This window comes from Telmatherina bonti (assembly GCF_933228915.1).
Source record: "Telmatherina bonti genome assembly, chromosome: 3".
NCBI classification, from domain to species: domain Eukaryota; kingdom Metazoa; phylum Chordata; class Actinopteri; order Atheriniformes; family Telmatherinidae; genus Telmatherina; species Telmatherina bonti.
In genome coordinates this window covers 3,040,388-3,184,174 of record NC_136621.1, presented here as the reverse complement: position 1 = coordinate 3,184,174, position 143,787 = coordinate 3,040,388, and the positions used below count along the sequence as shown (strand labels likewise).

Sequence of the window (143,787 nt, the reverse complement as noted above, 5' to 3'; positions counted from 1 at the left end):
CTCCATCCCGTCTCCATCCTGTCTCCATACCGTCTCCATCCAGTCTCCATCCGTCTACATACCGTCTCCATCCCGTCTCCATCCTGTCTTCATCCTGTCTTCATACTGTCTCCATACCGTCTCCATACCATCTCCATCCCGTCTCCATACCGTCTCCATCCCGTCTCCATCCCGTCTCATCCGTCTCCATCCCGTCTCCATCCCGAGTCATCCATCTCTATCCTGTCTTCATCCATCTTCATCCCGTCTCCATTCTGTCTTCATCCATCTCCATCCTGTCTTCATCCATCTCCATCCCGTCTCCATCCTGTCTCCATACCGTGTCCATCCCGTCTCCATCCTTTCTCCATCCCGTCTCCATCCTGTCTCCATACCGTCTCCATCCTGTCTCCATCCCATCTCCATCCTGTCTCCTTCCTGTCTCCATCCCGTCTCCATCCTGTCTCCATCCCGTCTCCATACCGTGTCCATCCCGTCTCCATCCTTTCTCCATCCCGTCTCCATCCCGTCTCCATCCTATCTCCATCCTGTCTCCATCCCGTCTCCATCCTGTCTTTATACCGTCTCCATCCTGTCTCCATCCCGTCTACATCCTGTCTCCATACCGTGTCCATCCCGTCTCCATCCTGTCTCCATCCCGTCTCCATCCTGTCTCCATCCCGTCTCCATCCCGTCTCCATACCGTCTCCATCCTGTCTCCATCCTGTCTCCATCCCGTCTCCATCCCGTTTCCATCCTGTCTCCATCCCGACTCCATCCCGTCTCCATCCTGTCTTTATACCGTCTCCATCCTGTCTCCATCCCGTCTCCATCCCGTCTCCATCCTGTCTCCATCCCGTCTCCATCCTGTCTCCATCCCGTCTATATCCCGTCTCCATCCCGTCTCCATCATGTCTCCATCCCGTCTCCATCCCGTCTCCATCCTGTCTCCATCCTGTCTCCATCCCGTCTCCATCCTGTTTCCATCCCGTCTCCATACCGTGTCCATCCCGTCTCCATCCTGTCTCCATCCCGTCTCCATCCCGTCTCCATCCCGTCTCCATCCTATCTCCATCCTGTCTCCATCCCGTCTCCATCCTGTCTCCATCCTTTCTCCATCCCGTCTCCATCCTGTCTTTATACCGTCTCCATCCTGTCTCAATGCCGTCTCCATCCCGTCTCCATCATGTCTCCATCCTGTCTCCATCCCGTCTCCATCCTGTCTCCATCCCGTCTCCATCGCGTCTCCATCCTATCTCCCTCCCGTCTCCATACCGTCTCCATACCGTCTCCATCCTGTCTCCATCCCGTCTCCATCCTGTCTCCATCCCGTCTCCATCGCGTCTCCATCCTGTCTCCATACCGTCTCCATCCTGTCTCCATCCCGTCTCCATACCGTGTCCATCCCGTCTCCATCCTGTCTCCATCCCGTCTCCATCCTGTCTCCATACCGTCTCCATCCCGTCTCCATCCCGTCTCCATACCGTGTCCATCCCGTCTCCATCCTGTCTCCATCCCGTCTCCATCCTGTCTCCATACCGTCTCCATCCCGTCTCCATCCTGTCTCCATACCCTCTCCATACCCTCTCCATCCTATCTCCATACCGTCTCCATCCCGTCTCCATCCTATCTCCATCCTATCTCCCTCCCGTCTCCATACCGTCTCCATACCGTCTCCATCCTGTCTCCATCCCGTCTCCATCCTGTCTCCATCCCGTCTCCATCGCGTCTCCATCCTGTCTCCATACCGTCTCCATCCTGTCTCCATCCCGTCTCCATACCGTGTCCATCCCGTCTCCATCCTGTCTCCATCCCGTCTCCATCCTGTCTCCATACCGTCTCCATCCCGTCTCCATCCTGTCTCCATACCCTCTCCATACCGTCTCCATCCTATCTCCATACCGTCTCCATCCCGTCTCCATCCTATCTCCATACCGTCTCCATCCCGTCTCCATCCTGTCTCCATACCGTCTCCATACTGTCTTCGTCCTTCTCCATCCCGTCTTCATCCGTCTCCATCTTGTCTTCATCCGTCTACATACCGTCTCCATCCCGTCTCCATCCTGTCTCCATCCATCTCCATCCTGTCTTCATACTGTCTCCATCCCGTCTCCATCCTGTCTCCATACCGTCTCCATACCGTCTCCATTCTGTCTCCATTCTGTCTTCATCCGTCTCCATCCTGTCTTCATCCATCTCCATCCCGTCTCCATCCTGTCTTCATCCCATCTCCATCCTGTCTCCATCCTGTCTCCATCCCGTCTCCATCCTGTCTCCATCCCGTCTCCATACCGTGTCCATCCCGTCTCCATCCTTTCTCCATCCCGTCTCCATCCCGTCTCCATCCTATCTCCATCCTGTCTCCATCCCGTCTCCATCCTGTCTTTATACCGTCTCCATCCTGTCTCCATCCCGTCTACATCCTGTCTCCATACCGTGTCCATCCCGTCTCCATCCTGTCTCCATCCCGTCTCCATCCTGTCTCCATCCCGTCTCCATCCCGTCTCCATACCGTCTCCATCCTGTCTCCATCCTGTCTCCATCCCGTCTCCATCCCGTTTCCATCCTGTCTCCATCCCGACTCCATCCCGTCTCCATCCTGTCTTTATACCGTCTCCATCCTGTCTCCATCCCGTCTCCATCCCGTCTCCATCCTGTCTCCATCCCGTCTCCATCCTGTCTCCATCCCGTCTATATCCCGTCTCCATCCCGTCTCCATCATGTCTCCATCCCGTCTCCATCCCGTCTCCATCCTGTCTCCATCCTGTCTCCATCCCGTCTCCATCCTGTTTCCATCCCGTCTCCATACCGTGTCCATCCCGTCTCCATCCTGTCTCCATCCCGTCTCCATCCCGTCTCCATCCCGTCTCCATCCTATCTCCATCCTGTCTCCATCCCGTCTCCATCCTGTCTCCATCCTTTCTCCATCCCGTCTCCATCCTGTCTTTATACCGTCTCCATCCTGTCTCAATGCCGTCTCCATCCCGTCTCCATCATGTCTCCATCCTGTCTCCATCCCGTCTCCATCCTGTCTCCATCCCGTCTCCATCGCGTCTCCATCCTATCTCCCTCCCGTCTCCATACCGTCTCCATACCGTCTCCATCCTGTCTCCATCCCGTCTCCATCCCGTCTCCATCCTGTCTCCATCCCGTCTCCATCGCGTCTCCATCCTGTCTCCATACCGTCTCCATCCTGTCTCCATCCCGTCTCCATACCGTGTCCATCCCGTCTCCATCCTGTCTCCATCCCGTCTCCATCCTGTCTCCATACCGTCTCCATCCCGTCTCCATCCTGTCTCCATACCCTCTCCATACCCTCTCCATCCTATCTCCATACCGTCTCCATCCCGTCTCCATCCTGTCTCCATACCGTCTCCATCCTGTCTTCGTCCGTCTCCATCCCGTCTTCATCCGTCTCCATCTTGTCTTCATCCGTCTACATACCGTCTCCATCCCGTCTCCATCCTGTCTCCATCCATCTCCATCCTGTCTTCATACTGTCTCCATCCCGTCTCCATCCTGTCTCCATACCGTCTCCATACCGTCTCCATTCTGTCTCCATTCTGTCTTCATCCGTCTCCATCCTGTCTTCATCCATCTCCATCCCGTCTCCATCCTGTCTCCATACCATCTCCATCCCGTCTCCATACCGTCTCCATCCCGTCTCCATCCCGTCTCCATCCCGTCTCCATCCCGAGTCATCCATCTCCATCCTGTCTTCATCCATCTCCATCCCGTCTCCATTCCGTCTTCATCCATCTCCATCCTGTCTTCATCCATCTCCATCCCGTCTCCATCCTGTCTTCATCCCGTCTTCCTCCTGTCTCCATACCGTCTCCATCCTGTCTTCATCCTGTCTCCATACCATCTCCATCCCGTTTCCATCCTGTCTTCATCCCATCTACATCCCGTTTTCATTCGTCTCCATCCTTTCTTCATCCGTCTCCATCCTTTTTTCATCCGTCTCCATACCGTCTTCATCCTGTCTCCATACCGTCTCATGCGTCTCCATCCTGTCTCCATCCATCTCCATCCCGTCTCCATCCATCTCCATCCTGTCTTCATACTGTCTCCATAAAGTCTCCATACTGTCTCCATCCCGTTTCCATCCATCTCCATCCCGTCTCTATGCCGTCTCAATCCCGTCTCATCCGTCTCCATCCTGTCTCTATACCGTCTCCATCCTGTCTCCATACCGTGTCCATCCCGTCTCCATCCATTCTCCATCCCGTCTCCATCCCGTCTCCATCCTATCTCCATCCAGTCTCCATCCCGTCTCCATCCTGTCTCCATCCTGTCTCCATCCCGTCTCCATCCTGTCTTTATACCGTCTCCATCCTGTCTCCATCCCGTCTCCATCCCGTCTCCATCCCGTCTCCATCCTGTCTCCATCCCGTCTCCATCCTGTCTCCATCCCGTCTCCATCCCGTCTCCATCCCGTCTCCATCCTATCTCCATCCCGTCTCCATCCCTTCTCCATCCTGTCTCCATCCCGTCTCCATCCCGTCTCCATCCTGTCTCCATCCCGTCTCCATCCCGTCTCCATCCTGTCTCCATACCGTCTCCATCCTGTCTCCATCCCGTCTCCATCCCGTCTCCATCCCGTCTCCATCCTGTCTCCATCCCGTCTCCATCCTGTCTCCATCCCGTCTCCATCCTGTCTCCATACCGTCTCCATCCAGTCTCCATCCATCTCCATCCTGTCTCCATCCCGTCTCCATCCCGTCTCCATCCATCTCCATCCCGTCTCCTTCCATCTCCATCCTGTCTTCATACTGTCTCCATAAAGTCTCCATACCGTCTCCATCCCGTCTCCATCCTTTCTCCATTCCGTCTCATCCGTCTCCATCCCGTCTCCATCCCGCCTCATCCGTCTTCATCCAGTCTTCATCCTGTCTTCATACTGTCTCCATACCGTCTCCATACCATCTCCATCCCGTCTCCATACCGTCTCCATCCCGTCTCCATCCCGTCTCATCCGTCTCCATCCCGTCTCCATCCCGAGTCATCCATCTCTATCCTGTCGTCATCCATCTCCATCCCGTCTCCATTCTGTCTTCATCCATCTCCATCCTGTCTTCATCCATCTCCATCCCGTCTCCATCCTGTCTCCATACCGTCTCCATCCCGTCTCCATCCTGTCTCCATCCCGTCTCCATCACGTCTCCATACCGTCTCCATCCCGTCTCCATCCTGTCTCCATCCTGTCTCCATCCCATCTCCATCCTGTCTCCATCCTGTCTCCATCCCGTCTCCATCCCGTCTCCATCCCGTCTCCATCCTGTCTCCATCCCGTCTCCATCCCGTCTCCATACCGTCTCCATCCTGTCTCCATCCTGTCTCCATCCCGTCTCCATCCCGTCTCCATCCTGTCTCCATCCCGACTCCATCCCGTCTCCATCCTGTCTTTATACCGTCTCCATCCTGTCTCCATCCTGTCTCCATCCTGTCTCCATCCCGTCTCCATCCCGTCTCCATCCTGTCTCCATCCCGACTCCATCCCGTCTCCATCCTGTCTTTATACCGTCTCCATCCCGTCTCCATCCTGTCTCCATCCCGTCTCCATCCTGTCTCCATCCCGTCTCCATCCCGTCTCCATCCATCTCCATCATGTCTCCATCCCGTCTCCATCCCGTCTCCATCCTGTCTCCATCCTGTCTCCATCCCGTCTCCATCCTGTTTCCATCCCGTCTCCATACCGTGTCCATCCCGTCTCCATCCTGTCTCCATCCCGTCTCCATCCCGTCTCCATCCTATCTCCATCCTGTCTCCATCCCGTCTCCATCCCGTCTCCATCCTGTCTTTATACCGTCTCCATCCTGTCTCAATCCCGTCTCCATCCCGTCTCCATCATGTCTCCATCCTGTCTCCATCCCGTCTCCATCCTGTCTCCATCCCGTCTCCATCCCGTCTCCATCGCGTCTCCATCCTATCTCCCTCCCGTCTCCATACCGTCTCCATACCGTCTCCATCCTGTCTCCATCCCGTCTCCATCCCGTCTCCATCCTGTCTCCATCCCGTCTCCATACCGTGTCCATCCCGTCTCCATCCATTCTCCATCCCGTCTCCATCCCGTCTCCATCCTATCTCCATCCCGTCTCCATCCCGTCTCCATCCTGTCTCCATCCTGTCTCCATCCTATCTCCATCTTGTCTTTATACCGTCTCCATCCTGTCTCCATCCCGTCTCCATCCCGTCTCCATCATGTCTCCATCCTGTCTCCATCCCGTCTCCATCCTGTCTCCATCCCGTCTCCATCCTGTCTTTATACCGTCTCCATCCTGTCTCCATCCCGTCTCCATCCTGTCTCCATCCTGTCTCCATCCCGTCTCCATCCCATCTCCATCCCGTCTCCATCATGTCTCCATCCCGTCTCCATCATGTCTCCATCCCGTCTCCATCCCATCTCCATCCTGTCTCCATCCTGTCTCCATCCCGTCTCCATCCTGTCTCCATCCCGTCTCCATACCGTCTCCATCCTGTCTCCATCCCGTCTCCATCCCGTCTCCATCCTATCTCCATCCTGTCTCCATCCCGTCTCCATCCTGTCTCCATCCTGTCTCCATCCCGTCTCCATCCTGTCTTTATACCGTCTCGATCCTGTCTCCATCCCGTCTCCATCCCGTCTCCATCATGTCTCCATCCTGTCTCCATCCCGTCTCCATCCTGTCGCCATCCCGTCTCCATCCCGTCTCCATCCTATCTCCATCCCGTCTCCATCATGTCTTCATCCTGTCTCCATCCCGTCTCCATCCTGTCTCCATCCCGTCTCCATCCCGTCTCCATCCCGTCTCCATCCTATCTCCATCCCGTCTCCATCCCGCCTCCATACCGTCTCCATCCTGTCTCCATCCCGTCTCCATCCCGTCTCCATCCTGTCTCCATCCCGTCTCCATCCTGTCTCCATCCCGTCTCCATCCCGTCTCCATACCGTCTCCATCCCGTCTCCATCATGTCTCCATACCGTCTCCATCCCGTCTCCATCCTATCTCCATCCCGTCTCCATCCCGCCTCCATCCTGTCTCCATCCCGTCTCCATCCCGTCTCCATCCCGTCTCCATACCGTCTCCATACCATCTCCATCCTATCTCCATACCGTCTCCATCCCGTCTCCATCCTGTCTTTATACCGTCTCCATCCTGTCTCAATCCCGTCTCCATCCCGTCTCCATCATGTCTCCATCCTGTCTCCATCCCGTCTCCATCCCGTCTCCATCGCGTCTCCATGCTATCTCCCTCCCGTCTCCATACCGTCTCCATACCGTCTCCATCCTGTCTCCATCCCGTCTCCATCCTGTCTCCATACCGTCTCCATCCTGTCTCCATCCCGTCTCCATACCGTGTCCATCCCGTCTCCATCCTGTCTCCATCCCGTCTCCATCCTGTCTCCATACCGTCTCCATCCCGTCTCCATCCTGTCTCCATACCCTCTCCATACCATCTCCATCCTATCTCCATACCGTCTCCATCCCGTCTCCATCCTGTCTCCATACCGTCTCCATCCTGTCTTCGTCCGTCTCCATCCCGTCTTCATCCGTCTCCATCTTGTCTTCATCCGTCTACATACCGTCTCCATCCCGTCTCCATCCTGTCTCCATCCATCTCCATCAAGTCTTCATACTGTCTCCATCCCGTCTCCATCCTGTCTCCATACCGTCTCCATTCTGTCTCCATTCTTTCTTCATCCGTCTCCATCCTTTCTTCATCCATCTCCATCCCGTCTCCATCCTGTCTTCATCCGTCTCCATACCGTCTCCATACCATCTCCATCCCGTCTCCATACCGTCTCCATCCCGTCTCCATCCCGAGTCATCCATCTCCATCCTGTCTTCATCCATCTCCATCCCGTCTCCATTCCGTCTTCATCCATCTCCATCCTGTCTCCATACCGTCTCCGTACCGTCTCCATCCTGTCTTCATCCCGTCTTCCTCCTGTCTCCATAACGTCTCCATCCTGTCTTCATCCTGTCTCCATACCATCTCCATCCCGTTTCCATCCTGTCTTCATCCCATCTACATCCCGTTTTCATTCGTCTCCATCCTTTCTTCATCCGTCTCCATCCTTTTTTAATCCGTCTCCATACCGTCTTCATCCTGTCTCCATACCGTCTCATGCGTCTCCATCCTGTCTCCATCCATCTCCATCCCGTCTCCATCCATCTCCATCCTGTCTTCATACTGTCTCCATAAAGTCTCCATACTGTCTCCATCCCGTCTCCATCCATCTCCATCCCGTCTCTATGCCGTCTCAATCCCGTCTCATCCGTCTCCATCCTGTCTCTATACCGTCTCCATCCTGTCTCCATCCCGTCTCCATACCGTGTCCATCCCGTCTCCATCCATTCTCCATCCCGTCTCCATCCCGTCTCCATCCCGTCTCCATCCTGTCTTTATACCGTCTCCATCCTGTCTCCATCCCGTCTCCATCCTGTCTCCATCCTGTCTCCATCCTGTCTCCATCCCGTCTCCATCCTGTCTTTATACCGTCTCCATCCTGTCTCCATCCCGTCTCCATCCTGTCTCCATCCTGTCTCCATCCCGTCTCCATCCTGTCTCCATCCCGTCTCCATCCTGTCTTTATACCGTCTCCATCCTGTCTCCATCCCGTCTCCATCATGTCTCCATCCTGTCTCCATCCTGTCTCCATCCTGTCTCCATCCCGTCTCCATCCTGTCTTTATACCGTCTCCATCCTGTCTCCATCCCGTCTCCATCCTGTCTCCATCCTGTCTCCATCCCGTCTCCATCCCGTCTCCATCATGTCTCCATCCCGTCTCCATCCCGTCTCCATCATGTCTCGTTCCCGTCTCCATCCCGTCTCCATCCTGTCTCCATCCTGTCTCCATCCCGTCTCAATCCTGTCTCCATCCCGTCTCCATACCGTGTCCATCCCGTCTCCATCCTGTCTCCATCCCGTCTCCATCCCGTCTCCATCCTGTCTCCATCCTGTCTCCATCCCGTCTCCATCCTGTCTCCATCCTGTCTCCATCCCGTCTTTATACCGTCTCCATCCTGTCTCCATCCCGTCTCCATCCCGTCTCCATCATGTCTCCATCCTGTCTCCATCCCGTCTCCATCCTGTCGCCATCCCGTCTCCATCCCGTCTCCATCCTATCTCCATCCCGTCTCCATCATGTCTCCATCCTGTCTCCATCCCGTCTCCATCCTGTCTCCATCCCGTCTCCATCCCGTCTCCATCCCGTCTCCATCCTATCTCCATCCCGTCTCCATCTCGTCTCCATACCGTCTCCATCCTGTCTCCATCCCGTCTCCATCCCGTCTCCATCCTGTCTCCATCCCGTCTCCATCCCGTCTCCATCCCGTCTCCATCCCGTCTCCATACCGTCTCCATCCTGTCTCCATCCCGTCTCCATACCGTCTCCATCCCGTCTCCATCCCGTCTCCATCCTGTCTCCATACCGTCTCCATCCCGTCTCCATCCTGTCTCCATACCCTCTCCATACCATCTCCATCCTATCTCCATACCGTCTCCATCCCGTCTCCATCCTGTCTTTATACCGTCTCCATCCTGTCTCCATCCCGTCTCCATCCTGTCTCCATCCTGTCTCCATCCCGTCTCCATCCCGTCTCCATCCCGTCTCCATCATGTCTCCATCCCGTCTCCATCCCGTCTCCATCATGTCTCGTTCCCGTCTCCATCCCATCTCCATCCTGTCTCCATCCTGTCTCCATCCCGTCTCAATCCTGTCTCCATCCCGTCTCCATACCGTGTCCATCATGTCTCCATCCTGTCTCCATCCCGTCTCCATCCTGTCGCCATCCCGTCTCCATCCCGTCTCCATCCTATCTCCATCCCGTCTCCATCATGTCTCCATCCTGTCTCCATCCCGTCTCCATCCCGTCTCCATCCCGTCTCCATCCTATCTCCATCCCGTCTCCATCTCGTCTCCATACCGTCTCCATCCTGTCTCCATCCCGTCTCCATCCCGTCTCCATCCCGTCTCCATCCCGTCTCCATCCCGTCTCCATACCGTCTCCATCCTGTCTCCATCCCGTCTCCATACCGTCTCCATCCCGTCTCCATCCCGTCTCCATCCTGTCTCCATACCGTCTCCATCCCGTCTCCATCCTGTCTCCATACCCTCTCCATACCATCTCCATCCTATCTCCATACCGTCTCCATCCCGTCTCCATCCTGTCTCCATACCGTCTCCATCCTGTCTTCGTCCGTCTCCATCCCGTCTTCATCCGTCTCCATCTTGTCTTCATCCGTCTACATACCGTCTCCATCCCTTCTCCATCCTGTCTCCATCCCGTCTCCATCCTGTCTTCATACTGTCTCCATACCGTCTCCATCCAGTCTCCATCCATCTCCATCCTGTCTTCATCCGTCTCCATACCGTCTCCATTCTGTCTTCATCCGTCTCCATCCTGTCTTCATCCATCTCCATCCCGTCTCCATCCTGTCTTCATCCGTCTCTATCCCGTCTCCATTCTGTCTTAATCCATCTCCATCCCGTCTCCATCCTGTCTCCATCCCGTCTCCATCCTGTCTCCACCCATCTCTAATCCCGTCTCCATCCATCTCCATCCTGTCTTCATACTGTCACCATAAAGTCTCCATACCGTCTCCATCCCGTCTCCATCCTGTCTCCATCCCGTCTCATCCGTCTCCATTCCGTCTCCATCCCGAGTCATCCATCTCCATCCTGTCTTCATCCATCTCCATCCCGTCTCCTTCCTGTCTTCATCCGTCTCCATCCCGTCTCCATTCTGTCTTCATTCATCTCCATCCTGTCTTCATCCATCTCCATTCCGTCTCCATCCTTTCTCCATCCCGTCTCCATCCCGTCATCATCCAGTCTCCATACTGTCTCCATACCGTCTCCATCCATTCTCGATCCTGTCTTCATCGGTCTCCATCCCGTCTCCATCCTGTCTTCATCCCATCTACATCCCGTTTTCATCCGTCTCCAACCCGTCTCCATCCCCTCTCCATCCTGTCTCCAAACCATCTCCATCCCGTTTCCATCCTGTCTTCATCCCATCTACATCCCGTTTTAATCCGTCTCCATCCTTTCTTCATCCGTCTCCATCCATTCTCCATCCTGTCTTCATCAGTCTCCATCCCGTCTCCGTCCCCTCTCCATACCGTGTCCATCCCGTCTCCATCCTGTCTCCATCCCATCTCCATCCCGTCTTCATCCTGTCTCCATACCGTCTCCATCCTGTCTTCATCCTGTCTCCATACCGTCTCCATCCCGTTTCCATCCTGTCTTCATCCCATCTACATCCCGTTTTCATTCGTCTCCATCCTTTCTTCATCCGTCTCCATCCTGTTTTCATCCCTCTCCATACCGTCTCCATCCTGTCTTCATCCGTCTCAATCCTGTCTCCATCCCGGCTTCTTCCTGTCTCCATACTGTCCCCATACTGTCTCCATCCCTTCTCCATCCTGTCTCCATTCCGTCTCCATCCCGTCTCCATCCATCTCCATACCGTCTCTATGCCGTCTCCATCCCGTCTCCATCCTGTCTTTATACCGTCTCCATCCTGTCTCCATCCCGTCTCCATCCCGTCTCCATCCCTTCTCCATCCCGTCTCCATCCCGTCTCCATCCCGACTCCATCATGTCTCCATCCCGTCTCCATCCTGTCTCCATCCTGTCTCCATCCCGTCTCCATCCTGTCTCCATCCCGTCTCCATACCGTGTCCATCCCGTCTCCATCCCGTCTCCATCCTATCTCCATCCTGTCTCCATCCCGTCTCCATCCTGTCTCCATCCTGTCTCCATCCCGTCTCCATCCCGTCTCCATCATGTCACCATCCTGTCTCCATCCCGTCTCCATCCTGTCTCCATCCCGTCTCCATCCCGTCTCCATCCCGTCTCCATCCTATCTCCATCCCGTCTCCATCCCGTCTCCATACCGTCTCCATCCCGTCTCCATCCTGTCTCCATCCCGTCTCCATCCTGTCTTCATCCCGTCTCCATCCTGTCTCCAGACCGTCTCCATCCCGTTTCCATCCTTTCTTCATCCGTTTCCATCCTGTGTTCATCTGTCTCCTTACCATCTTTATCCTGTCTCCATACCGTCTCCATACTGTCTCCATCCAATTTCCATCCTGTCTTCATCCATCTCCATCCTGTCTCCATCCCGTCTAATCCGTCTCCATCCAGTCTCATCCGTCTCCATCCCATCTCCATCCCGTCTCCATCCCGTCTCCATCCATCTCCATCCCGTCTCTATGCGGTCTCCATCCCGTCTTCATCCTGTCTCCATACCGTCTCCATCCCGTCTCCATCCTGTCTCCATCCTGTCTTCATCCTGTCTCCATACCGTCTCCGTACCGTCTACATCCTGTCTTCATCCGTCTCCATCCTGTCTTCATCCTGTCCCCATACCGTCTCCATCCCGTCTCCATCCCGTCTTCATCCTGTCTCCATACCGTCTCCATCCCGACTCCATCCCGTCTCCATCCCGTCTCCATCCCATCTCCATCCCGTCTCCATCCATCTCCATCCCGTCTCTATGCCGTCTCCATCCCGTCTTCATCCTGTCTCCATACCGTCTCCATCCCGTCTCCATCCTGTCTTCATCCTGTCTCCATACCGTCTCCATCCCGTTTCCATCCTGTCTTCATCCCGTTTTCATCCGTCTCCATCCTTTCTTCATCCGTCTCCATCCATTCTCCATCCTGTCTTCATCAGTCTCCATCCCGTCTCCGTCCCCTCTCCATACCGTGTCCATCCCGTCTCCATCCTGTCTCCATCCTGTCTCCATACCGTCTCCATACCGTCTTCATCCTGTCTCCATACCATCTCCATACCGTCTCCATCCATTCTCCATCCTGTCTTCATCAGTCTCCATCCCGTCTCCATCCCGTCTCCATCCCGTCTCCATCCTGTTTTCATCAGTCTCCATACCGTCTCCATCCCATCTTCATCCTGTCTCCATACCGTCTCCATACCGTCTTCATCCTGTCTCCATACCATCTCCATACCGTCTCCATCCATTCTCCATCCTGTCTTCATCAGTCTCCATCCCGTCTCCATCCTGTCTTCATCCGTCTCCATCCCGTCTCCATCCCGTCTCATCCGTTTCCATCCCGTCTCATCCGTCTCCATCCCGTCTCATCCGTCTCCATCCCATGTACATCCCTTTTTCATCAGTCTCCATCCCGTCTCCATCCTGTCTTGATCCGTCTCCATCCCGTCTCCATCCCGTCTCATCCGTCTCCATCCCGTATTATCCGTCTCCATCCTGTTTTCATCCGTCTCCATCCTGTCTTCATCCGTCTCCATCCCGTCTCCATTCTGTCTTCATCCGTCTCCATCCTGTCTCCATCCTGTCTTCATCCGTCTCCATCCCGTCTCCATCCGTCTCCATCCCGTCTCATCCGTCTCCATCCCATCTCCATCCCGTCTCCATCCCATGTACATCCCTTTTTCATCAGTCTCCATCCCGTCTCCATCCCGTCTCATCCGTCTCCATCCCGTATCATCCGTCTCCATCCTGTTTTCATCAGTCTCCATCCCGTCTCCATCCTGTCTTCATCCGTCTCCATCCCGTCTCCATTCTGTCTTCATCCATCTCCATCCTGTCTTCATCCCCTCTTCATCCTGTCTTCATACTGTCTCCATCCCGTCTCATCCGTCTCCATCCCGAGTCATCCATCTTCATCCCGTCTCCATCCCGTCTTCATCCTGTCTCCATACCGTCTCCATCCCGTCTCCATCCTGTCTTCATCCTGTCTCCATACCGTCTCCATCCCGTTTCCATCCTGTCTTCATCCCATCTACATCCCGTTTTCATCCGTCTCCATCCTTTCTTCATCCGTCTCCATCCTGTTTTCATCAGTCTCCATACCGTCTCCATCCCATCTTCATCCTGTCTCCATACCGTCTCCATACCGTCTTCATCCTGTCTCCATACCATCTCCATACCGTCTCCATCCATTCTCCATCCTGTCTTCATCAGTCTCCATCCCGTCTCCATCCCGTCTCCATCCTGTCTTCATCCGTCTCCATCCCGTCTCCATCCCGTCTCATCTGTTTCCATCCCGTCTCATCCGTCTCCATCCCGTCTCATCCGTCTCCATCCCATGTACATCCCTTTTTCATCAGTCTCCATCCCGTCTCCATCCTGTCTTGATCCGTCTCCATCCCGTCTACATCCCGTCTCATCCGTCTCCATCCCGTATTATCCGTCTCCATCCTGTTTTCATCCGTCTCCATCCTGTCTCCATCCTGTCTTCATCCGTCTCCATCCCGTCTCCATCCTGTCTTCTACCGTCTCCATCCCGTCTCCATTCTGTCTCCATCCGTCTCCATCCCGTCTCATCCGTCTCCATCCCATCTCCATCCCGTCTCCATCCCATGTACATCCCTTTTTCATCAGTCTCCATCCCGTCTCCATCCCGTCTCATCCGTCTCCATCCCGTATCATCCGTCTCCATCCCGTCTCCATCCTGTCTTCATCCGTCTCCATCCCGTCTCCATTCTGTCTTCATCCATCTCCATCCTGTCTTCATCCCGTCTTCACCCTGTCTCCATCCCGTCTCCATCCCGTCTCATCCGTCTCCATCCGTCTCCTTCCCGTCTCATCCGTCTCTATCCCGTCTCCATCCTGTCTCATCCGTCTCCATCCTGTCTTCATCCGTCTCAATCCTGTCTTCATCCGTCTCCACCCTGTCTTTATCCGTCTCAATACCGTCTCCATCCCGTCTTCTTCCTGTCTCCATACTGTCCCCATACTGTCTCCATCCTGTCTCCATACCGTGTCCAACCCGTCTCCATCCTGTCTCCATCCTGTCTCCATCCTTTCTCCATTCCGTCTCTATCCCGTCTCCATCCCGTCTTCATCCTGTCTCCATACCGTCTCCATACCGTCTCCATCCTGTCTCCATCCCGTCTCCATCCCGTCTTCATCCTGTCTCCATACCGTCTCCATCCTGTCTCCATCCCGTCTCCATACCGTGTCCATCCCGTCTCCATCCTGTCTCCATCCTGTCCCCGTCCCGTCTCCATCCCGTCTCCATCCTGTCTTTATACCGTCTCCATCCCGTCTTCATCCTGTCTAAATTCCGTCTCCATACCGTCTCCATCCATGTCCATCCCATCTCTATCCCGTCTCCATCCTGTCCCCATCCCGTCTCCATCCATGTCCATCCCATCTCTATCCCGTCTCCATCCTGTCTCCATCCTGTCTCCATCCCGTCTCCATCCTGTCTCATCCGTCTCCATCCTGTCTCCATCCCGTCTCCATCCTGTCTTCATCCGACTCAATCCTGTCTGCATCCGTCTCCACCCTGTCTTTATCCGTCTCCATACCGTCTCCATCCCGTCTTCTTCCTGTCTCCATACTGTCCCCATACTGTCTCCATCCTGTCTCCATCCCTTCTCCATTCCGTCTCCATCCCGTCTCCATCCCGTCTCCATCCCGTCTTCATCCTGTCTCCATCCCGTCTTCATCCTGTCTCCATACCGTCTCCATCCTGTATTCATCCGTCTCCATCCTGTCTCCATCCCTTCTCCATTCCGTCTCTATCCCGTCTCCATCCCGTCTCATCCGTCTCCATCCGTCTCCTTCCCGTCTCATCCGTCGCTATCCCGTCTCCATCCTGTCTCATCCGTCTCCATCCCGTCTCCATCCTGTCTCCATCCTGTCTTCATCCGTCTCAATCCTGTCTGCATCCGTCTCCACCCTGTCTTTATCCGTCTCAATACCGTCTCCATCCCGTCTTCTTCCTGTCTCCATACTGTCCCCATACTGTCTCCATCCTGTCTCCATCCCTTCTCCATTCCGTCTCTATCCCGTCTCCATCCCGTCTCCATCCCGTCTTCATCCTGTCTCCATACCGTCTCCATACCGTCTCCATCCTGTATTCATCCGTCTCCATCCTGTCTTCATCCTTTCCCCATCCATCTCCATCCATCTCCATCCTGTCTCCATCCCGGCTCCATCCTGTCTCCATCCCGTCTCCATCCTGTCTCCATACCGTCTCCATCCAGTCTCCATCCTGTCTCCATCCATCTCCATCCCGTCTCCATCCATCTCCATCCTGTCTTCATACTGTCTCCATAAAGTCTCCATACCGTCTCCATCCCGTCTCCATCCTGTCTCCATTCCGTCTCATCCGTCTCCATCCCGTCTCCATCCCGCCTCATCCGTCTCCATCCTGTCTTCATCCGTCTACATACCGTCTCCATCCCGTCTCCATCCTGTCTTCATCCTGTCTTCATCCTGTCTTCATACTGTCTTCATCCATCTCCATCCTGTCTTCATCCATCTCCATCCTGTCTCCATCCTGTCTCCATCCCGTCTCCATCCCGTCTCCATCCTGTCTCCATCCCGTCTCCATCCTGTCTCCATCCCGTCTCCATCCTGTCTTCATTCGTCTCCATCCCATCTCCATCCCGTCTAATCCGTCTCCATCCCGTCTAATCCGTCTCCATCCCATCTCCATCCCGTCTCCATCCCATCTACATCCCGTCTTCATCCGTCTCCATCCTGTCTTCATCCGTCTCCATCCCGTCTCCACCCCGTCTCCATCCATCTCCATCCTTTCTTCATCCTGTCTCCATACCGACTCCATCCCGTCGTCATCGTCTCCATCCTGTCTTCATCCGTCTCCATCCTGTCTTCATCCGTCTCCATCCTGTCTTCATCCGTCTCCATCCCGTCTCCACCCCGTCTCCATCCATCTCCATCCTTTCTTCATCCTGTCTCCATACCGACTCCATCCCGTCGTCATCGTCTCCATCCTGTCTTCATCTGTCTCTATCCCGTCTTCATCCGTCTCCATCCTGTCTCCATCTGTCTCCATCCATCTCCATCCTGTCTTCATCCTGTCTCCATACCGTCTCCATACCAACTCCATCCCGTCTTCATCGTCTCCATCCCGTCTCCATCCCGTCTTCATCCGTCTCCATCCCGTCTCCATGCTGTCTTCATCCATCTCCATCCTGTCTTCATCCGTCTCCATCCCGTCTTCATCCATCTCCATCCCGTTTTCATCCTTTCTTCATCCCATCTTTACACGGTTTCCATCCCGTCTCCATCCCGTCTTTACCCCGTCTTCATCCGTCTCCATTCCGTCTCATCCGTCTCCATCCCGTTTTATCCGTCTCCATCCAGTCTCCATCCCGTCTCCATCCTGTCTTCATCCATCTCCATCCTGTCTTCATCCCGTCTTCACCCTGTCTCCATCCGTCTCCTTCCTGTCTCATCCGTCTCCATCCCGTCGCCATCCCGTCTCATCCGTCTCCATCCTGTCTTCATCTGGTTCAATCCTGTCTTCATCCGTCTCCACCCTGTCTTCATCCGTCTACATACCGTCTCCATCCCGTCTCCATCCCATCTTCTTCCTTTCTCCATACTGTATCCATCCCGTCTCCATCCATCTCCATCCCTTCTCTATCCCGTCTTCATCCTGTCTCCATACCGTCTCCATCCTGTCTTCATCCGTCTCCATCCTGTCTTCTTCCTGTTTCCATACTGTCCCCATACCATCTCCATCCCGTCTCCATCCTGTCTCCATACCGTCTCCATCCCGTCTTCATCCTGTCTCCATACCGTCTCCATCCCGTCTCCATCCCGTCTTCATCCTGTCTCCATACCGTCTCCATCCCGTCTCCATCCTGTCTTCATCCTGTCTCCATACCGTCTCCATCCCGTTTCCATCCTGTCTTAATCCATCTCCATCCTGTCTTCATCAGTCTCCAACCCGTCTTCATCCTGTCTCCATTCCGTCTCCATACCATTTCCATCCCGTCTCTATCCCGTCTCCATCCCGTCTTCATCCTGTCTCCATACCGTCTCGATCCTGTCTTAATCCATCTCCATCCTGTCTTCATCCGTCTCCATCCCGTTTCCATCCTGTCTTAATCCATCTCCATCCTGTCTTCATCCGTCTCCATCCCGTTTCCATCCTGTCTTAATCCATCTCCATCCTGTCTTCATCAGTCTCCAACCCGTCTCCATCCATTTCCATCCTGTCTTCATCCCGTCTTCACCCTGTCTCCATCCAGTCTCCATCCCGTCTCATCCATCTCCATCCCGTCTTCTTCCTGTCTCCATACTGTCCCCATACTGTCTCCATCCTCTCTCCATCCCATCTCCATCCATCTCCATCCCGTCTCCATCCCGTCTTCATCCGGTCTCCATACCGTCTCCATCCCGTCTCCATCCCGTCTTCTTCCTCTCTCCATACCTTCTCCATCCCGTTTCCATCCTGTCTTCATCCCATCTACATTCCGTTTTCATCCGTCTCCATCCCGTCTTCATCCCGTCGTCATCCTTTCTCCATACCGTCTCCATCCTGTCTTCATCCTTTCTCCATACCGTCTCCATCCCGTCTCCATCCTGTCTTCATCCTGTCTATATACCGTCTCCATCCCGTTTCCATCCTGTCTTCATCCCATCTACATTCCGTTTTCATCCGTCTCCATCCCGTCTCCATCCTGTCTTCATCCTGTCTCCATACCGTCTCCATCCTGTCTTCATCCGTCTCCATTCCGTCTCCATACCGTCTCCATACCGTCTCCATCCTGTCTTCATCCGTCTCCATCCTGTCTTCTTCCTGTCTCCATACTGTCCCCATACCATCTCCATCCCGTCTCCATCCCGTCTCCATCCTGTCTTCATCCTGTCTCCATACCGTCTCCATCCCGTCTCCATCCTGTCTTCATCCGTCTCCATCCCGTTTCCATCCTGTCTTAATCCATCTCCATCCTGTCTTCATCAGTCTCCAACCCGTCTCCATCCCGTCTTCATCCGTCTCCATCCCGTCTCCATCCGGTCTCATCCGTCTCTATCCCGTCTTCATCCATTTCCATCCTGTCTTCATCCCGTCTTCACCCTGTCTCCATCCTGTCTCCATCCCGTCTCATCCATCTCCATCCCGTCTTCTTCCTGTCTCCATACCGTCTCCATCCTGTCTTCATCCGTCTCCATCCTGTCCCCATACTGTCTCCATCCCGTCTCCATCCTGTCTCCATCCTGTCTGCATTCCGTCTCAATCCCGTCTCCATCCTGTCTCTATCCCGTCTCCATCCCGTCGTCATCCTGTCTCCATACCGTCTCCATCCCGTCTCCATCCTGTCTTCATCCTTTCTCCATACCGTCTCCATACCGTCTCCATCCTGTCTTCATCCTGTCCCCATACTGTCTCCATCCCGTCTCCATCCTGTCTCCATTCCGTCTCCATCCCGTCTCCATCCATCTCCATCCCGTCTCAATCCCGTCTCCATCCTGTCTCCATACCGTCTTCATCCTGTCTCCATACCGTCTCCACGCCGTCTCCATCCATTCTCCATCCTGTCTTCATCCCATCTACATTCCGTTTTCATCCGTCTCCATACCGTCTCCATCCCGTCTCCATCCCGTCTTCATCCTGTCTCCATACCGTCTCCATCCTGTCTTCATCCGTCTCCATCCTGTCTTCTTCCGGTCTCCATACTGTCCCCATACTGTCTCCATCCTGTCTCCATTCCGTCTCCATCCCGTCTCCATCCATCTCCATCCCGTCTCAATCCCGTCTCCATCCCGTCTTCATCCTGTCTCCATACCGTCTCCATACCGTCTCCATCCTGTCTCCATTCCGTCTCCATACCGTCTCCATCCATCTCCATCCCATCTCTATCCCGTCTCCATCCCGTCTTCATCCTGTCTCCATACCGTCTCCATCCCGTCTATATCCCGTCTCCATCCTGTCTTCATCCTTTCTCCATACCGTCTCCATCCCGTTTCCTTCCTGTCTTCATCCCATCTATATCCCGTTTCATCCGTCTCCATCCTTTCTTCATCCTGTCTCCATACCGTCTTCATCCTGTCTCCATACCGTCTCCATCCATTCTCCATCCTGTCTTCATCAGTCTCCATCCCGTCTCCATCCCGTCTCCATCCTGTCTTCATCCGTCTCCATCCCGTCTCCATACCGTCTCCATCATGTCTCCATCCCTTTTTCATCCGTCTCCATCCTGTCTCCATCTGTATCCATCCTGTCTCCATACCGTCTCCATCCTGTCTTCATCCTGTCTCCATACCGTCTCCATACTAACTCCATTCCGTCTTCATCGTCTCCATCACGTCTCCATCCCGTCTTCATCCGTCTCCATCCCGTCTTCATCCATCTCCATCCTGTCTTCATCCGTCTCCATCCCGTCTTCATCCCGTCTCCATCCCGTCTCCATCCTGTCTTCATCCGTCTCTATCCTGTCTTCTTCCTTTCTCCATACTGTCCCCATACTGTCTCCATCCCGTCTCCATCCATTCTCCATTCCGTCTCCATCCCGTCTCCATCCATCTCCATCCCGTCTCTATCCCGTCTCCATCCCGTCTTCATCCTGTCTCCATACCGTCTCCATCCCGTCTCCATCCTGTCTCCATCCTGTCTTCATCCTGTCTCCATACCGTCTCCATACCGTCTCCATCCTGTCTTCTTCCTGTCTCCATACTGTCCCCATACCGTCTCCATACCGTCTCCATCCATCTCCATCCCGTCTTCATCCTGTCTCCATACCGTCTCCATCCCGTCTATATCCCGTCTCCATCCTGTCTTCATCCCATCTATATCCCGTTTCATCCGTCTCCATCCTTTCTTCATCCGTCTCCATCCTGTTTTGATCCGTCTCCATACCGTCTCCATCCCATCTTCATCCTGTCTCCATACCGTCTCCATACCGTCTCCATCCATTCTCCATCCTGTCTTCATCAGTCTCCATCCCGTCTCCATCCTGTCTTCATCCTGTCTCCATACCGTCTCCATACCAACTCCATTCCGTCTTCATCGTCTCCATCATGTCTCCATCCCGTCTTCATCCGTCTCCATCCCGTCTCCATCCATCTCCATCCTGTCTTCATCCGTCTCCATCCCGTCTTCATCCCGTCTCCATCCCGTCTCCATCCTGTCTTCATCTGTCTCCATCCTGTCTTCATCCATCTCCATCCCGTCTCCATCCATCTCCATCCTTTCTACATCCTATCTCCATACCGTCTCCATACCGACTCCATCCCGTCTTCATCGTCTCCATCCCGTCTCCATCCCGTCTTCATCCGTCTCCATCCCGTCTCCATCCATCTCCATCCTGTCTTCATCCGTCTCCATTCCGTCTTCATCCTGTCTCCATCCCGTCTTCATCCTGTCTCCATTCCGTCTCCATACCATCTCCATCCCGTCTCCATCCCGTCTTCATCCTGTCTCCATACCGTCTCCATCCCGTCTCCATCCTGTCTTCATCCCATCTACATCCCGTCTTCATCCGTCTCCATCCCATCTTCATCCTGTCTCCATACCATATTCATCCTGTCTCCATACCGTCTCCACGCCGTCTCCATCCATTCTCCATCCAATCTTCATCAGTCTCCATCCCGTCTCCATCCCGTCTCATCCGTCTCCATCCCGTCTCATCCGTCTCCATACCGTCTCCATCCCATCTACATCCCGTTTTCATTTGTCTCCATCCGTCTCCATCCCGTCTCATCCGTCTCCATCCCGTCTCATCCGTCTCCATACCGTCTCCATCCCGTCTCATCCGTCTCCATCCAGTCTCCATCCCGTCTCATCCTGTCTCCATCCTGTCTTATCCGTCTCCATCCTTCTCCTTCCCGTCTTATCCGTCTCCATCCCGTCTCATCCGTCTCTATCCCGTCTCCATCCCGTCTCATTCGTCTCCATTCCGTCTCCATCCCGTCTTCATCCTGTCTTCATCCGTCTCCATCCCGTCTCCATCCTGTCTTCATCCGTCTCCATCCTGTCTTCATCCATCTCCATCCCGTCTCCATCCCGTCTTCATCGTCTCCATCCTGTCTCCATCCCGTCTTCATCCGTCTCCATCCTGTCTCCATCCTGTCTTCATCCGTCTCCATCCCGTCTTCATCCGTCTCCATCCCGTCTCCATCCATCTCCATCCCGTCTTCATCCCGTCTCCATCCTGTCTTCATCCATCTCCATCCTGTCTTCATTCATCTCCATCCCGTCTCCATCCATCTCCATCCTGTCTTCATCCTGTCTCCATACCGTCTCCATCCCGTCTTCATCGTCTCCATCCTGTCTCCGTCTGTCTCCATCCTGTCTTCATCCGTCTCAGTCCCGTCTCCATCCATCTCCATCCTGTCTCCATCCCGTCTTCATCCGTCTCCATCCTGTCTTCATCCGTCTCCATCCTGTCTTCTTCCTTTCTCCATACTGTCCCCATACTGTCTCCATCCCGTCTCCATCCCGTCTCCATTCCGTCTCCATCCATCTCCATCCCGTCTCTATCCCGTCTCCATCCCGTCTCCATACCGTCTCCATCCCGTCTCCATCCTGTCTTCATCCTGTCTCCATACCGTCTCCATACCGTCTCCATCCTGTCTTCTTCCTGTCTCCATACTGTCCCCATACAGTTTCAATCCCGTCTCCATCCCGTCTTCTTCCTGCCTCCTTATTGTCCCCATACCGTCTCCATCCATCTCCATCCTGTCTCCATCCCGTCTCCATCCTGTCTTCATCCGTCTCCATCCTGTCTTCTTCCCGTCTCCATACTGTCCCCATACCGTCTCCATCCCGTCTTCTTCCTGTCTCCATACTGTCCCCATACCGTCTTCATCCTGTCTTCATACCGTCTCCATCCCGTTTCCATCCTGTCTTCATCCCATCTACATCCCGTTTTCATCCGTCTCCATCCTTTCTTCATCCGTCTCCATACCGTCTTCATCCATTCTCCATCCCGTCTAATCCTGTCTCCATCCCATCTCATCCATCTACATCCCGTTTTCATCCGTCTCCATCCCGTCTCCATCCTGTCTTCATCCGTCTCCATCCCGTCTTCATCCCGTCTCCATCCCATCTCCATTCTGTCTCCATACCGACTCCATCCCGTCTTCATCGTCTCCATCCTGTCTCCATCCCGTCTTCATCCGTCTCCATCCTGTCTTCATCCGTCTCCATCCATCTCCATCCTGTCTTCATCCGTCTCCATCCCGTCTCATCAGTCTCCATCCTGTCTTCATCCTGTCTCCATACCGTCTCCATCCTGTCTTCATCCTGTCTCCATACCGTCTCCATCCTGTCTCCTTTCGTCTCCATCCTGTCTTCATCCGTCTCCATCCTGTCTTCATCCTGTCTCCATACCGTCTCCATCCCGTCTTCATCGTCTCCATACCGTCTCCATCCCGTCTTCATCCGTCTCCATCCTGTCCTCATCCTGTCTCCATCCCGTCTCATCCGTCTCCATCCCATCTCATCCATCTCCATCCCATCTACATCCCGTCTCCATCCCATCTACATCCAGTTTTCATTTGTCTCCATCCCGTCTCCTTTCTGTCTTCATCCGTCTCCATCCCATCTCCATCCCGTCTCATCCGTCTCCATCCCGTCTCATCCTGTCTCCATCCCGTCTCCATCCTGTCTCATCTGTCTCCATCCGTCTCCTTACCGTCTTATCCGTCTCCATCCCGTCTCATCCATCTCCATCCCGTCTCCATCCCGTCTCATCCGTCTCCATCCCGTCTCCAACCCATCTCCATCCTGTCTTCATCCGTCTCAATCCTGTCTTCATCCGTCTCCACCCTGTCTTCATTCGTCTCCATCCCGTCTCATCCGTCTCCACCCCATCTCCATCCTGTCTTCATCCGTCTCCATCCCGTCTCCATCCATCTCCATCCCGTCTCTATCCCGTCTCCATCCTGTCTCCATCCTGTCTCCATTCCGTCTCCATCCATCTCCATCCCGTCTCTATCCCGTCTCCATCCTGTCTTCATCCTGTCTCCATCCTGTCTTCTTCCTGTCTCCATACTGTCCCCATCCCGTCTCCATCCCGTCTTCTTCCTGTCTCCATACCGTCTCCATACCAACTCCATCCCGTCTTTATCGTCCCCATCCCGTCTCCATCCCGTCTTCTTCCTGTCCCCATACCGTCTCCATCCCGTCTCCATTCCGTCTCCATCCCATCTCCATCCATCTCCATCCCGTCTCCATCCTGTCTCCATACCGTCTCCATCCCGTCTCCATCCTGTCTCCATCCTGTCTCCATACCATCTCCATACCGTCACCATCCTGTCTTCATCCGTCTCCATCCTGTCTTCTTCCTGTCTCCTTACTGTCTTCTTCCTGTCTCCATACTGTCCCCATACCGTCTCCATCCCGTCTCCATCCTGTCTCCATACCGTCTCCATCCCGTCTCCATCCTGTCTCCATCCTGTCTCCATACCGTCTCCATCCCGTCTCCATCCCGTCTTCATCCTGTCTCCATACCATCTCCATGCCGTCTCCATCCTGTCTTCATCCATCTCCATCCTGTCTTCTTCCTGTCTCCATACTGTCCCCATACCGTCTCCATCCCGTTTTCTTCCTGTCTCCATACTGTCCCCATACCATCTTCATCCTGTCTTCATACCGTTTCCATCCTGTCTTCATCCCATCTACATCCCGTTTTCATCCGTCTCCATCCTTTCGTCATCCGTCTCCATCCTGTTTTCATCCGTCTCCATACCATCGCCATCCCATCTTCATCCTGTCACCATACCGTCTCCATACCGTCTTCATCCATTCTCCATCCCGTCTCATCCGTCTCCATCCCGTCTCATCCGTCTCAATCCCATCTCCATCCCGTCTCCATCCCATCTCCATCCTGTTTTCATCCCGTCTCCATCCCGTCTCCATCCCATCTCCATTCTGTCTTCATCCGTCTCCATCCTGTCTTCATCCGTCTCCATCCTGTCTTCATCTGTCTCCATCCCGTCTCCATCCCGTCTTCATCCTGTCTCCATACCGTCTCCATACCGACTCCATCCCGTCTTCATTGTCTCCAACCTGTCTCCATCCCGTCTTCATCCGTCTCCATCCTTTCTTCATCCGTCTCCATCCTGTCTTCATCTGTCTCCATCCTGTCTTCATCTGTCTCCATCCCGTCTCCATCCTGTCTTCATCCTGTCTCCATACCGTCTCCATACCAACTCCATCCCATCTTCATCCGTCTCCATCCTGTCTCCATCTGTCTCCATCCTGTCTTCATCTGTCTCCATCCCGTCTCCATCCTGTCTTCATCCTGTCTCCATACCGTCTCCATACCAACTCCATCCCGTCTTCATCGTCTCCATCCCGTCTCCATCCCGTCTTCATCCGTCTCCATCCCGTCACCATCCTGTCTTCATCCATCTCCATCCTGTCTTCATCCGTCTCCATCCCGTCTCCATCCTGTCTTCATCCGTCTCCATCCCGTTTACGTCCTTTCTTCATCCCATCTTTACCCCGTCTCCATCCCGTCTCCATCCCGTCTCATCCGTCTCCATCCCATCTACATCCCGTTTTCATCAGTCTCCATCCCGTCTCCATCCTGTCTTCATCCGTCTCCATCCCGTCTCCATCCCGTCTCATCCGTCTCCATCCCGTCTCATCCGTCTCCATCCTGTTTTCATCCGTCTCCATCCCGTCTCCATCCCATCTCCATTCTGTCTTCATCCGTCTCCATCCCGTCTCCATCCCGTCTCATCCGTCTCCATCCTGTCTTCATCCGTCTCCATCCCGTCTCCATCCCGTCTCATCCGTCTCCATCCCGTCTCCATCCTGTTTTCATCCGTCTCCATCCTGTCTCCATCCCGTCTCCATCCCATCTCCATCCCGTCTTCATCCTGTCTCCATACCGTCCCCATACCGACTCCATCCCGTCTTCATCCGTCTCCAACCTGTCTTCATCCGTCTCCATCCTGTCTTCATCTGTCTCCATCCTGTCTCCATCTGTCTCCATCCGTCTCCATCCCGTCTCCATCCCGTCTTCATCGTCTCCATCCTGTCTCCATCCCGTCTTCATCCGTCTCCATCCTGTCTTCATCTGTCGCCATCCTGTCTTCATCCGTCTCCATCCTGTCTTCATCCGTCTCCATCCCGTCTCCATCCTGTCTTCATCCGTCTCCATCCCGTTTACATCCTTTCTTCATCCCATCTCCAACCCGTCTCCATCCCGTCTCATCCGTCTCCATCCCGTTTCATCCGTCTCCATCCCGTCTTCATCCATCTCATCCCGTCTCCATCCCGTCTCCATCCCGTTTCCATCCCGTCTCCAACCCGTCTCCATCCCGTCTCCATCCCGTTTCCATCCCGTCTCCAACCCATCTCCATCCCGTCTCCATCCCGTCTTCATCCGTCTCCAGCCCGTCTCCATCCCGTCTCCATCCCGTTTCCTTCCTGTCTCCATACTGTCCCCATACCGTCTTCATCCTGTCTCCATACCGTCTCCATCCCGTTTTCATCCGTCTCCATCCTTTCTCTATCCTGTCTCCATCTTGTCTTCATCCTGTCTCCATCTTGTCTTCATCCTGTCTCCATCCCGTCTCCATCCCGTCTTCATCCGTCTCCATCCCGTCTCCATCCATCTCCATCCTGTCTTCATCCGTCTCCATACCGTCTCCAAACCGACTCCATCCCGTCTTTATCGTCTCCATCCTGTCTCCATCCCGTCTTCATCCGTCTCCATCCTGTCTCCATCTGTCTCCATCCTGTCTTCATCCTGTCTCCATACCGTCTCCATACCAACTCCATCCCGTCTTCATCGTCTCCATCCCGTCTCCATCCCGTCTTCATCCGTCTCCATCCCATTTCATCCGTCTCCATCCCGTCTCCATCCCGTTTCCATCCCGTCTCCAACCCGTCTCCATCCCGTCTCCGTCCTGTCTTCATCCGTCTCCATCCCGTCTCCATCCCATTTCATCCGTCACCATCCCGTCTTTACCCCGTCTTCATCCCGTCTCCAGCCCGTCTCCATCCCGTCTCCATCCCGTTTCCATCCCGTCTCCATACCGTCTTCATCCTGTCTCCATACCGTCTCCATCCCGTTTTCATCCGTCTCCATCCTTTCCTCATCCTGTCTCTATCCTGTCTCCATCTTGTCTTCATCCTGTCTCCATACCGTCTCCATACCAACTCCATCCCGTCTTCATCGTCTCCATCCCGTCTCCATCCCGTCTTCATCCGTCTCCATCCCGTCTCCATCCATCTCCATCCTGTCTTCATCCGTCTCCATCCCGTCTCCATCCATCTCCATCCTTTCTTCATCCTGTCTCCATACCGTCTCCATACCGACTCCATCCCGTCTTTATCGTCTCCATCCTGTCTCCATCCCGTCTTCATCCGTCTCCATCCCGTCTCCATCCATCTCCATCCTGTCTTCATCCGTCTCCATCCCGTCTCCATCCATCTCCATCCTTTCTTCATCCTGTCTCCATACCGACTCCATCCCGTCTTTATCGTCTCCATCCTGTCTCCATCTGTCTCCATCCTGTCTTCATCCTGTCTCCATCCTGTCTCCATACCGACTCCATCCCGTCTTTATCGTCTCCATCCTGTCTCCATCTGTCTCCATCCTGTCTTCATCCTGTCTCCATACTGTCTCCATACCAACTCCATCCCGTCTTCATCGTCTCCATCCCGTCTCCATCCGTCTCCATCCCGTCTCCATCCATCTCCATCCTGTCTTCATCCGTCTCCATCCCATTTACATCCTTTCTTCATCCCATCTTTACCCCGTTTCCATCCCGTCTCTAACCCGTCTCATCCCGTCTCCATCCCATCTCCATCCTTTCTTCATCCGTCTCCATCCTGTCTTCTTCTGTTCTCCATACTGTCCCCATACCGTCTCCATCCCGTCTCCATCCCGTCTTCTTCCTGTCTCCATACTGTCCCCATACCGTCTCCATCCCATCTCCATACTGTCCCCATACCGTCTCCATCCCATCTCCATTCCGTCTCATCCGTCTCCATCCCATTTCATCCGTCTCCATCCCGTCTCCATCCCGTCTCCATCCTGTCTTCATCCGTCTCCATCCCGTCTCCATCCCGTCTTCATCCGTCTCCATCCCGTCTCCATCCCGTCTTCATCCGTCTCCATCCCGTCTCCATCCCGTCTCCATCCTGTCTTCATCCGTCTCCATCCCGTCTCCATCCCGTCTTCATCCGTCTCCATCCCGTCTCCATCCCATTTCATCCGTCTCCATCCCGTCTCCATCCCATTTCATCCGTCTCCATCCCATTTCATCCGTCTCCATCCCGTCTTTACCCCGTCTTCATCCGTCTCCATCCCATTTCATCCGTCTCCATCCCGTCTTTACCCCGTCTTCATCCGTCTCCGTCCCGTCTCCATCCCGTTTCCATCCCGTCTCCAGCCGACAGGAATCAGTAGGAGGTATAGCCGGCAGGATTGAAGAGGCTTCTCTACATAAACTACAGAATCAGAGGAAAGAGAAGCTGCCTGGGACGAAGCAGAGCTGTCAGAGGAGAGAGGAGCAGCGGAACTTCAACTATGGACGGCGTTCACCAAAGCAGGACTCCAAAGTTTCAATGATAAATCAGAGAACATTTCAGGTTGGGTATAAAGTGCATTCAGTTTCCCTTTAAGATGCTAATAAAGAGCCACAACTTTCCTGACAGTCATTCACATCAGTCCTCCAGATGTCACACACATGTTCATGTCAAACGAACAACATACAGAATGGTTTTATTAACCTGCTCCTACGTGCACTTCCAGTCTCCCACGTCGTCCGGCACAAACAACAAATTTTACTTTGGCTGACTCTGGGTGTGAGCCAGAACGCACTCGAGCCAGTTCAAGGTAAATTGCTGAAGAGGTGATGCGGTTCCAGGCGAATTATGTGTCTCACGCTGCTGCACCAAAACAGCAGAGCATAATTACAACAGCAGGTTGAAGGGTTTTCTTCTGAAAAGCCTCTGAGGTTTGGACAGTAAGCGACTGAATCACATCACACATTTCCTTTACACACTCTCTCTCTGGCTCGGCTCTTTTTTCTTCCTCTGTGGTGTCTACCTTTCCACTGGCTCGGCCATATGCAAGCGCGTGTTTTTATGCATTCACTCGGAGGAGTGATACCTCTGCCTGAACGGTAGCCTGCTCTGGGGCCTTTTCAGACATTCAGCCACTTCTTTTCTAAGAATAACCAGCAGGCATCTCTGCCAGAAAACTTACTTTCTTCTCGTTTCCTTTATTCAGAGTCTACTGATGGCGGTATTCATTGTAAACGTTCCGATAACTGGCTCGATTTGCACACCGGTCCAAATGAGAAGCATGAAGAGTAGCAGAAAAGAAGAGTGGGGTCAAAACCTGGACATGTTTAAGTCCTCAGTAAATCATTTAGAGGTCAGAAAAGCTGCTTGCCAGACGATCTTTGCAGCGAGGCAGCTGACTGTTGGGGATGGAACGGAGCAGGATAAACACGATGGCTTTCAGAAGGAAGCATTCATGCTCAGTCTGGAGAACTTCAGCCAGACCCGTCTGACTGTCATTTATGTTTGCAGAGACGAAGTGTTTCTAAATGACGAGTGGCGTCTGTGAAGTGCATGAGATGTATGGAGCGTGCAGCTCGGGACGTGATGTTCCTCATCCAGGTTTAAAGCCATGTGTTCGTGTGTGGTAGATCCTGCCTGCTGCAGCTGAATGTGCAACAAGAACTCACTGAGCCAAAGGCGGTTAAGCATGATGAAAACTGATGACGTACACTCCAAGCTCACCTCCACGAGGCCTGGTCACTCCGTTTTATGTCACAATGCCACGCAACCTGTTCCACCTGCTGCTGTTTCCATGGTTCTCTGCAGAATAAAGACCTGCAAATGCAAAAAAATAGAAATTAGACCAACAAAACTACTCCAGAATGACTTTCACTCATTGCACATTTAGCCTAACATTCATCAGAGCCAGGTGAACAGGTGACCAGCTAAACAGGTGAACAGGTGAGCAGGTGAGCAGGTGAACAGGTGAACAGGTGAACAGCTAAACAGGTGAGCAGGTGAACAGGTGAACAGGTGAACAGCTAAACAGGTGAACAGGTGAGCAGGTGAACAGGTGAACAGTTGAGCAGCTGAGCAGGTGAGCAGCTAAACAGGTGAACAGGTGAACAGGTGAGCAGCTAAACAGGTGAACAGGTGAACAGGTGAGCAGCTAAACAGGTGAACATGTGAACAGGTGAGCAGCTAAACAGGTGAACAGGTGAACAGGTGAGCACATGCACTTCTAACCACAGAATGGGTGACAGCAGTGACGAATCAGCTGAGTGACGTCCAAACCAAACAGCAGAAGAAAAGAGATGAAACTCAGCTCGTATTCCTCATGCGTGGCCAGAGGCAGGTAAACAGGTAGGATAACACATTTATTACCTGTACGTTGCTGCCAGACAGTTTGCCAATTTAAAAAAAAACTGGGTTTGGTCCACAGTGGAGAAGTCCTTCTGATGTCCGTCCAGACCAGGATCAGGGACTTATGACTCAGCTGAGGCAAAGGTCTGGGACTGTCCACGTTTTCTCTCCTGCCAGGAGATGGCGAGAACTCTGACACAAATATTACATCTGTTTCTGAAGTATGTGGCAACGACCAGCAGACAGAGCGACTGGCGACCAGACTGGGCTTTTCTACTCTGGTAAGGAAACGGTTAACAACCACGTTGCTGTGGAGAAACTGTCAGGATGAATGTAAACACTAGGCCTGGATGCAGACTGAATGTGTTACAGTCCTGTGCTCAGGTCGCCTCCTCATGACGCGTTTCAGGAAACTGACCGGCGAAGCTGATCAGTTTCACCGATGCTGCTGTCCTCCTGTAGGGTGCAGCGCGACGTGTGTTGCAGACTCATGGCTGCAGGTACCAGGCTGGTATAAACACACTACAGGCACAGGCTAGCTTCTCAGTTGCATTCAGGCAAACATGACTTTTACTTGTAGATCATATTAAAAACACAGGAAATGTTCAGCAAACTTCAGAAAAACACCATCTGGACAGCTGAAGGCTCCTTTCATGTGCAGAAAGGCCACTCAGAGTTTCTCTGGCTCACACAAGAACATGAAGTTATTCAATAAGGATGGAAGATTTGTTTGCTGAAGATGTGGACATGTTGATCTCACTAAGTAACAAGAAAACATCTGGAGACATCTGGAGCTTTTCTGCCGAGGAATCCATAGCCAACGATGAAACGTTGTTTTCAGGAGAGAAGCCGGGTCTTCCATCCCGTCAACAGAAACTCCTGATTTAGACATGCAGACCCTCCTTGTGGGACGACTGTTTTCCTTTCAGGTTTTCTTTAACCAGTTCAGGAACCAGAGTCAGCTCAGACAGTCAAACACACCATTCTGATGAGTCATTGTGTGGTCTTCATAAAACCCAATTTAACCATCATACATGTGGATTTCATATTAGGATGTTCAGTCGTTTCTTCATGTGGGTCAAATATGAAGGAAGAAAGTGCTGAACTGTTCCAGGTGGCAGAATGACTGGTTGCAAGGTCCCGCTGGAACTAATAAGGCAGTCCATTTTCACCCTCTCAGTCCCCTGCATCGGCTGCAAACGGCTGATTTACAGCAGAGACATCCACCAAACTCCCATAATTATATATGTGTTGCATTTAACTCTTCCACAGCTGCTCTGTGTGACGGCTGCAACACTTTCCCATCCTGTTCACGCGGAGAGCTCGGCTCTGCATGCAGAAACTCACAGACCAGGTCCAGAAATCTGGTGTGGATCATTAGAGCCTTCATCAGATTTGAGGTCTCTGTAAACCTTTTCTCTAACAGCTCTGCTGGGATTTAAAGTCTTGACGCTGAAATTGCTAAAACATCACAAGGGCCTGGACATGAGAACGATTCAGGAGGAAACTTTGGAACTGTCTTGGTTGGGATTGTTCAGATAGAATCAGTAAGATGTGGAGCGCGATGTCGTCTCTTCGCCCGTTCAGCATAAAACCTGCTCTCTCGCCACCAGCACGCTGTTGCTGCTGGTTCTGCATGACGGTGAACAGAACCATCATGCAGAACTCTGGTCTCTGGACCGGATTCCCTGAAGCTGCTGCCAGGCATTGATGAGCAGAAATAAAACATCATCGTTTGTGTCATCTAGAAGGAAACATTCCAGAAACCATCTGGAACGTTTTCCACCTGCAACTCTTTCTGCACATCTTTTTTTGTGTGTGACAGAAGTGTGTTTAGCCCCCCCCCTGATGCTGTATAAATAAAGTTGAATTGAATTGAATGAGAGAAGTGTCATTCGAATTAAGTTTGCTCCTGACAGGCATGAAAGCATCTCCTGTTGCAACCAGCGAGCGAACAGAGCTGTCACTGGAAAAGAGATGGCATCTGGACACAGGTTGGACTGGGAATGGGACGGCATCTGGACACAGGTTGGACTGGGAAAGGGACGGCATCTGGACACAGGTTGGACTGGGAAAGGGACGGCATCTGGAGACAGGTTGGACTGGGAAAGGGATGGTATCTGGAGACAGGTTGGACTGGGAATGGGACGGCATCTGGAGAGAGGTTGGACTGGGAATGGGACGGCATCTGGAGACAGGTTGGACTGGGAAAGGGATGGTATCTGGAGACAGGTTGGACTGGGAATGGGACGGCATCTGGAAACAGGTTGGACTGGGAAAGGGACGGCATCTGGGGACAGGTTGGACTGGGAAAGGGATGGTATCTGGAGACAGGTTGGACTGGGAATGGGACGGCATCTGGAAACAGGTTGGACTGGGAAAGGGATGGTATCTGGAGACAGGTTGGACTGGGAAAGGGACGGCATCTGGAGACAGGTTGGACTGGGAATGGGACGGCATCTGGAAACAGGTTGGACTGGGAATGGGACGGCATCTGGGGACAGGTTGGACTGGGAATGGGACGGCATCTGGAGACAGGTTGGACTGGGAATGGGACGGCATCTGGAGAGAGGTTGGACTGGGAATGGGACGGCATCTGGAGACAGGTTGGACTGGGAATGGGACGGCATCTGGAAACAGGTTGGACTGGGAAAGGGACGGCATCTGGGGACAGGTTGGACTGGGAAAGGGATGGTATCTGGAGACAGGTTGGACTGGGAATGGGACGGCATCTGGAAACAGGTTGGACTGGGAAAGGGATGGTATCTGGAGACAGGTTGGACTGGGAAAGGGACGGCATCTGGAGACAGGTTGGACTGGGAATGGGACGGCATCTGGAGACAGGTTGGACTGGGAATGGGACGGCATCTGGAGACAGGTTGGACTGGGAATGGGACGGCATCTGGAGACAGGTTGGACTGGGAATGGGACGGCATCTGGAGACAGGTTGGACTGGGAATGGGACGGCATCTGGGGACAGGTTGGACTGGGAATGGGACGGCATCTGGAAACAGGTTGGACTGGGAATGGGACGGCATCTGGGGACAGGTTGGACTGGGAATGGGACGGCATCTGGAGACAGGTTGGACTGGGAATGGGACGGCATCTGGAGAGAGGTTGGACTGGGAATGGGACGGCATCTGGAGAGAGGTTGGACTGGGAATGGGACGGCATCTGGAGACAGGTTGGACTGGGAAAGGGACGGCATCTGGAGACAGGTTGGACTGGGAAAGGGATGGTATCTGGAGACAGGTTGGACTGGGAATGGGACGGCATCTGGAAACAGGTTGGACTGGGAAAGGGACGGCATCTGGGGACAGGTTGGACTGGGAAAGGGATGGTATCTGGAGACAGGTTGGACTGGGAAAGGGACGGCATCTGGAGACAGGTTGGACTGGGAATGGGACGGCATCTGGAAACAGGTTGGACTGGGAATGGGACGGCATCTGGGGACAGGTTGGACTGGGAATGGGACGGCATCTGGAGACAGGTTGGACTGGGAATGGGACGGCATCTGGAGACAGGTTGGACTGGGAATGGGACGGCATCTGGGGACAGGTTGGACTGGGAAAGGGACGGCATCTGGGGACAGGTTGGACTGGGAAAGGGACGGTATCTGGAGACAGGTTGGACTGGGAAAGGGACGGCATCTGGAGACAGGTTGGACTGGGAATGGGACGGCATCTGGAGACAGGTTGGACTGGGAAAGGGACGGCATCTGGGGACAGGTTGGACTGGGAATGGGACGGCATCTGGAGACAGGTTGGACTGGGAATGGGACGGCATCTGGAGAGAGGTTGGACTGGGAATGGGACGGCATCTGGGGACAGGTTGGACTGGGAAAGGGACGGCATCTGGAGACAGGTTGGCCTGGGAATGGGACGGCATCTGGAAACAGGTTGGACTGGGAATGGGACGGCATCTGGAGACAGGTTGGACTGGGAATGGGACGGCATCTGGAGACAGGTTGGACTGGGAATGGGACGGCATCTGGAGACAGGTTGGACTGGGAAAGGGACGGCATCTGGAGACAGGTTGGACTGGGAATGGGACGGCATCTGGAGACAGGTTGGACTGGGAAAGGGACGGCATCTGGGGACAGGTTGGACTGGGAATGGGACGGCATCTGGAGAGAGGTTGGACTGGGAATGGGACGGCATCTGGAGACAGGTTGGACTGGGAATGGGACGGCATCTGGGGACAGGTTGGACTGGGAATGGGACGGCATCTGGGGACAGGTTGGACTGGGAATGGGACGGCATCTGGAGAGAGGTTGGACTGGGAATGGGACGGCATCTGGGGACAGGTTGGACTGGGAATGGGACGGCATCTGGAGAGAGGTTGGACTGGGAATGGGACGGCATCTGGAGAGAGGTTGGACTGGGAATGGGACGGCATCTGGAGACAGGTTGGACTGGGAATGGGACGGCATCTGGGGACAGGTTGGACTGGGAATGGGACGGCATCTGGGGACAGGTTGGACTGGGAATGGGACGTTATCTGGGGACAGGTTGGACTGGGAATGGGACGGCATCTGGAGACAGGTTGGACTGGGAATGGGACGGCATCTGGGGACAGGTTGGACTGGGAATGGGACGGCATCTGGAGACAGGTTGGACTGGGAATGGGACGGCATCTGGAGAGAGGTTGGACTGGGAATGGGACGGCATCTGGAGACAGGTTGGACTGGGAATGGGACGGCATCTGGGGACAGGTTGGACTGGGAATGGGACGGCATCTGGGGACAGGTTGGACTGGGAATGGGACGGCATCTGGAGAGAGGTTGGACTGGGAATGGGACGGCATCTGGAGAGAGGTTGGACTGGGAATGGGACGGCATCTGGAGACAGGTTGGACTGGGAAAGGGACGGCATCTGGGGACAGGTTGGACTGGGAATGGGACGGCATCTGGAGACAGGTTGGACTGGGAAAGGGACGGCATCTGGGGACAGGTTGGACTGGGAAAGGGACGGCATCTGGAGACAGGTTGGACTGGGAATGGGACGGCATCTGGGGACAGGTTGGACTGGGAATGGGACGGCATCTGGAGAGAGGTTGGACTGGGAATGGGACGGCATCTGGAGAGAGGTTGGACTGGGAATGGGACGGCATCTGGAGACAGGTTGGACTGGGAAAGGGACGGCATCTGGGGACAGGTTGGACTGGGAAAGGGACGGCATCTGGGGACAGGTTGGACTGGGAATGGGACGGCATCTGGGGACAGGTTGGACTGGGAATGGGACGGCATCTGGGGACAGGTTGGACTGGGAATGGGACGGCATCTGGGGACAGGTTGGACTGGGAAAGGGACGGCATCTGGGGACAGGTTGGACTGGGAAAGGGACGGCATCTGGGGACAGGTTGGACTGGGAATGGGACGGCATCTGGGGACAGGTTGGACTGGGAAAGGGACGGCATCTGGGGACAGGTTGGACTGGGAAAGGGACGGCATCTGGGGACAGGTTGGACTGGGAAAGGGACGGCATCTGGGGACAGGTTGGACTGGGAAAGGGACGGCATCTGGGGACAGGTTGGACTGGGAAAGGGACGGCATCTGGGGACAGGTTGGACTGGGAATGGGAGAAGACCCCACATGTTAGATGGAAGCCATCGTGTGTCATGTGCTCACATGGAAAACATGTTACTTACATGTAGGATGAAAAGCAGTGAAGGTCAGTCCTGGGGGAGCACCAACAAGCTCCGACCTGCAGTTGGGAAAAACTTCATGAAACTGTAGATTTTCTTCAGGACATTCCCGGGAATTTTCCATGAGGACATTTCTGCCGAAACTTTCCTGACATGAAGGAGATGAATGAAGGGTTAAATTTACTTTCAGATCTTTGATTTCTTCTCTGTGATTTAAGCTGCGTGTTCATGCAGACAGACCCCCCCACCCCCCACCCCCAACCGCCCACCCCGCCCAGCAGGTCTCTGGTCCTGGGGGGGGGGGGGGTTACAGGCAGATAGGTGCAGGCTAAGTGTTTTCAGTTTCAGCCTGAACGCTCCGCCTGCTCCTGACGACCAGACCGACTTTCCCGCAAGTTGAAGCATTTAGCGGGACACAGATGCTGCACGAGGACCGACACACCCGCACGAAGCGCGCGCGTGGGTGAAAGGTGCACGCTAGAGCTGCGCTGCTGCAACTTGTTTGATTCATCATCATCATCAGTTTTTCTGAGGAGACCCGCACCTTTCCGGTGGCGCGTGGAGCTCCGCGCGTGAAACATCCGCATGCAGCGCGTGTCACAGCAAATCCACATCTCTGAAACGTCATTGCTGAAAGTCACAGTGGAGATCTGGAGGCGGACTGGAGATCTGGATTGAAACTTTTCTTCAGAGAGGAGAAGCAGCAGCAGAGGACCGCGGCGCTTCTATTATTATTATTTTTTTTTTTTTTTTTTTTTTTTTCTTTGCCATGGTTCTCAGTTCCCATGTATGAGGAAGGGGGATAAACTTTTTGTTTGCGGGGCTTCCAGCACCGAACCAGTGGAGTATTCATGAAGCAGTATTTGTACTATTACAAGATGAGGCTCAGAACATCCAGGTTGGGTTATCTGTAAGTAAACAGCTGCCAACGCAATATTTCGTTTATCTGCACATATTTCTGGAAACCTCCAAGTTCTCTTGTTTTTGCTGCAGGTTCCTTCAGTTCGCAGCGCTTTGCTTTTACGCACAGGTAACACACACATTTCCACGTCTAGAGGAATACAGGAATATAAAACACACTGATCTGGAGGAAAGTTCTAATGTATCCGAGTTGAAGTGAAGATGCATGCAGGCATGTTTGCAGTGTGGAGCTCTGCAACAGGCTGCAGTCGCAGTGAAAACTGTTTATTATGCTGCTTTGGCAACAATTCCAACTTTTAAGCTGCAGCCTAAGAGGTGATTGCTAAAACACATGTGGCTGGATGAGATGGGGGGGGGGGGGTGAAAGATCATCGCCTGTAAAAACAACCTGAGTGAATTGTCATCTATGAGGGTCTTTGAACGCATCTTCAAAAAACAGGCCTCCATAAATCACAGGAAACGAAGCTGAACTGGTTTATTTTAGTGAATATGACGAAAGAAGCTGCAGTCCGCGGCCTTTTCTACGGTTGGCACGCGCATCTGCACGCGCATCTGCAGGCGACAGAGACAAAACACCGCAGCGATGCTCACAAGTCATGTCATGTATGTGACATGTATGTGACGTGCGTGTGACGTGTGTGTGACATGTATGTGACGTGTTTTCCATGGTCCCGCAGAACTCCGTGCAGTCTCCTCCTAACTTCAAGCACCACGTCACCGAGCAGAGCCGGCTGTCGGACCGGATGAGCCGCAGACTGACCCGAACCTACCAGCTGTACAGCCGAACCAGCGGCAAACACGTCCAGGTCCTGTCCAACAAGCGGGTCAACGCCAACGGAGACGACGGGGCCGTGCACGGTAAGACGCAAATGGCGCGTGCACATTTTTAATGTCCAGTAGATTTTTTTCCGTTCTGTCATTTAGGTTTTAAAGAAAAGCAAACTCTGTTTTTATAAAATATAATTTTTTCCATTTAAAATATTTCTCCTAAACAGGTTTAACTAGATTTTCTAAACAGGTTTAACTCTCCTAAACAGGTTTAACTAGTTTTTCTTAACAGGTTTAACTAACTCTCCTAAACAGTTTTACCTAGATCTCATAAACAGGTTTAACTAGATTTTCTAAACAGTTTTAACTCTCCTAAACAGGTTTAACTAGTTTTTCCAAACAGGTTTAACTCTCCTAACTAGTTCTTCCAAACAGGTTTAACTAACTCTCCTAAACAGTTTTACCTAGATCTCATAAACAGGTTTAACTAGATTTTCTAAACAGTTTTAACTCTCCTAAACAGGTTTAACTAGTTTTTCTTAACAGGTTTAACTAACTCTCCTAAACAGTTTTACCTAGATCTCATAAACAGGTTTAACTAGATTTTCTAAACAGTTTTAACTCTCCTAAACAGGTTTAACTAGATTTTCTAAACAGTTTTAACTCTCCTAAACAGGTTTAACTAGTTTTTCCAAACAGGTTTAACTCTCCTAACTAGTTCTTCCAAACAGGTTTAACTAACTCTCCTAAACAGTTTTACCTAGATCTCATAAACAGGTTTAACTAGATTTTCTAAACAGGTTTAACTCTCCTAAACAGGTTTAACTAGTTTTTCTTAACAGGTTTAACTAACTCTCCTAAACAGTTTTACCTAGATCTCATAAACAGGTTTAACTAGATTTTCTAAACAGTTTTAACTCTCCTAAACAGGTTTAACTAGTTTTTCTTAACAGGTTTAACTAACTCTCCTAAACAGTTTTACCTAGATCTCATAAACAGGTTTAACTAGATTTTCTAAACAGTTTTAACTCTCCTAAACAGGTTTAACTAGATTTTCTAAACAGTTTTAACTCTCCTAAACAGGTTTAACTAGTTTTTCCAAACAGGTTTAACTCTCCTAACTAGTTCTTCCAAACAGGTTTAACTAACTCTCCTAAACAGTTTTACCTAGATCTCATAAACAGGTTTAACTAGATTTTCTAAACAGGTTTAACTCTCCTAAACAGGTTTAACTAGTTTTTCTTAACAGGTTTAACTAACTCTCCTAAACAGTTTTACCTAGATCTCATAAACAGGTTTAACTAGATTTTCTAAACAGTTTTAACTCTCCTAAACAGGTTTAACTAGTTTTTCTTAACAGGTTTAACTAACTCTCCTAAACAGTTTTACCTAGATCTCATAAACAGGTTTAACTAGATTTTCTAAATGTTTTAACTCTCCTAAACAGGTTTAACTAGATTTTCTAAACAGTTTTAACTCTCCTAAACAGGTTTAACTAGTTTTTCCAAACAGGTTTAACTCTCCTAACTAGTTCTTCCAAACAGGTTTAACTAACTCTCCTAAACAGTTTTACCTAGATCTCATAAACATGTTCAACTAGCTGTCCTAAACAGTTTTAACTATCCTTTTAAACAGGTTTAACTAGTTCTCCTGAACAGTTTTAATGAGCTCTCCTAAACAGGTTTAATTATTTCTTCCAAACAGGTTTAACTAACTCTTCTAAAAAAAAAAAAAAGCTTTAACAAAGTGGCAACATGTTTACAGCAGAAGTAAACATGTTTACAGCAGAAGTAAACATGTTTACAGCAGAAATAAACACATTTACAGCAGAAATAAACACATTTACAGCAGAAATAATCACGTTTACAACAGAAATAAACACGTTTACAACAGAAATAAACATGTTTACAGCAGAAGTAAACATGTTTACAGCAGAAATAAACACATTTACAGCAGAAATAAACACATTTACAGCAGAAATAAACACGTTTACAACAGAAATAAACACATTTACAACAGAAATAAACATGTTTACAGCAGAAGTAAACATGTTTACAGCAGAAATAAACACATTTACAGCAGAAATAAACACGTTTACAACAGAAATAAACATGTTTACAGCAGAAGTAAACGTGTTTACAGCAGAAATAAACACATTTACAGCAGAAATAAACACATTTACAGCAGAAATAATCACGTTTACAACAGAAATAAACACGTTTACAGTGGAAGTAAACATGTTTACAGCAGAAATAAACACATTTACAGCAGAAATAAACACATTTACAGCAGAAATAATCACGTTTACAACAGGAATAAACACGTTTACAACAGAAGTAAACATGTTTACAGCAGAAGTAAACATGTTTACAGCAGAAATAAACACATTTACAGCAGAAATAAACACATTTACAGCAGAAATAATCACGTTTACAACAGAAATAAACACGTTTACAACAGAAATAAACATGTTTACAGCAGAAGTAAACATATTTACAGCAGAAATAAACACATTTACAGCAGAAATAAACACATTTACAGCAGAAATAATCACGTTTACAACAGAAATAAACATGTTTATAGCAGAAGTAAACAGGTTTACAGCAGAAATAAACACATTTACAGCAGAAATAAACACATTTACATCAGAAATAATCACGTTTGCAACAGTAATAAACACGTTTACAACAGAAATAAACATGTTCACAGCAGAAGTAAACATGTTTACAGCAGAAATAAACACATTTACAGCAGAAATAAACACATTTACAGCAGAAATAAACACATTTACAGCAGAAATAATCACGTTTACAACAGAAATAAACACGTTTACAACAGAAATAAACATGTTTATAGCAGAAGTAAACAGGTTTACAGCAGAAATAAACACATTTACAGCAGAAATAAACACATTTACATCAGAAATAATCACGTTTACAACAGAAATAAACACGTTTACAACAGAAATAAACATGTTTACAGCAGAAGTAAACATGTTTACAGCAGAAATAAACACATTTACAGCAGAAATAAACACATTTACAGCAGAAATAATCACGTTTACAACAGAAATAAACACGTTTACAACAGAAATAAACATGTTTACAGCAGAAGTAAACATGTTTACAGCAGAAATAAACACATTTACAGCAGAAATAAACACGTTTACAACAGAAATAAACACGTTTACAACAGAAATAAACATGTTTACAGCAGAAGTAAACATGTTTACAGCAGAAATAAACACATTTACAGCAGAAATAAACACATTTACAGCAGAAATAATCACGTTTACAACAGAAATAATCACGTTTACAACAGAAATAAACACGTTTACAACAGAAGTAAACATGTTTACAGCAGAAGTAAACATGTTTACAGCAGAAATAAACACATTTACAGCAGAAATAAACACATTTACAGCAGAAATAATCACGTTTACAACAGAAATAAACATGTTTACAGCAGAAGTAAACATGTTTACAGCAGAAATAAACATGTTTACAGCAGAAATAAACATGTTTACAGCAGGGATAAACATGTTTACAGCAGGAATAAACATGTTTACAGCAGAAATAAACATGTTTACAGCAGAAATAAACATGTTTACAGCAGGAATAAACATGTTTACAGCAGAAATAAACATGTTTACAGCAGAAATAAACACATTTACAGCAGAAATAAACACGGTTACAACAGAAATAATCATGTTTACAGCAGAAATAAACATGTTTACAGCAGAAATAATCATGTTTACAGCAGAAATAAACACATTTACAGCAGAAATAAACACGTTTACAACAGAAATAAACACATTTACAACAGAAATAAACATGTTTACAGCAGAAGTAAACATGTTTACAGCAGAAATAAACACATTTACAGCAGAAATAAACACATTTACAGCAGAAATAATCACGTTTACAACAGAAATACACGTTTACAACAGAAATAAACATGTTTACAGTAGAAGTAAACATGTTTACAGCAGAAATAAACACATTTACAGCAGAAATAAACACATTTACAGCAGAAATAATCACGTTTACAACAGAAATAAACACGTTTACAACAGAAATAAACATGTTTACAGCAGAAGTAAACATGTTTACAGCAGAAATAAACACATTTACAGCAGAAATAAACACATTTACAGCAGAAATAATCACGTTTACAACAGAAATAAACACGTTTACAACAGAAATAAACATGTTTATAGCAGAAGTAAACAGGTTTACAGCAGAAATAAACACATTTACAGCAGAAATAAACACATTTACATCAGAAATAATCACGTTTACAACAGAAATAAACACGTTTACAACAGAAATAAACATGTTTACAGCAGAAGTAAACACGTTTACAACAGAAATAAACATGTTTACAGCAGAAATAAACATGTTTACAGCAGGAATAAACATGTTTACAGCAGAAATAAACATGTTTACAGCAGAAATAAACACATTTACAGCAGAAATAAACACGTTTACAGCAGAAATAATCACGTTTACAACAGAAATAAACACGTTTACAACAGAAATAAACATGTTTACAGCAGAAGTAAACATGTTTACAGCAGAAATAAACATGTTTACAGCAGGAATAAACATGTTTACAGCAGAAATAAACATGTTTACAGCAGAAATAAACACATTTACAGCAGAAATAAACAGATTTACAGCAGAAATAATCACGTTTACAACAGTAATAAACACGTTTACAACAGAAATAAACATGTTTACAGCAGAAGTAAACATGTTTACAGCAGAAATAAACACATTTACAGCAGAAATAAACACATTTACAGCAGAAATAATCACGTTTACAACAGAAATAAACACGTTTACAACAGAAATAAACATGTTTACAGCAGAAGTAAACATGTTTACAGCAGAAATAAACACATTTACAGCAGAAATAAACACGTTTACAACAGAAATAAACACGTTTACAACAGAAATAAACATGTTTACAGCAGAAGTAAACATGTTTACAGCAGAAATAAACACATTTACAGCAGAAATAATCACGTTTACAACAGAAATAATCACGTTTACAACAGAAATAAACACGTTTACAACAGAAATAAACATGTTTACAGCAGAAGTAAACATGTTTACAGCAGAAATAAACACGTTTACAGCAGAAATAATCACGTTTACAACAGAAATAAACATGTTTACAGCAGAAGTAAACATGTTTACAGCAGAAATAAACATGTTTACAACAGAAATAAACATGTTTACAGCAGAAGTAAACACATTTACAGCAGAAATAAACACATTTACATCAGAAATAATCACGTTTACAACAGAAATAAACACGTTTACAACAGAAATAAACATGTTTACAGCAGAAGTAAACATGTTTACAGCAGAAATAAACACATTTACAGCAGAAATAAACACATTTACAGCAGAAATAATCACGTTTACAACAGAAATAAACATGTTTACAGCAGAAGTAAACATGTTTACAGCAGAAATAAACACATTTACAGCAGAAATAAACACATTTACAGCAGAAATAATCACGTTTACAACAGAAATAAACACGTTTACAACAGAAATAAACATGTTTACAGTAGAAGTAAACATGTTTACAGCAGAAATAAACACATTTACAGCAGAAATAAACACATTTACAGCAGAAATAATCACGTTTACAACAGGAATAAACACGTTTACAACAGAAGTAAACATGTTTACAGCAGAAGTAAACATGTTTACAGCAGAAATAAACACATTTACAGCAGAAATAAACACATTTACAGCAGAAATAATCACGTTTACAACAGGAATAAACACGTTTACAACAGAAGTAAACATGTTTACAGCAGAAGTAAACATGTTTACAGCAGAAATAAACACATTTACAGCAGAAATAAACACATTTACAGCAGAAATAAACACGTTTACAACAGAAATAAACACATTTACAACAGAAATAAACATGTTTACAGCAGAAGTAAACATGTTTACAGCAGAAATAAACACATTTACAGCAGAAATAAACACGTTTACAGCAGAAATAAACACGTTTACAACAGAAATAAACATGTTTACAGCAGAAGTAAACGTGTTTACAGCAGAAATAAACACATTTACAGCAGAAATAAACACATTTACAGCAGAAATAATCACGTTTACAACAGAAATAAACACGTTTACAACAGAAATAAACATGTTTACAGTAGAAGTAAACATGTTTACAGCAGAAATAAACACATTTACAGCAGAAATAAACACATTTACAGCAGAAATAATCACGTTTACAACAGGAATAAACACGTTTACAACAGAAGTAAACATGTTTACAGCAGAAGTAAACATGTTTACAGCAGAAATAAACACATTTACAGCAGAAATAAACACATTTACAGCAGAAATAATCACGTTTACAACAGGAATAAACACGTTTACAACAGAAGTAAACATGTTTACAGCAGAAGTAAACATGTTTACAGCAGAAATAAACACATTTACAGCAGAAATAAACACATTTACAGCAGAAATAAACACATTTACAGCAGAAATAATCACGTTTACAACAGAAATAAACATGTTTATAGCAGAAGTAAACAGGTTTACAGCAGAAATAAACACATTTACAGCAGAAATAAACACATTTACATCAGAAATAATCACGTTTGCAACAGTAATAAACACGTTTACAACAGAAATAAACATGTTCACAGCAGAAGTAAACATGTTTACAGCAGAAATAAACACATTTACAGCAGAAATAAACACATTTACAGCAGAAATAAACACATTTACAGCAGAAATAATCACGTTTACAACAGAAATAAACACGTTTACAACAGAAATAAACATGTTTATAGCAGAAGTAAACAGGTTTACAGCAGAAATAAACACATTTACAGCAGAAATAAACACATTTACATCAGAAATAATCACGTTTACAACAGAAATAAACACGTTTACAACAGAAATAAACATGTTTACAGCAGAAGTAAACATGTTTACAGCAGAAATAAACACATTTACAGCAGAAATAAACACATTTACAGCAGAAATAATCACGTTTACAACAGAAATAAACACGTTTACAACAGAAATAAACATGTTTACAGCAGAAGTAAACATGTTTACAGCAGAAATAAACACATTTACAGCAGAAATAAACACGTTTACAACAGAAGTAAACATGTTTACAGCAGAAGTAAACATGTTTACAGCAGAAATAAACACATTTACAGCAGAAATAAACACATTTACAGCAGAAATAATCACGTTTACAACAGAAATAAACATGTTTACAGCAGAAGTAAACATGTTTACAGCAGAAATAAACATGTTTACAGCAGAAATAAACATGTTTACAGCAGGGATAAACATGTTTACAGCAGGAATAAACATGTTTACAGCAGAAATAAACATGTTTACAGCAGAAATAAACATGTTTACAGCAGGAATAAACATGTTTACAGCAGAAATAAACATGTTTACAGCAGAAATAAACACATTTACAGCAGAAATAAACACGGTTACAACAGAAATAATCATGTTTACAGCAGAAATAAACATGTTTACAGCAGAAATAATCATGTTTACAGCAGAAATAAACACATTTACAGCAGAAATAAACACGTTTACAACAGAAATAAACACATTTACAACAGAAATAAACATGTTTACAGCAGAAGTAAACATGTTTACAGCAGAAATAAACACATTTACAGCAGAAATAAACACATTTACAGCAGAAATAATCACGTTTACAACAGAAATAAACACGTTTACAACAGAAATAAACATGTTTACAGTAGAAGTAAACATGTTTACAGCAGAAATAAACACATTTACAGCAGAAATAAACACATTTACAGCAGAAATAATCACGTTTACAACAGAAATAAACACGTTTACAACAGAAATAAACATGTTTACAGCAGAAGTAAACATGTTTACAGCAGAAATCAACACATTTACAGCAGAAATAAACACATTTACAGCAGAAATAATCACGTTTACAACAGAAATAAACACGTTTACAACAGAAATAAACATGTTTATAGCAGAAGTAAACAGGTTTACAGCAGAAATAAACACATTTACAGCAGAAATAAACACATTTACATCAGAAATAATCACGTTTACAACAGAAATAAACACGTTTACAACAGAAATAAACATGTTTACAGCAGAAGTAAACACGTTTACAACAGAAATAAACATGTTTACAGCAGAAATAAACATGTTTACAGCAGGAATAAACATGTTTACAGCAGAAATAAACATGTTTACAGCAGAAATAAACACATTTACAGCAGAAATAAACACGTTTACAGCAGAAATAATCACGTTTACAACAGAAATAAACACGTTTACAACAGAAATAAACATGTTTACAGCAGAAGTAAACATGTTTACAGCAGAAATAAACATGTTTACAGCAGGAATAAACATGTTTACAGCAGAAATAAACATGTTTACAGCAGAAATAAACACATTTACAGCAGAAATAAACAGATTTACAGCAGAAATAATCACGTTTACAACAGTAATAAACACGTTTACAACAGAAATAAACATGTTTACAGCAGAAGTAAACATGTTTACAGCAGAAATAAACACATTTACATCAGAAATAAACAGATTTACAGCAGAAATAATCACGTTTACAACAGAAATAAACACGTTTACAACAGAAATAAACATGTTTACAGCAGAAGTAAACATGTTTATAGCAGAAATAAACACATTTACAGCAGAAATAAACACGTTTACAACAGAAATAAACACGTTTACAACAGAAATAAACATGTTTACAGCAGAAGTAAACATGTTTACAGCAGAAATAAACACATTTACAGCAGAAATAATCACGTTTACAACAGAAATAATCACGTTTACAACAGAAATAAACACGTTTACAACAGAAATAAACATGTTTACAGCAGAAGTAAACATGTTTACAGCAGAAATAAACATGTTTACAGCAGAAATAAACATGTTTACAACAGAAATAAACATGTTTACAGCAGAAGTAAACACATTTACAGCAGAAATAAACACATTTACATCAGAAATAATCACGTTTACAACAGAAATAAACACGTTTACAACAGAAATAAACATGTTTACAGCAGAAGTAAACATGTTTACAGCAGAAATAAACACATTTACAGCAGAAATAAACACATTTACAGCAGAAATAATCACGTTTACAACAGAAATAAACATGTTTACAGCAGAAATAAACATGTTTACAACAGAAATAAACATGTTTACAGCAGAAGTAAACATGTTTACAGCAGAAGTAAACATGTTTACAGCAGAAATAAACATGTTTACAACAGAAATAAACATGTTTACAGCAGAAGTAAACATGTTTACAGCAGAAATAAACACATTTACAGCAGAAATAAACACATTTACAGCAGAAATAAACACGTTTACAACAGAAATAAACACATTTACAACAGAAATAAACATGTTTACAGCAGAAGTAAACATGTTTACAGCAGAAATAAACACATTTACAGCAGAAATAAACACGTTTACAGCAGAAATAAACACGTTTACAACAGAAATAAACACATTTACAACAGAAATAAACATGTTTACAGCAGAAGTAAACATGTTTACAGCAGAAATAAACACATTTACAGCAGAAATAAACACGTTTACAGCAGAAATAAACACGTTTACAACAGAAATAAACATGTTTACAGCAGAAGTAAACGTGTTTACAGCAGAAATAAACACATTTACAGCAGAAATAAACACATTTACAGCAGAAATAATCACGTTTACAACAGAAATAAACACGTTTACAACAGAAATAAACATGTTTACAGTAGAAGTAAACATGTTTACAGCAGAAATAAACACATTTACAGCAGAAATAAACACATTTACAGCAGAAATAATCACGTTTACAACAGGAATAAACACGTTTACAACAGAAGTAAACATGTTTACAGCAGAAGTAAACATGTTTACAGCAGAAATAAACACATTTACAGCAGAAATAAACACATTTACAGCAGAAATAATCACGTTTACAACAGGAATAAACACGTTTACAACAGAAGTAAACATGTTTACAGCAGAAGTAAACATGTTTACAGCAGAAATAAACACATTTACAGCAGAAATAAACACATTTACAGCAGAAATAAACACGTTTACAACAGAAATAAACACATTTACAACAGAAATAAACATGTTTACAGCAGAAGTAAACATGTTTACAGCAGAAATAAACACATTTACAGCAGAAATAAACACGTTTACAGCAGAAATAAACACGTTTACAACAGAAATAAACATGTTTACAGCAGAAGTAAACGTGTTTACAGCAGAAATAAACACATTTACAGCAGAAATAAACACATTTACAGCAGAAATAATCACGTTTACAACAGAAATAAACACGTTTACAACAGAAATAAACATGTTTACAGTAGAAGTAAACATGTTTACAGCAGAAATAAACACATTTACAGCAGAAATAAACACATTTACAGCAGAAATAATCACGTTTACAACAGGAATAAACACGTTTACAACAGAAGTAAACATGTTTACAGCAGAAGTAAACATGTTTACAGCAGAAATAAACACATTTACAGCAGAAATAAACACATTTACAGCAGAAATAATCACGTTTACAACAGGAATAAACACGTTTACAACAGAAGTAAACATGTTTACAGCAGAAGTAAACATGTTTACAGCAGAAATAAACACATTTACAGCAGAAATAAACACATTTACAGCAGAAATAAACACATTTACAGCAGAAATAATCACGTTTACAACAGAAATAAACATGTTTATAGCAGAAGTAAACAGGTTTACAGCAGAAATAAACACATTTACAGCAGAAATAAACACATTTACATCAGAAATAATCACGTTTGCAACAGTAATAAACACGTTTACAACAGAAATAAACATGTTCACAGCAGAAGTAAACATGTTTACAGCAGAAATAAACACATTTACAGCAGAAATAAACACATTTACAGCAGAAATAAACACATTTACAGCAGAAATAATCACGTTTACAACAGAAATAAACACGTTTACAACAGAAATAAACATGTTTATAGCAGAAGTAAACAGGTTTACAGCAGAAATAAACACATTTACAGCAGAAATAAACACATTTACATCAGAAATAATCACGTTTACAACAGAAATAAACACGTTTACAACAGAAATAAACATGTTTACAGCAGAAGTAAACATGTTTACAGCAGAAATAAACACATTTACAGCAGAAATAAACACATTTACAGCAGAAATAATCACGTTTACAACAGAAATAAACACGTTTACAACAGAAATAAACATGTTTACAGCAGAAGTAAACATGTTTACAGCAGAAATAAACACATTTACAGCAGAAATAAACACGTTTACAACAGAAATAAACACGTTTACAACAGAAATAAACATGTTTACAGCAGAAGTAAACATGTTTACAGCAGAAATAAACACATTTACAGCAGAAATAAACACATTTACAGCAGAAATAATCACGTTTACAACAGAAATAATCACGTTTACAACAGAAATAAACACGTTTACAACAGAAGTAAACATGTTTACAGCAGAAGTAAACATGTTTACAGCAGAAATAAACACATTTACAGCAGAAATAAACACATTTACAGCAGAAATAATCACGTTTACAACAGAAATAAACATGTTTACAGCAGAAGTAAACATGTTTACAGCAGAAATAAACATGTTTACAGCAGAAATAAACATGTTTACAGCAGGGATAAACATGTTTACAGCAGGAATAAACATGTTTACAGCAGAAATAAACATGTTTACAGCAGAAATAAACATGTTTACAGCAGGAATAAACATGTTTACAGCAGAAATAAACATGTTTACAGCAGAAATAAACACATTTACAGCAGAAATAAACACGGTTACAACAGAAATAATCATGTTTACAGCAGAAATAAACATGTTTACAGCAGAAATAATCATGTTTACAGCAGAAATAAACACATTTACAGCAGAAATAAACACGTTTACAACAGAAATAAACACATTTACAACAGAAATAAACATGTTTACAGCAGAAGTAAACATGTTTACAGCAGAAATAAACACATTTACAGCAGAAATAAACACATTTACAGCAGAAATAATCACGTTTACAACAGAAATAAACACGTTTACAACAGAAATAAACATGTTTACAGTAGAAGTAAACATGTTTACAGCAGAAATAAACACATTTACAGCAGAAATAAACACATTTACAGCAGAAATAATCACGTTTACAACAGAAATAAACACGTTTACAACAGAAATAAACATGTTTACAGCAGAAGTAAACATGTTTACAGCAGAAATCAACACATTTACAGCAGAAATAAACACATTTACAGCAGAAATAATCACGTTTACAACAGAAATAAACACGTTTACAACAGAAATAAACATGTTTATAGCAGAAGTAAACAGGTTTACAGCAGAAATAAACACATTTACAGCAGAAATAAACACATTTACATCAGAAATAATCACGTTTACAACAGAAATAAACACGTTTACAACAGAAATAAACATGTTTACAGCAGAAGTAAACACGTTTACAACAGAAATAAACATGTTTACAGCAGAAATAAACATGTTTACAGCAGGAATAAACATGTTTACAGCAGAAATAAACATGTTTACAGCAGAAATAAACACATTTACAGCAGAAATAAACACGTTTACAGCAGAAATAATCACGTTTACAACAGAAATAAACACGTTTACAACAGAAATAAACATGTTTACAGCAGAAGTAAACATGTTTACAGCAGAAATAAACATGTTTACAGCAGGAATAAACATGTTTACAGCAGAAATAAACATGTTTACAGCAGAAATAAACACATTTACAGCAGAAATAAACAGATTTACAGCAGAAATAATCACGTTTACAACAGTAATAAACACGTTTACAACAGAAATAAACATGTTTACAGCAGAAGTAAACATGTTTACAGCAGAAATAAACACATTTACATCAGAAATAAACACATTTACAGCAGAAATAATCACGTTTACAACAGAAATAAACACGTTTACAACAGAAATAAACATGTTTACAGCAGAAGTAAACATGTTTACAGCAGAAATAAACACATTTACAGCAGAAATAAACACGTTTACAACAGAAATAAACACGTTTACAACAGAAATAAACATGTTTACAGCAGAAGTAAACATGTTTACAGCAGAAATAAACACATTTACAGCAGAAATAATCACGTTTACAACAGAAATAATCACGTTTACAACAGAAATAAACACGTTTACAACAGAAATAAACATGTTTACAGCAGAAGTAAACATGTTTACAGCAGAAATAAACACATTTACAGCAGAAATAAACACATTTACAGCAGAAATAATCACGTTTACAACAGAAATAAACATGTTTACAGCAGAAGTAAACATGTTTACAGCAGAAATAAACATGTTTACAGCAGGAATAAACATGTTTACAGCAGGAATAAACATGTTTACAGCAGAAATAAACATGTTTACAGCAGAAATAAACATGTTTACAGCAGGAATAAACATGTTTACAGCAGAAATAAACATGTTTACAGCAGAAATAAACACATTTACAGCAGAAATAAACACGTTTACAGCAGAAATAATCACGTTTACAACAGAAATAAACACGTTTACAACAGAAATAAACACGTTTACAACAGAAATAATCATGTTTACAGCAGAAATAAACATGTTTACAGCAGAAATAAACATGTTTACAGCAGGAATAAACATGTTTACAGCAGAAATAAACATGTTTACAGCAGAAGTAAACATGTTTACAGCAGAAATAATCACGTTTACAACAGAAATAAACATGTTTACAGCAGGAATAAACTTGTTTACAGCAGAAATAAACATGTTTACAGCAGAAATAAACACATTTACAGCAGAAATAAACACGTTTACAGCAGAAATAATCACGTTTACAACAGAAATAAACACGTTTACAACAGAAATAAACATGTTTACAGCAGAAGTAAACATGTTTACAGCAGAAATAAACATGTTTACAGCAGGAATAAACATGTTTACAGCAGAAATAAACATGTTTACAGCAGAAATAAACACATGTACAGCAGAAATAAACAGATTTACAGCAGAAATAATCACGTTTACAACAGATATAAACACGTTTACAACAGAAATAAACATGTTTACAGCAGAAGTAAACATGTTTACAGCAGAAATAACCACGTTTACAACAGAAATAAACACGTTTACAACAGAAATAAACATGTTTACAGCAGAAGTAAACATGTTTACAGCAGAAATAAACACATTTACAGCAGAAATAAACACGTTTACAACAGAAATAAACACGTTTACAACAGAAATAAACATGTTTACAGCAGAAGTAAACATGTTTACAGCAGAAATAAACACATTTACAGCAGAAATAATCACGTTTACAACAGAAATAATCACGTTTACAACAGAAATAAACACGTTTACAACAGAAATAAACATGTTTACAGCAGAAGTAAACATGTTTACAGCAGAAATAAACACATTTACAGCAGAAATAAACACATTTACAGCAGAAATAATCACGTTTACAACAGAAATAAACATGTTTACAGCAGAAGTAAACATGTTTACAGCAGAAATAAACATGTTTACAGCAGGAATAAACATGTTTACAGCAGGAATAAACATGTTTACAGCTGAAATAAACATGTTTACAGCAGAAATAAACATGTTTACAGCAGGAATAAACATGTTTACAACAGAAATAAACATGTTTACAGCAGAAATAAACACATTTACAGCAGAAATAAACACGTTTACAGCAGAAATAATCACGTTTACAACAGAAATAAACACGTTTACAACAGAAATAAACATGTTTACAGCAGAAGTAAACATGTTTACAGCAGAAATAAACATGTTTACAGCAGAAGTAAACATGTTTACAGCAGAAATAAACACATTTACAGCAGAAATAAACACATTTACAGCAGAAATAAACACATTTACAGCAGAAATAATCACGTTTACAACAGAAATAAACACGTTTACAACAGAAATAAACATGTTTACAGCAGAAGTAAACATGTTTACAGCAGAAATAATCACGTTTACAACAGAAATAAACATGTTTACAGCAGGAATAAACATGTTTACAGCAGAAATAAACATGTTTACAGCAGAAATAAACACATTTACAGCAGAAATAAACACGTTTACAGCAGAAATAATCACGTTTACAACAGAAATAAACACGTTTACAACAGAAATAAACATGTTTACAGCAGAAGTAAACATGTTTACAGCAGAAATAAACATGTTTACAGCAGGAATAAACATGTTTACAGCAGAAATAAACATGTTTACAGCAGGAATAAACATGTTTACAGCAGAAATAAACATGTTTACAGCAGAAATAAACACATTTACAGCAGAAATAAACAGATTTACAGCAGAAATAATCACGTTTACAACAGAAATAAACACGTTTACAACAGAAATAAACATGTTTACAGCAGAAGTAAACATGTTTACAGCAGAAATAAACACATTTACAGCAGAAATAAACACATTTACAGCAGAAATAATCACGTTTACAACAGAAATAAACACGTTTACAACAGAAATAAACATGTTTACAGCAGAAGTAAACATGTTTACAGCAGAAATAAACACATTTACAGCAGAAATAAACACGTTTACAACAGAAATAAACACGTTTACAACAGAAATAAACATGTTTACAGCAGAAGTAAACAGATTTACAGCAGAAATAATCACGTTTACAACAGAAATAAACACGTTTACAACAGAAATAAACATGTTTACAGCAGAAGTAAACATGTTTACAGCAGAAATAAACACATTTACAGCAGAAATAAACACATTTACAGCAGAAATAATCACGTTTACAACAGAAATAAACACGTTTACAACAGAAATAAACATGTTTACAGCAGAAGTAAACATGTTTACAGCAGAAATAAACACATTTACAGCAGAAATAAACACGTTTACAACAGAAATAAACACGTTTACAACAGAAATAAACATGTTTACAGCAGAAGTAAACATGTTTACAGCAGAAATAAACACATTTACAGCAGAAATAAACACATTTACAGCAGAAATAATCACGTTTACAACAGAAATAATCACGTTTACAACAGAAATAAACACGTTTACAACAGAAGTAAACATGTTTACAGCAGAAGTAAACATGTTTACAGCAGAAATAAACACATTTACAGCAGAAATAAACCCATTTACAGCAGAAATAATCACGTTTACAACAGAAATAAACATGTTTACAGCAGAAGTAAACATGTTTACAGCAGAAATAAACATGTTTACAGCAGAAATAAACATGTTTACAGCAGGGATAAACATGTTTACAGCAGGAATAAACATGTTTACAGCAGAAATAAACATGTTTACAGCAGAAATAAACATGTTTACAGCAGGAATAAACATGTTTACAGCAGGAATAAACATGTTTACAGCAGAAATAAACACATTTACAGCAGAAATAAACACGTTTACAGCAGAAATAATCACGTTTACAACAGAAATAAACACGTTTACAACAGAAATAAACATGTTTACAGCAGAAGTAAACATGTTTACAGCAGAAATAAACATGTTTACAGCAGGAATAAACATGTTTACAGCAGAAATAAACATGTTTACAGCAGGAATAAACATGTTTACAGCAGAAATAAACGTTTACAGCAGGAATAAACATGTTTACAGCAGAAATAAACATGTTTACAGCAGGAATAAACATGTTTACAGCAAAAATAAACATGTTTACAGCAGAAATAAACATGTTTACAGCCTGGTTTAAAAATCCATTTTAGGTTTAATAGGTCAGGTTTACCTTCATGACAACTGTGGGGGGAGTGAATTTTTTTCTAACTTGCCGTTTAAAAGTAATTTAATCTCGAAGTTCGACATATTCAGGGCGTGTCCTTTTGATTGACAGGTACCCAATCTCCCGCTTCAAGTCAGACGAACGTAGAACAACCGCAGTTTTTAGCCGATTAACAACGTGACTTAGCTTTAGCCCGCTTACCTCCGTTAGCTGGTTAGCTCCCGTTATCTCCGGGTTAGCTTGGTTAGCTCTTAGCTACAGAAAGCTCGGAGTTCGCTTGATGTCAATCATCCACCATGATGCTCACAGCCCCCATCTCAGCTCCACCTCTTTGCCCATATTTGTATTTTCCGGGAGAGACGACGCGCATGCCTTGCCCCCCCCCACCAACCCCCCACCTCTCTCTGCCTGCTCCACCCCCCCACCTGCCTTGGAGCCCGACTTTATGGGGAACTTCATTGCTTCAGGACTCATCGTATGACTCCGTTTATAAGGTGAAGTCAGCATCTCCACCTTTTCCTCTCCTGTTTCCACTTTTGTGTTTAAATCTCTTCGCCTGAACTCCGTTGACAGAGAGGCGGTCACTCCGCTACACGTCTTTAGTGGGTGTCCCTCTTGTAACGGGCCAGTTCTGACCGTTGCTCTGCTTGTGGCTGTCTCTGACCGCAGTGTTCTCACTCTGCTTTATCCCCGGCCGGAGATGCATCACTGCACAGCATTTAACAAGCATTCGACAACAATCCCTCCGTACAAAATCACTATCATTTGGTGCTATTTTGGAAGGCTTGCATGCTTTGTTAAAGGTGGCTGCCGGATCACGGGGGCGAAGTGGGAATCCATGTCTTCCTCATGATGCTGGTTGACTGGTCCTGATCATTTCAGGTCAATGGAAAACTGCTTCATGATGACTGGATCGGGTTCGTTACAATCTGAATACTAAGAATAAATGTGGGAGAAGAAAGTGGCGAGCTCATTTGCATCCCATCTCGGCATGGTGAGGCACATGCCTGATGTGTCGTCCTGTCATGTCTTGTGATTTGTTTTTGTCTGTGCAGCTAAACTGGAAGTGGAGACGGACTCTTTTGGAAGTCGTGTTCGTATTAAAGGGTCGAAGACAGGATATTACATATGTATGAACAAGAGGGGGAAGCTGATTGGCAAGGTAATCTGGAATTCCTGCACTTGTGGCTGCATACAATCACATCTTGAAGCTTTTTTCATTCCTGGAATTGCTATTCCAGACAGATTGTTAGGACACATTCAGAGCCAGAGCAAATGAGAGATTTATCTGGGCAGCCCTCCTAGGGTTTAAAGGAGTTTTTGGTTTTGTTTCCACTTCCTGGAGACGGTCCAAAACATCTCAACTTCTCCCCACCTTTCTTCTCTCCCAGCGGAAAGGACGAGGCAAAGACTGCATCTTCACAGAGATTGTTCTGGAAAACAACTACACAGCCCTCCAGAACGCCAAGTATGAGGGCTGGTACATGGCTTTCACACGCAAAGGCCGCCCCAGGAAGGCCTCCAAGACCAAGCAGCACCAGAGGGAGGCCCACTTCATGAAGCGTCTACCTAGGGGACACTTGCTAAGTGAGAGGAGAGCGTTTGATGTGCTTCCTCTCCCTGTCCCCATGCAGCCTTTCAGCAAGCGGACTAAACACTCCCATCAGCAGCGCTCGGGGGGACGCTAAGGACCGAGACCGCTGAGGGAGAACCGCAGACGGACAGCTTACTTCAGGAGGAAGCATTTGCTTGGAGGGAATTTTACTCTCAAGTGCCCATGAGATTTCCGCCTCGTTTCTGGACTTATTATGTAATTCTTGGTACTGGCTTGTATGTAAACTATCTAATCTAGTTATTTCCACTTCAGCCAGCCTGTAGGAAGGGTCTTCTTGTTATTAAATCAGGGCATTTTAAATACTGGAGGGCTCAACAATAATGTCGTGACTGGAGGCCTGTGGTTAGACGTTAGCCAGCTTAGCAACGAAGAATGTTAAGAAGAGAAATGAGTACAATGAAGCTAGACGTGGCAGCTATCTGTGGTTACAGCGCGAGCCTCAGTTCACATGGTTTCTGGAGAATATATAACCTGTTGTCTTTTCTACATATATGGATATATTTTTACTGTAAAAATGTAAATGACATCAAATGATGGAAATATTTATTGTAGAGTGTATATTAAAACTACTAAAGAATCCGTTGTCAGGCTGCATGGCCTCTCTGTGTGGCTGTTTGGTGGAACGGGGGGCTAGCCCCCAGAAATGTTGTTTTTTTTCTCATCGTCTTCTTTGAGCCGAAGACCCAGATAACTGAGGGGCAATATCTGTGACAGGCTTCAGAATTCAATGTGCTCAGCAAGTGAGACTTGGGCCTGAATGGCCCGAGCTATGCATTAAAAGCAATGAGGTCAGCCCACCATTTTGGCCCAAACAAAGGTTACCACCATGTAGTTGCATTTCTCACGATCGCACACCGTAACCCTCTGATCAAATGGGCCCTTTGTGGAAGCTCATATAAAAGGGCATGTTATACAATAGTGGGTTCGAATAATAACACGAGGAGGGGTCAGTTATCAAAAAGAAGCCAGTCACACAGGGAGGGGTGAGGGGTTTGGAGGGGGCGGGGGTGCGGAGAGGGAGATGAGGGGTTGCAGAAAAAGCATCAGGCCCTGTTTGGCAAAATGTGGCATCGACTGAAAGAGGGGGAATGGCTGGGAAGAGGCATTCGGGAATGAAAGGGAAGCAGAAAAGAAAGTCTTCCCAGAAGCAGTTGAGCATGACCGTCAGAGGCCAAATGACGGGGAGGAGGAAGACCCTGAACGGTGGGACCGGGCTGCTCTCACCAAGCATGATCTGGATGTCCAATTTGCTGCTGCATGAATACATGTTGACAACAGAAAGTCAGGAGAAAACGACCACCTTCTAGCATCACGCCTAGAACCCGGGGAACGTCCGTGACTCAAAGTGATGCTTTTCTTTTTTTTTCTGTCACTTCACAATTCAGAGAATAAAAACTGTCCAGTCCCATGAAAACGTTAAAAAAGGAAAAAGAAAACCCGGGAATGACGGCTTTAAAATGTTTTCTGGATGAAGACAAAGCACAATGGTGTGAGAGAGCTGTGGTTTGGTCTCTGCTTTCTGCACTTGCTCTCTGGGTTTGGACCGGTGGTGAAAAATGCAAGGAATCACAAGCCTGAAACAATCTATATTTAAATGTCTTTGTTTCCTTTACAACGCCTTTCTCTTTTTTATCCACTGTTCAAGAATCTCTGACTCTACCGATTTCTGTCTTTCCCCGGTCAGAAGCGTTTGTTCCGTCCTGCTGTCCGAGCCACACAGAAGCCAGGCGTGCCAGAAACTGGCTTTAACACCACTAATCAGAGCAGATTAAAACGACTTTTTAGGGTCTTCTTCAGCATTTCAGCGGCCCACCATGAAGTCAGGGAGAGCCTCTAGTGAGGGGAAATGGTCAGACTCGCTGCAGAGACGACTTTCAGGGTGGCCGGCTACATGCAAGCAACATAAGGGTTTTCATTTAACACAAATGGGATGTCTCCGTAACTGTGACCTCGGAACGAACAGGGATGAAGCACTGTGTGTTTTACAAGGCCATCAGTGAAAGGAGAGTGGTCGGGAACGTGGGCTCACTCCCCCCACATGCACAAACCCACACCAAGCCCAGAAAAGACCAAACAGAAACGCTGTGCTGAGGTAAACGTCTGACATTTCACCATGCGTGCCGTTTATTTGGTCATCGATGTGTACAGCTGATGAAATGACCCACGTGAACATCAGCAGCTGCAGCAGGTGGACCCCAGCAGATGGAAGAATGACAGCAGGTAAAGGCACTTCCATCCCACGACGGGCTGTGTGTGACTGGAAAACGACGCAGCGAGACTCGGCTGTTGACGCACTTCCAGTCAGTTTACTGGGTTTTGCAGTCGACGTCCCCTCCAGCTGTCCCCTCCAGCTTCTTTACCTCCTCCAGTAACTCCTTCTCAAAGGTCAGGACCTCTTTAGGCTTCTTGTACTGTACAAGAGACAGGAAATTATTTTTTTCTTCTGAATATCTCAAACTTTAAAGACCAAAACATAAATAATAAAAAATATACTGATAAATATCATTTTAACATGAAAAATAATTTGGGGTATCAATAAACTCAAAAGATTTTTCATGCATTGAATAAAACACTTAAAGTGCCATAATGAGGAGATTTGAAGTTTTCTTTGGGTAAAAACCCACTTCAGTGAATTTTCATCTTGAACTCTGTGGTCATCTGGAACGCTTCAGGTTTCTGTTGTCCAGCCTGTAATTCCTGCATGATAATATCTAAATCTGGAGGTATTATATGTACTAATGTGAGCTGAATTCATTCTCCGCCGTCATGCACGACTTACGCTGATAATTAAAGTGTTGTTGGCGTGTGTGAAGCTGAGTGCCGAGCCGTCCAACGGCAGCTGACTTCGGCTGAGGTCAGGAATACTGAACTTTTTATAATACCTGGGAAGACATTGGGAGAGAGTCAGTCATGGTGCAGCTGCAGAACTACAAAGCAAAGTATTGTGAACAGCGCCACCTATAGGGAAGAAACTAACACTGCATGCAACAAGAGGCATGCAGTGTCAAACAAAGGGGAACTCTTCTGCAAATGTACTTTTTATTTGAGGTTTTTATGATGATGCATCTCTCAGACGGCTCTACTAAAACACTGAAGACATCTTTGGGGTAAGGAAGGTTACGGATTCTCCACTGAAAGTTGGACTTTGTGTCTTTACGTATGAACACGGGCTGTGGAAACAAACAAAAAAAACTTCATTTTTACAGAAAAAAAATCATTCAGATTCATTTTAATTCATTTTAAACAAAAACAAACACAAAACAAAGCAAAAAGACCCACATTGCAACAGTTTTCTTTGATCACATCAGAGTCCAAAGACGCAGCTGAGTTGATGAGCGGCTCCCCGACTTCCACTTCCCAGCCGCCTTGAACTCCAAGTGCGCTTTTATGACGCCACTTTCGTACTGAAACACACAAAAACACTTTATGAGACACTGACTAGTTTTGTTTATTGAACTAAAAGTGTCAGTGGCTTCCTGCAGCTGTGTAATGGCAAAGCTCTGATGCTTACTGAGTAGCTCATCTGTCTTCAGGTCATACTCTTCTGCCATTTCTTTTCCATCTTTAAACAGGTAGTGAATCTTCCTTTTGCCTAGAGGAGAAATTTATAAAATTATTACAATAGAAATTAGAAAAAGATGTGATAGTTATTCGGAAAATAACACAGGACATGTTTTTTTTTTTTGTTGTTTTTTTTTTTTTTAAATCTAAACTGAAAACCTGAAGAGAATTTGAGAATAAATGAGCTGTAACTGAGAGCACGCAAAGCTCACAATAAAAAATGAATATTACAGAAATATTAAGATGTTTTGATTTTAACAAGATGCCACATGATTTCTGCTCAAATATTCACCGAAATAATCTGCACGGTTAGTCTGTGCACAGATATATCATCATGGTGGTAAAAATGCAGAAATCCAGTTTATTATTGTTGACATGAAAATCTCACTGAATGTAAAGAAAAGGAAGAGATTGAGCGAAATGTTTGTGACTCTTCAGTTTAAAACGTAGTCTTGTGGATTACTTTGTTTGCTGGCCCAATAATATAAAACCTTTTATCGAGGTCATCTAATGTGTAGTTTAGTTCTGTGCACAAACAATCTCAGTAGTGAAAATACAGCGTGGTGTACTATTTCATAATTTCTGTTCCAAGTTTTAACTGTAATCAAACGACACAATCTGCAGAGCTTTAGATTACGAAAGACAACAAAAAGACAAGAAAAGCATAATACTTTTGTTTACTTTTTTTGTTTACTTTTATCTTTAAGGCATTTATACACACACACACACACACACTTTATATATATATATATATATATATATATACAGTACCAGTCAAGAGTTTGGACACACCTCCTCACTCAGTGGTTTTACTTCATTTTTTTCATTTTCTTAATTGCAGAGTACAACTAAACACATCCACACTGTGAAGGAACACATGTGGAATTATGAAGTAAACAAAAAAGTTGGTAAATAAACTTTTGACTGGTACTATATATATATATATATACATACATACATATACAAACACACACACACACATTTTGCAGAATGTATTTCTGTGAATTAATCCAGTTAAAGTTGTGATCCCATGATAAACCAGTTAAAGACCAGTTCCACCAGCTTGTTGCCTAGCAACACGTGCTAAAGCTAGCCGTGTAACTGGCTGAGGTTAACTCACTAACGGAGATATTTTCTACAACAACAACAGCAGATATTTTCATACCATCATGAACCAAAGCCGTTTTCTTTGATGATTTTAGGCTATCGATCCAGCTTTGCACAGCCATGTTTGGAAGACTTCCCTGCAACCACTTCCGGAATTGGCCTGTAACCATAGCAACCGAGGTCAATACACAAAGCAGTGCGGTTATTAATATTGATTTAAGTTTATAATATATATAAATATATGTAGATTAATATAATTTAAAAATCAGAAACAAAATTGAAAAATAAAACTTTAGGGAGTTATTTAGATAATGTGTATTAAAAGCCGCGGACTGTTTCACGTTGACCCGGAAGTAAAACATTTGAATTGGACGTTGTCCGTCTGCGTTATTTTCCTATCGATGGTTCCAGAACTACTTGGGTAAAATCTGCAGTTTAAATACTTCACATACGGATATTTATCACCAGGTTAGGATTGTGGATTAACAAAAAGCTTTCTTGACTGGTAAATTACATGATCTAAACAGTCTAATTAAAGAGTACCAGCTGTTTTAATGTTAACCTAATCTTCATGTAACTAGCTAGCAATGCATAATCTGTCCTCGTCCTTAAAATTACGACATAGAATCAAGTTTAAGATTTTTGTTAGTAGGAAATCAACCCGACTAATAGACGAGGCTAGGTATGAATCGACGTTGTAGTCTGTGGACATGCGGTGGACTCGGCATCGACCTCTTGGCCTCAGATGTGTCCAACATCTTTGTCATGGCAAAAAGCTAAAGAGCAAAACTGAAGGGTTGTGTCATTTAATCTAAAATAAATATTAAAACGTTGTAGAATTTCAGCTGATTGGCTTTTATGTTTGAGTTTTGGTGAAAAGTTTGAAACTGTAACCTCGTAATGAAGTAATTAATAATTGTTAATCAATAATCACAGACAGACGATTAAATTGTTGGGCGCCACCATTTATTATAATAATTAATTATCTTAATTAATAACATATTTAATACTTAATGAGAGAAAAATAATTTTGCCAGATGGGAAGGTAAAACCCAGTTTATAATCCTCCGGTTTAATTCGTGGTTTAAAGAAGTAAAACTTAAATGAATGCCCCTATAATTATATTTATTTTATAATGATATATTTAAAAGCAGATTGTATGTATGTATTGTATGTAATGTAGATTTTACACTATTTAAACACAATTTGTCATTTTGAAACATCTTACCAAAAACTTTCAAAAGTTTTCACACACACACACACACACTTTAGCATGATTAAATGTTAATTATAAGTAGGACTAAAGGTTTTCGTGTATAATTAACAAACTCAAATAAAATAACGTGATCAACAAGTGACTGGAATAAAATAAAACAGAAAGACATTTTTGATGAGAAAGTTTAATAAGGTTTGTTGAACCCCAAATGCAGAAGTTCCAGGTGTTTTTCCTCCGAGAAGGTGATACTTAGCTCCAGTGCTGCAGAGCAAAGTTGTCTCGGTTTTGTTTGTCATGCCATAGATTCCATGAGAAAGACGGGGAGATAAAATGTCCCATCTCCAGCCAGCAGCTGGACTCTGTGACTTCAGTTCTTGTTTTCTGTATTTAGGCACCTTCGTTTTTATTAAGAAGCATAAGATTGTCATATTTTTCTGTTTTAATTTAAATATAATAGCAGCAAGTATAACTATAAATGAGCCCAGCAAGTTCTTTGCAGTTTTCAGACACAGGTACCGCAGGACAATACATTTAATATTTATAACGCAGTATAAAAATACTATGACGTTGAGGTATTTATTATAATGTTACAGCTGATAAAAAATGTTTGGTTTTTTTTAATGAAAATATGAATGAAAAATAATGTCTTTTGCTTAGACTATGAAATAGTCTGCGAAGCAGGCCTTCTTGTTTCTAAGATATATTTAGCTAAATCTAACTTTAAAACCTTTTACTTGTTTTATCAAATCAAATCAAAGAAACTTTATTCATCCCCAAGGGGAAATTCAAACTTCAGAAAACATGAGCATTTTTAAATGTGTGTGATTATTCTATAGTTCATGCTTCAGAATGGACACAGTCTTCCTCAGCAGAGTTTTAGAAAACTTTCTGGTTGTCTTCTTTGCCACAGGCCGCCGGCTCCTCGCCTCTGCAAACACAATGGAGACGAGTCATCATGGCATTGTAAAAGCTTTCCCCAAAGTTAAAAGGGCCAAAGTGCTGAAGGGAAAGGAGGCCCCCTCGCCTAAGAAGAAACCTGGTGAATGTGATGTCGCAGGTTCTTATTTTCTTCTCAGATTTAACACTGTTGAAGTGAGAGCAAGTCAAGTTGCATTTTGCAGGATTAGAGGAGAAATTTCTGGTTGCAGGGTAAATTAGTACACTGTAGTTCTTTGCTGATTGTCACCTGCTCCTCTCCAGGAAGCACTTTCAGCGGCGTCACAGTGTATCTTCTGCCGGCTGGGATCGGACATGCCAGATGCCAGATCTTCCAGAACCAGATCCAGCAGAACGGAGGGAGGACTGCGACTTCCCTGGGTCCAGGCGTCACTCACATAGTAGTGGACGACAGCATGGACAGCGGGCGGGCTCTGCGCCTGCTGAAGGCGGAGTGTATGCCCTCTGGTGTCCGACTCGTGAAATGCACCTGGTTGAGCTCGTGCATCAGTGAGAAGAAGCTTGTGGATGTCGACCGTTACAGCCTTCTTCTACCCAACAGGTTCGTCTTTTAATGGTAATATTTCAGAAGAAGAAGCCTCCGAATTCACCGGCAGCCTCAGCGCTTTCCGTTTACTGTCCACAGTTCCTCTGGAACGTTGGAACTCTGTTGAGTAAAAAGAAAAATCAGGTGGACTAAAAGCAAAAGAAAGTCTAAAGAAATGAAAATGGAAAATGTCAGCAGTCTCTCTGGATGATGGCGGTTTTTCTAGCTTTCATCCCAAACTGACAGGCGTTAGTGAAAGTGCTCGGGCTTGTCAGTGAATGTGGCCAAACAATTAAGAATCAAGTTAAATGAATGTTTATAAGTGTTCTTCATCCAGGGACTCTGAGGCGAAGTGCGCGAACATAGAAGCAGAATCCAGCGTAGAAGCAGAGACCCCTGGACCCGAGCAGGACGAAACCTCCCAAGCGGTTGGTTTTCATGCCGTCTCTGCTGTTTATTTGGTTTTTTCGAGAATTAAGACTCAAATGTTCTCCCAGGTCACGACGGACAGCAGCGAAGACATGCGTGGAGAAGAAGACGGCGTCTCTCAGGGCGACCTTGAAGCTCTTATCACCGGCCATCGCCCTGAAGAGGAGACCCCCAGCTCCAGCCTAAACCTTGGTCCCGCTCAGAAACCCGTCTCAGGGAACTGGGTCTGCGCACAGTCTTCCCAGTCCAAAAGTAATAACTTCAACAAGCACATCACAGACAAGCTAGAAGTTCTGGCCAGAGCCTACACACACCAGGGGGACAAGTGGAGGGCGCTGGGCTACTCCAAGGCCGTCAACGCACTGAAGAGCTACCACAAGCCCGTCACGTCGTACCAGGTGGTCCAGTTCAGCAGCGCCAGCTGTAACGGGCGGCTGCAGAAACTGGACCATCCTAACAGTCAGCCATCTTTCCCTTTGGCTGCAGGAAGCCTGTCGGATACCGGGAATAGGAAAACGCATGGCTGACAAGATGGAGGAGATCATGGAGAGCGGCCACCTGCGGAAGCTGGACCACATGGGGGAGGCCGTGTCCGTGCTGGAACGCTTCACCAACATCTGGGGGGCCGGAGCCAAGACGGCCCAGCTGTGGTACCAGCAGGTGAGCCATGACAGAGACCCGTTCTGGACCGGCGGGGCCAGATCCAGCAGCCAGCCAGACACACACACACACACAGACACACACACACACTCGTTTTCTGCCTCTTTGCAACATTCACATCAACGCACAGATTTCTTTATATTCTCCAGTTTTTCTGTGAGTGATGTGGGATCGTCTCCATGTCGGGACGTCGCCGACGTGCGGCGGCTCCGGGAAGGCGGTCCATCCGTTCAGCTTCCCGTTAGAACTCGTTCAGCGTGTCACTCGCCGTGGTTCACGGTCGAAGCGTGGCGTGTGAACGTCAGGGAGGCGTTTCAGTGACGCTCTGTTAAACCTGCTTTGAGTTTTCAGGTCAGAAACGGACGTTTGTAATCAGATTACACTTTGTGCTGCGTTCACAGCAGCGCGCTGTCGCGACTCTTCGACCAAAGAACCGGTGCCAGAGCTTAGGTGGTTCTGTTATGATGTGGTACTGTTATGATGTGGTGGTTTGCTTTTTCCTTGGTTCTGGGTTCCTGTTTTATTTTGGTAGTATTTCCTGTTTGGTTCCCTTGTTTGTTTGTTTAGCTTTATTGATTTCCTGGTTATTGAGTTCACCTGCGTTCACTTAGTTAATTTGCTTCACCTGTTTCTTGTTTGGTTTTTCTGTGTATTTATACCCCTCGGTTTCAGTTGTGTTTGTGGGTTCATTGTCATTCTGTTAATTGTCACTTTGTTGCTCTGCCCTGCGAATAAACCTGAGTTCTGTAGACTGGCGCCCCGACTCCTGCATTTGGGTCCACCTCCCTCCAGCCACTGTAACAGGTTCTGCTCTGGTGCTAGCAAAGAACTGGTTTTGGTTTCGCCCCAAAGAGTCGGGTCGGTGCTGCGTCATCGCCGCCGGGTCACCGAGAACAGAATCCAGGATCTGGAAATGTTTCTTTTGGGTCGTTCGTTGCTGCTGCGTCCATCTCCTTGTTCTGGTCTCCAGAAGTCGTCTGAGAAATTTGTTCAACTAATTTGCAGAAATATTTTTATTGTTATTATTGCTGCAGTAGTCCATATATATTATGACAAAATGAATGAAATGAAAAATACGTTATTAATCCCCAAAGGGAAATATTGTAGTATATAATAATAATAACTAGAGGAGGTCTTGTTCCGGAGGCTGATGGCTGCTGGCAGGAATGATCTTCTGTATCTTTCAGTCTTCCATCGGACCTGAAGAAGCCTCTCACTGAACACACTTTGTTGTTTCATCACTGTGTTGTGGAGAGGGTGTGAAGAATCCTCCATCATCTTCATCAGCTTGTGCTGCATTCTTCTTTGGACAATCAGCTCCAGCGGCTCCAGAGTTACTCCAAGCACAGAAGCAGCTTTCTGGATCAGTTTGTTGATTCTCTTCAAGTCTCTGGTTCTGATGCTACTACCCCAGCAGATGCTGCAAAGCTGACTGCACTCTCCACAACAGACTTATAGAAGATATGCAACATCTTGGTGCAGACGTTAAACCATCTCAGCTTCCTTAAGAAGTACAGTCTGCTCTGACCTTTCTTGTAGATGTAGTCAGTGTTGCATTTCCAGTCCAGTTTGTTGTCCAGCTGAACTCCAAGATACTTGTATTCCTCCACCACCTCCACCTCCTCTCCCAGGATGGAAACAGTGCTTTGTTTATTCTTCTTCCTCCTGAAGTCAACAATCATCTCTTTTGTTTTGCTGCTATTTAATATGAGATGATTGTCACCGCACCATTTAACAAACTGACTGACCAGTTCTCTGTACTCTGCTTCTTGTCCATCCCTGATACACCCCACAACTGCAGAGTCATCAGAGTATTTCTGCAGATGACAGGACTCAGAGTTGTACTGGAAGTCTGAGGTGTACAGAGTGAAGAGGAATGGCCAGAGTACAGTTCCTTGTGGTGCACCAGTGCTGCAATGAACGAAGACATATTGCACAAACCAAGTAGTTTTGTTATTATTTGGTAGGATTATATATAAGTTCATGCTTCGATCCGCTCCTTTTAAACCATTTTGTCATTGTTAAAAAAAAACTTTCTAAACAAAAAAATAAATAAACCAGTAAAACCAAAACAACGCTCATATTTTGGGCAGGTAACCCTGCAACCAGCTGCTGATGCACACAACGTGAAGCGCTTCCAAATTCTGGCCCAGCAAAGAGGTGGGTTTTGAGAACCAGGAGCCAGATCTGGTTCTGAACCAGCTCTGTTGAAAAGCCTGCTGACATGTGGACCCGAGTCGACAGAGATTTAACGCAGCACCGTGCACAGTTCTGATGTGGAAGAACAAGAGATTTTCAGGCGTTAACGGACGCTGCTTGTCCTCCTGCAGAGTAGCGCCGCCTCTGGTGAGGTCGGGAAGCGGCGTTCATGAGAGGAGACGTGAAGCGGGAACCAGCGCAGGGCTGAAGTGATATCTGAATGTTGTGACAGAAAACGTAACTTTTCCTTCAGGGATTTCGCACTTTGGAAGACGTTCGGACTAAAGCCCACCTGAGCAGCGCCCAGAAGATCGGCCTGAAGCACTACGAGGACTTTTTGGAGCGGATGCCTCGGGAGGAAGCTGCAGCTATAGAGGCCGTGGTAAGGAGTCTCTGTGAGACCACCACTGTTCTGTGACGTTCCCTGAAACGTGAAGAGTCAGAAATTCGGGCTGCATCGTAACTGAGCTGTTCATTTCCGCATTGGGTGTATTGTTTGCGTATTGTAGCACCTCTTTGCCAGATGCAGACGATGCAGACGTTTCCCTCCCAGGTTGCTCAGAATACTTCAACCTTGCAGCGTTCTGCTGGTAGCAGATAAAAGCTGCTGCTTTCTGCAGGATCACCAGGTGCCTCTGAATGCCGCTGGCGACATGGGACCTTTCTGACTGCAGGAGTGTGTAGCTGTGTTTTACCAGCTGTCTCCTTCGTATCTCGTGGTTCCATAAATTGAGAAAATTTGAGCGCTTCTGTTTTTTATGCAGGTGAGGGATGCTGCTCAAACCATAGACCCAGGCCTTGTGGCGATGGCGTGTGGCTCCTACCGTCGGGGAAAAGCCACCTGTGGAGACGTTGATGTGCTTATTTCTCACCCTGACGGTAAATCCCACAAGGGGGTTTTCAGCAAAGTCCTGCAGATCCTCCATGACAGCAGTAAGCTCCACGTTTTAGCAAAAAACAACCTTATTTTTACAGATTTTCCTCCAGAGTCTGAAAACTAAACCTTTCCATTCCAAGGTTTTTTGACAGACGACCTGGTGAGTCACGAGGAGAATGGAGAGCAAAAGAAGTACTTGGGAGTGTGCCGTTTGTCGGGACAGAACCGCCGCCACCGCAGGCTGGACATCATCGTAGTGCCTTACGACGAGTTCGCTTGTTCGCTCATGTATTTTACCGGCTCAGCGCACTTCAATCGTTCCATGAGAGCTCTTGCAAAGACAAAAAATATGAGCTTATCTGAACACTCGTTGAACAGAGATGTGGTACGTCAGGGCAGCGTTAAGGTGCATGGTGGCACTCCTCTTCCCACCCCGACAGAGAAGGATGTTTTTAACCTCTTAGGAATACCGTACCGAGAGCCTCATGAAAGGGACTGGTGATGATGTCTGATTTTTAAAGAAAAGTAATCAAGCTGATGATGAATGATGGAGCTGGAATGATGCCTAAACAACAAGGTGTGTGCAGTTTAACTGCTCGCTAATCCCGACAGAACTGTTTTTACTGCAATGCTCGAGTGATATTTAAACATTTAAAATGCTTTACGTGACTTTCTGACCCCAAAACTCTGTGTCCCGGACATGTTCCATGACACGGTGACGTCTATCATGTGAATGTCTAGAGCCGCTGCTGCCCAACAGCGTCCCAAGGCTGAGAAACCGTCACGATCCAACGTTTCCATCAGGGTCATGGCGTTTGGCTTCACAGTATTGTAAGAAACTGGATGTTCTGAGCAGGCAACGTCGCTGATTCAGCAAAGAAACAAGAAGATTAAAAGAGAAAACAAAGAGTCATAAGATGGTCATATGGCTGGAGAAAGCTAACAGGTCAGGTAGGATGGAGGATGGGTTAGCTGTCGATGGGGGGCGTGGCGGGAAAACGGTAAATGGTCTTTAAAGGACCTTGCCTGACTCTGAGGTGGGTACGCAGCGTAACACCAGTTCTTTACAGAACACAGCTTAGATCACAGTAACATGGAGCAATAAAAGATGCAAGATGTATCCAAACTGTTGCATTGTTCTTTGCTTCTGGTGTGTTTGTGTTATTAATCTGTACAAACATAATGCATGAATATTATTGTAAGTTCTGGCTTTGTGTAATAAGTGCATATACTACGGCAGGTTTTTAAACCTGTTCCAGTTAATTTTATTGAAGACTGTTAAATTTCATCTTGTATGGAAGGCGAGCAGCCAAAGTGTCAGAAAAGACCATCGTCTGGACGTAGCCGGGGAAACGGGGCAGCGTCTGGACGTAGCCGGGGAAACGGGGCAGCGTCTGCAGGGATTCAGAAGTAGACTTTCCCCTGATGGACGCGATGTTTGGTGCATGAAGGTTTTTTCTCTATATTACTGCCCAAACATGAAAGTTCTAACTACAGGAACTATCCAGTATCCTGATTCCCAGTCTATGTTCCTGCAGAACCTCCATCATGCTGAAACGCTGTGGACCCCTGCACCAGACCACGATGGGTTTCATGCTCTTGTTACTGACATTGTCTCCATAATTTACCGTACTCTGGCGTTATAGAAGGACAGCACTCAGCCAAAGTTAACGAAACATCATAAAAAGCCTTACTTAGTCATCTGTTTCTCAAACACATTTTATTAAATGTCGCAGGAAAATCATGGCAACCAGCAAAGACAGGAAGGGCTCTACGAAGCCCAGTAAACCTCTGAACATGGACAACATGCTACCAGATGACAAGTTATAATAGGTTTTTTTCCTTCTTTTTTCTTTGTTTTTCGAGGGGCTGGGGTTACTAAGCTTATGTCTGTGGAAGTAGTAGGTTTTGATGACCCCTATTTATCTGGGATCTGGCTTACCACAACAGTCTCCTTGTACTCTCTGGGGACCCCTACTCCAGTTTTGGAACCACAGCTAGGGTTGGATGGTGTTTGGCATTGTGAGGACATGCTCCATGTTATGTATAAAATGAAATGTGCTCTAAATAATAACGAAATTAAATTAGTCTGTGACGTGGTGGGATGTTTTTCACCACCTTCAGAACATGTGTTCCTGAAACAAAAGAAGGGAATCTTGGAACATAACAAGTCGCACCGACCGCTGATTGGCCAGCCCGTCCCCAGCTTGCCGCGGCTGACCAATCACAGGTCAGTCCGCAAAACCAGTTAGGAGCCACGGAACTGTACGCCCGTCACGTTGCGCACATGGATCGGGTCTAGGTGACCACGCCACACCCAGCTGACCGAAGCAGAGAGCCCTGCTGGGGGAACGGCTTGTGTAAGAGCTGCAGCTGGCACCGACAGCAACCAGTTGCGCCAGCAGCGGTGCTTGCGGAGATGTCCAGAGCGCAAAGGAGGCGGCGCATACTGCGGCCTGTCAGCGCTGCACCAGCCGACAAGTAGCCACCAGACGGAGTGGTGAACATCGGACTGTTCCTGTGTTTCTGCTGCCTGCGCCTGGAGGAATGACAGGCTTATGTTCGGGTCTTAAAATGGGATTGTTTTTACACGCTGTGGGCTCCGTCAGCCCCACGGAGTCCGCAGCAGACACGGTAAGGTTGGCCAGTAAAGACAGGACACATCTACTGGTAGCCGGAGAAGTTAGCAAACTGTCAAGATGCATGAATCTGCTGTTTTTACAACAACTTTTCTTATTGCGTTGGCCTAATATGTTGAGTGACGATCGTCCTCATCCTGCCTAAACAAGTTTTTTTTAATCAGAAAGATGTTTACATGGTTTCAAAGTTAGCCGGTTAGCATCGCTAGCCCTTTTAGCATCGCTAGCCCTGCTTATGCCTGTTAGCATCGGTAGCCCTGCTTATGCCTGTTAGCATCGGTAGCCTTGCTTATGCCTGTTAGCACCGGTAGCCCTGTTAGCATCGCTAGCCATGCTAACATCGCCAGCTAACACGGCTAACCCTGCTTCAGCACAGAAACTCAGGGCCTTCTTGTGTTTATGGTTGACATTTTAGCCAGAAGCGAAAGTCATGATCGGTGCGGGCATTCGGGATATAATCTAACTAGTAGACAGAAGAAGTTCTTAATAAAAAGAAATATGTCATTACTAGTTTAAATGTTTTAGCTTCTTTGCAAGCGAAAAACCAAACTTGAAGTTTTTCCTGATCTGTGTTAAGGCAACAAGTAATCTGCGTTGACAAGGACATCCTTATCGTTTGTTCCAGCAAGTCTCACATGAGTTTAGCTGGATATATATTTAATATGAATTAATATCCTTGAGAAGTACTGATTACATTGGCTTATTGTTGAAGGCTAACAGGGTTTTCAGGAAAAAAAAGTTTCTGGCTTCATGTTCAGTTCCATATTTATCTGAAAATGGTGCACTGACAACTGTGATCCTTTTTTTTTTTCTTAAACATCTGCGCTGATTTGGAAATGGCCAGCAGTATTAACAGCTCTTTTAACAACATCTGCTTGGCAGATTGTGGCTTTTATGTGTGTGATAAGGTGTTCAATGTGCAGACACACTCCTGGACCACAGCATCATGTGTACAGAGCTTTGGTATTGTCTTACTGAAATATACTAGGCATTCCTGAACTGATTTAAATAAACACAGAGTGGCAGCATGTGTTGCTTTAGACTAGATTCTGCAGAAAATCATACAGGATTAATGGAGAGCTTACTGATGCACATGTTTCAAGTGTGAAAGTGAAAAGGGCGCCCAGACTTTGAGGCAGAGGCGGCTTCAGTCAGGGGTCTGGTAAATGGTCAGGGGTCTGTTCGTGGTAAATGGTCAGGGGTCTGTTCGTGGTAAATGGTCAGGGGTCTGTTCGTGGTAAATGGTCTGGGGTCTGTTCGTGGTAAATGGTCTGGGGTCTGTTCGTGGTAAATGGTCTGGGGTCTGTTCGTGGTAAATGGTCAGGGGTCTGTTTGTGGTAAATGGTCAGGGGTCTGTTTGTGGTAAATGGTCAGGGGTCTGTTCGTGGTAAATGGTCTGGGGTCTGTTTGTGGTAAATGGTCTGGGGTCTGTTTGTGGTAAATGGTCTGGGGTCTGTTTGTGGTAAATGGTCAGGGGTCTGTTTGTGGTAAATGGTCAGGGGTCTGTTTGTGGTAAATGGTCAGGGGTCTGTTCGTGGTAAATGGTCTGGGGTCTGTTTGTGGTAAATGGTCTGGGGTCTGTTTGTGGTAAATGGTCAGGGGTCTGTTCGTGGTAAATGGTCAGGGGTCTGTTCGTGGTAAATGGTCAGGGGTCTGTTTGTGGTAAATGGTCAGGGGTCTGTTTGTGGTAAATGGTCAGGGGTCTGTTTGTGGTAAATGGTCAGGGGTCTGTTTGTGGTAAATGGTCTGGGGTCTGTTTGTGGTAAATGGTCTGGGGTCTGTTTGTGGTAAATGGTCTGGGGTCTGTTCGTGGTAAATGGTCTGGGGTCTGTTTGTGGTAAATGGTCAGGGGTCTGTTTGTGGTAAATGGTCTGGGGTCTGTTTGTGGTAAATGGTCAGGGGTCTGTTTGTGGTAAATGGTCAGGGGTCTGTTTGTGGTAAATGGTCAGGGGTCTGTTTGTGGTAAATGGTCAGGGGTCTGTTCGTGGTAAATGGTCAGGGGTCTGTTCGTGGTAAATGGTCAGGGGTCTGTTTGTGGTAAATGGTCTGGGGTCTGTTTGTGGTAAATGGTCAGGGGTCTGTTTGTGGTAAATGGTCAGGGGTCTGTTCGTGGTAAATGGTCAGGGGTCTGTTCGTGGTAAATGGTCAGGGGTCTGTTCGTGGTAAATGGTCAGGGGTCTGTTTGTGGTAAATGGTCAGGGGTCTGTTTGTGGTAAATGGTCTGGGGTCTGTTTGTGGTAAATGGTCTGGGGTCTGTTTGTGGTAAATGGTCTGGGGTCTGTTTGTGGTAAATGGTCTGGGGTCTGTTTGTGGTAAATGGTCTGGGGTCTGTTTGTGGTAAATGGTCTGGGGTCTGTTCGTGGTAAATGGTCTGGGGTCTGTTCGTGGTAAATGGTCTGGGGTCTGTTTGTGGTAAATGGTCTGGGGTCTGTTTGTGGTAAATGGTCTGGGGTCTGTTTGTGGTAAATGGTCTGGGGTCTGTTTGTGGTAAATGGTCTGGGGTCTGTTTGTGGTAAATGGTCTGGGGTCTGTTCGTGGTAAATGGTCTGGGGTCTGTTCGTGGTAAATGGTCTGGGGTCTGTTCGTGGTAAATGGTCTGGGGTCTGTTCGTGGTAAATGGTCAGGGGTCTGTTTGTGGTAAATGGTCAGGGGTCTGTTCGTGGTAAATGGTCTGGGGTCTGTTTGTGGTAAATGGTCTGGGGTCTGTTCGTGGTAAATGGTCAGGGGTCTGTTTGTGGTAAATGGTCAGGGGTCTGTTCGTGGTAAATGGTCTGGGGTCTGTTCGTGGTAAATGGTCTGGGGTCTGTTCGTGGTAAATGGTCTGGGGTCTGTTTGTGGTAAATGGTCTGGGGTCTGTTCGTGGTAAATGGTCTGGGGTCTGTTCGTGGTAAATGGTCTGGGGTCTGTTCGTGGTAAATGGTCTGGGGTCTGTTCGTGGTAAATGGTCTGGGGTCTGTTTGTGGTAAATGGTCTGGGGTCTGTTTGTGGTAAATGGTCAGGGGTCTGTTCGTGGTAAATGGTCTGGGGTCTGTTCGTGGTAAATGGTCAGGGGTCTGTTCGTGGTAAATGGTCTGGGGTCTGTTCGTGGTAAATGGTCTGGGGTCTGTTTGTGGTAAATGAGCTCTGACCAGAACATGTTTAATGGAACAAACTTCCTGACCTACAGTGTCTCCTCAGTCTTTTTCCAGCATCCTGATGGACCACAGACTGTCAGCATTCATCTTCTGTTTCGGTCGGGTGATTTTGATATTTTCATTTCTTTTATTCTTTGTAGGTTTATATTCAGAATAGTTTTCCTTAAATAGCAAAACTATTAGCTTACTCAGTCTATTACAGAACTCTTCTGTAGGTTTCATCTTGTTACTAGAATGCTTTGCATAAATACATATATATGTATATATATAATTTTTTTTTTTTTTTTTTTTTTTTTTTACCTCAGATGCTATTTATGAATCCTCACAAGTCGGTGTTCACATGATTTTGTTTTGGCTAACCTATTGTTGTAACCTCATTTTTAACTAAGTATGTTTGATATTATCTTTTTGTTTATTTTTTTTTTAAACCAATATCCGATACACCAGTTTTTCCCAACTCTTAATTTCCAATCCAAATATCAATAGATGCTAATATTTTTGGAGCGAGTTGTGCCAAACAAACAAATATCTAGAAAAATATGTGTGACATCTCTTATATCTTGTCATTTTGAGTGAGGGGAGACGTAGCTGAAGTAGATAATGTGTCCACGTTGTGCCATTATGAAAGTAGAAACTCATGCAGATCCAATATCGCATTTTAAAGTTGAAATCGGTCGATAACGTCGGACATCTCTACTTTAATTTTTTTTCCCTCTAAAAACATAGTTGCACCAACCAAGAAGGCAGTTTCACAGTTGTCTGAGTATAAAATGATATTCTTGGTGCTGCATGCTAAGAAGACAAAAGTTACATTAAATCACTTTCAGTGCACGCTAAAGATTAGAAAAAGTAGATTTTATTGATTATAAATGAATTCTCAACAAACATCTGAATCTTCAAATGGGGATACAGCAGATTGACTTTACAGCAGGGGTGTCTGGTCCTGGTCCGGTGTCCTGATCCTGGTCTGGTGTCTTGGTCATGGTCCTGATCCTGGTCCTGTTCTGCACCTCGAACCTTTCACTGACATCTGGTGTCTGTTTTCAGTTTTTCATTTACATTTTCAGAAGGTACCGAATGCCATGCAGGAAACTAGAGGCCATGTGGTCTAAAGAGTCAAGATCCACCCTGTCCCAGACTCACCATGTGGTCTAAAGAGTCCAGACCAGATCAGGAAGAGAGGCAAACATCCTGTCTTGTGTCTACTGTACAACCCTGTGGGGGCCGTCTATGATCTGGGCTGGCAGCTGTTGGTCTGGTCAGGGTCCAGGGTTCATAGTTCATGGTTCATGGTTCATGGTTCATGGTTCAGGTCTAGCTTCATGGTTCAGGTCTAGGTTCATGATTCAGGTTCATGGTTCAGGTCTAGGTTTATGGTTCAGGTCTGGCTTTATGGTTCAGGTCTGGCTTTGTGGTTCAGGTTTATGGTTCAAGTCCAGGTTCATGGTCCAGGTTCATGGTCCAGGTTCATGGTCCAGGTTCATGGTTCAGGTTCAGGTTCAGCTTTATGATTCAGGTCTAGGTTCATGGTTGATGGTTCAGGTCTAGGTTTATGGTTCAGGTTCATGGTTCAGGGTCCAGGTTCATGGTTCAAGGTCCAGGTTCATGGTTCAGGGTCCAGGTTCATGGTTCAGGGTCCAGGTTCATGGTTCAGGGTTCAGGTCTAGATTTATGGTTCAGGTCTAGGATCATGGTTGATGGTCCAGGTTCATGGTTTAGATTTATGGTTCAGGTTTATGGTTCAGGTCTAGGTTCATTGTCCAGGTTAATGTTTCAGGTCTAGGTTCATCGTTAATGTTCATGATTCAGGTCTAGGTTCATGATTCATGATTCATGATTCATGGTTCAGGTTCATGGTTCATGTCCATGTTCATGGTTCAAGGTTTAGGTTCATGGTTCAAGGTTTAGGTTCATGGTTCAAGGTTTAGGTTCATGGTTCAGGTCTAGGTTCATGGTTCAGGTCTAGGTTCTGGTTCAGGGTTCGGGTCTTGGTTCATGGATCAGGTTTCAGGTCTAGGCTCATGGTTCAGGTTCATGGTTCATGTCTAGGTTCATGGTTCAGTTTCATGGTTCAGGTCCAGGTTCATGGTTCAGGTCTAGGTTCTGGTCCAGGTCCAGGTTCATGGTTCAGGTCCATGTTCATGGTTCAAGGTCCAGGTTCATGGTTCAGGGTCCGGGTTCATGGTTCAGGGTCTGGGTTCATGGTTCAGGGTTCACGTCTAGGTTCATTGTCCAGGTTAATGTTTCAGGTCTAGGTTCATGATTCATGTTTCAGGTCCAGGTTCTGTTTCAGGTTCATGGTTCATGTCCATGTTCATGGTTCAAGGTTTAGGTTCATGGTTCAAGGTTTAGGTTCATGGTTCTAGGTTTAGGTTCATGGTTCAAGGTTTAGGTTCATGGTTCAGGTCTAGGTTCATGGTTCAGGTCTAGGTTCTGGTCCAGGTTCAGGGTTTGGGTCTTGGTTCATGGATCAGGTTTCAGGTCTAGGTTCATGGTTCAGTTTCATGGTTCAGGTCCAGGTTCATGGTTCAGGTCTAGGTTCATGGTTCAGGTCCATGTTCATGGTTCAGGTCCATGTTCATGGTTCAAGGTCCAGGTTCATGGTTCAGAGTCCGGGTTCATGGTTCAGAGTCCGGGTTCATGGTTCAGAGTCCGGGTTCATGGTTCAGAGTCCGGGTTCATGGTTCAGGGTTCACGTCTAGGTTCATTGTCCAGGTTAATGTTCCAGGTCTAGGTTCATGGTTCAGGTCCATGTTCATGGTTCAAGGTCCAGGTTCATGGTTCAAGGTCCAGGTTCATGGTTCAGGGTCCGGGTTCATGGTTCAGGGTCTGGGTTCATGGTTCAGGGTTCACGTCCAGGTTCATTGTCCAGGTTAATGTTCCAGGTCTAGGTTCATGATTCATGGTTCAGGTCCAGGTTCTGGTTCAGGTTCATGGTTCATGTCCATGTTCATGGTTCAAGGTTTAGGTTCATGGTTCAAGGTTTAGGTTCATGGTTCAGGTCTAGGTTCATGGTTCAGGTCTAGGTTCTGGTCCAGGTTCAGGGTTCGGGTCTTGGTTCATGGATCAGGTTTCAGGTCTAGGTTCATGGTTCAGGTTCATGGTTCATGTCTAGGTTCATGGTTCAGTTTCATGGTTCAGGTCCAGGTTCATGGTTCAGTTTCATGGTTCAGGTCCAGGTTCATGGTTCAGGTCCAGGTTCATGGTTCAGGTCCAGGTTCATGGTTCAGGTCTAGGTTCATGGTTCAGGTGTAGGTTCTGGTCCAGGTCCAGGTTCATGGTTCATGGTTCAGGTCTAGGTTTATGGTTCAGGTCTGTGGTTTATGGTTCAGGTCTGTGGTTTATGGTTCAGGTCTGTGGTTTATGGTTCAGGTCTAGGTTTATGGTTCAGGTCTGGCTTTATGGTTCAGGTCTAGGTTTATGGTTCAGGTGTAGGTTCTGGTCCAGGTTCATGGTTCATGGTTCAGGTCTAGGTTTATGGTTCAGGTCTGTGGTTTATGGTTCAGGTCTGTGGTTTATGGTTCAGGTCTGTGGTTTATGGTTCAGGTCTAGGTTTATGGTTCAGGTCTAGGTTCATGGTTGATGGTCCAGGTTCATGGTTTAGGTTCAGGTTCAGGTTTATGGTTCAGGTCTAGGTTTATGCTTCAGGTCTGGGTTTATGGTTTAGGTCTAGGTTCATGGTTGATGGTCCAGGTTCATGGTTCAGGGTCCAGGTTCATGGTTCAAGGTCCAGGTTCATGGTTGATGGTCCAGGTTCATGGTTCAGGGTTCAGGTCTAGGTTTATGGTTCAGGTCTAGGTTCATGGTTGATGGTCCAGGTTCATGGTTCAAGGTCCAGGTTCAGGGTCCAGGTTCATGGTTCAGGGTTCAGGTCTAGGTTCAGGTTCATGGTTTAGATTTATGGTTCAGGGGTATGGTTCAGGTGTAGGTTTATGGTTTAGGTCTAGGTTTATGGTTTAGGTCAAGATTCATGGTCCATGTCCATGGTTCATGGTTCAGGGTCCGGGTTCAGGGTCCAGGTCTAGGTTCATGGTTCAGGTCTAGGATCATGGTTGATGGTCCAGGTTCATGGTTTAGATTTATGGTTCAGGTTTATGGTTTAGGTCAAGATTCATGGTCCATGTTCATGGTCCATGTCCATGTTCATGGTTCAAGGTCCAGGTTCATGGTTCAGGGTCCGGGTTCATGGTTCAGGGTCCGGGTTCATGGTTCAGGGTCCAGGTTCATGGTTCAGGGTTCAGGTCTAGGTTCATTGTCCAGGTTAATGTTTCAGGTCTAGGTTCATCGTTAATGTTCATGATTCAGGTCTAGGTTCATGATTCATGGTTCAGGTCCAGGTTCTGGTTCAGGTTCATGGTTCATGTCCATGTTCATGGTTCAAGGTTTAGGTTCATGGTTCAAGGTTTAGGTTCATTGTTCAGGTCTAGGTTCATGGTTCAGGTCTAGGTTCTGGTTCAGGGTTCAGGTCTTGGTTCATGGATCAGGTTTCAGGTCTAGGTTCATGGTTCAGGTTCATGGTTCATGTCTAGGTTCATGGTTCAGTTTCATGGTTCAGGTCCAGGTTCATGGTTCAGGTCTAGGTTCTGGTCCAGGTCCAGGTTCATGGTTCAGGTCCAGGTTCATGGTTCAAGGTCCAGGTTCATGGTTCAGGGTCCGGGTTCATGGTTCAGGGTCTGGGTTCATGGTTCAGGGTTCAGGTCTAGGTTCATTGTCCAGGTTAATGTTTCAGGTCTAGGTTCATCGTTAATGTTCATGATTCAGGTCTAGGTTCATGATTCATGGTTCAGGTCCAGGTTCTGGTTCAGGTTCATGGTTCATGTCCATGTTCATGGTTCAAGGTTTAGGTTCATGGTTCAAGGTTTAGGTTCATGGTTCAGGTCTATGTTCATGGTTCAGGTCTATGTTCATGGTTCAGGTCTAGGTTCATGGTTCAGGTCTAGGTTCATGGTTCAGGTTCAGGGTTCGGGTCTTGGTTCATGGATCAGGTTTCAGGTCTAGGTTCATGGTTCAGGTTCGTGGTTCATGTCTAGGTTCATGGTTCAGTTTCATGGTTCAGGTCCAGGTTCATGGTTCAGGTCTAGGTTCTGGTCCAGGTCCAGGTTCATGGTTCAGGTCTAGGTTCATGGTTCAGGTGTAGGTTCTGGTCCAGGTCCTGGTTCATGGTTCAGGTTCATGGTTCATGGTTCAGGTCTAGGTTTATGGTTCAGGTCTGTGGTTTATGGTTCAGGTCTGTGGTTTATGGTTCAGGTCTGTGGTTTATGGTCCAGGTCTGGCTTTATGGTCCAGGTCTGGCTTTGTGGTTCAGGTCTGGCTTTGTGGTTCAGGTCTAGGTTTATGGTTCAGGTCTAGGTTCATGGTCCAGGTTCATGGTTTAGGTTCAGGTTCAGGTTTATGCTTCAGGTCTAGGTTTATGCTTCAGGTCTGGGTTTATGGTTTAGGTCTAGGTTAATGGTTCAGGGTCCAGGTTCATGGTTCAGGGTCCAGGTTCATGGTTCAAGGTCCAGGTTCATGGTTCAGGGTTCAGGTCTAGGTTTATGGTTCAGGTCTAGGTTCATGGTTGATGGTCCAGGTCCAGGTTCAGGGTCCAGGTTCAGGGTTCAAGGTCCAGGTTCAGGGTCCAGGTTCATGGTTCAGGGTTCAGGTCCAGGTTTCTGGTTCAGGTTCATGGTTTAGATTTATGGTTCAGGTGTATGGTTCAGGTGTAGGTTTATGGTTTAGGTCTAGGTTTATGGTTTAGGTCAAGATTCATGGTCCATGTCCATGGTTCATGGTTCAGGGTCCAGGTTCATGGTTCAGGGTCCAGGTCTAGGTTCATTGTCCAGGTTAATGTTTCAGGTCGAGGTCCATCATTAATGTTCATGATTCAGGTCTAGGTTCATGATTCATGATTCATGGTTCTGGTTCAGGTTCATGGTCCAGGTCTAGGTTCATGGTTCAGGTTCAGGTTCAGGTTCAGGGTTCAGGTCCAGGTTCATGGTTCAGGTCCAGGTTCTGGTCCAGGTCCAGGTTCTGGTCCAGGTTCATGGTTCAGGTCTAGGTTTATGGTTCAGGTCTAGGTTTATAGTTCAGGTCTAGGTTCATGGTTGATGGTCCAGGTTCATTTTTCAGGGTCCAGGTTTGTGGTTCAGGTCTAGGTTTTTTGTTCAGGTCTAGGTTTATGGTTCAGGTCTAGGTTTATGGTTCAGGCCCAGGTTCATGGTTCAGGCCCAGGTTCATGGTTCAGGCCCAGGTTCAGGGTTCAGGTCCAGGTTTGTGGTTCAGGTCCAGGTTTGTGGTTCAGGTTCAGGTCTAGGTTCATGGTACAGGTCTAGGGTTCATGGTACAGGTCTAGGTTCATGGTTCAGGTCTAGGTTTATGGTTCAGGTCTAGGTTCTGGTCCAGGTCTAGGTTAGTGGTTCAGGTCTAGGTTAGTGGTTCAGGTCTAGGTTCAGGGTTCCGGTTCAGGTTCAGGTCCAGGTTTGTGGTTCAGGTTCAGGTCTAGGTTCAGGGTTCAGGTTCAGGTCTAGGTTCGTGGTTCAGGTTCATGGTTCAGGTCCAGGTTCATGGTTCTGGTTCATGGTTCATGGTTCAGGTCTAGGTTCATGGTTCAGGTTCAGGTTCATGGTTCAGGTCCAGGTTCGTGGTTCAGGTTCAGGTTCATGGTTCAGGTCTAGGTTCATGGTTCAGGTCCAGGTTCATGGTTCAGGTCCAGGTTTGTGGTTCAGGTCCAGGTTTGTGGTTCAGGTCTAGGTTTTTTGTTCATGTCTAGGTTCATGGTACAGGTCTAGGTTCATGGTTCAGGTTCATGGTTCAGGTCTAGGTTTATGGTTCAGGTCTAGGTTCTGGTCCAGGTCTAGGTTAGTGGTTCAGGTCTAGGTTAGTGGTTCAGGTCTAGGTTCAGGGTTCCGGTTCAGGTTCAGGTCCAGGTTTGTGGTTCAGGTTCAGGTCTAGGTTCAGGGTTCAGGTACAGGTCTAGGTTCGTGGTTCAGGTTCATGGTTCAGGTCCAGGTTCATGGTTCAGGTTCATGGTTCATGGTTCAGGTCTAGGTTCATGGTTCAGGTTCAGGTTCATGGTTCAGGTCCAGGTTCAGGTTCATGGTTCAGGTCCAGGTTCATGGTTCAGGTCCAGGTTCATGGTTCAGGTCTAGGTTTATGGTTCAGGTCTAGGTTTATGGTTCAGGTGTAGGTTCATGGTTCATGGTTCAGGTCTAGGTTTATGGTTCAGGTCTGGCTTTATGGTTCAGGTCTGGCTTTATGGTTCAGGTCTGGCTTTATGGTTCAGGTCTGGCTTTATGGTTCAGGTCTAGGTTCATGGTTCAGGTTCATGGTTCAGGTTCAGGTTCATGGTTCAGGTTCAGGTTCAGGTTTATGGTTCAGGTCTAGGTTTATGCTTCAGGTCTGGGTTTATGGTTTAGGTCCAGGTTCATGGTTGATGGTCCAGGTTCATGGTTCAGGTCTAGGTTCATGGTTGATGGTCCAGGTTCATGGTTCAGGGTCCAGGTTCATGGTTCAAGGTCCAGGTTCATGGTTCAGGGTCCAGGTTCATGGTTCAGGGTCCAGGTTCATGGTTCAGGTCTAGGTTCAGGTTCAGGTTCAGGTTCAGGTTCATGGTTTAGATTTATGGTTCAGGTGTATGGTTCAGGTTTAGGTTTATGGTTTAGGTCAAGATTCATGGTCCATGTCCATGGTTCATGGTTCAGGGTCCAGGTTCATGGTTCAGGGTCCTGGTTCATGGTTCAGGGTCCAGGTCTAGGTTCATTGTCCAGGTTAATGTTTCAGGTCGAGGTCCATCGTTAATGTTCATGATTCAGGTCTAGGTTCATGATTCATGGTTCTGGTTCAGGTTCATGGTTCTGGTTCAGGTTCATGGTCCAGGTCTAGGTTCATGGTTCAGGTCCAGGTTCATGGTTCAGGTCCAGGTTCTGGTGCAGGTCTGGCTTTATGGTTCAGGTCTGGCTTTATGGTTCAGGTCGAGGTCCATCGTTAATGTTCATGATTCAGGTCTAGGTTCATGGTTCATGGTTCAGGTCTAGGTTTATGGTTCAGGTCTGGCTTTATGGTTCAGGTCTAGGTTTATGGTTCAGGTCTGGCTTTATGGTTCAGGTCTGGCTTTATGGTTCAGGTCTGGCTTTATGGTTCAGGTCTAGGTTTATGGTTCAGGTCTAGGTTTATAGTTCAGGTCTAGGTTTATAGTTCAGGTCTAGGTTCATGGTTGATGGTCCAGGTTCATTTTTCAGGGTCCAGGTTTGTGGTTCAGGTCTAGGTTTTTTGTTCAGGTCTAGGTTGATGGTTCAGGTCTGTGGTTTATGGTCCAGGTCTGGCTTTATGGTCCAGGTCTGGCTTTGTGGTTCAGGTCTGGCTTTGTGGTTCAGGTCTAGGTTTATGGTTCAGGTCTAGGTTCATGGTCCAGGTTCATGGTTTAGGTTCAGGTTCAGGTTTATGCTTCAGGTCTAGGTTTATGCTTCAGGTCTGGGTTTATGGTTTAGGTCTAGGTTAATGGTTGATGGTCCAGGTTCATGGTTCAGGGTCCAGGTTCATGGTTCAAGGTCCAGGTTCATGGTTCAGGGTTCAGGTCTAGGTTTATGGTTGATGGTCCAGGTCCAGGTTCAGGGTCCAGGTTCAGGGTTCAAGGTCCAGGTTCAGGGTCCAGGTTCATGGTTCAGGGTTCAGGTCCAGGTTTCTGGTTCAGGTTCATGGTTTAGATTTATGGTTCAGGTGTATGGTTCAGGTGTAGGTTTATGGTTTAGGTCTAGGTTTATGGTTTAGGTCAAGATTCATGGTCCATGTCCATGGTTCATGGTTCAGGGTCCAGGTTCATGGTTCAGGGTCCAGGTCTAGGTTCATTGTCCAGGTTAATGTTTCAGGTCGAGGTCCATCATTAATGTTCATGATTCAGGTCTAGGTTCATGATTCATGATTCATGGTTCTGGTTCAGGTTCATGGTCCAGGTCTAGGTTCATGGTTCAGGTTCAGGTTCAGGTTCAGGGTTCAGGTCCAGGTTCATGGTTCAGGTCCAGGTTCTGGTCCAGGTCCAGGTTCTGGTCCAGGTTCATGGTTCAGGTCTAGGTTTATGGTTCAGGTCTGGGTTTATAGTTCAGGTCTAGGTTTATAGTTCAGGTCTAGGTTCATGGTTGATGGTCCAGGTTCATTTTTCAGGGTCCAGGTTTGTGGTTCAGGTCTAGGTTTTTTGTTCAGGTCTAGGTTTATGGTTCAGGTCTAGGTTTATGGTTCAGGCCCAGGTTCATGGTTCAGGCCCAGGTTCATGGTTCAGGCCCAGGTTCAGGGTTCAGGTCCAGGTTTGTGGTTCAGGTCCAGGTTTGTGGTTCAGGTTCAGGTCTAGGTTCATGGTACAGGTCTAGGGTTCATGGTACAGGTCTAGGTTCATGGTTCAGGTCTAGGTTTATGGTTCAGGTCTAGGTTCTGGTCCAGGTCTAGGTTAGTGGTTCAGGTCTAGGTTAGTGGTTCAGGTCTAGGTTCAGGGTTCCGGTTCAGGTTCAGGTCCAGGTTTGTGGTTCAGGTTCAGGTCTAGGTTCAGGGTTCAGGTTCAGGTCTAGGTTTGTGGTTCAGGTTCATGGTTCAGGTCCAGGTTCATGGTTCAGGTTCATGGTTCATGGTTCAGGTCTAGGTTCATGGTTCAGGTTCAGGTTCATGGTTCAGGTCCAGGTTCGTGGTTCAGGTTCAGGTTCATGGTTCAGGTCTAGGTTCATGGTTCAGGTCCAGGTTCATGGTTCAGGTCCAGGTTTGTGGTTCAGGTCCAGGTTTGTGGTTCAGGTCTAGGTTTTTTGTTCATGTCTAGGTTCATGGTACAGGTCTAGGTTCATGGTTCAGGTTCATGGTTCAGGTCTAGGTTTATGGTTCAGGTCTAGGTTCTGGTCCAGGTCTAGGTTAGTGGTTCAGGTCTAGGTTAGTGGTTCAGGTCTAGGTTCAGGGTTCCGGTTCAGGTTCAGGTCCAGGTTTGTGGTTCAGGTTCAGGTCTAGGTTCAGGGTTCAGGTACAGGTCTAGGTTCGTGGTTCAGGTTCATGGTTCAGGTCCAGGTTCATGGTTCAGGTTCATGGTTCATGGTTCAGGTCTAGGTTCATGGTTCAGGTTCAGGTTCATGGTTCAGGTCCAGGTTCAGGTTCATGGTTCAGGTCCAGGTTCATGGTTCAGGTCCAGGTTCATGGTTCAGGTCTAGGTTTATGGTTCAGGTCTAGGTTTATGGTTCAGGTGTAGGTTCATGGTTCATGGTTCAGGTCTAGGTTTATGGTTCAGGTCTGGCTTTATGGTTCAGGTCTGGCTTTATGGTTCAGGTCTGGCTTTATGGTTCAGGTCTAGGTTTATGGTTCAGGTCTAGGTTCATGGTTCAGGTTCATGGTTCAGGTTCAGGTTCATGGTTCAGGTTCAGGTTCAGGTTTATGGTTCAGGTCTAGGTTTATGCTTCAGGTCTGGGTTTATGGTTTAGGTCCAGGTTCATGGTTGATGGTCCAGGTTCATGGTTCAGGTCTAGGTTCATGGTTGATGGTCCAGGTTCATGGTTCAGGGTCCAGGTTCATGGTTCAAGGTCCAGGTTCATGGTTCAGGGTCCAGGTTCATGGTTCAGGGTCCAGGTTCATGGTTCAGGTCTAGGTTCAGGTTCAGGTTCAGGTTCAGGTTCAGGTTCATGGTTTAGATTTATGGTTCAGGTGTATGGTTCAGGTTTAGGTTTATGGTTTAGGTCAAGATTCATGGTCCATGTCCATGGTTCATGGTTCAGGGTCCAGGTTCATGGTTCAGGGTCCTGGTTCATGGTTCAGGGTCCAGGTCTAGGTTCATTGTCCAGGTTAATGTTTCAGGTCGAGGTCCATCGTTAATGTTCATGATTCAGGTCTAGGTTCATGATTCATGGTTCTGGTTCAGGTTCATGGTCCAGGTCTAGGTTCATGGTTCAGGTCCAGGTTCATGGTTCAGGTCCAGGTTCTGGTGCAGGTCTGGCTTTATGGTTCAGGTCTGGCTTTATGGTTCAGGTCGAGGTCCATCGTTAATGTTCATGATTCAGGTCTAGGTTCATGGTTCATGGTTCAGGTCTAGGTTTATGGTTCAGGTCTGGCTTTATGGTTCAGGTCTAGGTTTATGGTTCAGGTCTGGCTTTATGGTTCAGGTCTGGCTTTATGGTTCAGGTCTGGCTTTATGGTTCAGGTCTAGGTTTATAGTTCAGGTCTAGGTTTATAGTTCAGGTCTAGGTTCATGGTTGATGGTCCAGGTTCATTTTTCAGGGTCCAGGTTTGTGGTTCAGGTCTAGGTTTTTTGTTCAGGTCTAGGTTTATGGTTCAGGTCTAGGTTTATGGTTCAGGTCCAGGTTCATGGTTCAGGTCCAGGTTTGTGGTTCAGGTCCAGGTTTGTGGTTCAGGTCCAGGTTTGTGGTTCAGGTCTAGGTTAGTGGTTCAGGTCTAGGTTCAGGGTTCCGGTTCAGGTTCATGGTTCAGGTCTAGGTTTATGGTTCAGGTCTAGGTTTATGGTTCAGGTCTAGGTTAGTGGTTCAGGTCTAGGTTAGTGGTTCAGGTCTAGGTTCAGGGTTCCGGTTCAGGTCCAGGTTTTTGGTTCAGGTTCAGGTCTAGGTTCAGGGTTCAGGTTCAGGTCTAGGTTCGTGGTTCAGGTTCATGGTTCATGGTTCAGGTCTAGGTTTATGGTTCAGGTCTGTGGTTTATGGTTCAGGTCTGTGGTTTATGGTTCAGGTCTAGGTTTATGGTCCAGGTCTGGCTTTATGGTTCAGGTCTGGCTTTGTGGTTCAGGTCTAGGTTTATGGTTCAGGTCTAGGTTCATGGTCCAGGTTCATGGTTTAGGTTCAGGTTCAGGTTTATGCTTCAGGTCTAGGTTTATGCTTCAGGTCTGGGTTTATGGTTTAGGTCTAGGTTAATGGTTGATGGTTCATGGTTCAGGGTCCAGGTTCATGGTTCAAGGTCCAGGTTCATGGTTCAGGGTTCAGGTCTAGGTTTATGGTTCAGGTCTAGGTTCATGGTTGATGGTCCAGGTTCAGGGTCCAGGTTCAGGGTCCAGGTTCAGGGTTCAAGGTCCAGGTTCAGGGTCCAGGTTCATGGTTCAGGGTCCAGGTTCATGGTTCAGGGTTCAGGTCCAGGTTTCTGGTTCAGGTTCATGGTTTAGATTTATGGTTCAGGTGTATGGTTCAGGTGTAGGTTTATGGTTTAGGTCTAGGTTTATGGTTTAGGTCAAGATTCATGGTCCATGTCCATGGTTCATGGTTCAGGTTCCAGGTCTAGGTTCATTGTCCAGGTTAATGTTTCAGGTCGAGGTCCATCGTTAATGTTCATGATTCAGGTCTAGGTTCATGATTCATGGTTCTGGTTCAGGTTCATGGTTCATGGTCCAGGTCTAGGTTCATGGTTCAGGTTCAGGTTCAGGGTTCAGGTCCAGGTTCATGGTTCAGGTCCAGGTTCTGGTCCAGGTCCAGGTTCTGGTCCAGGTCCAGGTTCATGGTTCAGGTCTAGGTTTATGGTTCAGGTCTGGGTTTATAGTTCAGGTCTAGGTTTATAGTTCAGGTCTAGGTTCATGGTTGATGATCCAGGTTCATTTTTCAGGGTCCAGGTTTGTGGTTCAGGTCTAGGTTTATGGTTCAGTTCTAGGTTTATGGTTCAGGTCTAGGTTTATGGTTCAGGTCCAGGTTCATGGTTCAGGCCCAGGTTCATGGTTCAGGCCCAGGTTCAGGGTTCAGGTCCAGGTTTGTGGTTCAGGTCCAGGTTTGTGGTTCAGGTTCATGTCTAGGTTCATGGTACAGGTCTAGGTTCATGGTACAGGTCTAGGTTCATGGTTCAGGTCTAGGTTTATGGTTCAGGTCTAGGTTCTGGTCCAGGTCTAGGTTAGTGGTTCAGGTCTAGGTTCAGGGTTCCGGTTCAGGTTCAGGTCCAGGTTTGTGGTTCAGGTTCAGGTCTAGGTTCAGGGTTCAGGTTCAGGTCTAGGTTCGTGGTTCAGGTTCATGGTTCAGGTCCAGGTTCATGGTTCAGGTTCATGGTTCATGGTTCAGGTCTAGGTTCATGGTTCAGGTTCAGGTTCATGGTTCAGGTCCAGGTTCGTGGTTCAGGTTCAGGTTCATGGTTCAGGTCCAGGTTCATGGTTCAGGTCCAGGTTTGTGGTTCAGGTCCAGGTTTGTGGTTCAGGTCCAGGTTTTTTGTTCATGTCTAGGTTCATGGTACAGGTCTAGGTTCATGGTTCAGGTCTAGGTTTATGGTTCAGGTCTAGGTTCTGGTCCAGGTCTAGGTTAGTGGTTCAGGTCTAGGTTAGTGGTTCAGGTCTAGGTTAGTGGTTCAGGTCTAGGTTCAGGGTTCCAGTTCAGGTTCCGGTTCAGTTTTGTGGTTCAGGTTCAGGTCTAGGTTCAGGGTTCATGTTCAGGTCTAGGTTCGTGGTTCAGGTTCATGGTTCATGGTTCAGGTTCATGGTTCATGGTTCAGGTCTAGGTTCATGGTTCAGGTCCAGGTTCGTGGTTCAGGTTCAGGTTCATGGTTCAGGTTCAGGTTCATGGTTCAGGTCCAGGTTCATGGTTCATGGTTCAGGTCTAGGTTTATGGTTCAGGTGTAGGTTCATGGTTCATGGTTCAGGTCTAGGTTTATGGTTCAGGTCTAGGTTTATGGTTCAGGTCTGGCTTTATGGTTCAGGTCTGGCTTTATGGTTCAGGTCTGGCTTTATGGTTCAGGTCTAGGTTTACGGTTCAGGTCTGGGTTTATGGTTCAGGTCTAGGTTTATGGTCCAGGTTCATGGTTCAGGTTCAGGTTTATGGTTCAGGTCTAGGTTTATGCTTCAGGTCTGGGTTTATGGTTTAGGTCTAGGTTCATGGTTGATGGTCCAGGTTCATGGTTCAGGTCTAGGTTCATGGTTGATGGTCCAGGTTCATGGTTCAGGGTCCAGGTTCATGGTTCAAGGTCCAGGTTCATGGTTCAGGGTCCAGGTTCATGGTTCAGGGTCCAGGTTCATGGTTCAGGTTCAGGATCATGGTTTAGATTTATGGTTCAGGTGTATGGTTTAGATTTATGGTTCAGGTGTATGGTTCAGGTTTAGGTTTATGGTTTAGGTCAAGATTCATGGTCCATGTCCATGGTTCATGGTTCAGGGTCCAGGTTCATGGTTCAGGGTCCAGGTTCATGGTTCAGGGTCCAGGTCTAGGTTCATTGTCCAGGTTAATGTTTCAGGTCGAGGTCCATCGTTAATGTTCATGATTCAGGTCTAGGTTCATGGTTCAGGTCCAGGTTCATGGTTCAGGTCCAGGTTCTGGTCCAGGTCCAGGTTCATGGTTCAGGTCTAGGTTTATGGTTCAGGTCTGGCTTTATGGTTCATGTCTAGGTTTATAGTTCAGGTCTGGCTTTATGGTTCAGGTCTGGCTTTATGGTTCAGGTCTAGGTTTATGGTTCAGGTCTAGGTTTATAGTTCAGGTCTAGGTTCATGGTTGATGGTCCAGGTTCATTTTTCAGGGTCCAGGTTTGTGGTTCAGGTCTAGGTTTTTGGTTCAGGTCTAGGTTTATGGTTCAGGTCTAGGTTTATGGTTCAGGTCCAGGTTCATGGTTCAGGTCCAGGTTCATGGTTCAGGTCCAGGTTTGTGGTTCAGGTCTAGGTTTTTTGTTCATGTCTAGGTTCATGGTACAGGTCTAGGTTCAGGGTTCAGGTTCATGGTTCAGGTCTAGGTTTATGGTTCAGGTCTAGGTTCTGGTCCAGGTCTAGGTTAGTGGTTCAGGTCTAGGTTAGTGGTTCAGGTCTAGGTTCAGGGTTCCGGTTCAGGTTCAGGTCCAGGTTTGTGGTTCAGGTTCAGGTCTAGGTTCAGGGTTCAGGTTCAGGTCTAGGTTCAGGGTTCAGGTTCAGGTCTAGGTTCGTGGTTCAGGTCCAGGTTCATGGTTCATGGTTCAGGTCTAGGTTCATGGTTCAGGTTCAGGTTCATGGTTCAGGTCCAGGTCCAGGTTCGTGGTTCAGGTTCAGGTTCATGGCTCAGGTCTAGATTCATGGTTCAGGTGTAGGTTCATGGTTCATGGTTCAGGTCTAGGTTTATGGTTCAGGTCTGGCTTTATGCTTCAGGTCTGGGTTTATGGTTTAGGTCTAGGTTCATGGTTGATGGTCCAGGTTCATGGTTCAGGTCTAGGTTCATGGTTCAGGGTCCAGGTTCATGGTTCAGGGTCCAGGTTCATGGTTCAAGGTCCAGGTTCATGGTTCAGGGTCCAGGTTCATGGTTCAGGGTTCAGGTCTAGGTTCAGGTTCAGGTTCATGGTTTAGATTTATGGTTCAGGTGTATGGTTCAGGTTTAGGTTTATGGTTTAGGTCAAGATTCATGGTCCATGTCCATGGTTCATGGTTCAGGGTCCAGGTCTAGGTTCATTGTCCAGGTTAATGTTTCAGGTCTAGGTTCATGATTCATGGTTCTGGTTCAGGTTCATGGTCCAGGTCTAGGTTCATGGTTCAGGTTCAGGGTTCAGGGTTCAGGTCCAGGTTCATGGTTCAGGTCCATGTTCATGGTTCAGGTCCAGGTTCATGGTTCAGGTCTGGCTTTATGGTTCAGGTCTAGGTTTATGGTTCAGGTCTGGCTTTATGGTTCAGATCTGGCTTTATGGTTCAGGTCTGGGTTTATGGTTCAGGTCTAGGTTTATAGTTCAGGTCTAGGTTTATAGTTCAGGTCTAGGTTCATGGTTGATGGTCCAGGTTCATTTTTCAGGGTCCAGGTTTGTGGTTCAGGTCCAGGTTTGTGGTTCAGGTTCAGGTCTAGGTTCAGGTTCAGGTCTAGGTTCAGGGTTCAGGTTCAGGTTCAGGTCTAGGTTCGTGGTTCAGGTTCATGGTTCAGGTCCAGGTTCATGGTTCAGGTTCATGGTTCATGGTTCAGGTCTAGGTTCATGGTTCAGGTTCAGGTTCATGGTTCAGGTCCAGGTTCGTGGTTCAGGTTCAGGTTCATGGTTCAGGTCTAGGTTCATGGCTCAGGTCCAGGTTCATGGCTCAGGTCTAGATTCATGGTTCAGGTGTAGGTTCATGGAACATGGTTCAGGTCTAGGTTTATGGTTCAGGTCTAGGTTTATGGTTCAGGTCTAGGTTTATGGTTCAGGTCTGGCTTTATGGTTCAGGTCTGGCTTTGTGGTTCAGGCCTGGCTTTGTGGTTCAGGTCTAGGTTTGTGGTTCAGGTCTAGGTTCATGGTCCAGGTTCATGGTTCAGGTTCAGGTCCAGGTTTGTGGTTCAGGTCTAGGTTTTTTGTTCAGGTCTAGGTTTATGGTTCAGGTCTAGGTTTATGGTTCAGGTCTAGGTTTATGGTTCAGGTCCAGGTTCATGGTTCAGGTCCAGGTTCATGGTCCAGGTTCAGGTTCGTGGTTCAGGCGGCCGTGAAGAAGCGCGGTCGTGGCAGGTGAAAGGTCAGCGCTGCAGCTGACTCAGGAAGTCCAGCAGGACTCTGTGCAGCAGATCATGGCGGGCTCGGACCGCCGTAGCGCCGTATCCGACAGTCATGGCGAGGCGTTTAAACTCGTTTCAGCAGCTTCTCATTATTCCGCGTCCCGTCGGCGCTTCCAGGAAACCAGATCTGCATTTGATCTGTTCTGTTCTGAGAGATGATTGTTTCCTCGCTGCTGCTCTGATGGGCTCACAGGACATTGGTGCAGATTCTTCTGGGGGTCCGGAACAGGTGGAATGTGGGGGGGGGGGGGGCACGGTCCGGACAGGTGGAATGTGGGGGGGGGGGGGGGGGGGGGGGGCACGGTCCGGACAGGTGGAATGTGGGGGGGGGGGGGCACGGTCCGGACAGGTGGAATGTGGGGGGGGGGGGGGCACGGTCCGGACAGGTGGAATGTGTGGGGGGGGGGGGGGGGGCACGGTCCGGACAGGTGGAATGTGGGGGGGGGGGGGGCACGGTCCGGACAGGTGGAATGTGTGTGGGGGGGGGGGGCAAGGTCCGGACAGGTGGAATGTGGGGGGGGGGGGGCAAGGTCCGGACAGGTGGAATGTGGGGGGGGCGCACGCTGCTCGCCGTGTGGCTGCGGGTGCAGAAAGGAATCCGTCAGTGTGTTGAGGCATTTAGACGTTGCTTCTCTGCAGGATGAACGGAGACCCGTCTGCATCCTGGCTGATCATGACTCACGGTGGAAGACCTGCCGTACGTACGGTGAACAGAGACGGATTGCTTTTCCTGCTCCACGGCTTTTGGTTGATCATCTTTAAGATAATCTTGACAAAGTTCAGCGTGTCTTAGACAGGTTCTTCTGAGATATTTCATCACGCGCTGCGTTGGTCTCTACTCGGCTGGAAGATGGACGGATGTTATCATCACCTGTTGACTGGAGCCGCCTCGCTTTAGATGATTTATTCCAGCTGGAGATGATTTATTCCAGCTGGAGATGATTTATTCCAGCTGGAGATGATTTATTCCAGCCGGCTGATGTTTTATGTCCTGCAGAAAGTTACTCTGAATGTGGACGTGACACACCAGTCCCAAACACCGTGTGGTTTTTCATCTACCGGCCGTCAGACAGAGCAAGTGAAACCCATCCATCCCGTTTATCAGCTGTCCTTTTATTACAACATCATGTGTTCATCCTTTTACTAATATCCAGCTTCTTAAAGTGGAAAACAAACCATCTCCTCCAACAGCCTCCTGGATTGCATCTGGAGCAGGCAAAGTATGAGAAGAGTCATATCAAAGTACCGGTGGTCTCCGGCAGCTTTCGTCTGGACGTCGCTGACGTCCGCATGCCTTCATGAACACGTTCCAGTCTCCAGCAGAGGCGCCGCTGCCCCTACCGAAGACGAGACAGTGGAGAAGGAGAGTTGTTGAGCTACTGGTGAAGCCAGAAACGTTCCAGGTTCTGCACATACAGCTGAAGATGGAGCAGAATCTGGTCGTGTACGTGGTTAACGTGCACTTTCCCATAAAAATCCAGCGCTGTAGCTCCTCAGACAGTAAAATGCCGTTTCTTCACACGTCAACGGCATCTCGCTCGCCCATGTTGGCAAACTGTTTTAGAGGAAAAGGTTCAGCTGGAGGATGAACGGATGAGATTTCCGTGGCTGCAGGTGAAGGTCATGGTGACCGTAAATCCATCCCGCTGCATGATAGTCCTGGAATGTCTGCTGGAAATTACTTCTGGCACAAACATCGGCTTGGACTGATTAAAACAGGCTTACTCCTTCCAGGTCCAACAGCGTTTCTGTGTGTCCCTGCTCCAACACACCTGAGTCAGAACCGGATAGACTGTTGGATCAGCTGTTCTGAAAACCTGCTGGACTGCAGCTCTCATCCGATCAGAACGACAAACCCGGATTAAAACGTGGCGCTCTGCGTTACCGTGAGACCAGGATCCGTCTGCCTGCAGGATCCGTCTGCCTGCAGGATCCGTCTGCCTGCAGGATCCGTCTGCCTGCAGGATCCGTCTGCCTGCAGGATCCGTCTGCCTGCAGGATCCGTCTGCCTGCAGGAGCCGTCTGCCTGCAGGAGCCGTCTGCCTGCAGGAGCCGTCTGCCTGCAGGATCCGTCTGCCTGCAGGATCCGTCTGCCTGCAGGATCCGTCTGCCTGCAGGATCCGTCTGCCTGCAGGATCCGTCTGCCTGCAGGAGCCGTCTGCCTGCAGGAGCCGTCTGCCTGCAGGATCCGTCTGCCTGCAGGAGCCGTCTGCCTGCAGGAGCCGTCTGCCTGCAGGAGCCGTCTGCCTGCAGGAGCCGTCTGCCTGCAGGAGCCGTCTGCAGGACGAAGCAGATGCTTTTGTTTATCTGAGAGCAGAACAACTCTTGGTTCCTCCTGCGTTGCAGCCGACGTGCGTGATCCGATCTGAACCGGCCGGATTGCGAACTGCCTGCAGAATTCCATCTCTCCATGTTGTTGTAGGCCTGGGTAGTAGTTACTGGACCGGTTCTGAATGCGTGCTGAGACTGAACACGCCGCTGTTGGTGATGGGGGAGGGTTCTGCTGGGCCGTCTTTGGGTCAGTGTAGCGCTGCGGCTAAATGTACATGTTTCTTGTGTTCCAGAGCCTGCTCCACTGCGAGGGTGCCAACAACCAGAGCTACTTCTGTGAGTCGGGACACTGCTGCGGGGAGTCCCAGTGCTGCAGTTACTACTATGAGCTCTGGTGTAAGGATCCGCCTCGTTGCTTCTTTACACCGTCTCACCCACCGTCTGTTCCACGCTAACGCCACACGGTTACCACACACTCACTTCTCCTCATCTCTTTAATAAAAGACATAAAAAAAACTCATTTATAACCTTTTTTTTTTATCTGTGAGAACTCCGAGTTGGTTCTGGAACAGTTACAGGCTGTTACATGAGCTGAAATACTTCTCACGTATCTGTACATCCGGTTCCTGCTCAGAGACTAAACTGTCAGGAATGATGCAACAACTTCCAATTACCTGCTGTGTGACATGCAGCAGGTTGGGGGGGTTACAGGCCACAGGAGGTAAAGACTTTTAGCAGCCTGATGGAGGTTACGCCTGAGAGGCATCAGGAGTTCTTAGAAAATCCTTTTCTACTTTTATTTTCACATAAACCTTTCCTGTCATTTACATGTTTCATGTTGTCTGTAACTTTCCAGCTTCACGCTGTCTGAACAGTAGATTCCACTGCGGTGACTGATGGGGATGAAAAGTAGAGAAAATCAGGCTGAAAAACGGCTTCAGCTCCGTTCAGCCGAAGCACAGCACACACTCCTACAGGAAGCTGGAATAACTCTAAATCAACTGAAAGATGACAAAATCCACATCAAATTTTTAATTTAAATTATTTAAACGTATGAAAGTTAAGACATCTTTCAGCTTTTTTACTCATCTAGCAGTGAATTTCAACTTTTTCAGTTTTCTATCAGTTTTATTAAATCAGCATAATCAATAAACAGAACCAGTCAACCATTCGGAAACGCCTCCTTTTCCCAGTACAGACTGGTCCCGGGCCAGTTCAGATATCAACACTTGTTGATTTAATCCCTTTTTGTTTAGTTCTTCTTGCAGTTCTAACAGCTGAAACCTTGTAAAAGATGACGTCACCACAAAGACATTTACATGTCACATGTATGTGAAGTTGCACATACATGACGCCCAGTAACTGGGGAATAAAATCCGACTCTCAGGGCAGGCTCAGGAACACTAAACCGCTAAATGTTAGATTTTACTGCAGGAAAAAGGCGTGAACATGATGCAGTCGTTCCAAAATAAAAGTTTCAAATTAAAATGAAATTATAATTCCAGACGGTAAATTCTATGGATCTTTGTGTTTATGAACACGGAAGAGACGACCTGCTGGTGGCGGGAACGTTTGGGGAACATCTGGGAACTTTAAGCATGTTGCAGAAAGAAGCTGCACAGGATGGAACACGCTTAGAGCATGTTGCACTCATGTGTCCACGAGGAGGTCCGGTTAATCCATCCACACGAAGCTTTGCCGTAAGGGGGGCGGGGATTCTGCGATGGGGGCGGGGATTCTGCGATGGGGGTGCTCTGTGGTATTCCACATTTAGCGCCACTGGAACCATTTTTGTCTTGATTTGTTTTTTTTAGCCATCGGCTAGCAGCTAAATCCCACCTGTCGTATTTAGGGTGATTCTCAGTTCTCCCCCTTCCACTTAGACCTATCCCTCCATGTTGCGTAATCATGTGGGAGGAAGGGGTATCCCAATTCTCCTTTGGACAAAGGCTAAGGGGGGAGGGTGAGGGTTACACACCCCTGAAAGTGAAGATGTTCCAGGACCACACTTCATTGAAGAAGGTGTAGAAGCGTACGGCTGCTAATTACTAGTTCCTGTCCAGCGCGTTCACCGGCAACATGTCTACCAATGCTGAAAAAGAGGTTTACACATTTAAGTATTTTCAGCATTAAAATACAATTTAATAACATGACTGAAATTACGGCGTTTTATTTTACGATGGTATGTTCTGCTCTGGGAAAGTTTGCTACAGTTAGCACAAGAGGCTAGCATTTGCTGAACTGCTGGTTTGATATATGAAAGCATAAAACCACTGTGGCTGTTTTCTTTCAGTGACAATCATCTATATGTTGGAGCATTTCCTTTACTTTTGTGCACTGTGCTAAATTGTGTCATATGTTCTAACCAGGGACGCCAGAACACACGAGGGCACTTATCCACTACAGAGAAGAAAAAGAGGAGTTTATCGTTTACATTCCTGTTCTTGGACTAATTTCTGTTAAAAAGCCTCTATTAAGTTATAATTACATAAAGAAGTTACACGTTCAATTCCCATGTTGTGAATACAATGTTTGCAAAACAACATTCAAGGGACAGTAGTTCCCGTTTATGCAGTTTACACAGCATTAACATTTTTATACAATTACTACTACAGTCTGTATTTATATCTACATTTTAAAAGAAAAAAAACTCAAGCTATGCATATGTATCTCATAGACAACTTGTATCTGACCCTTGTAATGGAACGCATTGGGCTGATGAAAACAAACAGAAAAATTCTACTTTAATACAGAACATTCATAAAAGAGGTGTGGTTGGAAGGAAAGGTGACTGGCCAACAAGCAGAGAAAAAATGGGAGATATACCGACTGGCCAGACAGCAGAAAGTAGCACGGCTGACGACATCTTGGAAAACAATCACTCGTCGTCTCTGTTTGCGTAGCAGCCAGAGTGCCGCAGCTTGATGTCGTCGTCACCTTGATGTCGTCGTCACATTGGAGTGGTGTCCCATTTCTTAGGGGAACATTTTCACCACTTGACACTTACCCCTCCACTGGGGGGCCGAGGGCTAGGACTACGGGAAGGGCTCGGGGAAGGAATAGGGCTAGGGCCGAGGGCTAGGGCTAGGACTAGGGGAAGGGCTCGGGGAAGGGATAGGGCTAGGGCTAGGACTAGGGGAAGGGCTCGGGCCGAGAGCTAGGGATAGGGCTAGGGGAAGGCATAGGGATAGGGCCGAGGGCTAGGGCTAGGACTAGGGGTAGGGATAGGGCTAGGGCCGAGGGCTAGGGGAAGGGCTCGGGCTGAGGGCTAGGGCTAGGACTAGGGGAAGGGATAGGGATAGGGCCGAGGGCTAGGGGAAGGGCTCAGCCCGAGAGCTAGGGATAGGGCTAGGGGAAGGGCTCGGGCCGAGGGCTAGGGGAAGGGATAGGGCCGAGGGCTAGGGGAAGGGCTCGGGCCGAGAGCTAGGGATAGGGCTAGGGGAAGGGCTCGGGCCGAGAGCTAGGGATAGGGCTAGGGGAAGGGCTCGGGCCGAGAGCTAGGGATAGGGCTAGGGGAAGGGCTCGGGCCGAGAGCTAGGGATAGGGCTAGGGGAAGGGCTCGGGCCGAGAGCTAGGGATAGGGCTAGGGGAAGGGCTCGGGCCGAGGGATAGGGATAGGGCCGAGGGCTAGGACTAGGGGAAGGGATAGGGCCGAGGGCTAGGGCTAGGACGAGGGGAAGGGATAGGAATAGGGCTAGGGGAAGGGATAGGGCTAGGACGAGGGGAAGGGATAGGAATAGGGCTAGGGGAAGGGATAGGGCTTGGACTAAGGGAAGGGCTCGGGCCGAGGGCTAGGGCTAGGACGAGGGGAAGGGATAGGAATAGGGCTAGGGGAAGGGATAGGGCTTGGACTAGGGGAAGGGCTCGGGCCGAGGGCTAGGGCTAGGACGAGGGAAGGGATAGGAATAGGGATAGGGGAAGGGATAGGGCTTGGACTAGGGGAAGGGGTAGGGCCGAGGGCTAGGGATAGGGGAAGGGATAGGGCTTGGACTAGGGGAAGGGGTAGGGCCGAGGGCTAGGGATAGGGGAAGGGATAGGGATAGGGCCGAGGGCTAGGGCTAGGACGAGGGGAAGGGATAGGAATAGGGCTAGGGGAAGGGATAGGGCTAGGACGAGGGGAAGGGATAGGAATAGGGCTAGGGGAAGGGATAGGGCTTGGACTAGGGGAAGGGCTCGGGCCGAGGGCTAGGGCTAGGACGAGGGGAAGGGATAGGAATAGGGCTAGGGGAAGGGATAGGGCTTGGACTAGGGGAAGGGCTCGGGCCGAGGGCTAGGGCTAGGACGAGGGAAGGGATAGGAATAGGGATAGGGGAAGGGATAGGGCTTGGACTAGGGGAAGGGCTCGGGCCGAGGGCTAGGGATAGGACGAGGGAAGGGATAGGAATAGGGATAGGGGAAGGGATAGGGCTTGGACTAGGGGAAGGGGTAGGGCCGAGGGCTAGGGATAGGGGAAGGGATAGAGCTAGGGGAAGGGCTAGGGGAAGGGGAAGGGGTAAAAGATAGAATTGAGACTTAACCTTAGTGTTGACCTTTAAATGAACAGATACACGCCATCTACCGGCGAGATGCTGTTACTGCACCTCTGCTTTTCACAGCGGGGAACCCCCCCTCCCCGACGTCACCTCCTGTCAGTTCCAGTTTGAGACGCAGCAGTAAAATTCTTACAGAAATGACTCCAAAAGTCCAGAAAAGATCTATTTATAAAAGTGTCTTTACTCAACATCAGTTATTTTCTACCTGCTGATCTGAGGGGGGGTTCTCACCTGCCTCGTGCTCTCTGTCCACGGACACGCGTGTCCAGCAAAGGAAGGTCGGGACTTTGCAGGGAACGAGGAGTGAAGCGGACTGCAGGAAGGAATTCTAATCTGCTCTGAAACAATGTGCTGAACTCGTCCCGTCTGGCAGAAGGCGAAGCGGCGGCGTGTCTTCACCGCCAGCTCTACATTCTGCTCGTCCGGCCGCCGGTCAGAAAGGAGCTGGACAGCAGCTGCTCTCCGTTTGGGAAGTCTGAACTAGTTTTTATACCAGTTTATCATGAATAAACGCTCTCAACTCTAAATATGTTGTTTGTTTATCCCGGTCGATGTTTCTGACCATAAATAAAACAACAAACCTGTCAGGGTTAGACGGTCTTGTTTGCTGCCTCAGTGACATTCCTTCAGCTGATGTGATAACCCCCCCCCCCCATCTGTGGATGTTTCAGAAGCAGATGTTTGCAGCGTCTGATCTGCTGTCTGACGCTGGTGTTGGTCCTTCGTCTCACCTTGTGGCTGTTCGCTGTCTAACTTTCCTCCTGACGGGACTCTGCTGATCTCCACAGGGTTTTGGCTTGTCTGGGCCGTCATCTTCATTCTGAGCTGCTGCTGCGTGTGTCACCATCGCCGCACAAAACATCGGCTGCAGCAGCAACAGCGGCAGCACGAGATCAACCTCATCGCTTACCGCGAAGCACACAACTACCCCTCTGTGCCCTTCTACTTCAGTAAGATCCGCCACTCATGCAAACACCTCGATGATCTGTTGGAATGTCTGTTTTCCTGTCGGCTTCATGTATTCAGCTGCCGTCCTCCCCGTTTCACCTGCACCTCACAGCATCTTCCAACAAGCTCTTTGTAGACTAACGGCACACAGAGAAGGCTGGAGCCGCTGGTGAGGCGAAGGCCTCGGCTTCAGGAGGTTCTGGGGGTCTGAAGGGACTTACAGAGGAGGGTTCAGACCTTTTCCTGCTCACACAGTATCCAGGGATGTTTTCTGTCTTTTTGTTGAAAAGGTTTGGTGATGCTGACATGGGATAGTTGTGTTTACATCGTGAAGCCGTAGAGATGTACAGCATAGATCTGCCTGTCAAGACAAAAATGGAAATTTCAGATCAGTTTAAACGGTCCTGGTGGCGTTTCTTACACATGCAGAAAGGCCGCCGTTCATACCCCTCCCCCGAGTCGAGACTCGAACCAGCGACCTCTTCGCTGTGAGACCATAACCACTACACCACCAACCGCCTGTTGAGGTGGTCCGGCTGGATTTTCCCTTTTTTTCAATATTTTTGGGATTTTATTTATTTTATTTTTAATTCTGTTGTTTTTTTACATTTATATATTTTTTCTCTTCAGTTTGATTTAGTCTCTTATCCGTCTCGTCTCAGCTGTTTGTTTCGAGTGGCCAATAAATAAACCAATAAAATAAATTCATTCATTTAAAACAAATAAAGGTTTTAGATGTAAAGAAACCTGAAAAGACATGAAAGAATGTGGTCAAAGTTGATATAAATATGATCTCCGAGCATCGGTTTTACTGGTGGAAACAGGTTTCCTTCATGAAGCGTTAACGGACTTTTGCACATTCTGGATGATCGTTCTCACACACACACACACACACACAGACGTCAGAGTTTTGTTGCTTTATCAGAGGCGTGTTCGTGCCGAGTCCATCTGAGACGACCCCGTGTCCAGAAAACCCTCCGCTGTTTCTGTTCTGGTTCATTTATAGCTTCTTCCTCGTGTAACACGTCTTCACTTACATTTCTGGATGCAGCAGCAGACGGTTGTTTTCCTGCAGCGCCTTTAGCAAACACAGAAGAGCTGCAGGAAATATTTCTGCTTATTGACCCTTTAATCTTTTCTTCACATCAGCTATAGGAGGTTTTTGACAAGGTGTTATTTGGGATTTTTTTTAACACACAGCACATGTTTTCCTGGAAAGGGTTGTCTTTTAGTGGATGCTCTTTATATACCCAGTCCTGACACCCTCACCAGTAAATGTCGGTAAACTTTCCCTTTGCTTCAACCTTGTTTAGATTTTCTAAATACAGCTAAGTTGCTCTGAGAAGACAACAGAAATATTTATTTTTATGTATTTGTTTGTTAAATAAAGTTTTATTCAAATCAAGAGAACTCGGACAGTTAAAAGATTTCCAGACGTTGGGTCTCTTTCTGTATAACGTCTGGTTACAGCTGCAGCTTTTGGCTGAAATGGAGACAGATGGAACGTTTTCTGACACCTTCTGCTTAGAATCTCACATCGTTCCAGTTTGACTTCATGATTAGAAGTCCTCTTCCTAACGAACCGCTTCCTGATGAGAGTCAGGGGGAGAGCGGCGTGCCGTACAGGAGATCTCTGCAGTCGCCAGATCTTCGGCCGAACAAGGCGGTCTGGCTGCGCTGGGAGGACCGTTCTGGTTTCAGCGCCCTCCCCACCATAACAGACTTTTCTAACTGAGTTACATTCTGCTTCTAACCACGGCGTCGCCTTCTGGATCCCACTAAAACCCACATTAATCACCTGGATTTAAAACACTGAAGCTGAAACGTGCTGAAGACTCAGCAGTGTTGTGTTGATGGAACGGTTAGAACAAGCCGGCAGTTCCTCTGAACACGACATGCTTTCACTGCTTCACCGACTCCATGATGTTGGTTTCACTCTGGTCCAGCAGGTCCTGGGATAGTAAGACCTTTCGCTGGATGTTGTTTTTAGGCTGACGACCAGACATGGCAACGCAGCAGTCAGTTTTTACTTTCCAGCAGACTTCTGCTCATTTCAGTTCGTTTTCTTCTCAGATGTTTGTCTTCTTCTCGTGTTTTATCTGCAGTTGGCACACCTTCGTCTGATCGCCTCCCAGGTGGTGTTGGGTTCCTCCTGCCCCCGGTGGCCTGAGAGTTTTTTTCTATTTCCTTTCAAATGTTTTGGACATAATCATGAAAATAAAATCTCCAGGACGACGACACAAAGACCAGAGAGGAGAGAAGCAGTCAGTTCATCAGCAGCTGCAAAACCAACATTTTCTAGACATAAACATGCATAGAATGAACAATAATCCAGGTTGCTGGGGGGCACATTAGGAATAAATGAAATAAAATGTACTGATAATGCTTCCAAAGGGATTTTTGTTTTTAGGAAAAGTCCTGCTTTGTCCCAGCGACCCTGATCCTGTTGCCTCCAGTGGCTCCGGGTCCAGATGAAACGTTGACGCGGCCAGAACCTTCCGTGTTTGCATGCCCCAGTTTTCAGGAAACAGCCGGCTTTGCTGACTCGGTATCTCACACAGTGCTGCAACGGCCTTCAGCTCACATTTGACCCAGAAAGCAGCCTGTTTGGTCACATTTTTCCTCCCGTTGATTTGAAAGTGCTTAAATGGCGGTCAGCAGAGTTCAGATGGAGAAACTAGTCGTACTAACCGATGCTGTCCTGCTTTTTTTCTTCATTTTAATGTTTTTTTTCCCCCTCCTTTAGGGTTTCTGCCGAACTACCTCCTGCCTGACTATGAAGAGGTGGTCAACCGGCCGCCAACTCCTCCCCCTCCATACACTGCCTTACAAGTGGGTCCATCCTCGGTGGCTTCCAGCCCCCTGGCTCCTGAACAGCAGGAGGGGAGCGGCCCAGCCGCCCAGTCCTCTCCAGTCCCTCCAGTCTCTGAGGGTCTGTGTTGCAGACCCAGCACAGAGGAGCCACAACCTCCTCCCTTAGACTTTAGGCCGAAGCCTGAGACCAAATCCTCGCAAACAGCACAAGATTCAAGCGTGATCCTGCTGTCAGACGGGCTCGACGTGGAGGGACTCACGAGCCAGGAGAAAAGAACTGGAAGTGCTGATGACTCCTGCAAGGACCCCCTGCTGTCGGACAGCTGCTCTGAGGATAAGGAGCGGCTTCCCAACGGAAGGAGGCGGCGGTTCACAGGGGACTCCGGGATCGAGGTGTGTGTGTGTGGCCCACGCAGCAGCTGCAGCGGAGCCGGGGGGGCGGGCCAGGACGGCAAGGAGTTGAGGGAGCTAGAGAGCCTGCTGGGACGCGATGAAGATGAGGAGGATGGCGAGGAGGCGGGCGACTTCTGTGACAGCTGCGGTCATCGGGCGTCTTTCGGCGTGGAGGAGGAGCAGGGAGGTTTGGACAGGAGGGCCGGGCGCGGGCCAGCAGCAACGCCACAATCGCCTCAGAACGCCGGCGGTGGCTCGCTCCACCCGCCCGTGTGCCTTCTCCTCCACACCATCAGCGAGCAGGACGGGCCGGTCCACAGCAGCAGTACCGAGCCGCAGGGATGAAAGCCGGGAAGAGCAGCAGCTTCAGAGGGAAGAACAACACAAAGCAGTCTTTCATATTTAAATGCTTTCTGAGTGTGTTTTATGAATGTGTGTGTCTTAGATAAACCATGTGTGGGAGCAAGGCCACCCCCCCCACACTGGAACAGTGGCCTTAACCTGTGTATGCTGGGTTGTTCAGGGACGGTACCGACCCCCCCGAGCAGCCAACCAATCACACTTTCAGTCATCGCCGACAAAACAAGCTGCTGGGCCGGTGGCAGGGCGCGTCGTAGAACAACGGCTCTGCAAAGCTGTTCTCTGAAGAACGACTGCAAAGCTGTTCTCTGAAGAACGACGACTGCAAAGCTGTTCTCTGAAGAACGACGACTGCAAAGCTGTTCTCTGAAGAACGACTGCAAAGCTGTTCTCTGAAGAACGACTGCAAAGCTGTTCTCTGAAGAACGACTGCAAAGCTGTTCTCTGAAGAACGACTGCAAAGCTGTTCTCTGAAGAACAACGGCTGCAAAGCTGTTCTCTGAAGAACAACGGCTGCAAAGCTGTTCTCTGAAGAACAACGGCTGCAAAGCTGTTCTCTGAAGAACGACGGCTGCAAAGCTGTTCTCTGAAGAACGACGGCTGCAAAGCTGTTCTCTGAAGAACGACGGCTGCAAAGCTGTTCTCTGAAGAACGACTGCAAAGCTGTTCTCTGAAGAACGACTGCAAAGCTGTTCTCTGAAGAACGACTGCAAAGCTGTTCTCTGAAGAACGACTGCAAAGCTGTTCTCTGAAGAACAACGGCTGCAAAGCTGTTCTCTGAAGAACAACGGCTGCAAAGCTGTTCTCTGAAGAACGACTGCAAAGCTGTTCTCTGAAGAACGACTGCAAAGCTGTTCTCTGAAGAACGACGGCTGCAAAGCTGTTCTCTGAAGAACAACGGCTGCAAAGCTGTTCTCTGAAGAACAACGGCTGCAAAGCTGTTCTCTGAAGAACAACGGCTGCAAAGCTGTTCTCTGAAGAACGACGGCTGCAAAGCTGTTCTCTGAAGAACGACGGCTGCAAAGCTGTTCTCTGAAGAACGACGGCTGCAAAGCTGTTCTCTGAAGAACGACGGCTGCAAAGCTGTTCTCTGAAGAACGACGGCTGCAAAGCTGTTCTCTGAAGAACGACGGCTGCAAAGCTGTTCTCTGAAGAACGACGGCTGCAAAGCTGTTCTCTGAAGAACGACGACTGCAAAGCTGTTCTCTGAAGAACGACTGCAAAGCTGTTCTCTGAAGAACGACTGCAAAGCTGTTCTCTGAAGAACGACGGCTGCAAAGCTGTTCTCTGAAGAACGACGGCTGCAAAGCTGTTCTCTGAAGAACAACGGCTCTGCAAAGCTGTTCTCTGAAGAACGACTGCAAAGCTGTTCTCTGAAGAACGACGACTGCAAAGCTGTTCTCTGAAGAACGACTGCAAAGCTGTTCTCTGAAGAACGACTGCAAAGCTGTTCTCTGAAGAACGACGGCTGCAAAGCTGTTCTCTGAAGAACGACGGCTGCAAAGCTGTTCTCTGAAGAACGACGGCTGCAAAGCTGTTCTCTGAAGAACAACGGCTGCAAAGCTGTTCTCTGAAGAACAACGGCTGCAAAGCTGTTCTCTGAAGAACAACGGCTGCAAAGCTGTTCTCTGAAGAACGACGGCTGCAAAGCTGTTCTCTGAAGAACAACGGCTGCAAAGCTGTTCTCTGAAGAACGACGACTGCAAAGCTGTTCTCTGAAGAACGACGGCTGCAAAGCTGTTCTCTGAAGAACGACGGCTGCAAAGCTGTTCTCTGAAGAACAACGGCTGCAAAGCTGTTCTCTGAAGAACGACGGCTGCAAAGCTGTTCTCTGAAGAACAACGGCTGCAAAGCTGTTCTCTGAAGAACGCCATTCTGGATGAAGGCAGCTTGATTTGCCGCCCTGCGTTTTCATACGAGTTTTTCGGGGGATGTTGGAGGAAGTGTGCGTGATGAAACTTGCTCTGCCTCTTCTGTCGCTCTGCCAGTCACTGGGAAGTGCACGTGCATTAACTCATCTTACTGTTCACACTTCCCGTTTTGCACACAATAGATTCTCTTGGAATTCAGCTTTCAGCAAGAATGCAGTTTTTTATTGTCTTAGTCTTAAAGTGCAGTAACTGGAGTTTTACTGCAGAAGTAGAGGTTAGTAGGGAATGCAACAGATTTATATCGCATACAATCATTTTTAAACTTAAATTGTTGAATGTTTGTAGTTTTGTGCCTACAGAGAATAAAAAACTGACTTTTAACGAACAACGATAAGCTTCAGTGAAACGGAGGCCCTCAACAGAAAGAAGGTACCAAAATCAGGTCAGAGATGTTTCTTTGGGATTACGGATGAAACGTCAGACCTCAGCCAATCACCACCAGCTTCACCGCTTCGCCGGTCCAGCTTCATTGGATTTTCTCATCGTCACCATTTTACCGTTCTTACCGTTCTTCAGATTTGTTGTTCCATCAACAAACTTTTATAATTTCCAGTCATGCCACCAAAAGAAGGCGTTCTTACTCATCTGCACCGGTGCTGTCCTTTCCTTTAGAAATCCTGACCGGATCTCGTCCGTCCTGAGCTGAACTTCCTTTGGAGGTTGTTGCTGATCGCACGGCTCTGGCTGGACAACAGTCACACAGACTAAATTAAACCAAAATATGGAAACAAAGAATTAGAGAAGGCAGTAACCCAATAGGATGTTACTCATCTGAGCGTGTCTGTAGCTGTAAGCTGACGTGTGTGTGATGGGCCGTTGGTTCGGTCAGGAAGCGATGGGCTCGCTGGGATACGGGTGGACTCGCTGGATGCACCTTATAGAGCCTCATCACCTTCAGTAGCCTGAATGTTTAAACTTGTTCTGCCAATCGTGTCACCGGATGATCCCTGCTACGCCCTCATGTCCTCATATCTCCAGAGGAAGTCTGGTAAAACAGAATACTGTTCTAATGCAACGCGGACTTTGCTGAAGAACTGATCTGGTTCTTCACGCCGCAGCCTGAGCACGCTCAAAGGGCTTCTCTGTTCGGGTTTCACCTGAAATAAAGGGTGTTGTGTACTTGTAGTACACGCCATTTAAATATGAACTATTTTTTCATATTAGCTGATTCATTTAAAACTTGTGTATAAAAATCTGAAAACCACTTTATATTTACAAGTTGTGTACAACACGATGGTGAAGAAAATCATTAGCCTTATTATGAGCAGATTTCTTCTTATTTTTATTCTGGGTATTCTGTTTTTCTCTTAACAAAAGATGAACTTTCTTTGGAGACGTGATTTGAGGTTGTGTGAAGGGTACATTTAACTAACAATACCAGATTGAGAGATGAGCATGATCTGGCCAAAGACACTTTTCTTTCCTCTTGTGTGTTTTTTGCACATGTTCTTTGAATGTTCTGATCATAAGCCATTTATTACAACTGAGATGGATGTATGTTCAATAAATATTGTAAATTTAAACCCACGTGTGGCTGTGACTTTTTAAAATGAAGTTTGGCTAAAAATGATGGTGCCAGTTCTTCACATCTAAACAGAGTTCTAGTTGGGATAATTAAAAAACGGGACAATCTGACGTGTGATGTGTCAGCTTGTAAACGGCTTGTTTATGTTATACTTGTAATAAATACCTGTCTTTATATAATATCTATTTACTGTGCAAATTGTTCTGCAGACTTCTCCAAGGAAAAACCTCACATTAGGACGTCGGTCACTTTCTGTTGGAAGTCAAGAAAGGATTTCAGTCATTTCCTGTCATTCTTGGTTTTATATACTATCAGGAGTTGATTGATTAGACAAGCAGATCGTCCTACAGCTGCTCAGTTTGAGATGCCAGTGTGTCGAATCAAACATCCGTTTATTCCTTCAGCCACCTGGTTTCCATGTTCTGACAAGAATCGTTCAATTAATGGATTTTTGAAGCTGGACTGATGTTTGATTTGTTTCTATGTATGATAATTATGTCTGCTGAACTGCTGGTACTCATGAAACAATTCCCTGTCAATGACCAGATTCAGTGATGGAGCAGAAAGTAGGGCCGCCATATTCAAACAATATTTATACTATGTACTTATCACAGAAATAAATGCAATTAGTTGTTTTTATTTCAAACAAAACAAATATATGTGCAAACCTATACATGCACATGAATATTGTATACATATATACAAATGAAAGAAAGTAGTGGGAAGAAGTATATATTTGGAATTCCAACCCTTTGCTACTCATCTTGGTTCATATCTCTTCACCACAATACATACTTCAATTACACACACACACACACACACACATATATATACATATATATATATATATATATATATATATATATATATATATATATATATTTATATTTATATATGAAATAGCCTATACTTACACCCACATCTACATATATAAAACTATAGATACATCCACTGACTGATAACATTCCTTATGTTATCAGTTTTTGTTTGTTTTATTTGTCTTCTATGTGCATTGTCAGAAATACTTTTTTGTATTCTGTTTAAATGTATTTCTATTTGTGCTTTGCGTTAACCCTTCGTCCAGTCTGTTCCACTGAGTCACCCCACAGCTTGATATGCACATACTTTTCATTATTGCTCTTTTTGCCTCTTATATAGCAGTTTTCCTTTTCTTTCTGTCAACACTGAGGAGTTTTTGGCAGTAAATTATCTCTTTCTTATTTTCTCTGTTTTACATTTAATCAAGTCGATGGGGGTTTATAAAAAGTTTTCTCGAAATGCCACTGTGTTGATGGTCCCGACTGCGCATGCCCGCTGTCTAAACAAGGCGCAAACTGTATAAAACATACTATACATATTTTCATAAAGTAATTAAACAAATAAAAAAATTAAATTAAAATGAAAAAAAATTTTTTTTAAAAAATTTAATATAATCAAAGGTATTTTTCTCAGTTTGTCTTTAATTCACGCGTCAGAGGAGAACAAACAGGAAGGTGATTGGACAGAGGTCCTGTGACGTCATGACGTAGGCGTGTCGCTCAGCAGGAAATCTTGAAGGATGTCCGTCGAACATCTTTCTCTGTTAAATCTATAAAACTTTCCAAACTGCAGAAATTATGACTGATCCCAGAAGGTAAGAACACTGTGCAGCAGTATGGAGAAGTTAAACTCAGAGAAGCGTGTTTGTTTATCATCTGGCAGGATAAAAGTCTTCATTTGGTCAGTAAATAACAACAATAATGTTCCTTTTTCCTCACATTTAACACAGAAACACACGAAAAGCCTGGAAAGGTGAATTAGTTTCATTTAGTTTCACTTAGCTTCATTTAGCTTCTCGGTTTGCATTGCTGTCTCCACGCAGGTTAATCAATAACCATGTTTGTTAAAGATGTATTACCTTTTTTGTTTTAGTGCCAACGGGGAAAGTTTCCATGACACCACGGTGCACGTGGACGTGAAGGTAATCTATAACTTTCCACACACCTACACGTATGTTGACATGCATCAGTTTTGCAACATGTGTTGAACTGCAAAAAATGCTCCAAACGGGTCTGAAGGTAAAACTAATAATATAAATTTTATATATATACATATATATATATATATATATATATATATATATATATATATATATATATATATATATATATATAATATGTATAGATAGATAGATAGATATATTTATATTATTGTATACATCAGCTTTGCAGTTTATATACATATGTTTGCTACATATATATACATATATATATATATATATATATATATATATATATATGTATATGTATATAGATAGATATATTATTTATATTATTGTATACATCAGCTTTGCAGTTTATATACATATGTTTGCTACATATATATATATATATATATATATATATATATATATATATATATACACACGTCCTTTTCACGTAGGTGTTTTGGGCGTTCATGTGTTCATCACCGAATCAACCTTCCTCATGTGAGCACCATCTGTCAGGAATATTATGGAAAGAGGCTCCAGAAAACCTCCGACCTGCTGAGTAACGCCTGCGTGGCTCCAGCTCAGCCCATCCCAGCTTACGTCCGCGAGGCCCTGAAGAAAGTTCACCCCGAAGTCACCGCCAGGTCAGTGTGGCAGCGGTGGCGTCTCTGGTGGCGGCGGTGCATGGTCTGCTCTCATGACACTCATTCCCCTCCCTGCAGGTACTATGGCTGTGGTCTGGTCGTCCCAGAGGGCTTGGAGGGCTGCAGGATCCTGGACCTGGGAAGCGGAACTGGGAGGGACGTCTACATGCTGAGCCAGCTCGTGGGCGAGAAGGGCCACGTCACCGGGATCGACATGACTGAGGACCAGGTATGCTCCATCTCAGTCGGCGGTAACGACGTCGCACGGCGACTTCTGATTTATTTCTGCAGAAATAATGTAAACAAATAAACCAGTCACCAAGACCATCGCCGCCATTTATGACTTGCAACAGCTGGTAACTACAGCAACCTCCTCCTGACATCAGGAGTGGTCTGATGTTTTCCTCTCTGAGTTCCAGCATGAAACGGTGGCGCTGGGCGGCGCTGGGCGGCGCTGGGCGGCGCTGGGCCGTGCTGGGGCGGCGCTGGGCGGCGCTGGGCGGCGCTGGGCCGTGCTGGGCCGAGCTGGGCCGTGCTGGGTCGTGCTGGGCGGCGCTGGGCCGTGCTGGGTCGTGCTGGGCGGCGCTGGGCGGCGCTGGGCCGTGCTGGGGCGGCACTGGGCGGCGCTGGGCGGCGCTGGGCCGTGCTGGGCCGTGCTGGGCCGTGCTGGGCCGTGCTGGGCCGTGCTGGGTCGTGCTGGGTCGTGCTGGGCGGCACTGGGCGGCGCTGGGCGGCGCTGGGCCGTGCTGGGCCGTGCTGGGCCGTGCTGGGTCGTGCTGGGCGGCGCTGGGCCGTGCTGGGCGGCGCTGGGCGGCGCTGGGCCGTGCTGGGCCGTGCTGGGCCGTGCTGGGCCGTGCTGGGTCGTGCTGGGCGGCGCTGGGCCGTGCTGGGCGGCGCTGGGCGGCGCTGGGCCGTGCTGGGCCGTGCTGGGCCGTGCTGGGCCGTGCTGGGTCGTGCTGGGCCGTGCTGGGCGGCGCTGGGCCGTGCTGGGTCGTGCTGGGCGGCGCTGGGCCGTGCTGGGCGGCGCTGGGCCGTGCTGGGTCGTGCTGGGCGGCGCTGGGCCGTGCTGGGCGGCGCTGGGCGGCGCTGGGCGGCGCTGGGGCGGCGCTGGGCCGTGCTGGGCGGCGCTGGGCCGTGCTGGGCGGCGCTGGGCCGTGCTGGGCGGCGCTGGGCCGTGCACAGACTTTGTCTCGCAGCTCGAGGACACTTCCTCGCCAGCAGGGCCGGGTGATCCGGGCGCCGTAGAGTAGACGTCCTGCCGTGCTGCTGGATCTGGCGCTGCGTCCAGACCAGGTGTTTTCTACCTGCAGAGGAGCTGATCTGGTTCCGTTCAGCTGGCTTGGTGCTGCTGGACCTCTGCTCGTCGCCTCCCAGAGGCCGGTTGGGTTGGAGGCGGGGTCAGACGCGGCTTTGGTTGTTGGAATACTTCTGTATATATGTGTAAAAAACCGCCTTTCTGTGTCCATGTTGGTTTCTTTTATCCAGCACCGCTCCACCTGGTCGGTTTTCTTATTTCACATATTTTATGACACGTTGAGCCAAATATGACAGAAAACATCTTTAACTGTCTGATGGGTCACATGACCTCCTGCCAGCGCCATGGCAACAGAGCTGGGACAGCAGACCCGTCAGACCTGTCCCGTCTGTACGAATCCTGTCTGCTTGGTCATGTGACCGCACGGCTGCGTCTGATTGGTGACGCTGGCGGTGACGTGTCAGAGCAGAACCATGTTTCTTCTTCACACCTTTCCTGAAGTAGCGAGCTCCACCCTCCATGTCTGCTTCTGTCTTGCAGCTCCAGGTGGCCAGAACCTACCTGGACCACCACATGAAGGAGTTCGGCTACCAGAAGCCAAACGTGCGCTTTGTGCACGGCTACATTGAGGCCTTAACGGAGTCGGGTCTGGAGGAGAAGTCGTTCGACGTGGTCATGTAAGACGCCAGACTCGCCGCCTGCCTGCTGGTTGTGTTTCAGCTGTGTGATCTTCTCCTCTCCTGCAGCTCCAACTGCGTGGTGAACCTCTCTCCAGACAAGCGGCAGGTGCTGGCGGAGGCGTTCGCCGTCCTGGCGGTGAGCTGCGTCCTCGTGTCGTCAGCGTCCTCCTGCAGCTCGCTCTGATTGTGATGGTGAACGTTGCTCCTCTCTCCAGGATGGCGGTGAGCTGTACTTCAGCGACATCTACGCCAGCGGGAGGCTGAGCGACGAGATCAAGAGTCACAAACTGCTGTGGGGTGCGTCACATTCATATCCTGCCGTCGTTGAATCGCCTGCGTCTGCCAGGGCGGCGGTTTCCTTATGAAGCCACGTATTTGTAGGAAAAGTAAATAAATGTTCTGCTGAAGCAAAAGGGAAGCTTGTTGCAGATGAATGGCGACTGCGGGGCTGATACCACGGTGACACGCCGCCAGACGGCTTCCTGCTTCTGTCTGACGCCTCACATCTGCCGTCACCATGAATCCATCTCGTCATCGCCTGCTTTTCCCTGAACGTGTATCAGAGCTGCTTCCTCCCGACAGGTGAATGCCTCGCTGGAGCGCTCTGGTGGAAGGACCTGCTGCAGATGGCTGGAGAGGTGGGCTTCCGCACGCCACGCCTGGTTACGGCCGCCATCGTCACGGTTGACAACAAAGAGCTTCAGGACGTCCTGGGTTTGAAACTTCATTTGTTCCTCCTTTAACCGTTTGTGGACATTTTAAAAGCTAAACTGGACTCAAGCTGGAATGTTTTATTCCGGGTTAAATGGCAGCGTTGGCAGCGCCGGCGTTGGCAGGAACAGACACAGGGACAGAAGGAGAGACGTCTCAGAGGAAATCGGACAGTTCAGCTGGAACAAGCAGAAGGTGTGCGTTTATGGGGGGGTTGCATGTGGGCGGGCGCTCCAGAAACTTCAACAGGTCGTCTGCAGCTCTAAAATGTCTCTGAAGAGTTTCTAGCAGAGTTCTGTGAACTTCTTCTGTAGAAACTTCTGAACTTTAAAAACAGGTCAGCTGGAGCTAAAAGCAGGAGTTCTTTCTGAAACGACGACATGGTGGAGGTTCAGATCCTGAGAAACACGCAGCGGCGTGTAGCCTGCACCGCCTGGCAGCGTGGACTCTGTCCACTCTGCCAGATCTGTCCACTCCGTCCACTCTGCCAGGTCCGTCCACTCCGTCCACTCTGCCAGATCCGTCCACTCCGTCCACTCTGCCAGGTCTGTCCACTCCGTCCACTCTGCCAGGTCTGTCCACTCCGTCCACTCCGTCCACTCTGCCAGATCCGTCCGCTCCGTCCACTCTGCCAGGTCCGTCCACTCCGTCCACTCTGCCAGGTCTGTCCACTCCGTCCACTCTGCCAGGTCTGTCCACTCCGTCCACTCTGCCAGATCCGTCCGCTCCGTCCACTCTGCCAGGTCTGTCCACTCCGTCCACTCTGCCAGATCCGTCCGCTCCGTCCACTCTGCCAGATCTGTCCACTCCGTCCACTCTGCCAGATCTGTCCACTCCGTCCACTCTGCCAGGTCTGTCCACTCCGTCCACTCTGCCAGGTCTGTCCATTCCGTCCACTCTGCCAGATCTGTCCACTCCGTCCACTCTGCCAGATCCGTCCACTCCGTCCACTCTGCCAGGTCCGTCCGCTCCGTCCACTCTGCCAGATCTGTCCACTCCGTCCACTCTGCCAGATCCGTCCACTCCGTCCACTCTGCCAGGTCCGTCCACTCTGCCAGATCTGTCCACTCCGTCCACTCTGCCAGGTCCGTCCACTCTGCCAGGTCCGTCCACTCCGTCCACTCTGCCAGGTCCGTCCACTCTGCCAAATCCGTCCACTCTGCCAGGTCCGTCCACTCTGCCAGATCTGTCCACTCCGTCCACTCTGCCAGATCCGTCCACTGTGCCAGGTCCGTCCGCTCCGTCCACTCTGCCAGGTCCGTCCACTCCGTCCACTCTGCCAGGTCCGTCCACTCCGTCCACTCTGCCAGGTCCGTCCACTCCGTCCACTCTGCCAGATCCGTCCACTCCGTCCACTCTGCCAGATCCGTCCACTCCGTCCACTCTGCCAGGTCTGTCCACTCTGTCCACTCTGCCAGATCCGTCCACTCCATCCACTCTGCCAGGTCTGTCCACTCCGTCCACTCTGCCAGATCCGTCCACTCTGTCCACTCTGCCAGATCCGTCCACTCCATCCACTCTGCCAGGTCTGTCCACTCCGTCCACTCTGCCAGATCCGTCCACTCTGCCAGATCCGTCCACTCTGTCCGCTCCGTCCACTCTGCCAGATCCGTCCACTCTGTCCGCTCCGTCCACTCTGCCAGATCCGTCCACTCTGTCCGCTCCGTCCACTCTGCCAGATCCGTCCACTCTGTCCGCTCCGTCCACTCTGCCAGATCCGTCCACTCTGCCAGATCTGTCCGCTCCGTCCACTCTGCCAGATCTGTCCGCTCCGTCCACTCTGCCAGGTCCGTCCACTCCGTCCACTCTGCCAGGTCCGTCCACTCCGTCCACTCTGCCAGATCCGTCCACTCCGTCCACTCTGCCAGGTCCGTCCACTCCGTCCACTCTGCCAGGTCCGTCCACTCCGTCCACTCTGCCAGGTCCGTCCACTCCGTCCACTCTGCCAGGTCCGTCCACTCTGTCCACTCTGCCAGGTCCGTCCACTCTGTCCACTCTGCCAGGTCCGTCCACTCTGTCCACTCCGTCCACTCTGCCAGATCCGTCCACTCTGCCAGGTCCGTCCACTCTGTCCACTCCGTCCACTCTGCCAGGTCTGTCCACTCCGTCCACTCTGCCAGATCCGTCCACTCCATCCACTCTGCCAGGTCCGTCCACTCTGTCCACTCCGTCCACTCTGCCAGGTCTGTCCACTCCGTCCACTCTGCCAGATCCGTCCACTCTGTCCACTCTGCCAGATCCGTCCACTCTGTCCACTCTGCCAGGTCCGTCCACTCTGCCAGATCCGTCCACTCTGTCCACTCTGCCAGATCCGTCCACTCTGTCCACTCTGCCAGGTCCGTCCACTCTGCCAGATCTGTCCACTCCGTTCACTCTGCCAGGTCCGTCCACTCCGTCCACTCTGCCAGATCCGTCCACTCTGTCCACTCTGCCAGATCTGTCCACTCCGTCCACTCTGCCAGGTCCGTCCGCTCCGTCCACTCTGCCAGATCCGTCCACTCTGTCCACTCTGCCAGATCCGTCCACTCTGCCAGATCTGTCCACTCCGTCCACTCTGCCAGGTCCGTCCGCTCCGTCCACTCTGCCAGATCCGTCCACTCTGTCCACTCTGCCAGATCCGTCCACTCTGCCAGATCTGTCCACTCCGTCCACTCTGCCAGGTCCGTCCACTCCGTCCACTCTGCCAGGTCCGTCCGCTCCGTCCACTCTGCCAGGTCCGTCCACTCCGTCCACTCTGCCAGATCCGTCCACTCTGTCCACTCTGCCAGATCCGTCCACTCTGCCAGATCCGTCCACTCTGCCAGATCTGTCCACTCCGTTCACTCTGCCAGGTCCGTCCACTCCGTCCACTCTGCCAGGTCCGTCCACTCCGTCCACTCTGCCAGGTCCGTCCGCTCCGTCCACTCTGCCAGGTCCGTCCACTCTGTCCACTCTGCCAGGTCCGTCCGCTCCGTCCACTCTGCCAGGTCCGTCCGCTCTGTCCACTCTGCCAGGTCCGTCCGCTCCGTCCACTCTGCCAGGTCCGTCCACTCCGTCCACTCTGCCAGGTCCGTCCACTCCGTCCACTCTGCCAGGTCCGTCCGCTCTGTCCACTCTGCCAGGTCCGTCCGCTCCGTCCACTCTGCCAGATCCGTCCACTCTGCCAGGTCCGTCCGCTCCGTCCACTCTGCCAGGTCCGTCCACTCTGCCAGGTCCGTCCACTCTGTCCGCTCCGTCCACTCTGCCAGATCCGTCCACTCTGCCAGATCCGTCCGCTCTGTCCACTCTGCCAGGTCCGTCCGCTCCGTCCACTCTGCCAGGTCCGTCCACTCCGTCCACTCTGCCAGGTCCGTCCACTCCGTCCACTCTGCCAGGTCCGTCCGCTCTGTCCACTCTGCCAGGTCCGTCCGCTCCGTCCACTCTGCCAGGTCCGTCCGCTCTGTCCACTCTGCCAGGTCCGTCCGCTCCGTCCACTCTGCCAGGTCCGTCCACTCCGTCCACTCTGCCAGGTCCGTCCACTCCGTCCACTCTGCCAGGTCCGTCCGCTCTGTCCACTCTGCCAGGTCCGTCCGCTCCGTCCACTCTGCCAGATCCGTCCACTCTGCCAGGTCCGTCCGCTCCGTCCACTCTGCCAGGTCCGTCCACTCCTTCCACTCTGTCCACTCTGCCAGGTCCGTCCACTCTGCCAGGTCCGTCCACTCTGCCAGGTCCGTCCACTCTGTCCGCTCCGTCCACTCTGCCAGATCCGTCCACTCTGCCAGATCCGTCCACTCTGCCAGATCCGTCCACTCTGTCCGCTCCGTCCACTCTGCCAGGTCCGTCCGCTCCGTCCACTCTGCCAGGTCCGTCCACTCTGCCAGGTCCGTCTACCTCTCGTGCTTCGAGGCGTTGGGAAAGGGAAAATGGCTCCTCCGTAGCATTAGCTGACTGGTAGGGAAACTGAACTTCCTCATCAGGTTCAGGCTGTTAACGAGTCTTGACTTCATCCAGGTGTGTTCAGGTGGGGTTGCCTTTAGAACCTGCAGAGGGGGGGGGACTGAGAAACAGTTTTTCTGCTGAAAGCCACATCATGTCGGTCATACAACCCCTCCTGGAAAAGCTGTGGTATTCATGCTGCATCCATTAATTCTGCACCCAGGTGACTACAGGTTTGTTTCTGCCACGTATCGACTGTTCAAGGCCCCTGAAGGCGACGGCAGGAGCTGCCAGGTCCTGTACAACGGAGGCATCACAGGAGCGGAGGAAGCTTTCCACTTCGACTGCCTGCACACCTTCAAGGTCTGTAGTTTCCACACGCCTCCTGCTGATGCGCCGTGATGTCAGACAGGCTGTTCTTCACAGGCCAAGGAAGTGGTGGAGGTGGACGGAGAGGTGGCGAGCATCCTGGCGTGTTCCAGGTTTGCGGGGTACTTTGCTCTGCAGCCGGTGGGAAGCTCCCGTAAGGCCGGCGGCGCCGACCCTCAGGTCAGTGGTTCCTCCGAGCGCCGCCATGGGAACATTGTTACTGGTGCAGGACACACCCAGCACAGTCACTATCACACACATACACATGCTGCTCCCACTCACACACCCACGGAGACCTGCATACACACACATGCACACGCAGAAGGTCAAGCAGCTGTCGGAGTCATAACCAGACCACGGAGTCACGCTGAGAACCTTGAACAGGGAGGAATGTTCTCTTCCCAGCTAACAGAATGCCATCTTATCAGCTCGTCGCTCATTTAGCGCACACACACACACATACACACACACACACACACACACACACTTACTGCAGCTGTGTTATTTTACCCTCATCCATTAATTACATCCGAGTTTCATTCCTCCATTGGGGGGTTTTCATGTTGGTGCAGATCTTTAGGATTCGTCCCGAAGCGTGTTTGTTCCCAGCAGCAGGGAGACGAAAGCGTTCCTGCTGCTGGGACGCAGAACTGCCAGAGCGCTACTACATCAGACTTTCCACCAATCAGAGAGCTTAAACTGACAGTAACGTCCAATCAGGAGCAGCCAAAGATCAACAAGTGATGAGAAAAGCAGGAAAATAATGATCCTCTATGGCTGGAATAAAGCCAGGAAGACGTTTGGGATGCAGCTGAGGTGGAGGTGCTGCAGTGAGGAGAGCAGGTAGATAGTAGCAGGAAGACGTTTGGAAACATGGAAACTGTGAGTGTGTGTGTGTGTGTGAGTGTTTCAGATGTGAGATGTGCAGATGAGAAAAGGCTTGGTCACTGCTGATCTATGTGTTATGTCTACAAACTGCTGCTTTATCTATTCATCCGTTCATTTTACGTTATTTAATCCTCAGAATCTGACAGTTGAGGCTGAAAGCATCGCGTTTCCATGGAAACACGGCGTTTCCATGGAAACGTTGTGTCTGCAGGTTGGCTGGGGTTAAAGGAATCGCGGTTCTATGTGCATTTTCACATAGAAACAACAGGCAGCCCAGACATGAGGCAAACCCCGACTCCGACGGTGTTTCCTCATGCAGTGAGGGTCATGTGACCCTGAAGGAGACAAAGAACTCACGCCGTCTGTCTTCATGACTCATCCAGGCACACGTGGTGGATCCTTTCGAGCTGGCGCTCCAGTCGGGAGGACAGAGGTCTGCTTCCACCACTGGGGGGTGCTGCAGCACACAGGCGGCCGCCTGCTGCCAGTGATGGCTGGAAGAGCCGCATCCTGCCACTGGTTGTGTCCCAACCTTCCTACATGTCCGGTGGCGAATACAACTCTACTGGGAATCTTTCTATGCTTGTTAGAAATAAATCTCCCAGTGTGCAACTGCAATCATTTACTTTGTGCTGTTTACCTGCCGTGGCTGACCTCATGACATCATGACCTCATGACATCATGACCTTAATTTACACCAAAACTGTTGTAAAGATCCAGATATGTGGAATTAGTCAGAACCTTTCAGTCATCTGTAACATGAACTCTGCTTTCTAATTAAAATCTTTCAGCTCATCTGTCTGTCCACGCCGTTGTCCAGACTTCTGACTGGTGTGTGTGTGTGTGTTGGGGGGGGGGGGGCATTTTCACACAGCTTAACATTTTTCTTCATTCTGGATTGCATCGTCTGTTGGCAGCAGATAGTAGTACCTCTGACTTGCTATCTTGATGTTTTTTTAAAGTACAAACTCTTCTCACATAGATATTACCTCAAATTAGGTATTTTTTTCTGAGGATTTCATGCCGCTTCGGAGGGTGTGCTGCAAGGAAGATTTTCTGCGTATTTTTGGCACTTTTAAGGCTTGTTATGATGAGTCTCCATGACAACGAAAGACTTGTTTACAATCAACTGATTAACCTCTCCCAAATCAGGATTATCAGCGAAACAACACATCAAATCCCGATGGAGTTGAAAAGAAAGAGAAGAGGATGCCGAGCGGGAGTGAGACAGAGGAGACAGCGATGGAGATTAACACCATTTCTCCCGACCGTCATCATGGGTAATGTGAGATCGCTAGCTAACAAAACGGATGAGCTGGAGATGCTAACAAGGTCTCAGAAAGAATACAGAGAGTGCAGTATTATGTGCTTCACCGAGACATGGCTGCATGAACACATCCTTGACTGTAATGTGTCTGTACCGGGCTTTAAAACGGTCCGTGCAGACCGCAGTAGACAACACAGCGGAAAGCTAAAGGGTGGTGGAGTTGCAGTGCTGGTTAACCAGCGTTGGTGTCATCCTGGACATGTTACTGTCAAGGAGAAGATATGCACAAGGGACATGGAACTGTTAGCTGTGAGCTTCCGTCCATATTATTTACCCAGAGAGTTTACCTGTGTTATTCTGGTAGTGGTTTATATAATACCTGGTACCACACCAGACACAGCCTGTGACGTCATCAGCTCCGTCGTTGCTCGGCTACAAACACAGCATCCAAACTCATTCATGGCGATCTCCGGAGACTTCAACAACGTCTCCCTCTCTGCAACTCTACCAACATTCCAGCAGTTTGTCAGCTGCTCCACCAGAGAAAATAAGATGTTGGACTTATTTTATGCAAATATGAATAATGGATCCAGTTGTTCTGCCCTGCCTCCTTTAGGAAGATCTGACCATAATCTGGTTCTTCTCACCTCCACCTACAAGCCCATCGTTCAGCAGCAACCAGTCATCACAAAGACTATCAAAATCTGGTCTGCTGAAGCTGAAGATGCTCTTAGAGGAGGCTTTGAGGCTACAGACTGGAACGTCCTCTGTGAACCTCATGGAGACGACATCAACGCCATGACTGAGTGTGTGACAGATTACATAAACTTCTGTGTGGACAGCATCGTCCCAACAAGAACAGTGAGGTGCTTCCCCAATAACAAACCCTGGATCACCAGTGACCTGAAAAAGCTGCTGAACATCAAAAAGAAAGCCTTCAGGGATGGAGACAGGGAGTTATTGAGGGCAACACAAAAACAACTTAAAACCCAAACTAAGAAGTGCAAGGAGGACTACAGGAAGAAGTTAGAAAGTCAGCTCCAGCAGAATAACCTGAGGGATGTGTGGTCTGGAATGAAGAAGATCACCGGCTTCAAGTTAAAGGGGGACCAGCCTGATGGAGGTCTGGACAGAGCTAATGAGCTGAACATATTCTTCAACAGGTTCAGTTCACCCCCTACCTCAAGCCCAACAGACCACACACCCTCCATAAGCCCACTGCTTTCCTGTCACGCCTCCAATCTGTCACCCTGCAGCTCAGTCATGGACCAGAACACAGCTTCATCTCCCTCCACATCAGGACATCCTGAGACCTCCACCTTGTTTGTCTCCTGCAATCAGGTTAAGAAGCAACTTGAGAAACTGAACCAGAACAAGGCTGCAGGTCCAGATGGTGTCAGTCCCAGAGTTCTCAAGACCTGCTCAGAACAACTATGTCCGATTCTCCAGCACCTTTTCAACACCAGTCTGAGACAAAATAGAGTCCCAGTGCTGTGGAAAACCTCCTGCCTTGTTCCAGTGCCTAAAAAAACACAACCAGCTGAACCAAGTGACTACAGACCAGTTGCCCTGACATCTCACATCATGAAAGTCCTGGAGAGACTCTTACTGGCTCACCTCAACAAGCAAGTAAACACCTTTCAGGACCCATTCCAGTTTGCATATCGTAATGGACTTGGGGTTGAATAAGCCATCATATACCTGCTCCAGAGAGCACACTCTCATCTGGACCATTCAGGCAGCACTCTGAGGGTCATGTTCTTTCATTTCTCAGTGCTTTTAATACCATTCAGCCTGCTTTGTTATGTGAGAAGCTCCATACACACATCTAGAAACTAACTCACACACCTTGAAACAAACATTCTCACACACACTTAGGAACTAACTCACACACATTAAAACGAACACACAGACTGGGAAACTAACTAACACACCTGGAAACAAATCCATCCACCTAGAAACAAAAACACACACCTGGAAACACACACATGCCTGGATGGTAACTCACACACCTGGACACTAACTCACATACCTGGTAACTAACTCACACACCTGGTAACTAACTCACACACCTGGTAACTCAGACACACACCTTGAAACAAACTAACACATTCATTCATGCATTATCCAAACCGGGAGCTGGAGCCTATCCCAGCCGTTTTTTGGGCGAAAGGCAGGGTACACCCTGGACAGCTCACCAGTCCAGTGTAGAGCCAAACTAACACTAAATAAATTTATAAATCTCAAAAGTAACGCACACACTTGGAAGATAACACACCTAGACAGGAACTGACGTCTTTGGAAACTAACTGACACACTAAGAAACTAACTCACACAATTGGAAACTCACACACACACCGGAAACTAACTGAAACAGTAAGAAATTAACTCACACACCTTAAAACTAAAACACACACCTAGCAACTAACTCACACACTTGGAAACCAACACACACACACACACACACACACCTGGAAACCAACACACACACACCAGGCTAGAAACTAACCTAAAAATCAATTCACACACCTGGAAACTAACACACACACACCTGGTAACTAACTCACACACTTGGAAACCAACACACACACACACCTGGTAACTAACTCACACACTTGGAAACCAACACACACACACACACCTGGAAACTAACACACACACACCCGGCTGGAAACTAACTTAAATACCTAAAAATCAATTCACACACCTTGAAACTTAACACACACACCTAACAACTAACTCACACACTTGGAAACCAACACACACACACCTGGAAACGAACACACACACACCTGGAAACTAACACACACACACACCTGGCTGGGAAATTAACCTTAAACACCTGGAAATCAACTCACACAACTCGAAACTAACACACACACACTTGAAAACTAACTCACACATGGAAACTAACACACACACACCTGGCTGGAAACTATCTTAAACACCTGGAAATCTGCTCAAACAACTGGAAAGTAACACACACACTTGAAAAATAACTCACACACCTGATAACTAACTCACACACCTGGTAACTAACTCACATATTTGGAAACTAACTCACACACCTGGAAAGTAACACACACACCTGGTAACTAACTCACATATTTGGAAACTAACTCACACATCTGGAAACTAACTCACACACACCGGGCGGGAAACTAACTTAAATACCTAAAAATCAATTCACACACCTTGAAACTTAACACACACACCTAGCAACTAACTCACACACTTGGAAACCAACACACACAAACCTGGAAACTAACACACACACACACACACCTGGCTGGAAATTAACCTTAAACACCTGGAAATCAACTCACACAACTAGAAACTAACACACACACTTGAAAACTAACTCGCACATCTGGAAACTAACACACACACACACACCTAGAATCGAACTCACACACCTGAAAAAATAACACACACACCTAACAACTAACTCACACACTTGGAAACAAACTCACACCTGGAAACTAACACACAAACACCTGGCTGGAAACTAACTTAAACACCCGGAAACTAACACACTCACACACCTGGTAACTAACTCACACACCTGGTAACTGACTCACACACCTGGAAACTAACTCACACACCTGGTAACTGACTCACACACCTGGAAACTAACACACACACACACCGGGCGGGAAACTAACTTAAATACCTAAAAATCAATTCACACACCTTGAAACTTAACACACTCACCTGGCTAGAGAAATTAACCTTAAACACCTGGAAATCAACTCACACAACTAGAAAGTAACAGACACACTTGAAAACTAACTCACGCACCTGGTAACTAACTCACATACCTGGTAACTAACACACACACTTAGTAACTAACTCACACACCTGGTAACTAACTCACACACCTGGTAACTAACTCACATACCAGGTAACTACCTCACATACCTGGTAACTAACTCACCCACCTGGTGACTAACTCACATACCTGGAAACTAACACACACACACATGGTAACTAACTCACATACCTGGTAACTAACTCACATACCAGGTAACTACCTCACACACCTGGTAACTAACTCACATACCAGGTAACTACCTCACACACCTGGAAACTAAGTCACATACCAGGTAACTACCTCACACACCTGGAAACTAAGTCACATACCAGGTAACTACCTCACACACCTGGTAACTAACTCACACACCGGGTAACTACCTCACACACCTGGTAACTAACTCACATACCAGGTAACTACCTCACACACCTGGTAACTAACTCACATACCAGGTAACTAACTCACACACCTGGAAACTAAGTCACATACCAGGTAACTACCTCACACACCTGGAAACTAAGTCACATACCAGGTAACTACCTCACACACCTGGTAACTAACTCACATACCAGTAACTACCTCACACACCTGGTAACTAACACACACACACACCGGGTAACTACCTCACACACCTGGAAACTAAGTCACATACCAGGTAACTACCTTACACACCTGGTAACTAACTCACACACCGGGTAACTAACTCACATACCAGGTAACTACCTCACACACCTGGTAACTAACTCACATACCAGGTAACTACCTCACACACCTGGTAACTAACTCACATACCAGTAACTACCTCACACACCTGGTAACTAACACACACACACACACACCGGGTAACTACCTCACACACCTGGAAACTAAGTCACATACCAGGTAACTACCTTACACACCTGGTAACTAACTCACACACCGGGTAACTACCTCACACACCTGGAAACTAAGTCACATACCAGGTAACTACCTTACACACCTGGTAACTAACTCACACACCGGGTAACTACCTCACACACCTGGTAACTAACTCACACACCGGGTAACTACCTCACACACCTGGTAACTAACTCACATACCAGGTAACTAACTCACACACCTGGTAACTAAGTCACATACCAGGTAACTACCTCACACACCTGGTAACTAACTCACATACCAGGTAACTAACTCACACACCTGGTAACTAAGTCACATACCAGGTAACTACCTCACACACCTGGTAACTAACTCACACACCGGGTAACTACCTCACACACCTGGTAACTAAGTCACATACCAGGTAACTAACTCACACACCTGGTAACTAACTCACATACCGGGTAACTAACTCACACACCTGGTAACTAAGTCACATACCAGGTAACTAACTCACACACCTGGTAACTAAGTCACATACCAGGTAACTAACTCACACACCTGGTAACTAACTCACATACCAGGTAACTAACTCACACACACCTGGTAACTAAGTCACATACCAGGTAACTACCTCACACACCTGGTAACTAACTCACACACCGGGTAACTACCTCACACACCTGGTAACTAACTCACATACCAGGTAACTACCTCACACACCTGGTAACTAAGTCACATACCAGGTAACTACCTCACACACCTGGAAACTAACTCACACACCTGGAAACTAACTCACATACCAGGTAACTAACTCACACACCTGGAAACTAACTCACACACCTGGTAACTAACTCACACACCGGGTAACTACCTCACACACCTGGTAACTAACTCACATACCAGGTAACTACCTCACACACCTGGAAACTAACTCACACACCTGGTAACTAACTCACACACCGGGTAACTACCTCACACACCTGGAAACTAACTCACATACCAGGTAACTACCTCACACACCTGGTAACTAACTCACATACCAGGTAACTACCTCACACACCTGGTAACTAACTCACATACCAGGTAACTAACTCACACACCTGGTAACTAAGTCACATACCAGGTAACTACCTCACACACCTGGAAACTAACTCACATACCTGGAAACTAACTCACATACCAGGTAACTAACTCACATACCTGGTAACTAACTCACATACCAGGTAACTAACTCACATACCTGGTAACTAACTTACACTGATAATGATAGTTACTCATGTACATTTTAGCACCTCCTTATGACTTGGTTCTAGTTTAAGTTTAAATTTTCACACAGTTTCTACATTTTGTCTCAGTTTTTGTAAATAAATTCGTACAAAGTAAATTTCATTATGTGAGTCTTAATCTGAGGTTACGTCCACCTGCATGTCTCTCATCCGGAGAGGATGTTTCTTCTGTGGTCCTGACATAGTTTGTTTTCCATGTGTCATAAAGCTGACTGGATTATTTTCGGCCTTCTGCAGGAGGAACCCGAACCTGCTGGTTGGGCTTCAACATGGAGCTGACGCAGGACAGACACCAGCTGTAAGATTAAAACATTATTCGTGAAGCATGTTTCTTGCAGCCTGAAGCTCTTCATGTGTGATGAGACAACACAAAGTTTATTTACAGATGTGTTTGTTGTGTTCTGCAGCAGGATGGACTGCAGGCTGCAGTTCTCTCTGCCTCTAACATGAGGTGCACTTGTTTTGGAGTTTGATTCGCCAAGGAGGCTGCGGACGCCCCGCCCACCGGTCAGCGGCCGCCCCTGATTGGCCAAACCCGTCGCCTGTCTTGGGGACATCGACAGACTCACGAGCTGGCCCGCTGGCCTGCGCTCGCGAGTCATCAGTGTCGTACACGTCGTGAGAAGGAGCGGGTCCCGATGCACCAGCCCCGGCAGCCCTGCGCGGAGATGACGGCGGATTCCGACCGGCTCTGACTTTTAACAGCCCTTTTCATTCAGGACGTTGCTTGTCAATGCTGATCAATATGCTGATCAATATGGCAGATCCGTTATCCGAGCCGCCCAGCGCTGCAAAAATGGCGTCCCCGAACCGGGTCCGAGCTCTGGCGACGCTGTTCTTACTGGTCAGCGGCTGCTGGGTCGCCCCGACCAGCGGCAAGGAGGGCTCCGAGGAGACCGTCATCATCGGACTGCGGCTGGAGGACACGGACGACATTTCCTTCATGGACAAGGGCTACCTGCGCGTGAGCGAGAGGTCTCGTGTCAAATTAAGGGTGTACGGGCAGAATATCAACAACGAGACCTGGTCCAAGATTGCGTTCACGGAGCACGAGCGCAGCCGGTCTGTAGGAGGCTTTGACAGCCCGTCGGGGGACAACCAGAGCCAGGAGGACTCGTCCCCCTGCGGGATCAGGACTTCGGACATCATCATATTACCCAACATGATCCTGAACAGAAAAACATCCGGAATAGTGGAGATCGAGGTGAAACCTCTGCGGAAGACAGAAAGGAGTAAAGAGTACTACCTCTGCATCGCCACGTCCGGCCCGGCGGCGGCGGGGGGCACGCACGACCCCTGGACGGAGAACACCTGGATCTACCACGACGGGGAGGACACCAAGGTGATAGTAGTAGAGGAGAAGAAGTTCCTGCTGCCCTTCTGGCTCCAGGTCATCTTCATCTCCATGCTGCTGTGCCTGTCCGGCATGTTCAGCGGCTTGAACCTGGGGCTCATGGCCCTGGACCCCATGGAGCTCCAGATAGTCCAGAACTGCGGCACCGAGAGGGAGAAGAACTACGCCAAGAAGATCGAGCCGGTCCGCAGCCAGGGGAACTACCTGCTGTGCTCGCTCCTGCTGGGGAACGTGCTGGTCAACACCACGCTCACCATCCTGCTGGACGACATCGCGGGCTCCGGACTCATCGCGGTTGTCATGTCAACCATCGGCATCGTGATTTTTGGAGAAATTGTGCCTCAGGCCATCTGCTCCAGACACGGACTCGCCGTGGGCGCCAACACCATCTTCCTCACCAAGTTCTTCATGCTGCTCACCTTCCCGGCGTCCTACCCGGTGAGCAAGCTGCTGGACTACCTGCTGGGCCAGGAGATCGGAACCGTGTACAACCGGGAGAAGCTGCTGGAGATGCTGCGCGTCACGGACCCCTACAACGACCTGGTGAAGGAGGAGCTGAACATCATCCAGGGCGCGCTGGAGCTCCGGACTAAGACCGTGGAGGACGTGATGACGCCGCTGAGGGACTGCTTCATGATCCCCGCGGACGCCACGCTGGACTTCAACACCATGTCTGAGATCATGAAGAGCGGCTACACGCGCATCCCGGTGTTCGAGGGCGAGCGCTCCAACATCGTGGATCTGCTCTTTGTCAAAGACCTGGCCTTCGTGGACCCGGATGACTGCACACCCCTCAAAACCATCACGAGGTTTTACAGCCACGCGCTGCACTTTGTGTTTAATGACACCAAGCTGGACGCCATGCTGGAGGAGTTCAAGAAAGGTGAGACCCTTCTGTTTCCTCTGCAGGTGTTGTAGGCAGCTGCTCCACCTGCTGCTGGGGGAAGGCCAGGTGTGAGCACGTGCTCGCAACCAGGGAACATGCGCGCGACCCGCCGTGCTGCATTTAGCCCCGGGGGTGCACCTCCAGGTCCGAAACCTGATCTTCCAGAACAAATAGAAAAGAAGGAATTTTATCTTTTTCCTGCTGAGAAGCAGCAACAGGGAGAGAGAAGAAGAAGACTTTAGTCTGGCAGTGTCCTGAATCATCAGCACTCAGGTGTGTGTGTTCGCACGTGTGTGTGTGTCCTTATCTTTCCCATCACTTCCATCCAGTGCTGAGGTTCACACACTCTTTCCTCTTCCTTTCACCTGCCCCCCGCCCTGTAAGCATCAGGACATGTGGGAATGGTGCAACAGCAGAGCTCAGGTTATCAGGTGGGGGCATCTGGTCTGAGAAGCTGCTTAAATCCGTCCCTCCTCTCTTGTGCTTGGATCTGAGTGATGGTGGCGATAACTCCTCCAGTCCTGCCCTGGAATGCACTTGTGTGGATAATGAATAACAAACTCTCACACCCTAAAGCCCCCGAATGTGTTCCTATGTGCATGCCAGACGTTCACCTCGCCGTGGTTTACCTGCAGGCTACACAACGCCATCAACCCCTCGCATCCGACTGGAGCTCAGCTGCTTTTTATCTGGATGCAGCTCCAGGAGGACCTCACCTGTCAGCAGCTCGCTGGTCAACACTAAAACCGACGGAGGCCTTGCGTGCTCATTGGAATAATCACTTTGCTTTAAGAGGATTAATTGGGAGGAAAAACAGAAGAAATCATTCAGCTCCATTACCAGAAATTAGGTGTAGCTCTCCGCGCCAAATTCACATTATGTAATATACTATTTGGAGATGGGAGGGTGCACATGCAGCAGCAGCTTTCTGGGTAAACAAAGGAGGTGAGAAGTCTGATGTAGTGTTATTAGAGGACTGTTGTGACCACGTGTCTCCAGAAATGTCTCCTCCTGACATCTCGATGGGATGTGGAACCAGTCCTTCTGTGTTTGTGATACTGGGATTATGTTGGCCTGCAAACGGAAAAGCCAAAGTTTTCCTCTGAAAGGAGAGCGTTCAGGATGAGATGCATCGCTTAGCATGAAACCTTTTGCTTCAGTACACAGAAAATACTTCTGCAACTGATTGTTTTTTATTTTCTCTTATTTATTCTATTTATTTGATATTGTATTGGAGCTTATTTGATCCAATCTAGTTATTTTTTTCATGCATTTGTTTTCACTGAAATAAATTTGAGTTTTAGGAGGTTAAAGCGGGAAAGTTTAGATTTTCTAAGGTGGCTGCAGGCTGATTGATGTGTTTCATGACATGACAAACCCAAACTATGATACTACTACCGCCATGTTTTACAGACGGGACAGGACTTTTATGTGTAAACGAGCACCTTTCCCAGGAAGTTGTAGTTGATGAAGTTCAAACTCTTAAGTAGTGATGCTCTTTACCTTAAAGCTGCACAGTCCTCAACATTTGTGTGTGCAACAGTTACATGGCAGGTCCAGCAGTGCAAGAGGCAAACCATCTAAACATGTCCTTGTCTGTTTCAAGGCTTTTTAACCAGTAGCAACACGCAAACCTTTATGGTCAAACACAGTTCACGTTTGCACCTGACAGGACAAAACATTTCCTCAGGAGCGAGTGCAATAAAACCAGCAAGATCATACCTGTAACATTCACCATGAGGTGAGATAGGCCCAGGTTAACCACGAACCAGATGGCAGAACATCACTTCAAGTGACCGTGCAGCCCTAATTACCAACCCATCCTTACGACCCATAATTACGATCGTTTTATCCCGCCGATAAGCCTTCAGTCATGAATGTCCAGTAGCGTGTGTTGTAAAGATCAGGCAGGACGCGGCAACAAAGCACCAGCAAAGCACCAACGTAGCGCCATCGTAACGCCATCGTAGCGGCATCGAAGCGCCATTGAAGTGCCAATGTAGTAACAACGTAGCGACAACAAAGTGCCAACAAAGCGCCAACGTAGTGCCAATGTAGCAACAACGTGCCAACGAAGCGCCAACGTAGTGCCAATGTAGCAACAACGTGCCAACAAAGTGCCAACGTAGTGCCAATGTAGCAACAATGTAGTGCCAACGTAGCGACAACAAAGTGCCAAAGTAGTGCCAATGTAGCAACAACGTAGTGCCAACGTAGCGACAACAAAGTGCCAATGTGGCGCCAACGTAGTGCCAATGTAGCAACAACGTAGCGACAACAAAGTGCCAACAAAGTGCCAACAAAGCGCCAACGTAGTGCCAATGTAGCAACAACGTGCCAACGTAGTGCCAATGTAGCAACAACGTGCCAACAAAGCGCCAATGTAGTGCCAATGTAGCAACAACGTGCCAACGAAGCGCCAACGTAGTGCCAATGTAGCAACAACGTGCCAACAAAGTGCCAACGTAGTGCCAATGTAGCAACAACGTAGCACCAACATAGTGCCAATGTAGCAACAACGTAGCAACAACGTAGTGCCAACGTAGCGACAACAAAGTGCCGACGTAGCGCCAATGTAGCAACAACGTGCCAACGAAGCGCCAACGTAGTGCCAATGTAGCAACAACGTGCCAACGAAGCGCCAACGTAGTGCCAATGTAGCAACAACGTGCCAACGAAGCGCCAATGTAGTGCCAATGTAGCAACAACGTAGCAACAACGTAGCAACAACGTAGTGCCAACGTAGCGACAACAAAGTGCCGACGTAGCGCCAATGTAGCAACAACGTGCCAACGAAGCGCCAACGTAGTGCCAATGTAGCAACAACGTGCCAACGAAGCGCCAACGTAGTGCCAATGTAGCAACAACGTGCCAACGAAGCGCCAACGTAGTGCCAATGTAGCAACAATGTAGTGCCAACAAAGTGCCAACGTAGTGCCAATGTAGCAACAATGTAGTGCCAACGTAGCGACAACAAAGTGCCAAAGTAGTGCCAATGTAGCAACAACGTAGTGCCAACGTAGCGACAACATAGTGCCAATGTAGCAACAACGTAGTGCCAACGTAGCAACAACGTAGTGCCAACGTAGCGACAACATAGTGCCAATGTAGCAACAACGTAGTGCCAACGTAGCAACAACGTAGTGCCAATGTAGCGACAACAAAGTGCCAAAGTAGTGCCAATGTAGCAACAACGTAGTGCCAACGTAGCGACAACGTAGTGCCAATGTAGCAACAACGTAGTGCCAATGTAGCGACAACAAAGTGCCAATGTAGTGCCAATGTAGCAACAATGTAGTGCCAACGTAGCGACAACAAAGTGCCAAAGTAGTGCCAATGTAACAACAATGTAGTGCCAACGTAGCAACAACATAGTGCCAACGTAGCAACAACGTAGTGCCAACGTAGCGACAACAAAGTGCCAATGTAGCAACAATGTAGTGCCAACGTAGCGACAACAAAGTGCCAAAGTAGTGCCAATGTAGCAACAACGTAGTGCCAACGTAGCGACAACATAGTGCCAATGTAGCAACAACGTGCCAACGAAGCGCCAACGTAGTGCCAATGTAGCAACAACGTGCCAACAAAGTGCCAACGTAGTGCCAATGTAGCAACAACGTAGCACCAACATAGTGCCAATGTAGCAACAACGTAGCAACAACGTAGTGCCAACGTAGCGACAACAAAGTGCCGACGTAGCGCCAATGTAGCAACAACGTGCCAACGAAGCGCCAACGTAGTGCCAATGTAGCAACAACGTGCCAACGAAGCGCCAACGTAGTGCCAATGTAGCAACAACGTGCCAACGAAGCGCCAATGTAGTGCCAATGTAGCAACAACGTAGCAACAACGTAGCAACAACGTAGTGCCAACGTAGCGACAACAAAGTGCCGACGTAGCGCCAATGTAGCAACAACGTGCCAACGAAGCGCCAACGTAGTGCCAATGTAGCAACAACGTGCCAACGAAGCGCCAACGTAGTGCCAATGTAGCAACAACGTGCCAACGAAGCGCCAACGTAGTGCCAATGTAGCAACAATGTAGTGCCAACAAAGTGCCAACGTAGTGCCAATGTAGCAACAATGTAGTGCCAACGTAGCGACAACAAAGTGCCAAAGTAGTGCCAATGTAGCAACAACGTAGTGCCAACGTAGCGACAACATAGTGCCAATGTAGCAACAACGTAGTGCCAACGTAGCAACAACGTAGTGCCAACGTAGCGACAACATAGTGCCAATGTAGCAACAACGTAGTGCCAACGTAGCAACAACGTAGTGCCAATGTAGCGACAACAAAGTGCCAAAGTAGTGCCAATGTAGCAACAACGTAGTGCCAACGTAGCGACAACGTAGTGCCAATGTAGCAACAACGTAGTGCCAATGTAGCGACAACAAAGTGCCAATGTAGTGCCAATGTAGCAACAATGTAGTGCCAACGTAGCGACAACAAAGTGCCAAAGTAGTGCCAATGTAACAACAATGTAGTGCCAACGTAGCAACAACATAGTGCCAATGTAGCAACAACGTAGTGCCAACGTAGCGACAACAAAGTGCCAATGTAGCAACAATGTAGTGCCAACGTAGCGACAACAAAGTGCCAAAGTAGTGCCAATGTAGCAACAACGTAGTGCCAACGTAGCGACAACATAGTGCCAATGTAGCAACAACGTAGTGCCAACGTAGCGACAACGTAGTGCCAATGTAGCAACAACGTAGTGCCAATGTAGCGACAACATAGTGCCAATGTAGCGACAACGTAGTGCCAATGTAGCAACAACGTAGCACCAACGTAGCGACAACAAAGTGCCGACGTAGCGCCAATGTAGCAACAACGTAGCAACAACGTAGTGCCAACGTAGCGACAACAAAGTGCCGACGTAGCGCCAATGTAGCAACAACGTGCCAACGAAGCGCCAACGTAGTGCCAATGTAGCAACAACGTGCCAACAAAGTGCCAACGTAGTGCCAATGTAGCAACAACGTGCCAACGAAGCGCCAACATAGTGCCAATGTAGCAACAACGTGCCAACAAAGTGCCAACGTAGTGCCAATGTAGCAACAATGTAGTGCCAACGTAGCGACAACAAAGTGCCAAAGTAGTGCCAATGTAGCAACAACGTAGTGCCAACGTAGCGACAACAAAGTGCCAATGTGGCACCAACGTAGTGCCAATGTAGCAACAACGTAGCGCCAACGTAGTGCCAATGTAGCAACAATGTAGTGCCAACGTAGCGACAACAAAGTGCCAAAGTAGTGCCAATGTAGCAACAACGTAGTGCCAACGTAGCGACAACATAGTGCCAATGTAGCAACAACGTAGTGCCAACGTAGCGACAACGTAGTGCCAATGTAGCAACAACGTAGTGCCAATGTAGCGACAACATAGTGCCAATGTAGCGACAACGTAGTGCCAATGTAGCAACAACGTAGTGCCAATGTAGCAACAACGTAGCGCCAACGTAGCGACAACAAAGTGCCGACGTAGCGCCAATGTAGCAACAACGTGCCAACGAAGCGCCAACGTAGTGCCAATGTAGCAACAACGTGCCAACAAAGTGCCAACGTAGTGCCAATGCAGCAACAACGTGCCAACGAAGCGCCAACATAGTGCCAATGTAGCAACAACGTGCCAACAAAGTGCCAACGTAGTGCCAATGTAGCAACAATGTAGTGCCAACGTAGCGACAACAAAGTGCCAAAGTAGTGCCAATGTAGCAACAACGTAGTGCCAACGTAGCGACAACAAAGTGCCAATGTGGCACCAACGTAGTGCCAATGTAGCAACAACGTAGCGCCAACGTAGTGCCAATGTAGCAACAATGTAGTGCCAACGTAGCGACAACAAAGTGCCAAAGTAGTGCCAATGTAGCAACAACGTAGTGCCAACGTAGCGACAACATAGTGCCAATGTAGCAACAACGTAGTGCCAACGTAGCGACAACGTAGTGCCAATGTAGCAACAACGTAGTGCCAATGTAGCGACAACATAGTGCCAATGTAGCGACAACGTAGTGCCAATGTAGCAACAACGTAGTGCCAATGTAGCAACAACGTAGCGCCAACGTAGCGACAACAAAGTGCCGACGTAGCGCCAATGTAGCAACAACGTGCCAACGAAGCGCCAACGTAGTGCCAATGTAGCGACAACGTAGTGCCAATGTAGCAACAACGTAGCAACAACGTAGTGCCAACGTAGCGACAACAAAGTGCCGACGTAGCGCCAATGTAGCAACAACGTGCCAACGAAGCGCCAATGTAGTGCCAATGTAGCAACAACGTGCCAACGAAGCGCCAACGTAGTGCCAATGTAGCAACAACGTGCCAACAAAGTGCCAACGTAGTGCCAATGTAGCAACAACGTAGCGCCAACCTAGTGCCAATGTAGCAACAACGTGCCAACAAAGTGCCAACGTAGTGCCAATGTAGCAACAACGTGCCAACGAAGCGCCAACGTAGTGCCAATGTAGCAACAACGTGCCAACAAAGTGCCAACGTAGTGCCAATGTAGCAACAATGTAGTGCCAACGTAGCGACAACAAAGTGCCAACGTAGTGCCAATGTAGCAACAACGTAGCGCCAACGTAGTGCCAATGTAGCAACAACGTAGTGCCAACATAGCGACAACAAAGTGTCGACGTAGTGCCAATGTAGCAACAACGTAGCGCCAACGTAGTGCCAATGTAGTGCCAATGTAGCAACAATGTAGTGCCAACATAGCGACAACAAAGTGTCGACGTAGCGCCAATGTAGCGCCAACATAGTGCCAATGTAGTGCCAATGTAGCAACAACGTAGTGACAACAAAGTGCCAATGAAGCGCTAACGTAGTGCCAATGTAGTGCCAATGTAGCGACAACGTAGAGCCAATGTAGCAACAACGTAGTGCCAATGTAGCGACAACGTAGTGCCAATGTAGCAACAACATAGTGCCAATGTAGCGACAACGTAGTGCCAATGTAGCAACAACGTAGTGCCAACGTAGCGACAACAAAGTGCCAACGTAGTGCCAATGTAGCAACAACATAGTGCCAATGTAGCGACAACGTAGTGCCAATGTAGCAACAACGTAGTGCCAACGTAGCGACAACAAAGTGCCAATGTAGCAACAACATAGTGCCAATGTAGCAACAACGTAGTGCCAATGTAGCGACAACAAAGTGCCAACGTGGCACCAACGTAGTGCCAGTGTAGCGACAACATAGCGCCAACGTAGTGCCAATGTAGCGACAACGTAGTGACAACAAAGTGCCAATGAAGCGCTAATGTAGTGCCAATGTAGCGACACGATACAACTCCTTTTCTCCGGGATGCGACGGAATGTTTCGCTTCATGCTAGAAAATGCTCGTTATGAACACGCAACGTCGTCGATTCAGCAAAAACAAAACAAGTCATCGTAAGATCTGGTCCTCTGCTGGCTAGAAGAGCTAATGGAGGCGGCGTGGCGGGGAGAGGCTCTAGCACATGTCTCTAAAGGAGCAGCAGTATGATTTGTAAACAGGACTGAAGTACGAGACAACAACTAGCTGCATCCTGTTGGCCACATATGGCTGCTAATAAATGAGCCGTTTTTTAACCAACAAGGTATGAAATTAGCGAAGAAGTTGGTTTGACAGTAAATAATCCATTCCGACTGGGGAGGCAGTCCAGCTCCACTATCTGCTGCTACTGTGCAGTAATACTGGGAGCACGATAGCATTTACTCCTGTCTGAAGTAGCTGTCCTTCATTCCGTTAAAAGGCCGCCGCGAAGGCAGAATCCTCCCACTGCCGTTCCAGCTCTGCTGCTCACCGCCTGAGTCCGAGCGTTCCTGCAGCTGGCGGTGCACCAGAGGGAATTCGCCCTCAGACCCTCATAAGCAACTGTTGCAGGGAGGCCGGTGGGATCAAAGTTTCCAGTCCGTCTGGCTCTGTGCACAGCACACGCGCGCCTCAAACTGCTTTGTATTGTAAGTCATTGTTAATTAATTTGATGCCACTTGCAGAGCTGCACAGAAACTCCAACCTGTTTCACACACTGTTGCAGCCATTTTTCTTTGGACTAAATCTCTTACAAATCATGTTCTGCTGGTCTTTCTGGTGATGATTTCTGTTACAAGCCTTTCATAATGCTCACTTTTCCCATCCGCTAACCCTGCACAGCAGACCTGTTATTTATTTCAGGTTTTTTATGCCTGTAGAGCCTTTTAATAACAGTCACATCCAGACGTTTTTCTCAGGACGACCTCAGATGTCGGATTCTGAGGCTAAAATGATGTAAAATGAATGAATGAACAGATAAAGCAGCACAAAGAGCAACCAGAAGTTTGTAGAAATAACACACATAGATCAGCAGCGACCTTTTCTCATATGCACATCATTCTCTCACGTGAACAGCGGAACTGCTCGGCCGTGGGGCCTCCGTGTCCGAACGGGCCCACGTTCGGACACGGAGGCCCCACGGCCGAGCGGCTCGGTGGGAAAAGCACCGCGCTGGGTAACGACCCGCCTTTATTCCGGCTTTTGCCGGCGTGTGAGTTGCACGGCCGTCTGCATCTTTTTGTTTCTTTGATTTGTTGTTTTTATTTCTTTGTGCTCGTATTGATTACTTTAGTGAGCGCCACACTTTGTTATTGTTTCTATTTACTGATATTGCTGATTTTTGATGTGCAGTTCTTTGGAGATGTGTTCAGTTTGTAAAATGTGCCTTTTAAATAAAGCGGATTGGATGAGTGGGATTCATGCAGGGGGCTTTTAATGCAGGCAGACACCCCTGTGGAAATTTCTGCCCCCCTCATTAATGGCTCCTTGCGACTGCAACAATTACTGTCATCCAGGAGCGGTTTGAGGAGCTGCAGGTTCACCGGTTAATGAGCGTGTCAGCGTGTGCCATTTGGGATCAAACCAAGCAGCTGAGTCAAAAACAGGAATTTGGCTGCCCTCCTGACGGGGAGTTATGCGCGATATTCCTGAGAGTCAGAGTTACTCAGTCAGTTGTGAGAAATGGATGGGATGGAGCGCCTGCATGGAGCTCAAGTCAGGCTGTGCAGAGGTATTTGTAGTCACATCAGATCAATTTTAGACTCGTAACTCATAATTGTGTTGAATGATTTAGCTGCTCTGCTGCTTTCCAGGGAGAAGTGCAAACTTATACCGAAGCTTTGGGTATTTTTACTGCTGAAAGTGGAGTCTCTGGTGAAACAGAGCCTGTTTGAGGCCTGGCACGTCTTGAACTACTTTCCTGATTGCTGCAATATAGGCCAATCTATGCTTAATTCAGATTCTGCAGCCTTCACTGCCTCTATGTGCAGGACTTTGTCTTAAAGGGAAACCCTTTCTCCTTCGGTTTCTTGTTTGTCGTTTAGAGTTGAAATGCTGACCAGAGCTTTGTGTTTGGCTTTAACGGCCTTCCCTCTCTGGACGTTTGCATGGAGCGAGTCACAGCAGATGTGTGAGCGCGAACGCTGCAACAAGTGCCGGGATTAGATGCCATCATGTTTGTAGGAACTCCTACTGTTTCCTGATGAAGGACACCCCTTTGAACCCAGCTTGACTTTTCCACTCTTTGCTATATCCAAACTAATTACACTGAGTCAGAGGTTGTGTGCTGTTAGTGCTGTGCAGTGACAATGCCGTAAAAGTTCTGATCAACATGTTCAACCCAAAACTGTTGGGATTCAGTGTAGCTCCATGTTTTGTTCTCAGCTGGTGGAAACAGGATGGACAGATGGATGGATGGATGGATGGATGGATGGAAGGATGGATGGATGATGGATGGAAGGATGGATGGATGATGGATGGAAGGATGGATGGATGATGGATGGATGGAAGGATGGATGGATGATGGATGGATGGAAGGATGGATGGTTGGAAGGATGGAGGGATGATGGTTGGATAGATGGATGGACAGATGGATGGATGATGGATGGAAGGATGGATGGATGATGGATGGATGGAAGGATGGATGGATGATGGATGGATGGAAGGATGGATGGTTGGAAGGATGGAGGGATGATGGTTGGATAGATGGATGGACAGATGGATGGATGGATGGATGAATGGATGGATTGACAGATGGAAGGATGGATGGATGAATGGAAGGATGGACGGATGGATCGACAGATGGATGGATGGATGATGGATGGAAGGATGGATGGATGGATCGACAGATGGATGGATGATGGATGGAAGGATGGTAGGATGGATGGATGGATGGATGGATGGATGGATGGATGGATCAATGGTGGATGGATGGATGGATGGATGGGTGGAAGGATGGTAAGATGGATGGATGGATGGAAGGATGGATCAATGATGGATGGATGGATGGGTGGGTGGAAGGATGGTAGGATGGATGGATGGATGGATTGACAGATGGATGGATGGAAGGATGGATGGATGGTTGGATGGATGGATGGAAGGATGGATCGATGATGGATGGATGGATGGATGGAAGGATGGATCGATGGAAGGATAGATGGATGGTTGGATGGAAGGATGGATGGATGATGGATGTATGGATGGAAGGATGGAAGGGTGGATGAATGGAAGGATAGATGGATAGTTGGATGGAAGGATGGATGGATGGATGGAAGGATGGATGGATGGAAGGATAGATGGATGGTTGGATGGAAGGATGGATTGATGATTGATGATGGAAGGATGGATGGATGGATGGATGGAAGGATGGATCAATGATGGATGGATCGGTGGATGGATGGATGGAAGGATGGTTGGATGATGGATGGATGGACGGAAGGATGGTAGGATGGATGGATCGACAGATGGATGGATGGAAGGATGGATGGATGGATGAGTCTACAGATGGATGGATGATGGATGGATGGATGGCTGGATGGATGGATGGGTCTACAGATGGATGGATGGAAGGATGGATGGATGGGAGGATGGTAGGATGGTTGGATGGATGGATGGAAGGATGGATCAATGATGGATGGATGGAATGATGGATGGATGGGTGGATGGATTAATGGAAGGATGAAAGGATGATGGATGGATGGATGGATGGATGGAAGGATAGATGGATGGTTGGATGGAAGGATGGATTGATGATTGATGATGGAAGGATGGATGGATGGATGGATGGATGGAAGGATGGACGATGGATCGATGATGGATGGATTGGTGGATGGATGGATGGAAGGATGGATGGATGGTGGGATGGAAGGATGGTAGGATGGATGGATGGATGGATGGAAGGATGGATCAATGATGGATGGATGGGTGGATGGATGGATGGAAGGATGGTTGGATGATGGATGGATGGACGGAAGGATGGTAGGATGGATGGATCAACAGATGGATGGATGGAAGGATGGATGGATGGATGAGTCTACAGATGGATGGATGATGGATGGATGGATGGCTGGATGGATGGATGGGTCTACAGATGGATGGATGGAAGGATGGATGGATGGGAGGATGGTAGGATGGATGGATGGATGGATGGAAGGATGGATCAATGATGGATGGATGGAATGATGGATGGATGGGTGGATGGATTAATGGAAGGATGAAAGGATGATGGATGGATGGATGGATGGATGGATCGATGATGGATGATGGAAGGATGATGGATGGGTGGATGGATGACGGATGGATGGATGGAAGGATGGTTGAATGGATGAAAGGATGGAAGGATGGATGGATGGTTGAATGGATGGATGATGGATGGATGAATGGATGGTAGGATGGATGGATGGAAGGTTGGTAGGATGGATGGATGGATGGATCAATGATGGATGGATGGAAGGATGGATGGATGGATGGATGCAAGGATGATGGATGGATGAATGGAAGGATGGTAGGATGGATGTATGGATGGATCGATGATGGATGATGGAAGGATGATGGATGGGTGGATGGAATGATAGATGGATGATGGATGGATGGATGGAAGGATGGAAGGATGGTTGGATGGATGAAAGGATGGATGGATGGAAGGATGGATGGATGGTTGAATGGATGGTAGGATGGATGGATGGTTGGATGGAAAGATGGTAGGATGGATTGATGGATGGATGGATGGATGGAAGGATGGATCAATGATGGATGGATGGAAGGATGGATGGATGATGGATGGATGACTGGAAGGATGGTAGGATGGATGGATGGTTGGATGGAAGGATGGTAGGATGGATGGATGGTTGGATGGAAGGATGGTAGGATGGATGGATGGATGGAAGGATGGTTGGATGGATGAAAGAATGGAAGGATGGATGGATGGATGGATGGTTGAATGGATGGATGATGGATGGATGGATGGATGGATGGATGGATGGAAGGATGGATGATGGATGGAAGGATGGATGGATGATGGATGGATGGAAGGATGGATGGATGATGGATGGATGGAAGGATGGAGGGATGGTTGGATGGATGGTTGGAAGGATGGAGGGATGATGGATGGATAGATGGATGGATGGATTGACAGATGGAAGGATGGATGGATGAACAGAAGGATGGACGGATGGATCGACAGATGGATGATGGATGGAAGGATGGATGGATGGATCGACAGATGAATGGATGATGGATGGAAGGATGGTAGGATGGATGGATGGAAGGATGGATGGATGGAAGGATGGATCAATGATGAATGGATGGATGGATGGGTGGGTGGAAGGATGGTGGGATGATGGAAGGATGGATCAATGATGGATGGATGGATGGGTGGGTGGAAGGATGGATGGATGGATGGAAGGATGGATGGATGGTTGGATGGATGGATGGACGATGGATCGATGATGGATGGATGGATGGATTGGTGGATGGATGAATGGAAGGATGGATCGATGATGGATGGATGGATGGAAGGATGGATCGATGGAAGGATAGATGGATGGTTGGATGGAAGGATGGATGGATGATGGATGTATGGATGGAAGGATGGAAGGGTGGATGAATGGAAGGATAGATGGATAGTTGGATGGAAGGATGGATGGATGGATGGAAGGATAGATGGATGGATGGATGGAAGGATGGACGATGGATCGATGATGGATGGATGGATGGATTGGTGGATGGATGAATGGAAGGATGGATGGATGGTGGCATGGTAGGATGGATGGATGGATGGAAGGATGGTAGGATGGATGGATGGATGGATCGACGGATGGATGGATGGATGGATGGAAGGATGGATCAATGATGGATGGATGGGTGGATGGATGTATGGAAGGATGGTTGGATGATGGATGGATGGACGGAAGGATGGTAGGATGGATGGATCGACAGATGGATGGCTGGAAGGATGGATGGATGGATGAGTCTACAGATGGATGGATGATGGATGGCTGGATGGATGGATGGATGGATGATGGATGGATGGGTCTACAGATGGATGGATGGATGGAAGGATGGATGGATGGGAGGATGGTAGGATGGTTGGATGGAAGGATGGAAGGATGGATCAATGATGGATGGATGGAATGATGGATGGATGGGTGGATGGATTGATGGAAGGATGAAAGGATGATGGATGGGTGGATGGAAGGATGGATGGAAGGATGGAAGGATGGATGGATGGTTGGATGGATGCAGCGCTTCAGAGTGAAAACATGGTTGACTTCTGGTGTTTAGACATTTGCTGGATTGAACTTTTAAGCGCGTTGTGTTACAGCACTGGCTTTGAAATTGCCCTACATTCTTCAGATTCTGGTACAACATGGAGTAGGCTTTTAAAACCTGATTAGTACAACAGTTGGGGAGTGTGAATCAAGACACGGTGCATTCCCAAAGCCTGTCTGATCTGGCGTTAATTCCTTCCCCTGCATTTTCTCCCTCTACACATTTCCCTGAGAACACCTGTGTACATGCAGGCTTGCATGCAGTGTTGTCGCCGTTGCCCCGCTACTCCTGCCTTTGTCCTTCACCAAACATCGGCGTTGTTATCGGTTTGCTATATTTGCTATATTTAGCTGGAAAACACTTCAGCCTCCAAAAGAGCCCAACTTGGCAAACCGGTGTGCAAACTTCCAAAGGTACAATGAAAAGTAAGATGTGCTGTTGCACAAGAAAGCACAAAAAGCTCCTTGTTGCCTTGAAAATGTCAACATATGAAATGTGCCTTTGAAGAGCAGAGTTCTTTTTATTCTCCTTATTGATGTAAACCTCTGTGACCTGCCCCCCCTCCGTCAACCCCCCCCCCCCAACCCCCCCGTATGCAAGTTTATTTCTGAGTAATCCTGATAAATCAATAGGCTGCTTATAGTAGAGTGACAATACAGTCAGTTAGGAATAAACCCCACATTGGGCCAAAGAGGCGACTCATCCATTGTAGCAACTAAAGTGGTTTTACTGCATTTCTTCTGCTCAGAATTTGTTCCTGCGAGGCCGTAACAGTGATGCTTTGTCTCAAGTGGGGAAAAACTACGTTTTCTCTTCTTATTGTTGCCCCGCTGCTGACGGCACTTGGTCTTTAGCGACTTGCATCTGGAAGCGTCTGACGATGGCCGCACGTGACTTTTGTCGTGTTTTTGTTGTGCGTTGTCAAGGAGCTGAGCCTGTTTCCATGTTGCCGAGGACCTGTCACCATGTGCTACTGAGGAAAATGTGGTGTTACGTAATTGAGAATGCAAACACCCCCACGTTGCTTTTAATAAGCTGTTTCCCAAAACAGAGATCACACCAGACTGTTTTTCCTTTGGTTAATAGATTATTTAGACTTTATGAACGATGTGCTGGCAGCGCCGTATTTACCCTCCAGGACACCTCCAGGTGTCAGCTTGTTCTGAAATCAGGCTGAAATTCTTCCTTCATATTTTTACTTTGTCTTTTGGACAGCTCACATCCTGTTGAAAAAACTGCATAAACATGAACTTAGTTGCTCTAATAACGTTTATAAGGAATGAAATGTAAAGAGATGTAAAGAGCAATCAGACAGGATTTAAATAGGAACATGTAACGTTATAAATTATGATGACATTACTTTTTACACTATAATCATGTAAAAAGTTGCTGCTCATTTAGTCTGTGGGAGGAGGAAATGCTTGTTGTGTCTGTAGTTATGTCTTTAAGATATTATCAGGCTCGTTTGGGTGCTCTGCATGACGTCACTCATATGAAATGAATGGAAATTGCTGCTATTAGTGTCGCTGTATGATGATTATAAGGAGAAGAATGATGTTGATGGCAGAGAAGCTGAAATGTGAGGATTACTGCGAGTATCAGGCACTGGTCCGTTCCACTTCATCGCCTCAGACTCCGATGAAGACCTTCCAGTGGCATCCAAACAGCAGTTTGTTCAGGTGTCTCAGAGTTTCAACAGGATCACATTCACACACTCAACAATGCTACCGAAGCTTCTGTGGTGGGAAACAGGGACTTAGCCAGATGGCGACTAACAGCCATCTTGTTGATGTTTTCAGCCTGATGTTCAGTAAACTCTGCTTTCCGACACGCTGCTTCCTTTAGACGCCTTATAGGTGGCATGTTTTCCTGAAGCACGCTCCCCTAAATGCACCGACGTCAACATGCTGCATAAATGATCGGACCTCTTCCTGGTACGATTATGGACAGAGAAATAATAATGATTTTACCATCTTCACCATTATATTGCCACAGCAGCGTAAATGTATGATTTTTTTTTTTTTTTTTTTGTCTTGTCCAGCATTTAAGCAAGCAGACTGATGTTCTGGATGTTCTGGATGTAAATGTATGATATTACATGAATACTACCTGCAGCTCTATTTGCTATAAATCTACAACATGAAACATAGATACACAAGTACATCACCCCCATCCTCCCCTCTCCGTCAACTGCACCCCGACCCGGACCCGATCAGAACAACTGCACCCCGACCCGATCAGAAGAACTGCACCCCAACCCGGACCCGATCAGAACAACTGCACCCCGACCTGATCAGAAGAACTGCACCCCAACCCGGACCCGGTCAGAACAACTGCACCCCGACCCGGACCCGATCAGAAGAACTGCACCCCAACCCGGACCCGATCAGAACAACTGCACCCCAACCCGGACCCGGTCAGAACAACTGCACCCCAACCCAGATCCGATCAGAAGAACTGCACCCCAACCCAGACCCGGTCAAGCCAACAGGACCGTCTGCTCCCGCCCAGGAGACAGCTGAAAACAATGGGAGATGGGGCCATGGGAGCTGCTGCTGGAACGACCTCCCGGACCACCTTAGGGCTCCACAGACGGTGGACTCTTAAAAAAAAGGACTGAAAAGCTTCCTTCTTAAAAAAAAGCTTTTCATTGTTAATTTTCTGTATTTTATTGTTGTTTCTTTTTATTCTGCTTTCTACTCTGTCACATTTTGAGGTTTGGTATCAGATTTAAAGTGCGTTATAATTAGGGTCCGAGCCATACGAAGTATGGCAGGAGCCTATTGTTGTTAAAATGTATTATTATTATTACATTTTGTTTAACTAAATAAGAGCGATTTTTGCAAGTTTTGACAAACAACAATTGTGATTTGCCGGCGTTTCCATTGAACAGTGTTTAGCACATACCTTAGTTCAGAACTGCAGCTAATGTGACATAGCCAAGTAGCGTTATTTTTGGATTTTGGATAAATAAATCCTACATTTCTGGATTTCTCAGAGAAGTCAAAAAAGGTTGCAGGACCTCTACCTGGACTCGGGAAGCATCTCTCTGGAAATGACATGGAAATGCTTTTGAACAATTCTTCTTCACATCCATCCATCCATCTTCTGCTGCTTATCCGTGGTCGGGTGGCGGGGGCAGCAGCCTGAGGGAGGCCCAGACTTCCCTCTCCCCAGCCACATTTGCCAACTCTGCGGGGGGATCCCGAGGCGTTCCCAGGCCAGCCGAGAGATATAATCCCTCCAGCGTGTCCTGGGTCTTCCCCGGGGTCTCCTCCCAGAGGGACGTGCCTGGAACACCTCACCAGGGAGGTCCAGGAGGCATCCTGACCAGATGCCCGAGCCACCTCAACTGGTTCCCCTCGATGCGGAGGAGCAGCGGCTCTACTCTGATCTCCTCCCGGATGACCGAGCTCCTCACCCTATCTCTAAGGGAGAGCCCGGCCACCCTGCGGAGGAAACTCATTTCAGCCGCCTGTATACGAGATCTCCTTCTTTCGGTCACGACCCACAGCTCATGACCATAGGTGAGGGTAGGAACGTAGATCGACTGATAAATCGAGAGCTTCGCCTTCTGGCTCAGCTCCTTCTTCACCACGACAGACCGGCACAGAGCCCGCATTACTGCAGACACCGCACCGATCCGTCTGTCGATCTCGCGCTCCATCCTTCCCTCACTCGTGAACAAGACCCCGAGATATTTAAACTCCTCCACTTGAGGCAGGACCTGACTCCCGACCCGGAGAGGGCAATCCACCCTATTCCGGCTGAGGACCATGGTCTCAGATTTGGAGGTGCTGATTCTCATCCCAGCCGCTTCACACTCGGCCGCGAATCGCTCAAGCGAGAGCTGGAGATCACGACCAGATGAAGCCAACAGGACCACGTTATCTGCAAAAAGCAGGGACGCAATCCTGAGGCCACCAAGTCGGATCCCCTCAACACCTCGGCTGCACCTAGAAATTCTGTCCATATAAGTTATGAACAGAATCGGTGATAAAGGGCAGCCTTGGCGGAGTCCAACCCTAACTGGAAACGAATCCGACTTACTACCGGCAATGCGGACCAAGCTCTGACACCGGCGCCTCTCACCATGACCAACTCCAGAGTGGAAGAAGGTCCAGCCCCTTTCGAGGGTTCTGGTTCCAGAGCCCAAGCCATGTGTCGAGGTGAGTCCAACTATATCTTGTCAGAACCGCTCAACCTCGTGCACAAGCTCAGGCTCCTTCCCCACCAGAGAGGTGACGTTCCACGTCCCTAGAGCCAGCTTCTGCAGCCGGGGATCGGACCACCAGGGTCCCCGCCCGTTGCTGCCGCCCAGCTCACACTGCACCCGACCCCTACGGCTCCTCCTGCAGATGGTGAGCCCACGGGAGGTGGGGCCCATGTAACTCTTTCGGGCTGAGCCCGACCGGGCCCCAGGGGTGAAGGCCCGGCCACCAGACGCTCGCTCTCGTACCCCGCCTCCAGGCCTGGCTCCAGAGGGGGGTCCTGGTAGCCCGCATCCGGGCAAGGGAACATTTCTGCCCAGGTTTGTCATCACCTTAGAAGTCGATGAACCGTACTTGGTCTGGTCCCTCCCCTAGACACCTGTTTGCCATGGGTGACCCTACCAGGGGTACAAAGTCCCCGACAACATAGCTGCTAGGATCTTCTGGACACACAAACCCCTCCACCATGATAAGGTGACGGCTCAGGGAGGGGTCTTCTTAACCTGAACAAAGAAAAACTATTTAGCTTTGACTTCCAGCTTCTCTTTAATAGAAAAGCTGCTGTTAGAGACATAAGTTATACTGAGACTAAAAAATGAAGAAACATAACCTTATTTATGCACTTTAACAGTAAAACATTTCAGTAAGAGCTGCAATGTCGTGTTGCGCTGTAAGCCAAACCAGAGGCGTAACTTTCAGGAACACCAACATGTTTTACCTTCTGAATGTGAACATTTGCTTTTACCACTGTCCTGCAGGTGGTGAAGCATATTCCAAGTATTTCTTCCTTTATGTTTTTATTAGACATAAAAAAACATCCCACAGTGGTAAAAAAAAGTTCTTTATTCAGAAAGAAGAAGTCTTCCTCTGCCGTACTTTCCTGCTCTATTGCACAGAAAACAGAACTTGCAGCAACACGGATCTGCTAGTTCACTGGTCTGCCAGAATGGTTCACCCTTCATGGACAGAGATATTACTGAGGGATGTTTACAATAATTAATCGTAGCAATAATCTGGGAACTGGAGTGTCGTCGTGCCATTGGCCCTTTTGTGCATGCAGTCCTCTGCAGCGTAGACAATTTAAAGGCTGTTTGCTGGCATATGCATGTGTGAGGATGGCATATTTGCAAGTTAACCATTTTAATGGACGTTAGTGAATCGTCCAATACTCTGCAACTCACGGAAGAATAAGCACATATATTATAAAATTTTATACATACACACATGATGACCAAATCTGCATCTGTGATGACCAGGAAACACATGACCGTCGTTTTTTAGTATAAAGTATCAATATGAGAGAAATACGAAGAGTTGACAATAAATAAAAGGTAAATAAAGCATCGGTGTACATGTCTGTGGAAGTGAAAAAATGTGGCTCTGTTTACTAATAATTCATGCATCAGAGTTAAAAGGTGCCTCCATGCAGACCTCCCCAACCCTCAGACCTGCCTCACCAGCTTCATATGCCGAAAGAAGCTGCGTTACACCACACTGCTGCATGTTGCTCTTTCATTTACTGACGTTTCTGCAAAATCCTGACTTGCAACCTAAAAATTGCAGAGCCTTTATGCTAACCGGTTTCAGGCGAAGTTCATGCACCTGAGCAGTAGACGTGGCTGAACGAACGTGTGCACCAGGTCAGGTTGGACACTGACTCCTCTGATTTGGCATGATGGATAAAAACTGCGTTCCTGACTTATTTGACAGCACAGTGACATCTGTTAGGTCCATGTCTGGAGCTGTCGCTGTCCAGCAGCATCCCGAGGCGGAGATGCTGCAGTATACAG

The 143,787-nt window shown here is 47.5% G+C and overlaps 6 protein-coding genes across 8 annotated transcripts in view; 5 read left to right on the top strand and 1 right to left on the bottom strand.

Annotated features, from left to right (window-relative positions):
* Window positions 1-36,380: 36,380 nt before the first annotated feature.
* Window positions 36,381-56,483, top strand: fgf8b (fibroblast growth factor 8b). Its single transcript, XM_079264411.1, has 5 exons — window positions 36,381-36,614; window positions 36,698-36,734; window positions 37,303-37,483; window positions 55,345-55,451; window positions 55,681-56,483. Exons 1-5 carry the CDS (start codon window positions 36,556-36,558, stop codon window positions 55,975-55,977), a joined length of 681 nt encoding a protein of 226 aa, XP_079120537.1. The 5' UTR covers window positions 36,381-36,555; the 3' UTR covers window positions 55,978-56,483.
* A 1,540-nt stretch (window positions 56,484-58,023) lies between these two features.
* On the bottom strand, window positions 58,024-60,705 carry dpcd (deleted in primary ciliary dyskinesia homolog (mouse)). The gene is made up of 6 exons (XM_079264828.1): window positions 60,631-60,705; window positions 59,416-59,496; window positions 59,184-59,308; window positions 58,941-59,074; window positions 58,684-58,786; window positions 58,024-58,315 (listed from the first exon to the last, which is right to left on the bottom strand). The coding sequence occupies exons 1-6, from the start codon at window positions 60,692-60,694 to the stop codon at window positions 58,211-58,213; spliced, it is 612 nt and encodes a 203-aa protein (XP_079120954.1). The 5' UTR covers window positions 60,695-60,705; the 3' UTR covers window positions 58,024-58,210.
* A 245-nt stretch (window positions 60,706-60,950) lies between these two features.
* On the top strand, window positions 60,951-68,490 carry poll (polymerase (DNA directed), lambda). Of its 2 annotated transcripts, XM_079261307.1 has the most exons (9): window positions 60,951-60,993; window positions 62,699-62,845; window positions 62,989-63,286; window positions 63,609-63,699; window positions 63,769-64,098; window positions 64,187-64,360; window positions 66,813-66,941; window positions 67,324-67,492; window positions 67,577-68,490. In XM_079261307.1, the coding sequence occupies exons 2-9, from the start codon at window positions 62,728-62,730 to the stop codon at window positions 67,936-67,938; spliced, it is 1,671 nt and encodes a 556-aa protein (XP_079117433.1). In that variant the 5' UTR covers window positions 60,951-60,993; window positions 62,699-62,727; the 3' UTR covers window positions 67,939-68,490. The 2 variants fall into 2 exon arrangements, with proteins under 2 accessions (XP_079117433.1, XP_079117434.1); XM_079261308.1 differs by lacking the exon at window positions 66,813-66,941.
* Window positions 68,491-69,738: 1,248 nt separating this feature from the next.
* On the top strand, window positions 69,739-101,234 carry wbp1lb (WW domain binding protein 1-like b). 2 transcript variants are annotated; one of them, XM_079261331.1, is made up of 4 exons: window positions 69,739-70,070; window positions 92,135-92,237; window positions 97,162-97,323; window positions 100,068-101,234. In XM_079261331.1, the coding sequence occupies exons 1-4, from the start codon at window positions 69,984-69,986 to the stop codon at window positions 100,871-100,873; spliced, it is 1,158 nt and encodes a 385-aa protein (XP_079117457.1). In that variant the 5' UTR covers window positions 69,739-69,983; the 3' UTR covers window positions 100,874-101,234. The 2 variants fall into 2 exon arrangements, with proteins under 2 accessions (XP_079117457.1, XP_079117458.1); XM_079261332.1 differs by lacking the exon at window positions 97,162-97,323 and having other exon boundaries at window positions 92,135-92,177.
* Window positions 101,235-105,879: 4,645 nt separating this feature from the next.
* as3mt (arsenite methyltransferase) lies at window positions 105,880-115,364 on the top strand. The gene is made up of 11 exons (XM_079264817.1): window positions 105,880-105,977; window positions 106,256-106,304; window positions 106,830-106,957; window positions 107,036-107,186; window positions 108,753-108,889; window positions 108,959-109,028; window positions 109,108-109,189; window positions 109,475-109,606; window positions 113,721-113,860; window positions 113,924-114,046; window positions 115,138-115,364. Exons 1-11 carry the CDS (start codon window positions 105,961-105,963, stop codon window positions 115,243-115,245), a joined length of 1,137 nt encoding a protein of 378 aa, XP_079120943.1. The 5' UTR covers window positions 105,880-105,960; the 3' UTR covers window positions 115,246-115,364.
* Window positions 115,365-122,660: 7,296 nt separating this feature from the next.
* The window catches only part of cnnm2b (cyclin and CBS domain divalent metal cation transport mediator 2b), a gene marked incomplete at its 3' end in the record, with an annotated part of 298,448 nt that continues 277,321 nt past the window's right edge, over window positions 122,661-143,787 (top strand). Inside the window, exon 1 of the mRNA XM_079264440.1 lies at window positions 122,661-124,219. Within this exon, the coding sequence (XP_079120566.1) occupies window positions 122,716-124,219 (1,504 nt within the window). The 5' untranslated portion in view covers window positions 122,661-122,715. The remainder of the gene's footprint in view (window positions 124,220-143,787) is intronic.

Coding starts and splice junctions, on each gene's coding strand:
- fgf8b (XM_079264411.1), top strand. CDS start 36,556: ATGAAGCAGTATTTGTACTATTACAAGATGAGGCTCAGAACATCCAGG. Junction 37,484..55,344: donor AGACGACGGGGCCGTGCACG/GTAAGACGCAAA, acceptor TTGTCTGTGCAG/CTAAACTGGAAGTGGAGACG. Junction 55,452..55,680: donor GGGGGAAGCTGATTGGCAAG/GTAATCTGGAAT, acceptor CTTCTCTCCCAG/CGGAAAGGACGAGGCAAAGA.
- dpcd (XM_079264828.1), bottom strand. CDS start 60,694: ATGGCTGTGCAAAGCTGGATCGATAGCCTAAAATCATCAAAGAAAACG. Junction 58,787..58,940: donor ATAAAAACCTCAAATAAAAA/GTACATTTGCAG, acceptor ATGTCTTCCCAG/GTATTATAAAAAGTTCAGTA. Junction 58,316..58,683: donor ACAACACTTTAATTATCAGC/GTAAGTCGTGCA, acceptor TCTCTTGTACAG/TACAAGAAGCCTAAAGAGGT.
- as3mt (XM_079264817.1), top strand. Junction 106,305..106,829: donor CGGTGCACGTGGACGTGAAG/GTAATCTATAAC, acceptor ACCATCTGTCAG/GAATATTATGGAAAGAGGCT. Junction 109,029..109,107: donor AGGCGTTCGCCGTCCTGGCG/GTGAGCTGCGTC, acceptor TCCTCTCTCCAG/GATGGCGGTGAGCTGTACTT.
- poll (XM_079261307.1), top strand. CDS start 62,728: ATGGAGACGAGTCATCATGGCATTGTAAAAGCTTTCCCCAAAGTTAAA. Junction 64,361..66,812: donor CCCAGCTGTGGTACCAGCAG/GTGAGCCATGAC, acceptor CTTTTCCTTCAG/GGATTTCGCACTTTGGAAGA. Junction 66,942..67,323: donor CTGCAGCTATAGAGGCCGTG/GTAAGGAGTCTC, acceptor TTTTTTATGCAG/GTGAGGGATGCTGCTCAAAC.
- wbp1lb (XM_079261331.1), top strand. CDS start 69,984: ATGACAGGCTTATGTTCGGGTCTTAAAATGGGATTGTTTTTACACGCT. Junction 70,071..92,134: donor CGGAGTCCGCAGCAGACACG/GTAAGGTTGGCC, acceptor CTTGTGTTCCAG/AGCCTGCTCCACTGCGAGGG. Junction 92,238..97,161: donor TTACTACTATGAGCTCTGGT/GTAAGGATCCGC, acceptor TGATCTCCACAG/GGTTTTGGCTTGTCTGGGCC.